The sequence below is a fragment of the Nelusetta ayraudi genome, unplaced genomic scaffold (assembly GCF_046127955.1).
Source record: "Nelusetta ayraudi isolate G7.1 ecotype Tasmania unplaced genomic scaffold, CSIRO-AGI_Nayr_v1 ptg000074l, whole genome shotgun sequence".
In the NCBI taxonomy this organism is placed as follows: domain Eukaryota; kingdom Metazoa; phylum Chordata; class Actinopteri; order Tetraodontiformes; family Monacanthidae; genus Nelusetta; species Nelusetta ayraudi.
In genome coordinates, this window is record NW_027466124.1 from 943,351 (window position 1) to 1,055,000 (window position 111,650).

General features: G+C 47.2%; 5 protein-coding genes across 10 annotated transcripts in view; 1 reads left to right on the forward strand and 4 right to left on the reverse strand.

The window, feature by feature from the left end:
- Positions 1-6,529: 6,529 nt before the first annotated feature.
- Positions 6,530-35,313, reverse strand: mtmr11 (myotubularin related protein 11). Of its 4 annotated transcripts, none has more exons than XR_012928792.1 (18): positions 34,662-35,313; positions 26,855-26,924; positions 19,834-19,970; positions 19,685-19,754; positions 18,805-18,944; positions 18,623-18,707; positions 16,865-17,012; positions 16,675-16,762; positions 16,151-16,239; positions 15,732-15,859; positions 14,871-14,949; positions 14,520-14,590; positions 12,984-13,156; positions 12,697-12,867; positions 11,899-12,117; positions 10,526-10,849; positions 8,859-9,376; positions 6,530-8,764 (listed from the first exon to the last, which is right to left on the reverse strand). XR_012928792.1 is itself a non-coding variant. In XM_076043337.1 (17 exons), exons 1-17 carry the CDS (start codon positions 34,716-34,718, stop codon positions 8,924-8,926), a joined length of 2,502 nt encoding a protein of 833 aa, XP_075899452.1. In that variant the 5' UTR covers positions 34,719-35,312; the 3' UTR covers positions 6,530-8,923. The 4 variants fall into 4 exon arrangements, 2 of the variants coding, with proteins under 2 accessions (XP_075899452.1, XP_075899453.1); XR_012928793.1 differs by having other exon boundaries at positions 6,530-7,530; positions 8,348-9,376; positions 34,662-35,312; XM_076043337.1 differs by having other exon boundaries at positions 6,530-9,376; positions 34,662-35,312.
- A 1,487-nt stretch (positions 35,314-36,800) lies between these two features.
- On the reverse strand, positions 36,801-66,929 carry otud7b (OTU deubiquitinase 7B). 2 transcript variants are annotated; one of them, XM_076043324.1, is made up of 13 exons: positions 66,708-66,929; positions 55,739-55,851; positions 50,377-50,656; positions 49,657-49,827; positions 49,277-49,504; positions 48,653-48,754; positions 48,200-48,327; positions 46,372-46,478; positions 45,893-46,020; positions 44,946-45,095; positions 44,262-44,376; positions 43,156-43,234; positions 36,801-41,766 (listed from the first exon to the last, which is right to left on the reverse strand). In XM_076043324.1, the coding sequence occupies exons 3-13, from the start codon at positions 50,459-50,461 to the stop codon at positions 40,195-40,197; spliced, it is 2,865 nt and encodes a 954-aa protein (XP_075899439.1). In that variant the 5' UTR covers positions 50,462-50,656; positions 55,739-55,851; positions 66,708-66,929; the 3' UTR covers positions 36,801-40,194. The 2 variants fall into 2 exon arrangements, with proteins under 2 accessions (XP_075899439.1, XP_075899438.1); XM_076043323.1 differs by lacking the exon at positions 55,739-55,851.
- Positions 66,930-67,283: 354 nt separating this feature from the next.
- On the reverse strand, positions 67,284-70,175 carry rbm8a (RNA binding motif protein 8A). 2 transcript variants are annotated; one of them, XM_076043325.1, is made up of 6 exons: positions 70,027-70,175; positions 69,374-69,433; positions 69,188-69,265; positions 68,748-68,884; positions 67,903-68,039; positions 67,284-67,745 (listed from the first exon to the last, which is right to left on the reverse strand). In XM_076043325.1, the coding sequence occupies exons 1-6, from the start codon at positions 70,091-70,093 to the stop codon at positions 67,697-67,699; spliced, it is 528 nt and encodes a 175-aa protein (XP_075899440.1). In that variant the 5' UTR covers positions 70,094-70,175; the 3' UTR covers positions 67,284-67,696. The 2 variants fall into 2 exon arrangements, with proteins under 2 accessions (XP_075899440.1, XP_075899441.1); XM_076043326.1 differs by having other exon boundaries at positions 70,033-70,127.
- Positions 70,176-73,546: 3,371 nt separating this feature from the next.
- afp4 (antifreeze protein type IV) lies at positions 73,547-74,925 on the forward strand. Its single transcript, XM_076043316.1, has 4 exons — positions 73,547-73,563; positions 73,654-73,728; positions 73,841-73,976; positions 74,559-74,925. The coding sequence occupies exons 2-4, from the start codon at positions 73,677-73,679 to the stop codon at positions 74,818-74,820; spliced, it is 450 nt and encodes a 149-aa protein (XP_075899431.1). The 5' UTR covers positions 73,547-73,563; positions 73,654-73,676; the 3' UTR covers positions 74,821-74,925.
- A 16,996-nt stretch (positions 74,926-91,921) lies between these two features.
- ntrk1 (neurotrophic tyrosine kinase, receptor, type 1) overlaps positions 91,922-111,650 on the reverse strand; it is a 24,077-nt gene continuing 4,348 nt past the window's right edge. Inside the window, exons 2-16 of the mRNA XM_076043318.1 lie at positions 111,366-111,440; positions 110,953-111,024; positions 107,949-108,017; positions 107,295-107,449; positions 106,471-106,616; positions 105,823-105,958; positions 103,221-103,553; positions 102,181-102,239; positions 101,985-102,087; positions 100,354-100,509; positions 100,126-100,256; positions 98,745-98,917; positions 96,538-96,778; positions 95,746-95,904; positions 91,922-92,508 (exon numbers count right to left, since the gene is read on the reverse strand). Of these exons, the coding sequence (XP_075899433.1) occupies positions 92,323-92,508; positions 95,746-95,904; positions 96,538-96,778; positions 98,745-98,917; positions 100,126-100,256; positions 100,354-100,509; positions 101,985-102,087; positions 102,181-102,239; positions 103,221-103,553; positions 105,823-105,958; positions 106,471-106,616; positions 107,295-107,449; positions 107,949-108,017; positions 110,953-111,024; positions 111,366-111,440 (2,194 nt within the window). The 3' untranslated portion in view covers positions 91,922-92,322. The remainder of the gene's footprint in view (positions 92,509-95,745; positions 95,905-96,537; positions 96,779-98,744; positions 98,918-100,125; positions 100,257-100,353; positions 100,510-101,984; positions 102,088-102,180; positions 102,240-103,220; positions 103,554-105,822; positions 105,959-106,470; positions 106,617-107,294; positions 107,450-107,948; positions 108,018-110,952; positions 111,025-111,365; positions 111,441-111,650) is intronic.

Consider the following 111,650-nt stretch of genomic DNA (forward strand, 5'->3'; position numbering starts at 1 on the left):
GCGTGCACGTGCGGCCAGAGCGCCGCGCGAGCGCACGCGTTCGCTCGCTCTTCCGTGCGCCGCGCAGTGCAGTTCACTCGCTCGCTCCGCACGCGCACCGCGAGGCATTTGCTTTGGTGCAGTGAACCGTGCGGGTCGGTTCGAGCCTCTCCCCGCACGTGCCCGGGCTCGTGCCGGTAATTGGCCATGATGGAGATGGAGGAGGAGGAGGAGGATGAGGATGAAGATGAGGATGAGGGTGAGGGTGAGGATGAGGATGAGAATGAGGATGAAGATGAGGATGAGGGTGAGGATGAGGAGGAAGAAGACTTGTGGGGCGACGCACGGGCGCCCCCCGTGGACGGAGAGGGGAAGTCACAGTGCAAAATGCGTCGCTGAGGTCAGAATAAGAAACACGCAGCACAGGATGGTGGAGACCGACGGCGCGACCCGTGCCGTGTTTGTTCTATTGGACAGGATTTCCTCCGTCTGATCTCGCTGCTAAACTCTCCACACTGTCCAGAGGCCGCAAGCTGCGACGTTCCACAGATACAGTGTGGTGGAAACGCTGCTCACATGTAAATGTGTCATCCTGCCACTTGAAGCGTGTCTCCGTCACGTCACGTGACCCTGCCTCACATTTGCAGATTCTGATTTGGGTTTTTTTCCCCCCCTGCACAACCCAGTCACAGTGAAAAGCTGAATGGATGGAGAGATGGTCGTGATTGTGAACGTGCAGAGGATTCCGGGTGCGTTTGAGTCTCTCTGAAGATGGACAAGATTAAAGGGCTGCTGTTAGACTTTATTGTTGCCGCAGACTCCGGTGGAAAAGCCTGACACAAACAGGAGGAAGAAACAGCTGATTCTCTAAAGTGTGGGGAGCCAGAAAAGGAATTTCAATTGATTTATTTTCAAGAGGACAGTGTACAGTGTACAGTGTACAGCAGCCCATTCTGCAGGGATGCCACTGTACCCAATTTCAGCGAGGGGCTGGTTTACATTGGGAATTCCCCTGACAGTTGTTATAGGCACAGTACCTTTAAAAGGAGGTCAACAACAGCCATAAAAAGCAAGGACAACAGGAAAACAGTAAAAAGCAGATCTTGCTACAGTACAGCTCAATGGCAATATACGGTCATCAAAATAATGAAATAAATGAATAAATAAAATCCAAAAGACAAACAAGGTAAAACCGATGAAACCCAGAGAATAAATACATTAATTAAAAGAAAAAAAAAAAAAAAGAGTAAGCCAATCAATTCATAACAGATCTTAGACAGTGACATAACGTGGGTTGGGTCCAATGCACGTTACTGATGATAATGGTTGCAGAATTGGTTGCTTAGCAGCCACTTTTTTTTAGATGTATTTTGAAGGAGCCATATGTATTAGAGTTTCTTATTATGACAGGTAAACTCTTCCAAATGCAGCTGCCTGCCACTGACAGCACTGTCTGCCCACACGAAATAAAGGACTTTTACCTTGTTTGGCGCAGTAACACTGTAACAGACAATATGGGCCCTTTAAAAATAATCAGAATGACAGAATTATAATGAGCAGGTTTCAGATGTTTCAGTGTTAGATTTTATTTTTCAGAACAGGCCACTTGGTATTATTATCTCATTCTGAGTCGTCTGACACATGATTCCCCCCTATTTTGAGTAAACATCTTTGTTTTGGACCTGAGTTGCCTCTTTTTCCCCTTCTTTTTTTTTTTTTTTGTCCTCCTCTCGGCCTTTCAGCGGCTGTTCTCTCTGATCAGCTCATCTAACGATCAGCTGACCCAGAGCCGCTGCTGCTGCTTATCTCGTCGGGACAGAGCCTCCCGTCCTCTGTCGGCAGTGGAGGAGCAGTAGCGAGAAAGTGACAGATTATTGACGGCTGAAAAGTACATTGGATTTGGCCCCAAAACCCTGAGACACCAAACTGATTTAATCTCTGCAGGAAACTTTGTGCTTTCCCCGGTTCCCTTTTCTTTAGAAGACACCATTCTGAAAAACAAACAGGAGGAAATAATTGTCATGTTGGGAGTTTACTAGTTTGCAGTGAGAATTTTTACGTAACATGGGACCTTAGACCAAAATATACAAACACAAATACACATTAACATGGACCAAATTAGAATTACAAGCTAGGTTTAATTTGGACAATAAAAAAATACACTACTTCAAATATTTTTTGGGTTTTTGGGTTCCTCACGCGCTAGAAGCCCCAAGTTTGGCGTGGGCGCTTCTTGAGGGATCCTGATGACAAAGCAAGTGGCCCCACGTCTCTGGGACAAAGTTGACCTTTGACCCCCATAGACTTGTATGGCAGGGTTAGCGTTAAAGCTGAAATTAGTACCCTTAGTTGAGGTGGTGAAGTATCGTTGTAAAGCGTGGGAGCTTGGGTCAATGGTAAAGTTGTCAAATTTAGAGTCCCCCCACAAGGCCAAAAAGGATTTCCCGTGAAATATGTCAACTGATTATAAAAGTGGCGCTCCCATACTTTACAATGACACCTCAACATGTCCATTTCTACTGTTTAGTTTTGGAAAAAATCCACCTCAACATAGACATAATGATTCGCTGAATAATGAACAGTGTTGGGATAAGCACAGCCATCTCAGCTGTCAAATTGCGGAATTTTCTTTTTAAGCTGGAATCGAAACCTAAGAAGCACCGCAGCGAATGTGGTGCCAACTTCAGCGTCGTCCACACCAGATTCTCTGCTCAGGAACCTTCATACAAGAGCAGCTGCACTCACGCCCCCCCCCCCCCCCCCCCCCGCGCGCGCAGCAGGACTGACGCACCGCATCAACATCTCCGGCAGCACAAAAATACACCTCCACGCGCTGGCTGCAGCTCTGCAGCTTGTGTGTGTGTGTGTGTGTGTGTGTGTGTGTGTGTGTGTGTGTGTGTGTGTGTGTGTGTGTGTGTGTGTGTGTGTGTCTGCATCAGCAAGCTGTCCACTCCGCTGGGCTTTTGAATGCATCACGCTTAGCTCCCCTCAACACAGAGCAAGGTCACACCTGGCGCGCACACACGCACAATTTGATTTGCAGACTGGATCACATTTCCTGGAGACAAGCAGGCCCCCGGGGCTCCGCACCGGGCCAGTCAAGTCGGTCTGTCAGTCAGCGGAGTTTTCACCTGTAGCAGGAAGTGACGTCACCTCTCACCTGACTGGGAGGCAGTCCTTCCTGCGCCTCTGCCCGTGATGGCTGAGTGGTCGATGGACTTTCGTGACAGGGAGAGTCTGGGTTTCCAGCTCTGCCGGAGTTCACAGCGGGATTCACTGATGTTTCACCGGGGCGAGTTTTTAGTGAATTTGAATGGGTCTATAATAAAGTTGAGTGGAGTCATTAGCGTTTTATTGTCATAATCATGAGGAAAAAAAGGTTTGATTTGAACGTGTTTACTTTTGATTTGTCGCCATCTAGTGTTTCAAAGGAGGAATGTTTCCAGAGAGCGAAACCAAACACTTTCACTTTTCTATTTTCATGCAATAGTATTTACATGAATAATAGTTTAAAAATTTGAATTGGTTTTTTTTGGGGGGAAGTAAAAGTATATAATTCAAATATACATTCATTAAATTAAATAAAAATACAGCATTTGTAAAGTCAGTTTTAAAGGGAATTCCGCCAATTAAACGCCCTCATTTCTCTTTTCTGATAATTTCACCCGGAAATAATCACCATCGTTTGCTCGGAGAGCTGTCGTGCACTATTTCTAGGGGAGTTGGGGGTTGGAGGGGGTGCGATGCGCGCGTGCTCTCCTGCTCCACTTTGCGCTCATTGGCTGCTCCTCTCTGATTGATGCGCGCGTCTCAGCTGAGCGAGAGGAGGAGGCGGAGGAGGAGGAGGAAGAGGAGGAGCAGCAGCAGGAGGAGGAGAGAGAGACGCGGCGGCAGAGAGCGTTGAAAGCGCACACGCGCGCACCATGAGGGAGAAGCGCTCGATTCGCCTCCCCCGTCGTGCCTGCGGACGGACGGACGGACGATGCTGACGGCTGCGCGCATCCTCCTCCTGAGGAAATAACTCGGCGTGGGTAGAGACGGGGGGTCAGGGGGCGGGGCTTGCATACATTTGTACGCCGCCGTTGTTGTGCGTTTAATTGAAAGACGACGGAGCCCCGGCCGGAGCTGGTTTGTGTGTCGCCGTGAGAAAATGCAGGTGGCCGAGCCGCGGATGTTGTTGCCATGAGAGGAGGAGGAGGAGGAGGCGGAGGAGGAGGAGGAAGAGGAGGAGGCAGCATGGACCTGCTGTGGAGGATCCTGGCGGCTCTCAGCTTCGACTGCTTCAAAGATTCCTCGTCGACGAGGTGAGCACCCGACCCGTCGGCCTGCAATCCGTCTCTGACTCCCTCTTGGAAATGATTTCATATTTAAAAAGCCGCACATCTCAGTCTGTCTCTCTCTCTCTCAGGATTATCTCCATAATCCTCCTCACTGCGCTCATTGACGGTTTTTCCCCACTCTCCCCCTCTCTCTGTGTGTGTGTGTGTGTCGGTGTGTATGAAACGAAGGATCAGATCGGGATAAATGAATCAATACAATTGAATTCCTATCGGGAAATGACCATTTCATTCTGAGAGAATTTGACTTTTATGGCTGGCTCTGGTAATTTAACGTGGACCTGGAGTTTTTCCAGCCCGGGTTGCGTTCACACTGCAGGTTTCTAGTCCGTTAAAACGAATTCAAACCATCTACTCACGTTCTACTGAAGCACATGCAGCCTCATTTAGCTGGCCACACACACACACACGCACACGCACACACACACACGCACACGCACACACACACACACACACACACACACACACACACACACACACACACACACACACACACACACACACACGGCTAAACCTGTTTCGGCTGTGTTCAGATCAGCTATTGGAACATGTCTCTACAGGTGTCACAGGCCACCGAATAGAAGGCTGAAGCCATTGAAATCATTAAAGCCTGCTTCAGTGCTGCGGTGCAGTGACTTTTTAAAAAAAAAAAAAAGAAATTATCATATTTTTCTGACAAAAATATGAGACGTTTTGTCTAAATTGTCCCCCCCCCCCCCAGTGGGTTAACACACTATACTGTGTTGTGTTCCTATACAGTACCTGTGGCTCTGAGATGTTGTTTTCAGTCTTGTGACAGTCTGTAGGCTTCGCTGTGAGTCACTCTGAGCTGTTTGTCGATTTACCGTTCTGGAGTCATAGAGGGGCGATGGTGCAGGGGAGGGTTTCCTTTGTGGTCATCTGGAAACAGGAAGCCATGACATGCATCAGCGTCTGCGCCTCAGCCGAGCCGCTGTTTTGTTTTTTTTTTACATTCAAATTAAAAGTACGAGATGTTTTTCCTCGCCGTCACAACGCATGAGTTCAACTTTTTTTTTCACTCATAACTTGATATCTAAACCTTGCCTCTAAGCTTCTGTTGCTTGAAACATAAAAGTTCCTTACAGGGAACCTTTTCCTTTCTTTTCTTCTTTAAAGCCCCAGTGAGAATTGGAAAATATTCACAACATCATGCACTTATTATCCTAGGACCTCCTGGGGGCACCCTTGTAAAATAAAAGCAGGATCTGCAAATCTTGCGTTAAGCATCTTTTACAAAGTGGCAGTTTTGGCTTTTTTTCAGCTTTGTTGCCTTTGTTGTAGCTTCCTGTTTTTCAAAGCTTTGTTTCGTAATGTGAAATTTGACAAATAGATTTTACCCTGAGTTACAAATGGCACTGTAATTGAGCCAGTCATAGTGTTCAGTGTTAAAACTGGGAGATGTTTCATCCCAGATGGGTTACAAAAGGGTAGAAAGACAGACTTTTATTTCATAATCCTGCAATCCACCTGCACTGAGCTCACCTCCTCCTCCTCCTCCTCCTCCTCTTCCTCCTCAGGTCGCCCACCAAGCACGGCTCCAGCCAGGCCGGCAGCCTGGAGAGCAGCTCGCTGACGGGCTCGCTGTCGCTGGGGCCCGACCTGCCGCACTGCCAGTGCTGCATCACCTACGAGGCCCGGCTGAAGCGCCTCTCCTGCGGACACCTGTACTGCGACCCCTGCTGCGACCAGATCGTCAACCTGGCCTTCGAGGACATTGAGGGTCTCTCCGAGTACCCCTGCCCCGTCTGCAAGTCCATGCGGCAGCTCGGGGGCCTGGGCCCCTCATCCTCTGGCTACTTCTACGGGCCCTCTGGGACCCTGCAGCAGCAGCAGACGACAACGACATCTGCAGGGAAGGAGCACGGCAGTCGCTGGGGATGAGGTTGATGTTTGGACTTCCTGCCTCCCCTGCTGGTTTTTCCTTTCTTTCTTTCTCTTTCATTCTGAACGCGCTGCCTCTGCCATGATAGCTTTGTGCAGACATGGACTGCAAACTAACTGGCCGCCATCCGCGAGAGAATGCTCGTCACCGACATCCGTGTGGTCCAAGTGCCAAAATAGGTGGTTGACAGTGTGCATGTTGTCGTAATAAAGGTGGGGAAGGGGCCTCCTCCTCCTCCTCCTCCTCCGCCTCCTCCTGTTTCTGTCTGACCCAAAAATGTGGTGAAGCAACATGGAAAAACTGCAGTATATTTTTGTTTTTTTGTTTTTTTTAAAAAGCATGATGGTTTTCTACCGACTTCTTGGGAACACGATGTTGGGGAGACCAACGTAGAGTTTTACCTGGTTCGACCGTGCAGTATATATATTTATATATTTTCTAACATTCCCTGTCAAGCCAGTTCACCTTTCCTGTGAGAGCATTTTTGCACATGAGGTTTTATTCCGACGATACATATCATGCGAGGATGGCTGGATTTTACATTTTAACCCTCTTTGTACATGCTTCTTTTTACGTGTTCCAGATTGTATGTAAATATTTATTTTGTTAGAAAATAAAGTTTGTGAACTGTGTATAAAATTAAGAGTGGCGCCGTTGCGGGGTTTCTTTTTCACAAATGCAGAGTTTATAAAGTGATGACTTTTTTTTTTTTTTTTTAATTTATCAGGATCAAAACATGCTGATACAAAAAAAAAAAACAATATGTACATCTGGCAAATTAATGTGACATTCGTACCAAAAAAGAAGCACAAAACATTCAATTATGTAATTAAACAGACCAACAGGTTCAGCAAAGATCTAATGAGATTTCTTTTTTTTGTGCAACAAGAAAAAGTTGATGTTTTATTTTCGAGAATGGCAAAATCAAAGAGTCACCATCCCAGAAGAAGTTTGACGTTAATGAGCTTTAAAATGAAGAATGTGTACATCAGTATGTATTCTAAGTGCTCTCGGGTGAGGTACCGCTCACAGGCCGGCGTCGGCCCTGACTGCTAACCTGCGGAAAAATAGGATTTTCAAAAACACGCTGGGACTTTGTTTTTCTTTTGCTCCCGTGTGGGAATGACGCTAGTCCGCCTACTTGACACCCACACAAGCCAAAGACAAAAGTGTCTGTATTTAAAGGCGCAGGAGCGAAGGCTTCTCCTTTTGTGCTCTGGAAACAGTCCGACACTCTCCAAGTCCTTGACCTCGAGGCCGGCTGCATGCTAATATATCAGCAGGCAGCCGCAGGAGCCAGCCGGACGAACTCTAAAGCAAAGACCGGAGGAGATCAGAATTCCCTTTGACTGAAGAAATTCAAGCCACCCTCAGATTTATGAAAGACTCCTCAGAGTGTAATACTTCATTTGGTGAGAAACGATTCAAGGATGACACTTGATAAAACGCCGACGGATGATGCTCAGAAACATGGAAAAATACAGAAAAATAAAATAATAATAATAATAATAATAATAATAATAATAATAACAATAATAATACTGAAGCCCTGGACGAGTGTGTCCGCCACGAAGGGAAGCCAGGAATTAGACTGCGACAGCTTGCAGCCACTAAAAGCCGCGACTGCCGTGACACTGGCTAGCAACGCACTGAAAGTCGGCTTCTCGCCGGCGAGCGCAGTGACACCAGAGCAAAATCCAAAATAGCTCTGATGCCCTAAATTCCATATCCGTGTCACTGGAGCGCAACAGAGTCGGCGATCCAAAAAAAACAAAAACCTAGTAGATGCTACCGTTGTAAAAAGATGATGCGTTTTCTCTGTGTGTTGAGATCAAAGAAAAAAAATATACAAAGCTGTAAATGAATTAAAGGGCTAGTTGCCAAAAAACAAAAACCTATTCCAGACACTGAAGTACCTTCAACAGTCGCCTTATCACGTCAGCCCACACTGCAGGCCGTTTTGGATAAGAAGCTAAAAATAAAAAGACGACTTGTCCACTTTAAAGGGAGACACTGTGTCTGCTGCTGTAAGACGGGGCCCTTGGTTTGCATTATTAAAGGGACATTGAAAATTTCAACCAATTTTCTCCTCACGTGGCAGGGAAACAAAAGCCCACCCAAGACCTACCTGGCGGCAGCCCTACACACCAACGTGATAGAGAGAGACATCAGGAGAAGAAGACAGCAGGTCAGCAAGTGTCTGGAAGACTCTGTGCTCCAAGTTTGACTGGAGATGGCAACGTTAACACCGTGTTTTTAGCAAACATACCCACTGCGGCCTCCTGCTGAGTCTGACGGCTTCAGTTCTGAGTAAGACAAACTAGTGGACCAAATCACAATCGTGTGAATTTGGCTTTGGGTGGAATTTTCTTTCCCCTCCACTGCAAAACCCACTAAGGAGCCTCCGGTGGCCTCTAGTGGTGAGTAGTAAACGGGTGAAATGTAATTTTTGGGTTGGGGTGTTGCTTTCCCTTTAAGCATCCTCAGCCCTTGTTGTATTGGCGGTGGACGTGTTCATGGGTGGGATGCTGAATACTGGGACCTCCTGTACAAATATAGAAAACACTTGGTCACATTGTGCGATACAGTACTGAAGATGAGAGGCAGAGTCCGCAGCTCTTGCGTCGACTACTTCATACTCAGACAGGAAACACGATCGGCTCTCCTTGCCGTCGCCTGCCGAGACCTGGTCACATGACGCCCCTCAGGACGCCATGGAGGAGCCGCTGCCTTTCGGCAGCTTGGCGTTGCTGGTTGCTGCGTAGTAGTGCACCTGCTGCTGCTCCCTCGCCGACAAGTCCCCAAACAGGAAGCTCTGCTTATTGCTGCCGCCGGCGTCCCTGTGGGCAGGCCTGGTGGGCGGAGCCGAGGAGGGCGGCGGGCCCCTGGAGGTCTGGTGGTTGGTGGAGGTAGGAGCGGGCACCGCCCGGGGCCCCGCCGGGCCCTGGGGCCTCTGGGCCGGGAAGAGGAAGGTGCCGTTGTTGGTGTTCTGGTTCAGGTTGGTGTCGCTGCGCCGCGGCTCGGCGACCTTGGCGGGCGGTGGCGAGTGCGGGGTACCGGCGGACACCTGAGCCAGCTTGTCTTTGAGCTGCTGCACCTCGCGAGCCAGCCGCTCCACCGGGTGGGCGTGGTTTGCAGAGACGGGGTGGGAGAACGCCTGGGGATAGGAATTCATCACCGTCAACGAGGTCGGACGCTCTCGTTCATGGCAGCCTTGCAGCATCAACGTGGCTAATATGCTCAAATCAATTGCTCTTACAATAATAACAGCCAGTTAGAGGTCGTGCTGAGCTAAAGTTGAGTAAAATCCACAGCTGATAGCGTATTTGATGCTGTAGAGGATCAACTGCTGCAATGCAGTGTGAAGTGTGAGGTGTCTGCAATCTTGTGCATCCATCTTGAAAGGCTCCAACTTAGAAAACTTTTTTAGTTCTGTTGGTTTCAGTATTCAAGGTCCAGTGTGTACATCTCTTTTTTTTTAAGAAAGCCTGGTAGTGTATTTCGTATTCAGGGCACCATCAGGACGGCTTCCTTCAAAAATGTGGCTGCCAGAGGACAGCTAACAAGGATGCTTATTCTTATATACTATATGATAATCATAGGAAAACAAAATTACTCTTATCGTACTGCGAATACACACTTTTATTAATGTATTTATAGGCAGTCGGTTAAACTTTTACCAATATAAAAATCATAGATCAAGCCAAATTTGACACACTGACCTCTCACCCGCTAAGGCTCAACAAAGCTACTGAACGCAGTGACGAGCAGCTTGAAGGTATGGATTTCAGATTTAATCAATGGCAGCAATTCAATTCGCTGCTCAGAGGGTTACGTAATGGAGAAATCCAGAGGAAATGATTTCTACACACCTTTTTGTGCATCACTTTTTTTTTTTTTTTTCAAACAGCGTTTCATTCACACCAAACACTCAGTTGGTGAACTGGTGGCCCGTTCAGCAGGTGAGCTCACCGCCACCGCCGCCCACACGGCCGGCAGACTCTATTCACCGTCACCACGGCGACGCACGCGCGAGGCTGCAGCGCTCAGATGTGACTAAAGGGTGAGACTGACGAGGCTGTGTCAGAGGGTCTCGCTGTCATTGGCTCAAACTGATCTGCGTTTCAAGGGGATGACGTCACCCCGGGAACGGACGCAGAGGACCGGGGGCGGCCGAGTCACGGCGGAGACGCACAGAGGAGGTCACGACTCAAAGTCTTGGTTGATGGTCATGGTTTATTCTGAGTCTGAAATCTAAAAAAAAAAAAATTTAAAAAAATGATTTATGACATTATTGTCAACCTACCTGAGCATGGAGCGCCCCCCGGAGGTAGCACTCCCTCCAGAGGCCCATGCAGGGTCCCGTGAGGAGGGGAAGGAGAGGCTCGTAGGGGTCGAGAGGTCCTTGGGGCCTGGAGGAAGAGGAGGAGCCGAGGCCGCAGGGAAGCTCGGTGAGGGCCCAGGCCTTCAGCAGCCGCTCCAGGCCAGGCACGTTCTCGGAGGACGCTGCCCTCCGGTGGCTCTTCTTGTAAACGCTGGAGCCGCCGCTGCCGCGCCAGGGCAGCAGGTTCGCGGGACAGGAGAAGGTCCCCCGAGAGAGGAGGAAGACGGAGCCGGGGACGGCGTCAGACTGGGTGAGGGAGGAAGAGGTGAGTTAAGTTGGAAAAACTAACTAACTAACTTGAAAGAAACAATAGGAAAGAGATTTCAGTGTGAGTAAAGCTATCTTGTGAATGAAGAGATTTCAAGGAAGGAATTTGAATTACAAGAGTATCTAAAATGTGTCGGCCTTCCACAAATTAAACACAGCTGCAAGTAGTGCACTTGAAGCACGTCTCATTTCCACCACAGGAGGGTGCTGTTGCCTCACAGATGCCAGCTGAGCGTGGAGATTTAGTCCTTGTTCAGACTGCCATTCAGACTGAAACCGGATAGCTCTCGTGTAGTCTGAACAGTCACAGACCACATGAAAAGCGATTTTTGTAAGAGGGATTGAAACCACATTTGGGAGGGAGTTTCAAATGGCATTTGGAAGAGATGCGTCTCAGTGTGAACAGCTCCAAACACACTGATGGGTTTTGACCGTCTGTGACGTCACTCTAGGCGACGCAAAACCCAAAGCGCCGGAGCAGCGAGCGCCATTCCAGGTGCGGAGCTGTAACCTAATGGAGCAGACAGAAGCAGTAGAACACAGCAGCAGTGCCTGGACAGAGGAGGAACCTCATTGGCTCATCAGTGTGTGGGGAGATACTGTTGCTCCATTCAAGCCAAGCTCCAGGACATGCATGGCAACAAGTGCCGCTGTCGCAATGATATGACGTCACACACTACACGCTATGCTGGACAACGCCTCCGTTGCTACAGCAACCTGTCAGATGGGTCAGTAATGTGGCCCAGTCTGAACGCAGCCTTAGAATATAACAGAATAGATGTAATTTATTGATCCCAAATTGGAAAACAACACTGTTGCAGCACTAAAAATAATCCAAGAAACAAACTATGCAGCCGTTACTAGGAACATTCAAGTCAATCTATACACAACAAATAAACAACAGCAGACGTCCAAAGGACAGTCAACTGTGCAGATGCAGGGATGAGCAAGGTTCTCCTCAAGAGTGCTCCATTCGGCCACTAGAGGGAGCTCAGACACCGGAGGAGCGGTCGGCCTCTTGCACTCACCCTGTGTGAATCGGGGTTGGTGTTGAGGTTGCCGTTGAGCAGCGGCTGGGCCGGAGGAAGAGGAGGGACAGGCTGGGTGAAGGCGTCCCGCCTCTGCTGGCTGTACTGCAGCGCCCAGTCCCACACAGGAGGGAGGGGCGGGTCACATGGGTCCGGGGACGAGTCTGAATGGAGTGTGTCTCTCCAACCGTTGACGGGAGTGTAGGACTGTCCTGAATTCTGAAGAGGGAAGAGGGAAGAGGGAAGAAGCAGCGGGTTTTGTTTGGAAAGGACGCTTCCCCGTAAAATTCAACCTTTTGTTTCTCGCCAGAAAACACAGTTTAACAAAGACCGCTGGCATTTTCACAGTGGTTGTAAAGAACGACGACCCAGTGCAAGTCAAACAAATCAAACATGAGGAGGCTGCAGTGGATGGTTTTGATCTGAAAAACATGTTGAGGATGTTGGCTTTTTTTTGCAGACAAATTGATCTGCCAGACTTCCGGAACGCTCTGATGACGCCACACAAGGAGCACGCAGACACCATTATGTTCTGTTGTTGTTGTTTTTAAGTTTTAGCCTGGGGCCAGCGTGAGCCAGTGTATTGACACTGGCTGGAATTATTTCCCTTTGTGAATCTCCAGAAGGATCATGCGGATTAGTTAATCTCACCAGTGAGTCAAAAGTGGGGGGCGTAAACACGGAGTGGGTGAAATGTGAATTTTAGTGGACCGTCCCTTTAACGGACAGGAAAAAAAAGTCTCGGTCAGAAAACTCCTGTCCGTTCAGCCTGCACGGGAGGGCTCGGGTGTCCCGTACCTGGTGGCGTTTGCATCTCTCCCGCTGGCAGTTGGCCAGGAAGCTGGAGAAGAGCGGCAGGTGGACGCTGTCGTGCAGCGCCAACAGGAAGTCGTTGGTCAGCTGGAAGCGGGAGGGGAACTGGTAGAGCAGCTGCCACACGCAGTCCAGGAAGAGCAGGAAGACGGGCGCCTGCGAGGGTGGGGGAGGTTGGGGTGGGGTTGGGTGCAGAAAATGGAGTTTGTGTCAAATGACGATGGACGAGGTGGAAACGAAGCCCGGCGGCGTCCCGTCTCGCCCTCGCTCACCTCCTCCTTGTCGTTGTCGCGGTGGTGGTTGACGCGGCTGTAGAAGCGGTGCCCCGCCGTCACCCACTCCTTCTGCACCAGGCCCTGGAAGCCTCGCTGGGTCCGACAGTGGGGGTCGCACATCACCTGCACCAGGCTGGACACCACGCAGCTCATGTCCCGGTCTTCTGCCTCTGGAGGACGACAGCAGCAGCGGCAGCAGCGGCAGCAGCGGCAGCAGCGGCGGCAGCGGCAGCGGCAGCAGCAGCAGAGCAGACACACGTCAAAGAGAAACCAGTGTTGTTTAGCGGAAAAAACAAACATGTAAATGTCTGTATTGATTGCGTGGCTGTGGTGAGTTTTATCCATCTGCCTATCTGTCTATCTAACATCTATTCTTTCTCAGAAATGTTCTTCTGTTTAGAAAAAAAGCAATGGCAGGTTTAACCCACACTGATTCAAGTGCAGATATGAGTGACACAGAAAAGAAATGATGGTGAAAAGCTGCAGAGTGAAACATCAGAGTGAGTCACTGCTGTAAGCAGCATATTCGATTGGAAAGACAGAAGCGCTGCTGCAGGAGCAGGAGATGTCTGTGAACCTTCCTTTAAACATTTAAAGGGCCCTTGCGGCACCAAATCAAGGGAAAAACATGCATTTTTTCTGTTAGCAGCCTGGACTGCAGAACCAGACGTGTTGGAACGCTGAGGTGAAAGTGAGTCTGACCCCTGAGGTCGTCGGGGTTCGCCGCCGTCTCGGCTGTCACCCGATCCAACGGCCCAACAGCTGATGATCAGCTGAGGAACAAACAGCCAGCGTCCTGTTGTCTTTGTCGCGCGCTAATGAGCTAATGAGCCTCTAGCGTGAAAGAGCGAGCGTCAGAAAACACTCAGGGAGGATGCCAGTTAGACTCCCTTCTGCTGCCCGCTCTGTGCACCTCAGCTGGAGCCACGTCAGAGAGAGAGAGAGGAGGATCTTGTCGCTAGCTGCCCAACAGCAGCTGCTGGACACATTAGCATGGATAGTAGGAGCATAGTAGCGGAACGGGCTGGAATTTCTTGCAGGAATGAACACGTGGATACTTTTGCATCAGACAAGCCACAAACACTTGAGCTGATCCAGTGGAGACCCACATCAGTGAGGGTTTTTTTTTATTTTACCTGATGAGCTCACTTTCCATCTTACTGAGAAAACAATGTTTGATTGACGTTTGTTTATACTGCAAATACGGCGGTGTTTTCCCCCGGTCGAAACACATCATTTGATATTTTGCCGCCGCATAAAAGAGTCTGGAGATGAGTTTACCTCATCAATAATACATGCGGCTTGTCATGCCATCAATCAGGAACAAGAGGAGACTCCTCAGCAGGCCGCTGCCTCTCTGCAGGTGTAAGTGTGTCTTTAAAGCCGCGTTGTACGGAGGCCTATCGAGCGTGAGCGTACACGCTCGGCCCAGTGCGCACGCCGACCCCAATGCGGGATTAATGAGAGGGAGGCGCCGTGAATTATGAATGGATCGAATAATACGAGCTTAGCCCTGCGGGTCATGTGACTCACCTTGCAGCGCCACGGTCAGGTGACTTCCGCGGAGAAGGCAGGCGACCTCCGAGGCCTTCTTCAGACAGGACCTGAGGCGACACGGAGTCAGAGATGAGCGCCGGCGGTCAGGTTGGTTTCCTTTACCGCAGAGTCGACAGCTGTGGTGTTACTTCCTGAAAGCTGCACAAGCTACTCGGTTCACTAGTTTAGAGTCATTCGGGTTCGCAAGGAGGTAAATAAAACTGTTGAAACCGATTTGTCTTCATTGGTGAAATGACAAACACAATTTCCTTTCTGGAGTGTAAATTTTTAAAAAGGTTTCAATACATCAAACTTCATTTTACTTTGAATTCTCCCCAGATCCGTTACCTGGCATAGTCCAGCCAACGGGTGCTTTCCAGGGAAGACAACCACTTGTCATCAGGCACCGACACAGACGTGGAAATATCTAAAAGTTAAAACAGTGAGAGACGGAATTCATTTGGAGATCACGTGACTTTTAATGCATTCTATGATGCTACTCTGCCCAGGTCTTCTATCAGTGGCCAGCCTGTCACCAGAACTCTGCAGATAATACGAAGTCCATCCTGAACTCCCTGTGTGTGTGTGTGTGTGTGTGTGTGTGTGTGAACAGTGCTGAGGTTCTCACACATAAGGACAAACAACAGAGAGCTGACAACTGTGTGAACCGTGAGAACCAGCGACCTCCACACATTGTCTGTGTGTGCGCAGTGTTTGTGTTGTGTGTGTGTGTGTGTGTGTGTGTGTGTGTGTGTGTGTGTGTGCTCGGGTCAGCGTTTCTGCTGCGGGCCCTGGTGGTTGCAGATGACCATGAGCTTGTCATCCCTCCGTGTTTACCCAGCCGTGGAATCTGGAGCGTGTGTGTGTGTGTGTATGTGTGCGTGTGTTTGCAGGCATGACAACAACAAAGAGTGTCTTCACAAAAGCCTGTTTTTCAGCTGCACAGCCTCAAAATGGCAGAGATGAGAGATGGGAACAGAATGTCCTGGGTGCGCTCAGCGGTTCAAATCAAGTGAAGAATATAAAAATAAAATGATTGCCCTCCCCCAAGAAGACAAAACTGTTCAGGCTGACATTATAGAAGATGCTGGATTAGGTTTTTCTTTCTTATCTCACTGCCGGTGCAATGTTTCCTGAGATGTGCTGCTTCTCTCTCCGCGTCGCCAGCATGTACACATCTGTGTGTGTGAGTCCATGTGTTGCCCCCACCTCCCAGACAGAGTGAACGCAGGCGGCCGTGAGCCAACTGGATGTCTGCAGGCGAGGGCAGCTCCTCTCCCAGCTCCACCACCACACACAGCGACGACTGGCAGCCAAACAGGACCATCTCCAGGTTCCTGCAGTGGGGCACGAAACCATGCGTGCAACGTCAAGTTCTGTCGTACGTTGTGGCGCCAAAGTGTTTTGATGTGTGTTTGCACTTTTTGCGTGACTTTATTTGCCTCTTTCTCAAGTACCGCACACAAAGAATTGTCACGTGAACATGATGCTGAGGATTTATTGCATAATGCCTTGGATGTTACAATCTTGAGAGTGGATGTAATGGATAAAAGCTAACTCAAGTACGTATCTGCGCAGTAAAACCATTTAAAACCACACACACAGTAGAATCCAAACACCTGGCCCACCTGACGTCGTCCTTCTCGTAGTAGATGTTGTTCTGGAAACTGGCCATTCTCAGCAGATCGCTGCCTCGAGGGTGCCTCCAACACCAGCGCTGAAACACAAAACACCACTTCAGCCTTTAATGACACGTCGCAGACAACCAAAAGTCCCCTGAAGGCCCTGAAGGCACCGCCACTCGTCTCTGTGATCCATATCACAGGCATGATAATAAGCAGGAGAATACGACTGGAAGATGGATGACTGGAGTCGAAGGTTTTGAGGTAAATAACATTTACATTTACACCTGGGAAGGACGAGTGAATGATTTTTTTTTTTTACCCCCACAGGTTTCCTGTAAAAGACCTGAAAATACTGAAACTCTTTCTGAAGAAAACCTACAGGGATAAAGGAAAATATGTATTCCATGGCAGCTTCTGAACCTAAAATGTCTGTGCCCTCTGTTATATATAGATGAAAAAATAAAACAGAAAACGTTTCTGTGTAGAAGATCAAACTCAGAATGCGTCTCGGTACTGCTAATACTCACAGGGATGCGTCCTTCATTGAAGTGCGCAAAACTTTTCTTCAGCTCTGTGTCCAGAACCTTCTGTGGAACCACGATGAACCTCGGCAGGCTGACAGGAAACAGACAGAAGAAGCGAAACGTGAGGATTATTCTTATTTTATCAAACGGTGCTTTAAAACTTTCCTCCCGCTTGGACGGATGTGAATTTTACCTGGTGGACATCTCAAAGCGGTCGTTGACCGAGCTGACTCTCCACCCCGAAGCCCCGCACCTCTCCAGTTCCTGCTCCCAGTCCGAAACCGACTCGCACCAGTTCATGTGGGAGTCCCGCCGACGGTTGCTAAGGAACTGCTTCATCTCTGGAGGCAGAGTGATTCAAAGGCGTCACGTGTTACATATCTGGGTGTCAGGGGGTGCCAGAGCAGCTCTGATGCTTTTTGGTGTGAAAACACAGGAACAAGTACACTACTGCTGTACCAGTTCAGCAGCTAATGGGAAGATTCTGTGTTTTTTTTTGGTTTTTTTCAAACTCTATACACATATTGGAAGAATTTCATTACTAAAACAAGAGAAAACAGGGCTAACCACATGGAATGTCTATAAAATCCCTTGGCTTTATTTCACAAAGGGCCAATCGACAACATTTGGAAAAGGGAACCACACATGAAGAGACCGGACAAACCTTCTGCCTATTGCATTGAATAGCCTTCAGTGGCAGCTTGTTGCACGTTGTGTCCTGTTCAAACGGTGGCAGCATGCTAACCGCTTTCGCATTAGCTTGGCTCACAACCATCCTGTTCAGGTGCCAACAAAACTTAAAAAGTACAGTGCTGCCTGGCGAAGATGGAGGTTAACGTCCCAGCTAGGCCACCCCACAGCCGCACACACTTGACCTCTCAGGGAGAGGTGAACTGAGGGTCATTCAACCTGAATTATTCATTTATCAGCTGACAAGTGTCACTCACGGCCTGATTAGCCCCGTATAGCCCTGACATAGCATAATGTATTGAATAGACGGGGTCACGTTGCTGTGCTGAAGGCTGCGGCGAGGCCTGGCTGCAGCTGGTATAATTTAGCTGAGGCCCGCTGAGTCATTGTGACTGGAATGTTTTCATCATGTGTGAAAAGTCTTTTCTTTACTTCGTCTTGCTCGCTCTACTTCTTAGAGAGTGTGTGCAAAAATGCACAGCTGTGGATATCAGCCCATGGTGATGTCCCAGGTTTCACAGGTTTAATGGGGACCTTTAAATTCAACCACAGGCTGGTGCTGAGCATGCTGTGGAACTGTGGTCTCTTACTGGAGGTGCCGGGTGAACAGGAAGACAGAGAAGATTCAGGCCACACACACACACACACACACACACACACACACACACACACACACACACACACACACACACACACACACACACACACACACACACACACACACACACACACACACACACACACCACATGACTAAGATATTCACGCTGCTCTCCTGATCTGCGTGGGCTTTTCCATCACACTTCCACTGAGCTGTTTTTTTTAGATGCATATTCATCGCCGCAAGGCAAAAAAAAACACCAGAAACTAAACTGAATGATGGCCAGAGTTACTGATAAACTACAACATGTAACTTAATGATGTAATGAGTCTAAAAATATGTTAAAAATATATCTTTCTTTTTTTATATCTCAGGGACAAATCAGGATTTTTCAGCATTTTAAGGAGGTTTGATGGAGCTAAACAGCACCACAGGAAACGCAGCATTTTGCGCAAAATAAAGTTAGCTTGAAAATATGCAATAATTCAAATCCTACACTGCTACCATACACCAACTTCTTTGTAGTCACTGAGCTTTAACTTGAGTACTTCCCATGGGTTCCATTCGTCTTCCAAAAGGGACCAAACTCCTCCCTGTTGGACAACTTTCACGGCCTCAGACAAGCTTTGTCATCTTCCAGGAATTGGGAGAGTGTTGCTCACCTACACTCCCCAGGGCGGCGTTCTGGAATGACAGCACGGACCCTGGTTTGGGCGGCTGGTAGGTCTTGGCGATGGTGTACGTCATCTGAGGAGAGACTTTTAGCATCAGCACGCCGAGTGGGATCATCTGCACAGATGGGAATCACTACGACGACAGAGGACATCACGACGTGGACACGCACCTCCAGGACTTGTGTGTCCGGAGTGAGGCGATCAAACAGGAAGCAGATCACACGCATGTCTCTGCAGTACAGCACCAGCTCCTCCGGGGTGAACTTCAGAGAGGAGTTTGGAGTCACCAGCTTGGTTCTGTTTGGGCCCACTGCAGAAAGAGACGAGGACGAGGACGAGGACATCATCAGCCCAAAACAACAAGCTCAGGTGGTTGCTGTTGCACTAATGAGTGTGCACTCTCTGATTGTCACACATGAGTGACAAACCAAGAGCACGAGCCTCCAGCTTCTCCGTGAGGTGACAGATTTTCCGACCTCTGCTGCCATTTGGAGTGTGACTCGTCTGCATGCAGCACAGTGACTCAGTTCTTTATTAAAACCACCTGAGTGCATGTGGAAGGACTTTATTAGTGCAACACAAATGAGAAAGTTGCTCCTTCATTCTCTGTGGAGGCACTGAAAGCAGAGATGCTCTGACTGACTGCCCGCCGATCACTGTTAGCTAATATTCAATCCAACTGTTGGCTTTAAATAAATGAGGTTAGACAGATGGAATTTAAAACGGTTTAGCAGGAACAACATATTCTCTGCACTGTCTCATGTCAGTGTTTTCCAAAGCATATCTTTCTCCTTACAACTCACCAACACATGACAGATATCAAAAAAATAAAATAAAATTGAAAAGATTAACCAATAAAAGCTGGAGTCGGCGCTTGAAACAGAAACACGTTGCAAACAGTCCACCTTGTAGCAAAAGACCTTTGTGATTGGTGTCACATGATCAGCTTCGTGATCTTGTTGTGATGCAACAAAAAGCAAGTCCTCGAGGGTTCGGCACAGCTCTTAAAAAAATATAATAATACCTCAAAGAATGCAAAGCTTTACTCACCCACCACCACCTTCTCGATGGAGGCCAAAGCCACATCGTGATCCCCCAGGAGCACCGGGTCTGCATTGTCCTGCGTGACGAGGAGAAAACAACATGTGAGAGGGCGGATTTAGTTTTGAACCGTCCAACAGCTGTGCAGAGGGACTCACATCCGGCTTGGGGCTGTCCTGAGGCACGAAGGCCACTCTGAAGTGGGTGCAGAAGAGGGTCCCGGACAGCCAGCCTCTTCCTTCCCGTGCACTCAGCTTCTTCCTCACCATGACGGCCCTCTGCAGCACGCACTCGCCTGGCGGAGGGAAGAAGACGTAGGCAGGCGGCAGGATTTTTAATGCGACACAAGTCGGGGATCACACTCATTATGGGTCACTTCGGGGTTGTGTGAGGGGTCGGGGGGGGGTTAAGTGCTTCATGGAGTTCAACTTGGCCGAGCATTCAGAGGCTCGGATGCATAACAGGAAGAATACTGACAGTGAGGAAGTTCACCGGGGTGGCTGGCAGTGGGTGCAACAAACACCTTGAAACAACAACAACAACACACATCCTCCAGTTGTTGCCTACAGTGGTGATTTCTCAGGTCAGGAAGGAAGAAGAAGGAAAGGGGGGGGGGGGGGGGGGAAAGCCTGCCATCGTACAAATAAGTTATAAATAACGGCTTGTTTATAGCTTCATGTCTGCAACAAAGACAGAAACAAGATCTCAAACACAAAGGAATAAAATAAACCTCCTGAAACAAAATGATTTATTCTTCTAAAATTGGAGTGTGTATGTATGACTGTATAAAAGCACTGTAGGCGGTTTAAAACAGATTCTGATGTTTTCGCTATTAACTAACACTGATGTAATTCCTGGGTCACACAGAACCCTACGTAAAATACACTTCTTTTAAATCACTATTTTAAAAAATGATACCCATTCTATTTTATACATATTTTTCAAATCTTCTTAAGTCATGTGACCCAACTCTCCACTTGCTGTCCTGTTATCCCTAATCCTGAATGTTAGCGACTCTTTCAAGTATGAATATTTTCATGGGAAAAACAGCACTCTCAACATTTACACCAGAACTCACACACACGCTTGCACATGCACAGAGGTGAGACGGGACTTTTATTGCAGCCTCCTTCAGGGGAACAAAACCTGGGTCAGTGAGACTGTGGGTTTCTATGGAAACAGAGTGCAGGATTGGGTAAATGCGGAAGAAAAAAAGGGCCTTTTTTTTGTCCATAGTGATGGGAGTATTTTGGCACATGGCAGGGCCAGTGTTTTCATTTTCGCTCAGAGCTTTTCGTGAAATTACAAGGAAGGACCCGGTAACTTTTAGCGGAAAAGTGGAAGCACCAAATTCCTTCACTGCTGCTGCTGCTGCTGCACCAGAGCCCAGCCGCCGCAGAAAACAGCTCCTCTGTTGCTTGAGGAATGTTTTCCAAAGCACAGAAAAACCAAAGAAAAAAGGAAAACAAAGCAGATGAAAGACTTTGTTTACGCTGCGGGAGGAAGAACGCAGTGTCCTAGCCTGACAACGGCATGGTTTCTCTGCCTGAGACGAGCTCCAGTGGTTGGGTGTTGCTCTGTGATGACGCTCGTGCTCGAGCCACTAAAAAAAACCCACACAGTAAAACTAAAGTCTTCTCAATTAAACTCGACTGAGCCGGATCCAGTCGCGGAGGCTCGCTGCGCTTCGAGAGAAACACAAATAAACACGTGTTGAGAGCTCGTATTTTACAGGGACAATTTGTGGCTTTGCATGCCTGCCTCTAAGAACACCCCTCCCCAGGGTGTACCACCGACCAGAAACATTCCTGCAAGCCTGGAGATTTGAGAGCATAGAGGGGAAAAAAAGCAGAGGAAGACACAGAACCGACAGCATGTCGGGGTCGTTTCACTTTATGCAGTGATGCTTTGTCCTGGCAGGTGCTTCAACTGGAGGTGAGCAGTGGGACGAGAGGAAGAGTTCATGTCGTGCTTGTTCTGCAAGCAAAAAGTTCATCTCAAACAAACAAATAAAATCCTCATCATCAAATCTATTTTTTTTTTTTATCTTCAGTTGTTACTTATTTTCCCTTTAAATCCTAAAAATCATAACAAGTGCCATAATTGACCTGTTTTGCAAATGCAAACAGGATTTTAACGGAGAACCGCAGACAATATTTTGCAACCACAAAATTTGGAAGCAACAGCGCACAATATTTGTTTTCCTTCTTGCCTTCCACCGTGGGCGTGGCTTAGAAAGCAAAACACAGTCGCAGCTGTGAGGACGATAAAAACAAAGCATTTTAAGGTTTTATTGAAACCTTTTTTTTTTGCCTTTTAGATTTACTGCATGAGAAAAGGCTGCATGTTTTTTGGAACACTGAAAGTGAGCAATGATTTTATGAGCAGGTCCTCACATGCAACCACTTTAGAAATGTGGGAGAGGTAGCACCAACATAGAGAGACGTAATCAGGGTTTCACTTGCATCAGGCTGTATTCAAAAGCACAGGATTCTTCTCAGGATGTTGATGTTTGAATTTTCTTTTTCCTTCTCACTCGTCTCCGACTGCCAGCTGTTGATGCGGTCGCCGAGACGGACGTGAGCTGAGGACGAGCGCCTGGGAGCCGCCTGGGAAAATGCAGCCTGCAGGCTGGCAGGGTCTCATCCACCTCCGCTCCTTTTCCTCAACATTTGCTCCTCGTTTCCATCCATTCCGAAACTCGTGCAAAGACAAAAGATCTCTCTGGCTTCCGCACCACGAACTGGAACCAGTGACATTTGGAGAAACTTCATCTGCGTTTTCACCACATGTTGGTTTCATCAGGGGGAAAACAAAGCGAGATGCGTACTGAGCTCAGAGAGCAGGGACTGACGCGATGCAGCAGATACAAAGCAAGTCATACAGGGAGTATTTTCCTCTGCAGATTAAACTGTGTCTTCAGGTCTGTGAATGTGTTCAGGTTGGTGCAAAAGTGATGGGGAGGGGGTGGGGGGTATTTTCCAATACGGACAATATCTCCAGTGTCCTGCCACTCAGCCTTTTGATCCCGCAGTAACACGAGAGCGTACGAGAGAAAGAATCGCTGTGTTGCTCCGCGGGGGGGTCGTGACCTCTGGGCACGCTCGTGTGAATGGACAGTAGGGCCCCTCCTCTGAAGGCAGCACAGAGGAAGGTACATGATCTACCTATGGACCGCTGCGGCTCTAATCCCGATCCTTCTGCCCTCCCGCAGGCCAGCTCGGTTACGGCGGCGGCGCGTCGCCCCCGTGTCACACGAGACGGCTGCGGACTCCGGGCTCTTGACCGTTAACTACTGCCGCAACGAGACACGTCTGCGAGCAGCAGTCTGAATTTCTTATGCTGATGGGACAGATGAAGGGGAGAGTCTTCAGCTGCGAGCAGGGCCGAAACAAAAGCCTTGGCAGGCGGCCGGACGTCTGGGATTTAAACGGCCTGGCTTGTCCAATCAGCATCCTTTGAGATGCTGAAGAGGTGGACAGGATTCAGCTGAGACAAAGACAGGAAGACGCTGCTGCTGCTGTTGCTGCTGCTGCTGCTGTTGTTGCTGCTGCTGCTGTTGCTGCTGCTGCTGTTGCTGCTACTGCACTGCTACTTCTGCTGCAGCTGGTGCTGCTGCTGCTGCTGTTGCTGCTGCTGCTGCTGCTACTGCACTGCTACTTCTGCTGCGGCTGGTGCTGCTGCTGTTGCTGCTGCTGCTACTGCTACTGCTACTGCACTGCTACTTCTGCTGCAGCTGGTGCTGCTACTGCTGCTGGTGCTGCTGCTACTACTGCACTGCTACTTCTGCTGCGGCTGCTGCTGCTGCTGCTGCTGCTGTTGCTGCTACTGCTACTGCTGCTACTGCACTGCTACTTCTGCTGCGGCTGGTGCTGCTACTGCTGCTGGTGCTGCTGCTACTGGTGCTGCCGCTGCTACTACTGCTGCTACTGCTGCTGCTGCTGCTACTGCACTGCTACTTCTGCTGCAGCTGGTGCTGCTACTGCTGCTGCTACTGCTGCTGGTGCTGCTGGTACTGGTGCTGCCGCTGCTACTACTGCTGCTACTGCTGCTGCTGCTGCTACTGCACTGCTACTTCTGCTGCAGCTGGTGCTGCTACTACTGCTGCTACTGCTGCTGGTGCTGCTGCTACTGGTGCTGCCGCTGCTACTACTGCTGCTACTGCTGCTGCTGCTGCTAGCTTGTAGACAACTGTGGCTGTGCAGCGCGGATGCTGCCACGAGGTCAGTTTGATCAGAACGACAGTAAAGGATTTTTCTCTGCTCTCGACAAGCTTTGGAGACAATGGCGTCCTCACCCACAATGAATTGCGGCAGAGGTCACAAATTGGTTTTCCATGCAGGAAGTGCTGCCTCTTGCAACGAAATGGAGCTTTGCATGAATGAAAAAATATATGCTACATGTACCAGTCAAAAGAGTAATACAAAGTACAACAAACAGCAATACAGGCAACTCAACAAATATAACCCACCCAAATATGAACCAACTTCCAAATAGACATGTGAAATAAAGCCTGCTGATTTAGGAAACATTCTATCGAGTTATGAGGTCAAAAGGAAATTGTGTTATACGCATGGGGATTAGAAATAATCTAGACGGGTGATCACACAGCCAAAGGATTTCAGTTCCTATAATCCGAACAAAAAATCCTCCTCTGTTGCTGTAAATAAATGCAGCCTTTTGCATAGCAGCCTTAACGGTTCACTAAGAGGAACTAATTTCCAGTTTACAGAGGCGACCGCAGAGGCCCAGTTCGGAAGAAGAGACGGTGATTCCAGCGGATCCGCGTAGGAGCGCTGCCAAAAGCACATCTTTCTTCTGAATCCCCGTTTAAATATGAGACAGGAAAGCTGCTGCACGTCTACTCTGCCCAGCGGAGCAGGAGTGAAGAGGAAGATGGATTGTGGAGACGGGAGACGACACCGGCGGGGTGTAGAAAATACGAAGAGTAAGGCCGGACCGCTACGTTTCACAGTAAAACGTTAAGAGCTAAGAATAGCATCTCAGAGCGTGTTGTCAGGGTCTGGCTGAAGCTGAAGTGATTTATAGCACAGTGGATAAAAAAAAAACAACCTCAGAGGCAGCTCATCATGGATGCGTGTGCATGTGTGTGCAGTATGCTTCTTCAGGAGATCTTCCATGTTGCAGATAGACAAAAACCCAACTAATTTGGAAAAGAAGCATCTCTCCATCAAATTCACATAAAATTGCAAAAACATTCACCAAAGATTTTCCCGTCTCCGGTGAAGATTGTCTGCTCAGCTGTCACGCTAATGCAAATCTCCCGCAGGATGTTGAGTCTATGGGATTATGAAAAGACCAGAGGAATTGCTGTGCACCAAACATTTCTTCAAACTTGCCCCATCAGTCAACAAATCACCCGCAAGGACTGACTCTGGTAAACCAAGTTGCACAAACTGCTGTAGCTTGTTCAAAAAAAGTTAGAGAAAACTCTTTTTGAACACTCGTTTCAACAATAAATAATAAGTCGGAAATCTTGCATATTGCTCATCCTTAAAAGCTTTATTCCGTCATTTCTTTTCAGACACTTTAGCATTGTGGAAGAACTCTGCATACTTTTAGTCGTGACAAAAGGCATGAAGGTTCGACTGCAAGCGCCATGAAGGGGCTTCAAAGGAAGATGAAGAACATAAAGTTGAGTAAATAGTTGGGAGACCAGTGTGGATGCTGCGGTAGCTGAAGTCGAGGGGCAATCTTTCACATTGTAAGAAGGATGAAGAGCAGCGCTGGCGGCTCATCTCTGCTCTGCCGCTGATTGAGTTTGGCAAGAGTTCAGTTATAAACCCTGCGGTGCGTCGCAGCTCAGCAGGGGGCAGCGACGAGCACAGAGTGCTGCAGCCTGCACAAGTCACAATCCTGGAGCCATTACCAACCGCTTCAAAGATCTCCTCAGTGGAATTGGGGATTATTCGATCCATCACCTCACATTAGTTTTCACTGATTTAAAAGAAAACAAAAACAACAAAAAAAAAACACTGAATCCATCACAACTGTCCACAGAAACCTCTCATCATATCTCCCGACAGCAGATGTTTGCCCATCCTCAAGGCCAAACACCTGCTGCAACATTCCGGGTCCAGCTGCTGCCACGGACGCAATGTGGAAATTCCAAGACCAAGCAGCAGCAGCAGCAGCAGCAGCAGCAGCAGGAGTTTTCTGCCTAGCTTGTGCCGACCGTCAGCGTTTGGCCTCGTGCCGGAGCCAAACAGCAGCAGTAAAGTGAAGGTCATGCTGTGCTGTTGTTTTATTATTTAGAGCCTTTGAAGGTTTCGTGCGGCCGAGCACTGAGCTCGTTTTTTGGACTGCAGCGGCTTGAATCTCTGCAGCTTTTATTTATAACCTTGTCAAAGGAATTTTTCAAACATGTGAGATTCTTGGAATCGTCAATAGCGAAGGATTAGGTAGTACAAAGAAAAGGAATGCAAAATATGATTTTTTTTTTTTTTTTTTTAAAGAAAAAAAACCCTCACACGCTGCCGATACAGATAAGATAAACAGGTTCATAACCTGCTTTATGTATTTCACAGGATTTTTCTCCCACGTGCATGGAAATGCACATGGACAATGGCTTCTAAAATCGGACCAAGGGGCCAGAGCAGGAGCAGATGGACGGAGTGTTTTGGTGACCCACCTCATAGGAGGAAAAATAATATATATCATGGGATATGTAGAAAACATGTGCTTTGATGTCAATTTAAAATGAACAAAGCATTACAACAACATACAGTATGTGTCTTTGAAACCCCAGGTTATTTTGCCCTTTATTGAAATGACTCTTTGAAAAAAATGGATGAAATACAGCAATTTATTACTACTATTACCATCACTATTAATATAATTTCTTCAATTTCTGCAAGCTGGATCAAAAAGTTTAATGGGCCGCGTATGGCCCCCGGGACCTTAGTTTGCCCATGCCTGGTCTAAACCTTTGTGGAACTTGCACTGTGCAATGCAATTTTTTTTTTTTTTAAGAAGTGTGAAGCATTTTTTGACCCCTGACTCGGCAACGCAGGTTGCACCACACAATTGGATTTCAATGTCATTAGCTGCCACTTGATTTGCATCTACTGCTATTTAGAAGTGATGCATCCAAGCAAGTCAAAAGTCTAAAACATATATATATACACACCATTTTACATAACACGGTCACGGTCTTACCTGGAAGGCAGCGGAGCCCAAACACGTCTCGACTCCGTGCGTTCATGCCGCTCTGACTCAGCATCCTCTCCTGCAAGAGAAGAGAATCCACAGACAACTTTTATTGCCGCCTTTTAATGCTTTGTGCTTTTAGCAACTTGACAAATTGATCTCTGGAGTCTGGGCAGTCTTGAAAACTGTTTTCCACCTATTTGTTTTTTTCTAACGAGACAAAGAAGAAAACAAAGGACAGATAAGATGCTGGAGTTTGTTTGGTCCCTGCACTCCACAGATGTTTGTTTCAAAGGATCACGATCCACTCCTGACCAACTCTCTGAGGTTTAGTCTGAAATTCTCTCTCACACCAGACCAAACAGCCGGAGCTCCCTATCGCTTTGTTTTCATCTCAACGTGCCCCCGCCTGCTCCTTCTCCTTTCGGATTTGTCACAGCAGACTTTATTTAACCGCACAACGGCCGCCGTGATTCTTATTTTGCACGCCGCCGCTTGGTCCCCCTCTTCCCGCGCAGCGGTAAGCAAAGTTCTCCGGACCGGAGCTCCTTCTGCAGGGAGAAGCCGAGGCCACAGACGTTACTATAATTGGGGCTGCGGGCTCACTGGCGCATGTGCTTCCACTTAAGCCCTGCTACCAAACGCCTCCCCTCTCCCCTCCGCGAAGACCGTTTACATTTATCGGCCTGAAATTTGAGAGGTCGATTTGATTACACAGGTGGCAAAGAAAGCTGTGCAGGGAAACAAAGTTATGGCGCCACATTTTGAGAAAACTATACATTGTCCAACCTCCGGGCTCTCTTTTTGCCAGCGGTTGTGGGCTCAGAGGAAAAAAACCATGAAAAGAAAAAAACAGCTGCTTTGTTTAAAGCACCAGCCACTTCTCTCAGAGTCAGCAAGGAAGTGTGAGCGCCAAACAATGACTCTAGTCAGTAGCAGCCCCGGCGTGGCGCTGACAATTCTGCAGCGTTGGGAAATTTGCATTGACTGAGAAAAAGAAAAAAAAAAAAACAAACTCTGTGCCCCCTGCTGGAAAAAGAGGGAGTGTTTAACAAAGAGGACCTTTGGCCCCCTGAAAAGGCAGTAAAAATCGCACCTATTCACAGCCGCCTGTGTCCTTTGTGTGGATGACAGGAACAGAAATCCGTGCAACGTTTTCTCTCAGTTTCTAAATCTGGCTATTTGGCAATACTGGATATATTATTTGCAGGGTGTGCTGGATGGAGACCCGTGATGAAAAGGAAGCATATGTAACACACATTTACCGTCGGCCAACTCAAACATCTGCATTTGGAGCTGGTGGAGCCGCCAGTAGCGCCGAGTCGGCTCTGACCCACTTATCTATGAGATCATTTTCTATGAGGCGGTTCAAGTTTAAGCAATATTACAAAAAAAAAGACCGGAGAAAACAACGCGGCACGACACAAAATGATTTCAGGAGACTGGGCTTCTGCCTGCCAAAGGCACTGTTGGGTTTTTTTTTTCAACCATCTGGCTTTAAAAAGTTTTATACGTTCCATGAGTCGCTTCATAGAAACCCACAGGAAAAACACACAGCCATATTCTGATCCGTCACTCCCCCTTTAACATCAAAGGCAAGTTTTCAGATATTGATCTTTTTTTTCTTTTTTTGGGGGGAGTGGGGGGGTTGATTGTAGAGTGAGCGTCTGGTGTGGCTGACGGACACAAGGTGAAGTTTGACCGGCGTTCCAGCTCAGGCCGGGCTGGCGTGCATTTCTTTGGATGAGAGGCGGCGCTGAGGAGGTGGAGTCTGAGTTGGTGTGCAGACGTCCGTCACTCGCTGATGACAGAAAAGGAAAATGTTTGGGTGTAAACCTGACTAAGACCTTTGCCATGGTATCAGACTCACTCGTCAACAAATATCACATTTCAGGACCATGTGTTTCTTTTAGATTCGCTGGCATTTTGCATTTTCTTCCTGTAGCTGCAGCAGGGTCGCTCCCACTGTCTCTTTCTCTTTCTCTCTCTCTCTCTCTCTCTCTCTCTGTTTGCCCCATTTTTTGCCTCCTCTGCTCCTGCTCCTTCTCCCCCTCCCTCCCTCCCTCCCTCCATCCTGGGGGACAGAAGCCAAGGCTTATTGCATTTTCCATTGCTCATGGCTTCCTTGTGCCACTGCAACCCGACTTGTGCAGTAAACGTGCTTGTTGCAGCGTCTCTGAACACATTTCTCAGTCCCTCTCTAGAATGACGGAACACACAGCCGCTGTAAACACGTCAGAGGGGGACACACCGGTGGGGTTAGCCGGTGAAATTTAAAGGCAGGGCTGTACGCTCATTTTTTTTTTTTTTAAGTGGTATCACTCATGCTAGCAAGTTAAAACATTTTAGTAGTACAAATAAAAATGTTGTAGCACACCCGGGTGGACAGTTAGTTAACATGTTTATTGTGATATTAATTTGAATAGTAAGTGTTGAATTGAGTCTGTGTCTATGTGGCACTGCGATGAACTGGCGACTTGTCCAGGGTGTCACCCTGCCTTCGCCCTAAGACAGCTGGGATAGGCTCCAGCAGACCCCCGTGACCCTGAGCTCAGGACGAAGCGGGTATGGAAAATGAATGAATGAAAGTGTTGAATTGAGATGTATAGTATACACGTAGAACTACAACTCCCATGGAGCAGTTTTACCAACAATGGACGGTTACTTGTATAAGTCAAAATAATACAAGTAATATGTTTATGATGCCTGCCTCAATCGCTCAATCAATCACTCAATCGCTAATGTGCGAGTGGATGCAAATTTCTCTTTGCACAGGATGAGTTTTATTCGCAAATGCGACGAAAACTGTTGCGCTGTACAGCCCTTAAAGGTCCCATTTCGTGCAAGTTCACTTTACCAACCAAGTTACCAAAGCAATAATCTGTGTCTCCACCCTGTCAGTGAGCACTGGAGTGGAGAATAAAGTCTATCCCTCTGTGGCATCACTGAGGGGGATCAAACATCTTCAAGGTCAGTGACAACAACTCCCTTGCTAGCTTGTTTTGCTCTCCATTCAAACATGTGGAAGATCCATCGAAGCATCCGTTTTACATAGTTGAAGAGTTAAACACCCAGCGCTTTACTAGGACGCTGTAAAAAGAGGGCTAAGGGTGCCGTTTTCTGGAGATCTGCTGAACTTCTGAGATCATTTATCTTGTGAGGCCGCTCCACTGCAGTGAAGGGTGAAAAAAGATAAAACGTTGTCTTATGAGCATAATCTGAGAACAGTGTGTGTGTGTGTGTGTGTGTGTGTGTGCGTGCGCAGAGGTCTGCTTTGCGTGACGCCTGTAAAACACACATTAGCTTTAGAGCGGCAGCTCGACACTCGCAGCGGCTGACCGCAGGGTCCCTTCGCTTCACACTGCGTCTGTCATTTCCTCCCCTGCAGAGCCACAGCCATAAAGCATTGTCGAGCAGCTTCGCTGGAAAAACAAGGAGGGGAGGCCGTCGAGCTAAATCAGGCTCACTTTGAAGCGTTTCCTGTCAGGGGACTCTGAATCGAGTCACATCACATCCTTACTTGACGACTCGGATCACTCAGACTCTTTTAAAAGAAGATTTAAAAAAAAAAAAAAAATTTTACATCTATTCTTGTGCTGAGAAAAACAAATGTTCTTGAATATTTGGAATAACTGCTTGGATATTAGCAGTTTACAGTGGAATCAATGGAAAAACAACTGACTTTCATCTAATGCTGCCTTTTCTTTGCCTTGATCAGCGAGAGAAGATAAAAAATACTTACTGACAAGGAGGGTAAAAAGAATAAGTTAATCTTTCATAAACCAGGAATTCACCAGCTGTAAATATTCATGGATTTCTGCGACACACTGAGCATCCAGCTTTTAACCCACTTCCTGTAAAATGCCTGGAGACACGAGTGCAGCTCTCGTGTCACAACGCTCGATTCTGAGAGGAATCTTGCCAAATCCAAGGCGCTGTGTCAAGTCAGCGGCCCACAATACCCCGTGATCCACCAGGAAGTCCATTACTGGCGATGGGCGCAACAGCAGCAACATTTTTTTTTTTTTTTCATTAATATCCTCGTTATCAGAATGGAGAAGTAAAAAATATTCAGCTGAGTGGTGAAACATCTCTTGCCACAGTCATATCTCCTCTCCATTGTGATACAATCCAATTGCACGAACAGCTGCGGCCAGTTGCTGATGCATTTGACTTTTGACATTCTGAAATGATTAGTCACATCCCTTTTCTATCGTAATTCATCATCATAATAATAACCTTTAAAAGCTAACTTGTTCACGGATGACACGTGGTTCAATATGTTTATGCAATGCTGGATTTGCAGGGAGGAAAGAAAGGCTCAAAGGTCAAGTGCAGCCAAAGAAAACCTTTGTTGACTGTGTAGTCACACTAGTGTGTAGTCATGTTGACTGGGTAATCATGTAATGACTGGGCGTACGCTGTACACTGTTATGTAGAGATTCAAAGATTCAAAGTGAGTCTGTGTGACGTCACAAGAAACACACTGACTGACTTCACGTTTGCGCTGCTGCGCGGGTGAAAACAGTAAAAAGTCTGTGGACTGTGGCGAGCTCATGGAGCGTGGCAGCAACACATGAAGCAGACAACAAAGGCCACGGAGCTCCTGCGACGACCAACCCCAACATCATCTTGCACCTCCTTCCTCTTTCCTGCCAAACAGCAGCAAAACAAACCACTGAGCTATCAGCTCGTCTTCTGCTGCGTGCTCCTGTCGACGGCGTGCCAGACGGCCGATCATATCAAACCACGTTTTTAAAATAAGCGACGGAGGCCCCGGTTGTTTGTCAGCCACATCGTTCTGTCAATATAGTACCACGTGTCTGACGCCCACAGGAGGCGGCGTGTGGCCGCCAAAAGGCAGGATTTCCTCCGGCACACCTGCACCTCTGCGGCCGCCACGCTCTGCTGAGCAGCGACAGGCTGCGTCGCTCCGGCAGCTCACTGACAGACAATTTTATGTCTCTTCTCCCGATGGCTGGAACCCCCGTGAGTGAGATTATCACAGCACAGCGCACCACAATCCAGTACTTTTCAAGTGAATAGAGCCGCTGGTTAATTATCATCCGACGGCAGATCGATGTGGCCCCCTAACAGGCCTATAAATCTCCGGCGGAGTCGAGAAGACTCCATTGTTTTGCTGCGTTTGCGCGGTGAAGCTGCAGCAGCTCGGAGGCAGGCGGTTAAATGTCAGGTCCAGCTCCTGTGGGAGTGGGTGTGGGCGCTTTGATCCACACGCTATCACGTTTGGATCTTCAGCCTCTATAAATAAAGCTAAAACGGTCCCTCCTTTGGCATTTCTGTGTTGCATCCGTGGAGCTCTGTGCTCCTTTCACGGCCAGAGCTTCAAAGCTGGCTGGCAGATGCAGATAGAGTCAACTGCAGCGAGGGGGCACAGCCAAAACAAGCCTAAATAATCCAGCAAACCGGGCATAGAAATACTCATGGACAGAAGCATGTGAGGCTGGGTGCAGCGGGGTTTTTTTTTTTTTTTTCATAATCTGCCCCAGGTGTTTTCACTGTCGAGCGAAAATGTAAAAATCCAGGCGAAAGATGCAAAAATCTCTACAAAACACATCAAAGGGAGAACAAAGAGCGGCACTGAGGGCTTTTCTCAGCAGACGACACTGTTTGGATTTAGTCTGGAGAGGTTTTGGCAGGAATCCTGGTAGCAACAGGGCGGTGATGTCATGGCCAATCAGGGCTAATCAAAACGATCCATCTGATGGTGACGAGCTCCCACCTTGGAAACTGTGCCACAACTTTCCAAACAATTCCTGCGAGCTCTTCACCAGATGGACATGAGAGATGAAATCCAAGGGGTTTGGAAAATGTTCAGTCTCGCGTCCCACATTATATCAAACGAGCTCGACGTGATGAAAAAAAAAAGGTTTGAGTTAAATCTTGTTTACAATATAATGATCAAAACGTTCAGCCATCTGGTCCACATTCAGACCAGGACTGGAGTCAGCTTCCAAACCGGTCTCAACACGTTCTCGTTATGTGTGCATGAGTGTGTGTATGTGTGTGTGTGTGTGTGTGGGTGGGTGTGTGGGTGGGTGGCCTATGTGCATAATATATACACAGCCTACTACATGGCATTACCATATCTTACACACAACCACGGTGCACACGTGAGATTCCATCAGCAGGGGGTGCTACGATGATTTCTGGCCCTATTGGAATTCAAGTCACTCCCGTCTCCCAGCTGCTGTCTCCATGGTGACAGCCAGATGTTGTGCAGCGCCACATCAATCCTCCCACCTTTGCTCAAGACGCACGGCCCCCCTGGGGCGGTGCGGCGGCATCTGTTAACGTTTCCCCCCTGCGGCCGCTGAAAATAACCAACCAGACGGCACCGGGAGGCTGTTCCTAAAGCACCGAGCAGCTCTGCACACGTTCGCGAGCTGCCTCCAGGCACACGCACTATAGCACCATCTATCACACTAATGAGTCCATCTGCTCTCCGCGGCTCTCAGGTGCTCCTCAAGGGAACCTACAGGTCCAGTATCTCGCCCGTCAGTTAAGACGTGAGTTATCTTTTAGAGCTCCCATATTTTGCGAAATGTGTTCACTTTCATTGTTTCCCGGAAGCAAATGAGAAAAGCCCACATTTTACTCGCCTCGCTTGGCCGAATTTGCATGAAAGTCTGCACTTAAATACGCAGTTGTGGAAACCAGCCCTTCATGATGTCACAAACAGCACTGATGGGCAGCCAGCTGTTCCAGGTTACCGTCTGCCCGAGACCACCTTGTTTTCATCCCCTTTCAGAAGATGCAACAATAGCATTGCTTTTAGCAGGAGGGTAAAACCTTGTGCTTTTGTCTGCACTCTGTTGGTCTTGCACTAGAATAGGAGACCTTTAAAGGACTGCAAAGTCTGCGAGTTGGTGGCGTAGCTGACCGCGAAGAGTTAAGCGGCACACAGTTCCCCTGTAGGTGCTTATCATCCACGCTACTGTGCCCCGTCACTCAAGGGCAAACCAAAGAAGTGATTAAGATTCACAGCCACCTCGCCTGCCTTATTCAACAAGGCACAGAGACACCGTGCCAGTGATTACACATCTCCCCCGATATCCAGGAGGAGGAGGAGGGAAACAGCAACCTTGAGGTTGTCGTTCCAAACCTCAGCATAAAAAAAGAAGCTTGCAGTAACGGCCAAGGATATGGTCGCCCTGGGGGAGCCCGCACACCTCTGAGGGTGTCAACCAGAACAACTGTTAACTGGACAGATATCGATTGCTCCCGACTGAATACTGGCTTGTTTCCTGCATCTGGACACTGGCTGCCTGCTGGTCCTTTAGCACATGACGACGAGGACCCAGTGAAGAATAGCTGGTTTAGCCATGCTAATGTGGGTCCTAAACAAACTCATACTCAAACATGACATTAGACCTGCGATGGGCTTAGTTGGTTACAGTCACAGCAATTCATGAAACAAAAATAAATGAAGGGGGGGGGGGGGGATTCTAAACATGAATGAACTGAAAGTCAACTGTAAAAACAAAGAAAGAAAACCAGACTGATGCTTTAAATGGAGCAGCAACAGTGGTGGATGTGAACTGTGGTTTGAAAGGATTGTTCAGGCTGAGGACAGTATTTATAAGCACAACAGAGGATTCCACTGAACACCTATCCATCTTGTAGCAGGGGAAATCATATCATTTTATTCTCAGGCACAATTAGCATCCCCCCCCCCCCCCCCCAACCGGCTGTTTGAAAGCACCCTAATCACAGGTGTGGAAGAGCGACGTGCACTTTCACTTCACACGGCAGGCTAGCATCCCTGAGCTCGGACCAACATCTGAGGGCTTACCTTGATATCTGGCAGCATTTGTCGCACTTTGAACGTGGTTTTGGATCCGGTCAGCATTTTTGTCCACTTGGTTATAGCTCCTTATTTTTTTTCCCCCCCCCGACAAAGACGACAGCTTAACTCAACTTAAAACTGTTTAAGTAGCACAAAAACCGAGGGTGACTGAGAAAAAAAATACTAGAAGTAAATAAAAGAAAAGCGCGCCGTTTAATTTAAGCTAGCGGTCGCGAGGGTTTTAGTTTTTTCTTCGTCTTTTTCACATTAAACGAAACAAAAACAAAAAAAAGCTTGAGGGGAAAGTTCCGTGAAGAAATGGGGGGAAAAGAAGAAAGCTCCCGAGTCCAGTAACGGTTAGCCCGTGTCACCGACTGCCGAGGTGTTCAGAGAGGACAAGCCGACTATTGTCACTCTTCTCATCGCTCTCGGCGCTGGCAGCATCCGCGACGCGACCAAACACAAACGCACGCGTCCCCACACCAAACTCAAACAGTCGGCCGACTATTAATAACGACTGCTCGTCACCGACTGGAGGAGGAGATGAGTGTGCTCGCCGTTACCGCTGTTTTCCTTCCCTCCACCAGAAGCTCCGTGTTTGTTTATTCCCTCGCCATAGTGAGACGCGCACACTGGTCGGTGGGGAGAAAGAGGAGGGGGGGAAAAAAAGGTAGAAGAAGTGCAGCGGCGGAGCTTCTTAAAGGGCCAGTACATCTGGAGTAGTTCCTGGAGCGGTTCTGGAAACCTCCGGCTCTCAGGGTTAATCTAATCTAATTGCTGTGATCGGTCACTGGAACCCACTTACCGCAGAAAACAACGGGGTTCTGTTGAAACATTCCTAAATTTAAAAATAAATAAAAAATAAATACTTATTCCCATAGGTTAAGGTCATGATCTTAGTCCTTGACCTCACACCTAGACAAGACATAATCTCTCCCCATCCATTTTCTGTCACCGCCTATCCCGCACTCAGGATCGCAAGAGTACTGGAGCCTATCCCAGTTGTAAAAGGGCTAAGGTACTGTAAAATCTGTACAAGTGACCCGTTTTAGTGCAACATCGTGGTGCCTTGTGGTGAGAAGCCACACGCTGCACTGTTTAAATTCTTGCCATTCTTAGCTCTGTGGAAAATTGTTGGGGGGGGGGGGGGGGGGGACTAGTATCATTGCAGCATCCACCCCGGATCTCAACTCAAAACACTGAGGGTTTTATGCAGAACAGAATGTAAGTGAGTTTAAAACAGAACTATCAGAATATCATTGTTGATATTTAATGAACCCACAAACTTTACCTGTATTTCTGTTCTTTTTGCAGGCCTGTCTGAGGGGGGTTGACTCCTCTGCTCTCGCATCAAACCTTTTTGTGAGGGGGAGGATTAAAACAAACTCCCAACAACTTTCTCCTTGTATGCAAAATTCCAACTCCTTGTGAGAGTGGCAGAGAGGTTTCGGGTAATCCTGAGCGACAGCTCGTCCCGCTGAACAGGTGAGGAGACTGCGTCCTTGTGAGCTACAATAGAGAGAGGTCTAGATTTTTGACCACATGGGAAACTCTTCAATATTACATGAGCGTCTCCAGTTTCTCCGATACATAAAACAGCCACACACACAGCAGCCTGCATCGTCTGAGCTGCAGTTATTCAGCTGTGCACAATGCAGCAAGGTTAGACAAATGCATAGATATGCATGTGCAAAATGTTGTTAATTTGTCTTGCGCTGGATGATGGAATTACAAAGTATCTCAGTCTTGATGAAAATGTAAACCAATTGATGAGTAAATTCCTTCAAAATAGACATTTTTGAGTCTCGGCTGTTCAGAATAAAGTAAATAAACATTTTGTCATCAAGTGGGGCCAAGCGTTTAAGTGATCTGTCAACGACAGTTCATTTATTTATTAAAACAAGTAATTGCTCATTTATAGCATACGTTTTTTTTTTAAGAAGGAAACTTAGTCTTCTTCTTTATTTAACAAACTGTTTAAATTCTTATTTCAAACGGCCGCTGCTCAGCGCCGTGGGAATAATCTGCAGTACTTTGTGCCCTCTATGTGCCAATATGAGCAACTGCATTTATGAAAGATAAAACCCCAAAACAGAAGGCGGGCCAACCCACGTTTTTATGCAAGAAAAGAAAGGGAGCATAGCCTTTGTGAAATACAATGAGAATTTATTCAAACGGTGCAAAAAAATATTAATTATAATAATAATAAACTAATAACAACAACATAAAATCTGATGTTCTTTCTATCCAGATTGCACTGTCACACAGCCTAAGCGCTCTCCTCCCAAACAAACAAACAAAAAATAAACCCCTATTAAAACCATAAAAAAACAAACAAAACATTGAAAATACCAGGACAAGTAAAACGAGCTGAAATAATGCACAAAAGAAAAATTTGGTAAAATGGGTCGCCATTTACATGCAACTGTTCCAGTTCCATGCAACACGAAGTATTCCATGTTAATGTCACTGATGATGCATATATCTGTCCGCACAGAAATTACAGTGTTGTACAATATATAAAAAATATATATATATGTCAGATCGGCTGTGTCACAAAACTAATTTTGAGCCATTTCTCTTCAGGTTTGGAGGAAAGGAGCCAGGCCGCCATGTTCCTAATATTTTCCTCTTATCATAGCAACAATGGGTGGTCAAAAAAAAAAAAACAACAACTTACAAATAAAAAAAAAAAGAAGACACATAACCCGACTAGTCGCCATGTGAGAAAGAACATCCTAAAATGTTGTAACTAAACATTCCACAAGGAAACCTAGGAAGTTTTTAATTTTACTATAAATATATATTCTCGGATGGCGTTTCATCCAGTGAGCAAATTAGTCGAGAACACCAGAGACCTGCCAGAGTTGCCTCCTGACCAAAAATGTCACTTTCTGCAAAACACAAGAGTCCCCTCCTCCGAACGCACCTGCTAGCCAACGATATACATTCTTACCCTTTTAAAAACACTGTAAAACTTTGGGCTTACAAAAATAACTCGGAACATATTTGTACAACCTCTCGATGTTTACTTTTTATTAAATCTAAATACAAAAACGTATTTGAGTTTCTCATGTGTCTGAGGCGTTTCCTTTCTTTCATTTCGGAAAATACGGATAAATTAAAAAAAGGTTTTTCTTATTTTCTTTTCTTTTTTTTTTTAATTTTGGGGCGGGAGAAAGTTTTGCACACATGCACATTCTTGACGACAAGCATCGCCTTCCCTGCTGTGAGGGAGCACTTCGAGGGCTTTGTCTGTATTAAATATGCAAATTGAATACACATGTCAACACACAAAACACAGCAAATTTTTCTTTTTGGGAGATAGCATCAGAGAGTAGTGTTTTTACTGTCATTACAATTCTAGTGTAACTTTAAATGCACAGCGAACAAAGTCATTTCATCCTTCAGCAGCGACAAATAAAATAATATTCTGCAGTTGAGAGTTAAATTAGCGTTACTGAGTCAAAAACAAGTCATACTAAAAATTTGTCCTTATAGTGTGTAAAAACATGAGAGTCAAGGCCAATTACCAGGTCAAAATAAAAGAAACAAAATACAAGACTGCCCTCAACTGGGCAAGGCAGTGAACTGCATACTAAATTGTGCTTTTCTAACTTAAATATCAAAGAACAGTTTCAATCAAAAAGAGCAGAGCAATTCCACACAGAGGCTCATTGTTAGGGGCGAAAAAAACAACTTCTTAAGTGTCAATAAGCATTTTTCACATTAGTAAAAAAAAAAAAAAAAAAAAAAAAAGCTGAATTTAACTTTCATGGAAGACTACATTTCACCGCTAACTGAACATAATTTATTTTTCTCCTTGCTGCCTCGAAAGCCTCATTTCCGAAAGAAGAGAATTGAATTTTGAGCAAGCAGCGTCAGATGCTGAGGGACACAAAGCGAGCGCAAACGTCTGAGGTCACACAACGGGATCGCAATGCCATGAGGACGAATGCAGAAAAAGGCAACTAGGAAACAGATTGAGACGGCGGCATCGAGCGCTGCAGCTCCGCGGTAACCGGATCCTGAAGAGAGAGAGAGAGAGAGAGAGAGAAAAAAAAACGCCTCTCGCCCGCAGCCTTGACTTTCCCCTGAACGAGTGTGTGGCGAGAGTCTGCAGGCCGACGGAGGACAACAGTCGGGCCACTTGAAAGCAACGAAAAGACGAGATTTTCGGGAACCATGGATGTCAGGAAAGTGCTTGATTTTTTTTTTTTTTTTCTTTGTGCAAAAAAACAGACAGACGCGACTGGATCTGGAGGGACAGACGCTGCGGAGTGACAACTCGCCTCCAGTAGGCGACCCGGACAACAGCATCTTCATCGAACCTTTGGTGTGACGATAAGAACTGGCTGACATCCGTCGACAGAGTGACTAAACCCGATGGTGGCCGACTCCCTCTGCATATGGCAGGGAGGGACCCTAACCCGAACCCTGCAGACGTTGCTTTGTTTTGCTTTCAGAAGCTTAAAAAACGTAAATAACTTATTGTCTAAAAATCCCCCCAAAAACGAACGCATCACCCATGCTGCACGTTACGCAGGCGACACTTGTCTCTAAGAGTCTGTTGTGCTTGATGTGAGCGTTCCGACGATGAAAGTGTGTAGTATTGCAGGTCTGCTTGGGCGACGAGAACGAGACGCCTCAGTAACGACCGTTGTTAGGTGTGGAGGAAGACCTGACTGGGTGAAAAAACTGAAAAAAAAAAAAATCTGAAAGAATTCCACTCTGGCTCCTGACTCGGAGTATTCGACGTTATATCCAATCAGGCTATAGTACAGTACAATATGTAGTGCTATGTTATACTATGTTCACCTGCATCCCAAATCTTCAAAATGTTTCATCATCCACGTTCGTGGATGTGCACGGACTCGTCGCCTGACCAACTGACGTGCAAGAGCGGCAGTGGGCAGAGCGGCGGCGACCTTGAAGCGTTTGCATTACTGAAGTGTTGATCCGACGCGCGAGACCTGTCAGTCGCACATCCCGTAGTGTAAGGTCAGAGGTCGCAGAGGAGCATCGCAACCTTTTCTGCCTTCTTTCACCTCCCCTTGTGACTCAAGAGTGCCACACGAGTGTGCGCACTAGTGCGTTGTGATGTGTGGCGCCCGCGATACACATTCTCGACACTAGGGGGAGAGAGTGGCCAGCCGTTAAAACCCTCATGAGAAAACGGCTTCCAAACGGTGAAATGTAACAGAAGTATGGTTTCGTTAACCCCCCCCCACCGGCGGAACCTGTGACCCCTGGAGGTCGACGACCATGTGGGATGATTCTGCAGCCGCCCCGGCCCTGTGCTGGCCTTGCCGGGCGTTGGCTGTTGTACCGGGTGAGGTGGGGCGCAGCTAAGAAGAAGTATTCATATGCAGGAGGTGGCTCGTTTGGCCTCGTTTCTTATTTTTCTCTCGCAGACACTGACCCAAGACGACTGGTAGGTACTCATTTCTATTTTCACTGGGGACAGACAAAGAAAAAAAAAGAAAAAAAAAAAAAAAAAAAAAGGCCACTCAAAAGCAAAAGTGAAGCTTTCCTTCCTTCAGAACCTGTGGATGGCCACCTCCGGCTCCCTCTTCTTCAGCTCTTCCCGATAGCAGTAAGAGCAGTAGTTACACGTCTCTGGGTGTCCGTAGTAGGTGCAGGTGGGCGTCCGACAGCGGCTGGACGGCAGGCTGCTCAGGCCGCCGGCGCTGCCCAGCGAGTAGTGTCTGACCGGGGGGGGCCCGCTGCGGCAGTCCACGCCGCTGGTGGGCCGCGAGTCCAGGAAGCCGTTGTGGTAGCTCCCCCCGGAGGGCTCCGCCCCCGGGTAGTCCGGCGGGTCGAACTTGGGCGGGTAGGAGGGGGCGAGGCGGGAGGGGCTGAGGGAGGAGGGGCCGTGAGAGTTGCTGTACGGGTGGGGGGCCGCGGGGGCCTGCGTGGCGGGGCAGTGGCGGGGCAGGGTGGCGTAGGAGGGCAGACCTGGGTAGGAGGCGGCCGAGGAGGAGCCGCCGGCCAGCTGCCGGCGGGGGTCCATGTAGCCGTGCACGTGTAGGTGCGCGTTGAGGGGGGACATGGCGGCGGCGGTGGGGGGCGGCGGCTGGTCGATGAAGGAGGGCCGGGGGATGGGCACCACGGCCGAGTACATGGAGGGGCTGAGCGGGGCGGGCTGGAGCGGGCCGAAGGAGGGCGGCGAGCTCTCCTGCAGCTGCAGCTCCTCCTTGGGCTCGTACGGCCGGTAGGTCGACTCCGGCCCACCGCCGCCCACCACCACCACGCCTCCTCCGACGCCGCTCACCACCTCCTTCTTCTGCGGCGCCGGGACGCCGTTGGCCACGCCCTTGCGCTCGACGTCGCGCCGCTGCTGCTCCTGCTCGCCGCGGAAGCGCTCCTCGGCGTCGCTGAGGTAGCGCTGGATCATCTCCTCCTGGAAGGGCTGCCGGTTGCTGGTGGTGAGCAGGCCGGCGAAGACCAGCTTCCTCTCGCCCTGCATGGCCGCCCGCAGGATGCCCAGGCTGACCTTGACCTCGGCACTGTACTTGTAGGTGTCGCTCTCCAGGCTGCTGCCGCCGCTGCTGCTCATGCTGCTGCCCGTGCCGTTGAGGCGCTCGCTGCCCGACGAGGGAGAGCCCTTGCCCGAGTCCTCGGAGGTGTGGGCGGAAGGCGAGCTGTCCTTGCTGCCCTTCCTGCCCCGGAAGGAGCCCTTCTTCTTCTCGCCGCCCTCCTGCTTGACGCCACCGGCGCCGGCGGCTTTGCCCGTCATCAGCCCGCCCACGTTCTTCTTCAGCTTGCTGCCCAGGCTCTTGCCGAAGCTGCCCAGCTTGTTGGCCACCGAGTCGGCCCGTTTCTTGTCCTTCTCCTTGTCTTTGTCCTTCTTGCTCTTGTCCTTCCCCGCCGTCCCCGTCCCGCTGCTGGACGAACTGGATGAGGAGGAGGAGCTGTTCTTGGCCAGCGAGCCGCCGCCGTTCACCGTGGCGCCCGAGGAGGTTGTGGTGGTGGTGGTGGTGGTGGCGTCGCCGTTGCCGTTGGAGCTGCTGCTGACCGACTCCTTGTCTGACTCTCCCGAGTCGGGAGGGGTGCGAGCATCCTCCCCCGCTGATGCTGTGGGTGACTCGGGCTGGGCCAGAGGGGCTTGCTACAGGGACACACAGCAGAAGTACAAGATGAGGAGAAGGAAACTGGGCCATAATGCATCACAGGCCAGTAAACTTAGCCGTGCCGACAGCTACATTACTCAGATTTCGACATCTAACCTCCCAGTCACAGCGTTTTCAATTTATCTCCTAACACCGCAGTGGATTCCACCATCAGTCAGCTTCAATCACGGATAAAGATAATGGATATAGAAGCATGAAAAGCAACTGCTTCAAGTTGCCCTGATAAACCACAGAAGAACAGAACTCATTAATGAATTAATGATTAAAATTTTCCCATTTAAGACAAAAAGTGTTTATTTTTTTCAGTCCGAGTTATCATTTATGCTTTACTTTGGACTGATTTTGGCAGGAGCGACGCCACACTACACCAAATCTGATTGGTCCTCCTGAGCATGTTGGACAAACACCTCCTGATCGCCTTCCAGGTCCTCCCTGTCTATTCAGATTCCCTTTCAACTGGCTCTTTACCAGTCCAAGCATTTAAGAAAGGTTCCATCACACCCAGAAAGTTGATATTATGGAGGTGTTGTTCTGTTTAAATCCAAAACTGGAGGTAAGACTTCCATCACATACAAGGGAAAGAATGAGAGCCTGCAGAAAATGTGAGAGAAATGAGTCAGAGCTGTTATGTTGGGTTGCTGTTTTTTTTGTTTGTTTTTTTCAGACCCATTATTAAAAAAAACCCAACAACAAATGACTCAAATTCTAAATGTCGTGTCACATCCATGACAGAGTGTCTGTAAATAAAGACTGCTATATTTAGAAATGCCATGACCTACAGGACAATATTCTGGTTCTGGTCTGACTGAAACAAGGGCCGGTTACAAAACCCCCTCACCCCTCAGAGACAAATGACCAGCGGCACTGTCGTCCTCGCACACAAATAGAACCGGCATGTGAATTCCAACTTATCAAACCGGGACACAAACGCCTCCAGAGTCACCGGTGTGTGCAGCTGATGCGGTGAGTGAACTGACTGCGGCGATGGATCAGCAACAAGGGCAATTTCCATCACAATTAGCGACAACTGGAGGTGGCACACTGTGACTTTATGAATGAGGCATGTTGTTTTGTTGTCACACGTTTTTGCCTTCCTCATGAATGTAATTAATTACCTGCAAGCAGCTTCAGCAACACAATTAAAGTGCTGAAAAATGAATCAGGGCAGCGATATACAGCAGTGTGTGCGACAAGCTGGAAAATAATTGACTAATCTGCTCACTGGTGTCTAAACTTGCTGCTGCTGCAGAGGCAGTGTGGGCAGAAAGCAGAAGACAAAATAAAACCTTTTTTTCCCCCCTGCTTGTTTTAGCTCAGCTGAGGAACAGAAATGAGTCAGGATGGACTGCGTGGACCTTCGTCTTTACCTCGCAGGGCAGGGGCAGCCAGGTGACCGTCATGTAGGTGTGCAGCATTTGGAGCTTGGCCTCCAGAGACAGAGCCACGCTGGGGAGGAGGGGGGGAGGGAGAGAGAGAGAGGCGAGAGAGAGAGAGAAAAACAGAGAGAAAGAAACAAGTCAGAATCCAGCAGGGCCAGACACACACACACAGGCCGAGCGTGGAAATACAACCATTTCTGCAGTTTATGCTGCTGGAGACGTTATGTTGAAACACAATATTCCTTTTATTATTGGGAGATGAGAGAAGAAGAAGAAGAAGAAGAAGAAGAAGAACTACTTTGCATAATTACAGCAGCAAAAACTGTACAGTGCAAAAAGATCGAGAAGATTGAGAATTATATTAATTAAAGAATTAAGGAAATAAAAAATGAAAATAAGATATCAGTAGGTATAAACGGAAAATACCTGGAGCAATAAACTGAGAGGACATTCTGGCACAAGTGGCAACTGTCTCGATAAAAATCCTTCTACCTTTAGCAGCCCCATATAATTTAAAATACGCTTCAGTAAAATACTTCCATGTCACAAAGGAAACTCGCCATCTCCAAGGTTCATGACACCACCCTCAACCAGGTGTTGGCTAAACATATTATTCTCTGGAACACGTTTTTTTTTTTTTTTTTTTTTTGTAACTGAGTCTGAGATGGAAGAAAAACCTTCACAATTGGGCCTTAAAGTGTCTTCTTTGAAACAAAACGATAAGCAACTGCACCGGCAGCAATATTATCTCTTTCTATTCATCAGAATGAGACATCCAGCGGTTCAACAACTCACGTCAATAATGTTGCAGTCTGTTTTTAAAACCAAGCTGCTATTTTAAAGTTCCTGCTCTGGGTCCATTCATAGAAGGTATTTAGCGCTAATCTTACAGTGACTAGCGCTGGCGCTAATCTGGAGTCAAGGGTCAATCCCTGCACGATGACGCTCGCTGCTGATGTGACGGAGCCGTTTACGCAAGCGTGCGCAGCCGTGAGTGCGCAAGAGCAGCTCCGCCCCCTCAGAGTTGTTACTGTGGGGGCGGGAGGAGGAGTGGGAGGGGCAGGGGCAGGGGCAGGGGGAGGGGGAGGACCTACCTCGCCAGCATCACGTTGTCCGTGTCATCTTTGCCCCACTCCCAGTCTTTGCCGGGGTCGACGGCAAAGTGAAGAGGCAGCATCTTGTGCTCCGAGTCAGTGAGCGGAATCACGACTGATGACAGAGACGGGAGAGGAAAAACAAACAGGAGAACCGCTTTAATCTAGCACTTTGAAGACATACATACTTACATAAGTGCTATCGACAGCCTGCCGGGCCTGAGCAATGTTTTTTTTGGGTGGTGGGGGGCTGGAGTGGGGGGGACTGATGCAGTCAAATATATATTTTTTTTAGTGCGGTTATAAAAAGAGAGAAATCAATTCCTGGGAACGTCCTGGAATTTAAAGACACAGCTGGGAACAAACAGGCTGAGAGAGCTGAGTGATTTCAAGGCATCTCTAAACTCCTCTCATGTTAGATCCAAGACATAGTCGTTAATAGGTCATCAGTCTTCCACCAATATTTTTCACTAATTGAGTACAATAGAGAAATTATATCAATGCTTCAGATTGTCCGAACAGATAATTACATACAAACAATTTCGATGCGGACTGAACCTGTTTTGACATTCTGTGCAGACAGAACACGGTTTCATTTAAGTACTTACACGTTGACGCAACAAGACATTTTTTTTTCAACATACAAATGCGTTAAGTGTGGATGACGAGGTTGCGAGCCTCTACCTTGCTCTTTGGAGCTGCCCTTCTGCTCCATGGACACGAGGGCGGAGAAGTGAGCCTGGTCGTACGCCAGCACCAGGGGCGAGCGATGGCAGCTGGCGGCCGGCACCTCCAGCGGCAGGTAGATGCCTCCGAACGGGATGGGAGCGAAGGCTGCGGGGACACGGCGAGGACATGAGAGGTCTTTAGTGAACGACCTCAGAGCGAGCAGCGAGTCAGGAGCTAAAGATGTAACACAAAGTCAAGAGTCCTGAGAGTTTTAGCCAAAATAACACTCATGATGATGAAGACTTCAGGCTCTCCTGGCTGTGCCACCTTTCTGTGCACTAACTTTAAGCCATAAACAAAAGGCGTGTCGCAATAGTTGGCAGCGGCGAGCGCGCTTTGTTTCAACATGCCTGAGAGACCAGACAGGTCACTTCATGAGGAAAAGTAGGGCGAGCCAATCAGTGAGGAGGGAGGGGGCGGGTAACTGGTCATTAACAACAAAACGAGTCCTTGTGCCCTTTGAACCCAACAAGGCGTGGGAACGGCTCCGTGCCGATCCCTGCGCAATCAAGATGATGAATTGTGTCATAAAATCAGGGGAACTTCAGTTGCACGGAACAGTGCCGCTTGCCATGTGGCGCCTTAACTACGACTGTCAAGAGCCATCTCCAAGTTGACAGTGAAAATTTAGATGGCAGCTGTTATTTTTTTTCTCTCCCCGGTAACCAATTCATCGCTTGTGTACTGGAACTTCAGTCACAACTTAGCTCAAGCTTTTTAAAACTGCAGGATGTCCAATTTCTCTACATTGTTTTTTGCAAAGCTGCAGCACGGTGCAATTTTCGGTGTTTCTCTTCCAACGGTTCCTTCTTCCTCGAACCTGTGGCTTTTCTCTTAAAACTTTCCTTGTGCAATTAAAATGAATAGAATCTCCTTATTATTGTTTCTTTTTTAGAAGTTACCCTCTCCTCCAGAGTCCCTCAGCATGGTGTCGGCCACCACCACTATCGGCCTCTTGAGCACGTGAGCCAGGACGAAGACGTGAAACTCCTCCAGACTCTCGTACACGGGTTCGTCCGAGGAGTCCGGCCTGAGTGCAGCAAGCAGCAACAACAACGACGACAGGGACGTCAACAGAGGCAACATTGTTCATCCAGCCACAAAAAAAAACAAAGATTAGACTAAAGATCCATGTTTTTAAAAGAAGACACTGCTTTAATTAGGAGATAATTCATCACTATCAATGGTGAACTGTGTGTTTGTGGTTGGGGAAACCATTCAAAGTCAACATCAGTCAGAGATTTGTTCTTATTCAATCAAATGAAATAATAAACCCCAGAGTGGGAAAAATAAATACAATATGACAAACTAAACTTTCTTTCTTCAGATGGCGAGCTCAGCGGGTTCACATACTCGGCACCGTCCGGTGGGCAGAACTCACCCGCTGGTGCCGTTGGTGCTGTAGTGTATCCTGGGCTCGCTGGAGGCCAACTTCAACAATTCGTTCCACTCCTTCTGCCACTCCTCCTCCGTGTACACCAGGCCAGACTGAGGAGAAAGGAAAGGCGCGCACGCATGCACGCACGCACACACACACACGCCATTTAGAGAGGGAGTGTCGAATGTCACAAAAGCATGCGCTGACGTTATGTTGTTCCAGCACAAGATTACAGGGTGACAAGCGAGGGAAGAATTTCAGACAGAACAGCAACATAAACATGGTGGCACACCAGCCAGATGATTGTGAGGGACGCAGTGTTAGTGTCAGTTTCTTTTCTTTGCTGAACCGCTGTAACAACAACAACAACAACAACAAAACATCTCAATGTTGTTGTCACCACATGGTGGTTCCAGGAACAACGAGGCTGACCAAAAAGTGTAGCCTTGTTTGAGTCATGAGAGGGGGAAAACCAGCCTGGGGTGAACCATGATCCTTTACGCTCTGCTTTGCAGATGCAGGAGAATTTAAGAGCAAACAGTGCTGGGGAATCAAGTGACGACAAACTCCTGCTGTCTGGTGAAGCTGTGAAGCTCCTCTGGGGGTTGACGGACAGCAGAGGCGGGGAGCCGACACGAGGCACAGCTGCTCTGCAATGCACACCCGGGCCAGTGTAACCCAGGATGAGTCCGTCTCTGGGCCGGCTACGTCGCCTCGCAGCAGGGAGGTTGTCGGTTGGATTCCCTGGATCTCCTCCTGGCATCTGCGTTTGCTGGTTCGGCCCAGATAATTGGGCTTCTCGCACAGTCCAAAGACACGCATACTTGGCTGACTGGCAACACTGTCTCTCTGTGTGAACCTGTGATGAATTGGCCACCTGTCCAGGCCGTCACCAGGCCTTCACCCCAAACACTGTCGGGATAAGACCCAGCCGTAACGCCCCCTAAGATATGAGTGCAGGATAAGCAGTGATAGGAAAATAGATTGGAAATGGAAATAAGAGCCTGAGACTTTGATACGGTTGGATGCAGACCAACTGCAGATAAACGCTCCCTCTTTTGTTTGCCAACGGCCCACTCAAGAACGCCTCGGCTCGGAGCCGGTGACATGACCATGCCACGGAGGCCTCTGAGCTCGCTGCGCAAGAATGGCATTTGTGCACCATCTCCCTCATGGCTATCTGCCGGCCGTCTACAAACGCTTTAAAAACACAGTCAGCAGCAGCAGTCTGACTTCCTTTTAAGGGGGGAAAGATCGCTGCCTGCTGCGAAAACAAAGGAAAAAAAAAGAAAAAGCAGTATCCTCTTTTCACCTTTGCAATGCACAGTTTTCACATGAGCCCGAAGAGCCACACTCACAAGAGTTTGATTGCAAGGCTGAGAAAAATGTTTTTCTTCTGTGTTGCTTGAAGGTGATTGAGATCAAAAACAAATATTTAACCTTGATAGAGGAAAAAGAGGGGGGGCTGCATTTGACTGGCCCGGATGATGCAGTCATGCAGTCATTTTAATCTCACCATTAGATTACAAAGGTCTAAACATAAATAAATGAAAGATGGAATTGTTATGCGCCTCTGATTCTCGTTATGGTTATGTGACCGAGCTCTGGGACTGCAGGCAAAAAGGAAAAAGCCAATCAGCAACTACAGGCGTTTGGCATTTAAAGAAGCGGTCAAGCGGTGGAAAAAAAAAAAAAAAAAAAAAAGCATTTCACTTTAACTCCGTTGTCTGTGAATGCGCAGCACTTCCTGGTTCGCCAGGCGACTTCCGCCCCTCACTGCGCCTGTGCACTCATCGATCATGAAGGCTCGCCGGAGAGCTGGGCCACTGACCTCCTTGTTCTGCTGCGTCTGCTGCCACCTCCACCTGCGCTTCAGAGCCTCCTTCTCCACGCCGCGGTCCATCAGCACGTACAGAGACTTCCGCAGCATCAGGTCCCGGTCGTGGAAACCCCACATTCCTGCACCCAACAAAGCACAAAAACCAGCTCAGCCACAGCACAGAAGATTGTACAACCCGCTGGAAAAAAAGGCAGAATGTGTGGACGTCGCCAAGCCATGAAACTATCCAGCAGAGGCACAATGGGAGCTTCAGGCACGTCTGAACATTATTAATTTTCCTGCCGGGGCCTCCGGTGTGGGCCGCAGAGGTCGCCCGAATGTGCACGGCAGCGTTTTAAAACACAATTAGCGCTCTGACTAACAACGGCCCCTTCATAATTACTGCTAATGGAGTGCCAGTCTGCACTTTATTGGGGTCTTGTTAGCGAGGTCTGCGATACTCACCGAGCGAGGCGGCGTGCAACAGGCAATTTCCGTCTCCACTTGTTGCCAGTGGCAACAGACTCTGGCAGTTTGAGACCACTTTTGTCCACCAGTTTAATCGTCCTGCGAGGAAGAAAAGAAAGGGGAGATTAGAAAAAAGGACGGGAGAAAAACAAAAGGACAAATGTACCGTGTAGGATAGAAGCACTTTATAAAACAAAAAATATAAAAGCAAAGAAACCGGCTTCAACTGGTGCGGACTGAAACTATTCAGGCACAACCGTTGGCGCCATTGTTCTGTTTACTATTATTAGTTCAACGACAGATGACAAAAAAAAAAAAGCAAGAGTCTTCGTCCTCTACTGGGAAATCTTTAATCCCTTATTGTTATTTCACACTTGACGGAGCATATTTGCATTCCCGCGCATGTTTGTTAATTTGTCCGGCGTGCAGAGATTTTGTGTTGTTATGCAAAGTGGGGTTTCAGGTGAGGATTAAGTAGCACAGACTGGTGCAGATCAAAAGTGTGCTGAGGTTGAACAGGCTGTAAAACAGAGAGTTGTAACTCGCGGCCGTGTAAAGTCCAACCTGATTTCTCAGAGGAAAAGCACAGAGAAACTTTTCAGTTTCCCAGCTCCAGCTTACCGGCGTGCTCCAGGGCCACCATCATGGACTGCTCGATGAGGTCCCTCTCGATGAAGCTGCGGAAGTCGTCCCGGTACACGGTGAGGTCAGGTAGTTGGAAAGTGCACAGGGGCATGTCAAGAAGCAGCTCGCTGCTGGGGCCTCCAGTGTTTGAGACGTGGCTGCGGGCCAAGGACACGATGGTGGAGCTGGCGTGGGAGATTCCCCTCGACAGGCGCTTCTCTGTGGCTAGGAAGAGACAAAAATAATACATACAACATTAAAAAAAAAAAAAAAAAAAAAATCAAAAACAAAAATCTTGAACCCAGATCGTGGCGGCCTGCTGTTTAACCAGGAGCACAGTGGCCTTAGACGGTCTTATGCAACCTCGACGACTTTACCTTGCACCACCTCGTCCTGGCGGTGGAGGACGGGCCGCCCGACCCTGGCCATCTCCTTCTCCGGAGGCAGATAGGTCCTGTCCTCGGCGAACGAATACGTCAAGTTCCCGGCGTGCACCTGTCGCAGCTGCTCAAAGTCGCTGAGGGCTGCGGTGAAGTCCCAGTTCTTTCCTACAAGACGGAGCAAGAGGGAGAGAGAAGTGACGCCGAGTGGCTGAACGTCGGGTCTGCGACCTCGATCCTCTGGCACTCGGGCGAGTGACACACCCCGGAATGAGTTTAAATATTTACAGCGAGTCAATACGGTGACGGGCCGCCTTATCTCACCTTAAGGCCTCTGACTCACTTCTTTTCAGGGCAGAATGAGGAGCGGGACTCGGCTCGCTGCTGTTCACCGCATTGCACTACATCTTTTAAGCCATATTCTTATCCGCAACATGCTCTGCTGCTGCTGCTGCTGCTGCTGCTGCTGCTAGGCAACAGGAGCCAGGTCGACTTCAGCCATACTTTTACTCTTGTTGGTGTAGGATAGTATAATTAACTGTAACATGGCTGGGGCACCGGCTGGAGCAAATGTCCTTCTGGCAGCCGTTCATAACATTTTCCTTATCATTCAACAGACTGTAAAAACACTGAAAAAACTGAAAACAATGAGCCTGAAATAAAACCGACTCTAAATCAGAACTCACCCTGCCTCCCTCCCAGCTCCCGCCCACTCACCCTCCAGCAGATCTCTGGCCAATCCCGGTTCGGCTCCAGTGGAACGGACAAAGTCGGATAGGACTGCGTCCATATCCACGGTCATGTGATCATGAATTCACAGGTTTACGGCGGGTGTCCAGGCAGAAAAATGTAATAAAAACAAACAAAACATTAAGAAGGTGGGGGTGGGGCGGGGCGGGGCGGGGGGGTGGGGGGGTGGGATAAAACAAAATCTCCAATAAGATGAGTGGAGGGGTGAGGCCCAGTCTTCTGCCTTGTGTTAGTCGTCCAGCCGCGCCTGAAAGAGAAGACGAATGAAGTTTAGATTAAATATGCAGAAGAAACATCAAAGGTGGCACTTTTCAGGAATGCCTCATTTATTGAGTTTGCCTAAAACGTCGAGCGAATTGAAAATGAAAAAAGAAAAACACAAAAAAACAAAAAACAAAGGGGTGCCAAAGCCTCTTGTGAAGTTACTTGGTGTCAATAAATCAGCTGCGTCAAGCGAAACGACGTCACAGGATGCTGTGACACAGCTCCAGGAAAGAGCAGATGTAAACAGAAGAAGCAGCAGAATGGAGAAAAGCTTTCAGGGATTACGTTCGACCGGACAAGTCGTAATTACTCTTGTAGCCACGATTTCCCCGCTTGTTGTGGAAACATCTGGGGACACGGAGAGAAGCTGAGCGCTCACGTGAGCTGGACACTCGTTGCGTCAGAGTTTTGTTCCGCAAGTTTGTCTCTATTTTGCTTCAGCTCAATAAAACCACCTCAAAGTGAGCGTACAATGTTTTTTTAATTTTCACTTTTCAAAATAAAGTATTTATTCATTCATTCATTCATTAGAAGATGTTTTTTCACACTTTGCCGTTCAAGTGCAATATTCTTTACAACGCATGTTGAAAAGGCTTCATGGAAACGCAAGCATTGTTTACAACAACAGTGAAAGAGAAGCCTGATGATGTCATGACCTGCCTTAACCTCTTTAGAAATGCAAACATGTTGTGGCCTTTTGTCTTCTTTTTTTTTTCTTCCCCCCTCCCCAACTCGACGCCTTTCTCAGCCACCTGCCCGGCCCGGCCTGACACGACCCGACCCTCACGGGTTTGATGCCTTCGAGTCAAATGACGACTCACGCAGGCAGGTTGCTCATCATTTGAGCGATGCCACATTGTGGTTTTGGTTTGTTCAGTTCAGTTTTTCTTTTCTTTACCACTGACATATGAGGACAGAGTGACATCCATTCAAAAAAAACAGAGTCAGAACTCCAGGTCTCTGCCTTTTTTATAAGCGACCTTCTTTCTAACCAGTGGACGTTCTTTCCAACCAGACCAACACAGCGGGAAGCACCCGGGCAGAGGCGATATCACACAGACACCGCGTGATAACGGAAGTCAGTCCTCTGTGGGGAGGGACGGGACCCTCCGGGGCGAGAAACGTAAACAAACGGCAGAGATTAAATCCACTTTCACTTTGCGTCGCTCCAAGTAAGAAAAACAAACAGCAGCGACTGAATCAACAGCCGATATTTAGCCATGTTCAAAAGTCTTTTTTCTTGTTAGTCAAATATTCCGAACGGCGCACAAACAGCGACTTGGATTCCTTCAAAAGAGCCCGTGTGACATCAATTATCATATCTTTGGAGAGATGGATAAGTGGACAGAAGGATGCTGCTGATGGCTGTTGCTGAAACCGACGCGGGAGCGCTGTGAAGGCTGAAAGGACAGGAGCGGTGAGTCAGCGTCCGTGTGTGCTTCCTACAAAAGAAGCGCAGCGGTCATCAATAAGCAGCCGCAACCACAAAAAAGACATGAATCAAAGTAACACCGTCCGGGGTCGTGTGCGTGTGTGTCAATAATCTGAACTCCCCTGATGGACCCGTCCTTCACTTCTCTCTCTTGTTCCATTTTACGCAAAAGCGTCCATGCTCAAAAACTGAAAATTCTTTTGTGATGTCACAAAGGGCACCGATTACTCTCGAGGGTGAGTGTCAACACCCCGGGCTATGTGTTGGCTCCGCCCCCCCCCCGAGACCACCTTGTTTTGGTGTCCCTCCCAACATGTGACGAGACTGACAAGGCAGCACTGAAAGCAGGGCGGACTGCAAACAGAGGGCTAAATATGATGTTGCACTAAAACTTAAGCAGAACTACTGAAGTTTACTGCGAAATCTAAAGCATCATGATGACTAAGAAGCAATAATAATAGAGAAATCCTTCAATAAGCAGACTCAGTTGTTCTCTGAGTGATTAATGCCATGAACTGTCCGGCCAAAAACGGAACCCAGACCTTTCGGAATTTGCCGTTTCTCACCCCACGGCCGTCTATTCTCATCCGTCCTCTGGCTCATCCACCACCCAGTGTTCCTGCCTCCTCTGTGACTCAGTCGACCCTTTTCCACAGCGCCGGATGACTCACGAGTTTACTCTCCTCTTACACCTCTCCATCACGCTCTCGCTCCGTGCCTCCCTCGCTTCCTTCCATCGCTGCTGCAGCCGAGGCCACGGAGAGGGAGGCGAGCAGACTTTTCAACACAGAAAGGCCTTTTCTCTCCGCCGGTGGATATTTCTGGAGCGCTCCAGGTACTCAGTAGGCAGCCTACTCGGCAGGCTGGCCTGCCTCACAGTCCCGCAGCCGCTCAAATTTCGGGAGGCTAAACCGTTGGTGTTACACGCTCTGTGCATAAAAACAGATATTCATTCAGATTCCGACTGGTATCAGTAAAGCATCTGGTATCCAGGGGGCAGTGGAGAGAAGAAGAAGAAGAAGAAGAAGAAGAAGAAACAAAACTACTGGAGTGTCACTGCCTCTTGGTTGATTTTAATATACAGCGCAGAGAGCAACATGACCAATCAGACACAGTTATATACATAACTGTCAGTATGTATATACACGTAACAGCAACAGAGTTTCCTGATTCTTTGACGACTGTAGCTGTTTTGTTTTTGTTTTTTGCTTAACTGGGTGCGTTTAAAGTAGTGACTCGCTAACCTCCCCTTCCACCAGCATCCCCATGGCTAGCTGCGGTGAAACTGACAAAACATGAGCGTGTGGGACCGGACTCATGTTTAGGTTCAATGCGAGATGTTCATGTGACACGGGAGGGGTGGGGGTGTGGCGTAGGGGGGGGTCAATAGGGGTCACGGTGGGTCCCCTATTGGTCAGAGAAAAAGGTGTAAAAACAAAAAAAAACAACAGCTGAGAGCGGAGAGAAGACCATTGAACTAACACATTCTGAACTGGATCAAAATGCCGTACTTTCTACCTTTAACCTTACCATTGATAAGGAAGAAGAAAAAGGCTATTAGGATTTATATGCTAGGGTTTAAAATTCACCATATAAACCAGCAACAAAACAAAGCAGCATTTACCAAGCGCTTTATTATTTTCATTTTAATTCATAGTTTATTGATGCAAGATCAAATTCTGGGAACAGAAATTAAACCTTAATGACTCCTTAAAATTGAATGCTTCACAATTAGCAGGCCGGTTTTTCCATAAACGGTGGGAATAATGTCTCGGTGGTGGGGGGGGGGGGGGTGCTCAGAGCGGCAGGACTGGCCAGTGATTTGTGTCTGGGATGGCCGAGCTTTTGTCTGGCAGGAGGGCTTATGTAAGCAGAGCCGCTGACAACACGTGGGTGCTGAGACGAGCGCCGGGAGGACGGACGGGAGGGATCACAGGCGGGGGGGGGGGTGGGAGCGGGTGGAGATAGGGACGGCCAGCGGTGGGCCAGGACGCTGGGCGGCGGCCAGTAGCTCGGCCACGTTCAGCTCCGAGGTCGAGGGAACACGCTAGCTCCATGTTAGCGTCGGTCACCTCGGAATAACGGCCACCAACACTGAGGCTGCGGAGCTGAACAGGTGCCGTTTCCTCTGGTAAAACGGACCAAGACGTGACTGAGACGGCGTCCAAGTCCAGCTCTGTCCCATCACGGAGGTTTTATTAGACTCAGGACTCATCGCTGAGGAGGAGCCGAGCGTGAAAATCTGCCGACCAAATGGCCAAAACAGCCACGTTTTCCAAGCCGCTCCGCATCAGTGAGACGTTTTTAGAAGAAGAAGCTCTCCATAATACATTTCCAGTTCCAAACATCTGACTCACTGTTCACACATTGAACTTATCCATCTGGCAACAACACAGTCAGTCCAAATTCCTCATCTAAATCTAATGTGTTTTTCAAAGGAAGGTCTTGATTTTTTTAAGCCACATTCTCGGGTCAAAAGAGGTATATTTAAAGAAGCTGTAGCTCAATCTCCTTTCTCTGCTCTTCTGTGTCTCTTGCAGGGGACATTTACAGCTGTTTTGTGATGGTTTTTCAGTTTTTTCGGGGCCCAACTGTTCAAAGTGAATCAGCAGAAACGACGAGTGGTGTGTCAGGGAAAAAAAAAAAAGACCGCACGACAGCGAGGCCTGCAGCTCAGCGCCTGCTGAGGATGCTAGTGCTCTCACAGCTGCTGTGTCATGCTTTGCTGTGTGTGCGGCTACTAATGGAAGGTCACTCAATACAGCGCGACCTAAATTATGAGACAGCCAAGACCCGGATCTCTGAAGCGCAGCTTTGCCGGTAAGATGAAGGCGGAGTAAAACTGCTGAATAAAACATGTCCGAAAAAACAGAGCAGAGAAAGTTTGGCTATTTCTGCTCCGAACTGTAGTCAATATATTAAATAAATTCTCTTCAGATCTACTGAAGACAGGAAGGTGTGAGGCTGGAAGGTCTCAGTGGACCAGGGGGAAACAGGGTCACTGAGGTTCAGGTGTCAACATGTCACTGTTGGTTCACTGAGGTTGGATTCAATGAGTGAAACAATGATTTGCTTCGCAAATGATTTGTCATGAAACTGATAAGATCTGTAGTCCCTTTGTTATTTGTACAGCTGGGTTTTGCAGCATGAGGATCAAGGATTTTTTTTCCCTGAGGAAAGGTGAAAATATGTCTTCAGAGAAACATTTTGTCTGTGTTCACACAATGCACGCAGACGGAAACTTATTGAACTATTCCTCCCCCCTCGGAGTGTTTTCATGGAGTGGTGACGAGTGCGTTGGATTCAGAGGCGGGAGGCGGCCAGGCTCGCTCTGAATAATCTATCAGTGCAGCAGACAAACAAAGGCTGCAAGGAGACCAAGGGAGGAAGTAAAAACAAAGGTGTGGCAAGATGGCTCTGCTTTAGCCGCGTTTATCAGCCGAGAAGCGTAATCTGGTTAGTGGCTGAGCCCAGGCAGCCTACACTCAGCGTTACGTAACAGGAGCGCAGCGGCTGCCGAGGGAAGCTAAGGGGGAGGTGGTGGAGCGGGAGGAGGAGAGGGAGAGGGAGGAGAGGGAGGATGCTGCTACTGCTGCTGCTGGACGAAGCCTTTGCGCAGTCACTGATGCTCACCTCCTACAGAAAACGGGTGTCTGCTGCAGGATCTGGAGGACGGGCAGTGTGTCCGACACAGTGTGGAGCCTTGCAGAGCAGGCACCAGGCCCTGCTCAGCTGCTGTCTGCGTCCTATCGAGGGAGTTTGACCACGCATGTAATTGTGTTTACAAAAACAACACAGGCCGATGCATCCACACAAACACAATTAAAGCGTGAAATTCGGTTTATCTTTTTTTTTTCCTTCTCTGCCCCAAACTCCAATTAATTTTCAACACATCTCGTTTCGTGGAGTGGAATTGCACCGTCTTTTCCTTTGATCTTCACACTTTAGAAGCTGTTTGGAACCTGACTGGCTGTTTGGGGGAGACGTGAGGGTGTTGAGCAAAACTTATTTGAAGAAAAAGAAAAGTCCAGTCCAATGTCATCTTGTGTTTAACAGCTGATTTATCAGTTATTAGCTCATGCCACTGCCCTGTCCACCATTCTGACCTCAATGTGGCTGCGGAAAGAGGAAATAATGCAGAAAATATCCAAAGCAATCTTCAAAATTTCCACAGTGTCAGTTCTTCTGTAAGGACAGGCAAGTGGGTCAGTGCAACACTCACAACGACAATGCCCAAGGGTTTGTATAATGCTACAGCACATAATGCACTGCGAATATATGCTTGGGTGTGTGATCGCTTGCTGGTACAGCACAGTAACTCCATATCTTCTATATCAATGAGGAAAAAAGTGCTAAACTCTCATTTTAAAAGGAAAATAATTAAATTAAGGCAAACTAAACAAAAAAAAAAAATTCTGTCTGTTCGCCACTTCTGGCTGCCGACATTCTGTCGAGCTTGCAGACGTGTGGGACCATTAGTGAGGGTGGGAGACCAACGCCTTTTGTGCCCATTGGCTAAAATATAGAGAAATCAATAAAGTAAATTGGAGAGCCAACATTTCCCCTGGACAAAAGGAAGTCTAGCACTAAAATGGTCATTGCAGAATAATCAATAGGCCCCAAAGGGCGGCAGTGAAAGCACAATGTCCGCAAGGAGGCGGGGCCTGCGCCCTCATTAGCGAGCCGGCGGAGGGTTTCCACCAATCAGAAATCTAGTGAGTGTGAATCATAAAGATTTTTTTGGTGGGTGAATAACAGCAAAATACTGATCTTACAACATGAATACTTTAGTCCAAGTAAAGAGGAGGAGTTTAGCTATGTTTATATTGCCGACACTGTTAAATCATATGAAGACTCTGAAGGACGGCGGATTTAAAATTCATAGGAGGAAAGGTTTTCGCCACCACGCAAGGAGAAACTAACAACCCTGGAAACTTGTGAAGTATTGCAAAAAATAAATAAATAAATAAACTTTTTCCCCCACAGTTGTGAAACCCCCTAATTAGGACTTGACCGCCAGCTGCGGCTGTGCATGCGAGCGTGACGTGCAACACAAAACCATATCCGAGGGAGCGCACGCGCGCACGCGCACACGCGCGGCTGATGAAAGGGATTCCACGGCGAGTGTTTGCCCTCTGGGAGGCTGTGCCACTCAAGCCGCTGCACTCCCAAAGCTGTCCAGTCATCACACAAAAATCTGCCGAGTCCAGCTTCTCTCCCATGGCCTCCCTTCTCCCTCATGCTGGCTGAGAAACACCCAAAACCGGATCCATGTGAACCCGCTTCTCATTTCTCCGCCGAGGCAGAATCGGGTCCGGTGGGGGCGACACGTCCGCTAGCTGTTCCTGAGGCGGCTTTGGAACGTCCTCGCTGCAGCCGCTGCAGCTAAATAAAGCTGGATCCGAGTTCCGAGTTTGTTGCTTATCATATCCGAATAATTCAATCAAACACCAGCGTCTGTGTAAACGGAACATAATCCCAGCGCATACAGCCAGAATCATGACCTAATCTCGGAGATGCCACAATCAGAGCAACCTCCTGTTACAGCTGGTCTAAAAATAATACGCTGGTAATCACAGAGTCAACACAGCCACTCTGCGCCCAGCCGGGTGGGTTAGGCGCGAGGCAACAATGTTTCTGCTCCACTGGGAACAAAACAAGCTGGAAAATATCTGCGTTTGTGATAATTCTATTTTGACATGGGTTTAAGACACTGGGAAATAGTCCTGTCTTTAAGTGACATAGATGGCATTACAATCAGTTTATCAACTTTACGTAGGCATCTGAGGACTTTGCGGTTGTTTCGAAGAAAAAGCCCATTCAGATATTCTCCACATCGCAATGTTTCTCTGGGATCAATTGGATAAATATGGCATCATGGCTCCATGGGTACAAAATGATGCATTTGAAGTGCATTCAGACTGGCTATGTGATGACATGTGTCACCACCGTAGAGCACATCCATGCTGTAGAGTCACCTGTCTACTGTTTTCTCGCGGGATTTTAAAATAAAAATAAAAAACAGGTCGGAAAAAAATTAGCACAAAAAACTGGGCTGGAAAAAAATTTGCAAGAAAAACAGGGCAGAGAAAAAAATAGCACAAAAAACAGGGCAGAAAAAAATAGCACGACAAACAGAAATAATTACACTGAAAAACAGATTTATTTATTTTCCGTAGATAGCGTACCCACCATTATCGAAAATCGAGAGTGGATTCTGTGAAAATTAATCTGATCTTTCTTTCTGTTCTCTGTGGCACTAGCTACTGCTTATTTAAGCGGCGTGCTTCAGGCGTTCTTCTTCTTCTTCTTCTTCTTCTTCTTCCGGCTTCAGGGAGTAAACTTGCGGCGCCACACTAGGTCGGGCATAGGTACTACATCGTTTCCAGTCGTTTCCAGCGTCTCCGTGTAAACAGGATTTTTTTTTTTTTTTTTTCGGTTTCGAAAATGTGCGCTTCCAAAGAAAATCCCCAAAGATGGACTTGAATTGTTTTATATTTTTATCGTCACTTTTATCGTCATTGCAATAAATGCCAGAAATTACTGTGATGAATTTTTTTTTTTTTTAGCCCATATCACCTTTCCCTAATAGCTACTCAAAAGAAAAAAAGTCCTTCCTCATCCACACCCCTCAGGTGACTTTCCACAAATGGACAATGTCTCGCTTTGAGGCGGAGTCAGTCTGTGCACTGCACGCTCCCTTCAAACAGGCACCGAATGGCTTTTCACACGACACAAACACAGCGAAACAAGGTGCGAGTTGAGCACGCAGAGCGGCGCTCGGCAGTCGGACAAACGTCGCCTTTCTTTAAAAGAGCCATTAAAATGCTTCACGGCAGTTAGTTTTGGCCTGATGTGGACTCCTGCTGAAACGCACTGGAGCAAAGGAGCGACTGTCCAACCGAGTGGAAGGCGGGAGTATTAGCTTCCAGGGGGTGGTGGTGGTAGTCCTGGGGGGGGTAGTGTTTATCAGAGTGTCTGAGGACTGACGTCATGCCGGAGTGGGTCACGCAGCACGGAGGCATAACACACAAAAACCAGAGAGTTTTTGTGCAGCGTTGACCGTGTGAAACTCAATCACGGCAACTTCAGACGACAACGCAAAAGAAATTGTGAAAAACAGAGTTGAATGTGGCTCAGGTGACGGTCGCCTCTTCTCAAATGGAGGAGGCAAAAACAAAAAGAGAAGCAGCAGCTACTTGGGAGACACTCCCATGTATGAGCGTGAGTGTTTGTACAGGGGGAAAAAAAAATGGATTTTTAACGAGTTGGTGAAGTGTGACAGCGACTAGCTTGAGGAAAGAGCGAGTAGCAAATTGTCAGAGGCGTCAGAACGTGCACAGCAGGTTCGCAGCCAGTCCAGAAATACAGCAAAACGCTCTTGTATGCAGTGTACCAAGTGCTGGAAACAATAATGTCTCTTCGGTCCTGGACCTTCAAGGTGTTGGCTTGTTGTGCTGAGTTCTCCACTGTGACACAAATGCCTTAATTACGTCCAATTTGACACCAAAGCCTTAAAAAAAAAAGGATGCGTTGAGTAACTGGGGCAGTGGCGCTCCAACAACAGGGACGGGCTGATGATCTTTAAAAAAACCTGTTTGTTACTGTACCACAAATGGGACTGATGTTTGCAGGAAGTCATCCGCACGTGATTAGAGACAAAAACACACTTAAGACACTCAGACAAACCTCATGTTGCACATTTCCGAACTACTCTTAAAAGAACAGAACAAAACAAAAACAAAACTGTCCTCATTCTTAATGTTTTGCGGCACTTAAATACAAAATAAAACTTTGAGTTACTATAATTAAAATGCGTAATCGTTTCTTTAAAGTTCTAGTAATTAGTTTTTAAAAAATTGTTTGTTAAAATAAATGTACAATGAAAATGACTGGATGATGACGTTCTTTTAGACAAAATGTTTATATGTTCGAACCGACACTGGAATTATTTTCCACCTTACAAGTTCAATCGTTGCTTCATCAGGCAGCCAATCAGAAGCGGCTTCAGAGGTCCACTGGTCTGTGCCCTGGTGTGTGTGTGTGTGGTGGTGGTGGTGGTGGGGGGGGCGCCACGTCATGCCACTCCACTCCACCCGGGGCCAGTAATAGCCAGTCAAGGGGCGCTAATTAACCACCGCATGGTGCAGGCGACTGTGGAGCGGGCTGCGGGGGACATCGGTGGCATTCCTGCATTCCACATGGAGAGCGGACGTTGCACTGGGCTCAGTGGTCAGCCAGCAGCCAGCAGCCAGCAGCCAGCGCTGTGAACAACTGAAACAGCAGAAAACCGGGGGGCGGGGGAAGGGGTCTCTGATCCGGGGAGGCTGCGGTCTGTCCGCTGCCACTGCCTCACCACTGGCCACACAGCACCAACCGACGGCTCAAACAACTGCTTCACTTATTCTTCCCTTATCGTCTTACTGTTTATTCGTGGCATTTATTCATGGCCAAAGCATGAGAATGAGTAATCGCAATCTCAAAAAGGTCAACATAATTAGGCAGGCATGCCTCACTGCTCCAGAACAAGTCGACCTGACATCAGGTTAGAAAGAAAAGTGGAGAAAGACGCAGAAAGAAGGCGAGCTGGCACTTTGGCGTGCTGGGTGGTTCTATGAGGGGGGCTGGGAGGGCAATGGACAGGAGGAACCTCATAATTCACCCTCCAATGTGTGTGTTTTTTTTTCCTGTTTAGCTTTGCTGAGAGAAAAGTGGAGACGGGCGAGGCAACAGGAGGCGGGCCAACACGGTGTCAGTGTGGATGAGGCCCGGGCCAGAAGGGACGACACCTAAAGAGACCGGCTAGACAACAACACTCACACTTCACAGGAGATCTTCTGCAGCCTGCTCCTGCTGGCACAACCGACTCATGACAACAGGGAGGGAGGGCGGGCGAGCGGGAGAGGCATGAACACACAGGAAAGGTCACCTAGTGGCAACTCACACAACACTCAGCGGCCAACACCTAAAGTCCCAGCAGGGTTGTGGTGTTGGGTTAGCGTCCAAACTCAAACAAAACCAGAAAAATGTACCACCTCACACGGCTTTGCATCACTCAGGTGATTAATGACGCGTCTGCACTGAACACAGCGGGGAAATACACCCTGGTTTCTGGGGGCCCAGTAGGTTTTTCTTTTTTTTTTTATGGCAATAACCACCTTAATTTGGCGGGGTGTGGGGGTTGGTGGGGAAACGAACAAACGCTTTCATTTGCATTTCAACCCTGGAGGAAGACGAGGCATTTCTTCCACGCTCATTTAAACCTTATGCTATTCTGTTTTTGAATTAGTTAAATTTGTTCCGCTCTCGCAAAAAAAAAAAAACAGATGAGAAGTGGTGCTGCACCACGTAAAGTCTAAGAAAAAGAGAGCGAAAGAAAGAAACAAGGTTTTAATATTAGACACAATACGGAGCTGCTGCTGCTGCTGCTGCTAGCTATAGCCAATGGATCAGAGTAGGGCTGCAACAATTAGTCAACATAATAAATCCAGCAATGTGAAAAGTTAAGCGTTGACGTGCCGTGTTATTGTTGTAAACTGCTGAATTATAAAATCAAACTTTGCCGGCTCCATGCTCGTTTGTACCTGCAGTGCAGTACTGAGCGCTGAGGGCGGCAGTGTCGCTCGATGTTTACATCCTGCGAAGAACGGAGAAAAAGGACAGCTTCTTCTCTGGAAAAAGGCTCAAAAACTCCGATCCAAAGTTTCTAAAGTTTAGGAATATGTCGTGGAAAATGAAGCAGCGAGACACGTTAGGTGCAAACTCTGAAGCTCACCTCGCGTTCCAGGGTAGCACTGCGGCGATACGCCAACACCTTAAACGCCGACACCCAGGGGAGGCTGTATCGTCACGCACCGCAGAGAGGAGTTCACAAATAACGTCGAGGATAGATAGCTCGTAGATATTTTTTTACATGACATGCTTATTTGTTAATTAATCATCAGCCTATGACGCAAGTGCCCAATGTTTTTTTTTTTGCACATCGGAAAATCATGGAACAAGCTTGCGAACGATGGTAGTGAGCTATCACATACTTAGGTGAAGTGTTGCATACTCTATTTAAGTTGTTATAAATCTGTTTAGGAACTGTGATAAACACTGCATATAAACTTTAAATCGTGGATTAATATATCTATGATATTTTACATTGACAAATATAACAACTATGTCACATATAAACGCTTTGTGTGTCATTATTTTCATATAATTTGTTTGCAAACGTATGCTGTCAGAGTACAACAGTATAACACAGGTGTGAAGATTTAAGCAAGTTAGGTTAAACGGAAGTCCAAAATAGGCGGCGGAGAAAATAAAGAAAATAATCGTGACTAATCGAAAAAATAATCGATTGATTAGTCGACAACAAACAAAGATAATCGTTAGTTGCAGCCCTCGATCAGAGGGCCGGACCCATTCAAATGTGCGAGGCCTTCCAGAGCGGAATCAGCCTGAATGTGAAGCCGAGCGAGTTGTGCCGAATGTGAAGCCGGTGGCTTAACGAGCAGCCGCCGCCAACACCGCGGGCGGGCCGGCCGTCCCGCTAATGCTCATGTGAATCCCCACGTGCTGCGGGCCGGTGGCCGTGCACAAGAGGGACAAGCCGACGTCACCGCCTGCGTGATGTCATCGCGGGTGACAGGCCGCTCGTCAGGGCAGCGTGGGCGTGTCCCTCCTGGATCAGCGGGGCAGTGGAGGGGAGGGGGGGGGGAGGAGCGACTGACTGACTGACGGCATCTCGGTGTCACATAACAAACTGCGCTGTTTGATAAGGTCGTCACTCACCCGGCTACAGGAATTTTTGCTCCGGGGGAAAAAAAAAAGTCAAACCCAACACATACAGCGCATCGTCGCTGACAAAGGTTATCGTTCTGCCAAGGCAGATAAAAGGCTATGAGGGATCTAATCGCTGTATGTATATTTTTAACCTTCTGACTTGAAACAGAAAGGGTCACTCGAAGGTCACAGCGTGTTTGCTACATGTTGAAAATGCAACTCGAACGATCAAAGAGGAAAACCATATCATGCAGTCAACGACGGTCAACTAGTCAATAAAAACACAATCTAGTTTTAAAAGAGTATATAAAAAAAAAAATCACGGTATTTAGTAGTTTGACAGAAATTTTCTTTCAGCAGAGACAGAACAGTCGCTTGGACCAAGATACAGAGTTAAGCAGTTTCTGAGCGACCTATACGCAAAATTCCTTGATCAATCAAGTGTAAGTCACACACAAAGGCGTCTCGAAGCGCTTTGCACAGAGCACGCACTGACCCCGATTCACGATGGCGATTTGGAACGTGCACAATTTCCCCAGATCAAAACAGAAATGAAACGAGAATTAAATGGAGTAGAAGGAAATGCATGCGTTTCAGCAGTGGCCCAGCGGTCTGTTTCAATCTACAACAGCGGTGCAAGGGCGAGCATCCCGGACGCTGCTGCCCAGGAGGGACGCCTCCGTCCGAGGTCGGAGCTCCACCCCGACGACACCGGCAGCCTCGGGTCACAAGACCGGCCACCTACCAGTCACCCGAGGGCGGAACAGGAGCCACAGGAGTTTTTACGAGCGACTGTCTGGACGAGAAGGCCACTCGCAGACAAGGCACCTATTGATCACCGTCTCACTGTGACGGCGAGGGTTCCAGGCTGTGTTCCTCACACATCTGCTCCTGTCTTTTTCGGACGGCGCCACGGTCGAGAGCGAGCACAGATGCACGGCTGTGAGATTTACGACGTAAAAATTTCATTCATCTGGGCCCAGAGTGCCACATTGCTCTGAACACAACTGAGGCGCTGGGCTGGAAACGCTGTCGCGCTCTTGCTAGCTCGCTGCCGAGCGGCCCCAGCTGCATATGTTGAAACATGCAAACGAGTGTTTCTGAGCCATTGGCCAAGTGCTTGTCCTACTAACCTGAAGACGCGTGCATCTGTTAACTTATTAATCTGACCCTGTTTGCGAGACCCCGTGGAACTCCCTCCATCAGAAAATGGGCCGAACTCTGTAACTGACACCGGATCCCTGCTAGACACAGACACACACACCAAGCAGCTGTTTGGGAGAATCCACTGAGGGACCTTTTAAAATTTTCATGGCTGAAGCAGCATGTTTGCCCAACGGTACGCGATACTCACAACATTGACGGCTGTTCAGTCACAAAAACTGCAAAATCAATTAAATATTTAGCTGTCCCATAGCATTCACTTTACTAATACTTTAATTGTATGTGTTTTCAATCTGTCCATTAAGGCCTTAGAAATCAGAAAAAGATAATCCTTCACTTTGTTTTTTTGGTTTCTGTTTTTTTTTAGTGTGTGTGTTAAATTGTACAGTACTCAGAGCTCTGCCTGTCATGAGCTCACAGAGGGCGAGGCTTTGTCGCAAAGATCTGCAGCAATATTCGGCGTACATGTTTATAAAAAAAAAAAAAAAATCAAACTTGTGCCGCAGGATTACAATCATCAAAGATAACAGAACATCTTCTCATCATCAGTCTCGATTCATCCGTATCGCTTTCGAAGGCGACTTCAGTAAAATGCTGAGCACAGCCAGTCTGCAGCTCAGCCACAGATCGACGCTCGATGGGCGCTGAGCGCCGAGGCAGGACGAGCGTTTCCATCGGAGTTGTCAAAATCACAACGTTTTGAAGATAAATTGGATTTTTTTTTCTCCTTCATTTATTTAGTGACTATGGAGTGCAGCATAAAGCCAGGTGTGTGTGCACCACAAACCTGCCTGTTTTCATTCACCCACTGACAGTTTCATATGTGAAATGCAGGAGGAGGAATGCGGCGCTGCTTCAAATATGCTGCTTGTCTGGGATGCCAAACGTGCCGCTGGATGCACCTCGACTTGCACAGCGAACCGCAGATCAACATCATCAACTTGCATGGCAACCGCAATGGAAGGGCGAGCTGATAATACACTGCATTGAGGTTGGTACCGGCAAACTTTCCGCTCAGCATTAAAAGTCCTCTACGATGCAAAATTCAATATCCTGTCTCGAGGCTGTCGCTGAACTCTGCTGAAACGTCTCACTTCTTTCGCTTGCTCCACTTTCCACAAAGCGCGTGTGCCACGGCACCGTGACTGAAACCATGTCTTTGTGATGTCACAAAGCCCACCGGTGCCTCTGAAGGTCCAACAACACAACAGTTTTTTTGTTTTGTTCTTTAAGCGGGTAGCTGTCAACCGACGGCTAAATATGCTATTTTCCAGAGCTCTACAGAGTATCTGGTGGACTCATCATGCGAAATTGCTGCACTGGATTCAGGGATGAAAAATATAGATCTGAAAATTGGAATTAAACAGGAGCTTGAACAAAGGTCGTTCTTCACCAATCTGCTATTTGCGTACCACAAAGCAGACGTCACACTGTATGCACAAGTATTTAAGGCCTTTAGGGCTGGATTAAAAAGGTGCACGCTGGTGCACCAGAGAACGAGACACCACAAACATAAGAAAGAAGCTGAATTATTCAGGGCAAGGTGTAATGCAACCCTCTCTCATCCAGGAGATGGTGCAATAGACTGCATCCTTCTTTTTTTTGTTGTTGTGGTGGTGGTGGTGGTGGTGGTTCTTTTCCACTGCCAGGAACAAAGCAGGAATGCAGAACCAATACTTCACTTCCCAAACACGGACCAAGAGGTCATTGTTGTTCCGCATTAAAAAGGCCAGAAAAGAACCAGTGAACCCGATGACCAAACAGCTCAGGCAAGGGAGTTGCACATATCCGGCAAGTGACGCTCGGAGTGGAGCAGCAATTCTGACTCAGTCGCTCACATCATCCATTAACCGTTAATGCTGGTCGGTGGAAAACTAGTGACTGGAAGTCGGCATACACATTTATCCTCGCCGGAGCGTTAAGCCAACGTTACATCACACGCACCTTACAACTCGGCTCACATAATCGGTTCGTGACTGCCCCGCTATCCCTCAAGTGCTGGATGCAGGAAACTGTGCGCGCTGATGCAAATGCAAATGTAAAAAAAAAACAAAAAAAAAAACACAACAACGTTTAGTTGTTTTGTTTTGAAACGTCAATAAAATGACAAGTGTGACGGGCAACTTTTGCAGTACAATGCTCCCCATACAGCTACAGCCCGCAGCTGACAGCTCGCGGAGCTAACGCGTCGTTAAGTTTCGGCTGTGCACGCCTCTGATTAAAATAGCCTGCCTTGTGTATTTTGCGGCACACGCACGAAGAATAACATTGGGAATTTCGTTTCTCCCAACGCTGAGTGCTGACTCCGTGTCGCCTCTAATGGCTGCGGCTATTATTCTAGACAAAAAAAATTATCAGCGAACAATACACATGCTTACATAAACGCATTTTGAGACGTATAGAGGGACGGACTTGGTGCATCATTCTCACACTCACCGCTGTAACTTTATTCCGACGTCCTAGACAACTTAGTTCACGCATTGGAAGTCTCACACGTGTGTGGGATGCTAGTCACACGGAGGCGGCGATATATATATATTTTTAAATTATTTTACAAAAAATGCAGTTCGAGAGGCAAGGCTGGGCTAGCAAGTAAGCTACTCCAAGCCTGGCTAATCAGGGGCTAGCGTTAGCTAACGGAGGAGCTACAAGCTACCCTACTTACCCTTAGCGACCTCGCAGATGTCTTTTTCCGGCGTCCCATTTAGTTTTCCAACGAGTACCAACCTACGAACAACGCGTGTAATCCCAGTGGAGGTGATTTCTAACTTTTTAGCATTTTTCGTGGCTGGAGGTAAACGTGATACCCCAAACCTCACCGCCAGCGACAAAGTAATTTCTCCACCACTTACAACAACAACGTCAACGGGGCGATTGAGCCCGCCTCCTAGTAAAAAGGCGGCCAATCCAAGAGGGGAATTCGTCTAATGGACATCGTCTTCCGCCAATTGAGTTTGTCTGGGCTCGAGACTGATGTTCACCGATTGAGTAAACACCAAATGAGGACGGCAGAGTGCGAGACGTTCGCCTGCCAATTGGCTGTGGAAGAATACAGGGCAAAAAGGGTCCGAGAACAAGTGGCCTATGAATGGCCCAAAGAGCCCAGAGTGACAGGTGCTCTGGAGTTGACAAAATAGCTGGGACAGCATCTGTCTGAGTGAGGTCATCCGCGATGATGTAAACCCTACGTCACTAGCGGTGCTAAATAAAACACACAAAAAGGGCACACGTTGTCCTTTAAAAAAAGTTTAATGTTCCTCAATTGTTATAAAAGAAAACACTCCAGCACAATTAAACCAACAAACTATTGAGTAAAACTGAAAAGAACATACCACGAAAACAAATAATCAGAAATCAATGACGCAAAATCAAAAACGTACACAACCCCAGAGTGGTGGGGTTTTTTTTAAAGCTAATTTCACTGACACAGCTGAGAGGAAGTCGACTGATGTAATTACAAAAATATGAAATTCGGTACATGGCCAATTTTTTTATTTTTATTAACTCCTGATCTTTACAGTGAAGCCTAATATCTCTCACAGCAACTATAATGCTGATATTTGAACTTGAAATTAACTGTTTATGAGAGGATGGGAGATTTATAAACTGCCTGTGAACAAGATGAAAGCCTTGTAGTCAGTGGAACTGCCAACTCTAACGTCGCCTCCTGTCCGGGCTCCTACTGCGTCTTCGTCCTCCAGGCCTGTAAAGATGTGAACAGGTGGAGCAAGTCAATGACAGACAAGGGAATATTTGTTTGAAGAGCTATAAAAGACGTGGATAATAACTGATTTCATTGTTGAATCATTATTTTAGCACAGTTAAAACATTCCCATGGACTGCAATGCAGCCACCCTCACCTCCTCTTGTTCTTGGGGGGTCCTCTGACAAATCCCCAGTCAACATTGATGGGCTGGCCCATCAAGTCCTGACTGTTGAGTCCTTCCATGGCTGCCTGGGCCTCTTTGTATGTCTCATACTCCACCAATGCGTATCCCTGAGTACAGTTGTCAATATGTTAGTAATTGTAATGTGTTGCTGCACTTTTTAAGTGATACTGTTCGGACACTTTTGTATCTATACAACTGGACTCATGCTGCAATGTGGGTGGAATACATGTGTTTTGAATGCAATGCTGCCACCTTGTGTTTAAATAGGAAGGTAGCGCAAAAAGTACACACTACTATATACATCTTCAAACTCCTAAGGATCAATATGTGTAATGTGTAATTCAGGGCACAGGACATTGTACCTGTGACTCACAAGTTCATTAAAAAAAAAAAAACATAATATAATTCTCAATCTTTGCACTGTAGAGTTTTTGCTGCTGTAATTATGCAAATGTCCCCACTGTGGGATCAATAAAGGTTGTCTTCTTATTATTATTTATTGGCAGCAGAAGTTTTGCACACTCAAGAGGACATTAGCACTCTCACAACTGGATGAACATGAGATATACTTATATGTATCAGAGACATTAAAATTCCAGTATTCAAAGATTAGAGATTAGATTAGAGAAATGATCTGGAGAATAAAAATGACAAACTGTAAAAGCTGAAAGTGGAGATAAAGTTGTTGTTTTTTTTCAATGTTTTGTCAAGCACCTTGTGTTGCATCTTTTGTGTATGAAATGTGCTTTGTAAATGAAGTTTGATTGACTGAAAAACAACACAAAAATGAATGTACAAAGGTTCATAATCTTAACCTTCAGGTAGCCAGTCCTGCGATCCAGATTCAGATGCAGGTTCTTAATTTCTCCAAATTCAGAGAACTTGTCGTGGATGTTTTCCTCTGTGGCTTCTTCATGTACACCCGTCACAAACAGGATCCAGCCTTCAACAGCTATAACCAAGAAAACACACAATCAAAAATCATGAAAATTGTTTAAAAGACAGAGGCACCTTATTCTACACATCAATATGTCAGGCCATTGGAGTAGCTTTTACTATTTTAAGTGCCTTCAAATTATTTTCTTGCCTAGATAAGAGACAAAGACTGTGATGGCTTTCACTGCTGGCGTATAATTCTAGCATATTGTTGTATTGGTTTTTTTTTTACACTGTGCAATCCAGACACAGCAGACTATTACGAACAGAAGAGAGCAGAATAATTATACTGTGAATCTTTGGTAAGATCTACACTTACATCTCTGTGGGCCTGGCTCATCTCCATCTTGCTCAACAGTGTCATAATCCTCTTTGATCCTGGACCTGGTTCCGTCCTCTGTAAACAGCACAAAACATTTGAGTAAGCGCCATCAAAAGCGGCACAAAATATAGATTAAAAATAGACGTCATTATGGGTGATTTTTGTTTGTTTGTTTTGTTTTACCGTGTCCGAAACCTCGTCCTTTCCTCTTCTTGGCCTTCTCCTTTAATTTGTGGATGCTTTCTGAGGAGGTAAAAGTTCAGAAAAAGTCAAATGTTTAGATGTTCTCGATGTGAACCTTGTGCATTGCAGGGACTTTTATGACTACCTAGAATCTTTAATGATCTGATTTCGCTAAAGACGAATTAAAAATGATTAGATATAACAGTGCACACTACGCGAGCATCTAACTTCTGAAAAACACTGCCGGCTAGTTGAACTATCGGCTTCTTTATTCAGGTATAGGTCTGAAGCGCTAACCGCGGCTATCAACATGCTAACTCAAATTTGAATTTATGGGGGAAAAAACTCGAGACAGCTTTTTACTTCAGTCACAACAATGTTCCGTTTAGGCGTTCTACGCAAGAAACGAGTTATCCACCGAACAAATGCAGTAACTACAACATTGTAGGCTCAGAAGACGTTTGAATGAGCCGCCCGTGCGTTGTTAGCTTAAACTTAGCCTGCTAGCATTTCCTGGGCCTGCTAGGTTAGCACGCAGCGTGGTTCGGTCCAACTCTAGCGCCGTTAAAACGCCCGGGAGAGTTTTTGGGCGCTACTTTAAAGTGGATCTCGTGAAATAAATTACACCATCGAACAAATGTGCGGCTGGTTACCATCACCATCGTCATCCATAGGAAAGTCTTCGCCTCCCGCCTCATGAAGATCCAGTACGTCCGCCATGATGCCTGTGTGTGTTTGCGACTGACCAACATAACGCGCAGGCGCACAGACAACACGTTCACACGTTAGTTGCCAGTCCGCATTTCACAAACCCTGAAAATACGGACGAACTGCTCCGTCGTCTGTTTTCAAAATCATGGCTAAATATCTTTCGTGATGATTATTATTATTATTATTATTATTTTTTTTTTTTTTTTTTATTATTTATTTATTTTTTTTCAATATATATATTAAAATAGAATTTAGGTATCAAAACTTTATCAGCTATATTTTGGCACCAGCAGTGTGACAACTTACGTATGAATGAGTGAATTATACATGCAGGCAAAGACGTTAATTTATTATTATTATTATTATTATTATTATTATTATTATTATTATTATTATTATTATTATTATTATTAGCCACTGTTACAGTGGCAACATTTGCAATAATTCCAATGTCCAGCAGAGGGATCTAAAGCATCAGGCTAAGGTTTGAAAACGGAACCCAGTTGGTTGCGTCAGAGCTCAGGTGCGAAGTGTTAATCGGTCCGCATCTGGTGGTAAATTGATTGAATTGATAAGTTGAAATAGAAGTCCTGAGAAATCTACTGCATACTGCAACCCAGCAGGCTTTTGTACTGTCGACAAGAGCACTTTGCTTTGAAGTGTTTTGTTTGCAGCCTTCTTGTCACGGAGATAAAATGAGAAATGAATTCACTAATTAAGACAATTAATCATTCTTTCAGTTTTAGAGGGAAAAACCATGGTAGACAAAAGCAGGGTTGTTCACTGCACATATAACAGAGAATAAAATGTCTATGTGCGCAGGTTTCATTTTCAGTTTCAGAGTAATATTTTCATAAGAAAATGAGTCCAACCCCGGAATACATAACGCCCTTTTAACATATTAGGAATGGACCAGTGTCCTCACACAGTGTCCGCCATCTAGTGTCCGAACAAAAAAGACTTGTGATTGATAAATAAATTGAAAAAAAAAGTCTATCAATAGGTGGTCAGGGTGAGACAGTACAGTACAATAGTGGGACCAGCAGTCTAACTCACTTTGTGGGTTCACTGAACAAAGGTGAACTTTGTGTTGATAACCACCGTGAATGATGTAAGCCAATCAACGGTGGTAGTCATGACAAAGATCTGTCTTAAGTCTCAACAACAAACAGAGTATAGAACATAAGAGAAAAAGAAAAGAAATTAGCATGTTTCATTCAACAGAATTTACAGTGCGCAAATGATCATCAACTAAAAAGGCAGCAATACGATGTATGTTGCTTCATTGGCTTCCTGGTTTGACATCCATGACATGAAGGCTGAGGTCAGATGTCATCTTCTGTTCCGATTGGTGTGACTTGCATATGAGAACCACCCATTCATTATTATTATTATTATTATTATTATTTTTTATCACAGCTTATCCTGCACTCAGGGTTGCAGGGGTGCTGCGCCCGGGTGAAAGCAGGCTGTGTTTCTTGGCACTGCATCCCTGAGCCAGGGAAGAGGGGGGGGGGGGGACTGCCTCTGCTGCATTTTCTGTATATCCATTAATATGCGCTGCTTTTTATTGCACTTGTTTATAGATATGACATTTGTGCACTTAATGCTCCCTCTTTGTGAGCGACAAAATTAATTTTGCTCTGTTCCCTGATAAAAAAAAATAAATTAAGTGGATCTTATATCTCAGGTTGATATGATAAAAGCGTGCCACGTTATAGTCACACACGTGTGCGCTTTAAAAGCACCATCTCACAGTCACTTATTTATTTCCAGGGTTTTTTTTTCAAATGAAGGTAAAGTGGTTTCAGTCATTTTGCAGATGCATGCGTGCATCTCAATGTGCCGTGCGAGATTAAAATCCAAGCTGGCAAACAAAGATTTCATCATTACCCGGAGAGAGCAGCAAAGACTGAGATTTTCTAAACAGCGCTAATTTAATGGACATTAGTTGTTGTTGTTGTTGTTGTTGTTGTTTTTTTCCCCTTGTAGGATTTTTGCTCAAGCCACAAGAACACAAGAACATCTTTGCAATCACTTTATTACTGCTCCAGTGAAAAGCGAGGGGTGCAAAAACAAGAGGCGCAAGAGCAACTGGATGACTGGCTTTTTCATTTTGGTTACTGGAGACACACAATGTCCAACCTCATCTTCAGATGTTGAAAGGAAGAAAAGAACAGACAGACAAAAACAGAAGAATCGAGTTGAAAATAAAATGCACACGACACAGCATTTAACGAGTGGCAGAGATATCACTGCAAGGAAATCTGGATAGAGTTGCCGTGTCGTCGCTATGCAGCCTGAGTGGAATTTATGGAATTTGTTTCAAGGAGAGTTGATATGATTGATAACAACTGGCTCTATGTTCTTGTCTAGGGACCCTCTGATAACAAGGCAGTGGAAGAATTACTCCATAGTATCATAAAGGAAGTGGTGCAATAATAAAACAGTCAGCCAAAAATATGCATTCATATATATATATATATATATATATATATATATATATATATATATATATATATATATATATATATATATATATATATATATATACATACATATATATATATGTACATAGATATGTACAACACTTTCCAAAAATACACCCTGAACTCCTCTTGTGATTGTGGAAGTGAAATTTAACTCGTACTAATCTTGTTGTGTCTGATAAAAGCAGAATTTTAAATATTAGTAGAATTTTTTTTATATTTGTTATAAGTGTGTACACATTTTTGCCAAACGGCTGCAAAATGTGTAATATGGATTCAACTGGACTTTTATTGAAATGTGTTATGTTTTTATTTTGACCTTTTGTCCGTTTAGTTCAGTTAAGGTTTTTCATCTTTTTAATCCCTGCGTATCACCATGTTGAGTTTTTTCTTTTGCCTGTCAATACATTTCAAAGTCAATTGCAAAACGTCTTTGACACAAACACCGCGGTGAAAGAAACTGCAGCTTCACTCAAAATGAAAGAGATGAATGAATGAAAGACTTTCTCATTCAAAGTCCATCATTTCGTGATGCTTTGTGCTTGACACGCAGAGAAGAAAAGAAGTCTACATTTTTTTTTTTTTTTTTTGGCACAGTGACCCTTCACTGAACTTCCCCAAACATGTTTTTAACCGCTCAAGTATTTCAGGAGCAGAGTTTGAACACAGAGTAGCAGAAAAAAAAAAGCTACGGCTGCAAAGATGTAAGATTTCTAGCAGACAACATACAGCCAAAGTCTGACAGCCAACACAGACACACACACACACACACACACACACACACTCGACTGGTGGACTTTGTCTTTTACTTGTGACGACTATCAAGCTTCAAGGTCCAGCCAACACGCGTCTTGCTGCCCTGTCAGGTCACCACTTTGGGGTTGTGGGTGATGAAATCACGATTAGTGGTGATTAGCTCACCGTCCAGTGCTATAAAAGGCCTGCTACTGCCCCACTGAAGACACCGCTCAGAACCCTCCTCAAGGAAAGGTGAGTCCCGGCCTGTTCTGCTCTCTTTACGTCCAGACGCTCACAGAAAACTGACCAAACACGGCGAACTGACTCATCTGTCATCCTCAGGTCGGCTTTGCTCAACCGCAGCCATGAAATTCTCCGTCGCCGCCGCTCTCCTCGTCCTGCTGGCTGTTGCCAATGGTGAGCCCATAGAATTACATTTGCTAAAAAAAATTATTATGTGAACAGATTTGCAGCTTTTGGAATGTTTCCCCCAGCTAAAAAAAATAATGTCCCCTCCCCCCCGATCCAGGCTCTGAGGCCATGGCTGTCCAGGGTGATGTGGACAGGATCACACAGCTCATCAATGACATGTCCGCCAGCATCAGTGCCGCAACCCAGGACATGGTGGAGAAGGTGAAGACCATGGAGGTGGCCAACACTGCCCAGTAAGTTCAAAACTCGTACTCTAGGCCTGATATTCAATGTTTTTTTTGTTGTTTTTTTAACATAATTTTTAGAAATAGAAACATTTGTTCATATGTTTCGTTTTTTATTTGGACACAGCAACTCCAGGGTTGCATTTTGACGCTGGTTTTGACTCGCTGAGGTGACTCCATCTGGGGCGCCAGGCCTCAGACTTAATCCTTAAAAGTAAATGTGGTGTAACATTTACAATAAATATATTTTTATTTATTTTTATAGTTTTATTTCAGTTTTTAAACAATATTATAAGAGCACATGCTAGTTTCAGCTGTTACTGTTTTTTATGACACTGCTACACGTGAATTTAGACGTGCAGAAAAAAAAGCATTAATGTGGATATATGTATTTTAAGATTTTTCACAATGATTCACAGTGCTCAGTTAGCACGCTAAACATCATCTGCTTGAGGTTTGAGATTATAAATGCAGAACAAGATGTTGTTTATCCATGATTCTATTTTCTCAGTCCAAACACTCTGGCTTGATGTTTGACTTGTTAAAATGACACCCAGAGTCAAGGCTTCCGCTCCCCCCGCTCCCCAACAGCAACTACATGGCAGGCAGCCGAGCCCAGATCCAGCCCCTGGTGGAGAAAGTCCAGGCTGAGGCCACCAAGCTGCAGGAGCAGGTCAAGCCCTACATCACCAACATCGAGGACCAGATGAGGCCCATCACCGAAAACTTCAAGACCCAGGTGATGCCCCTGACCGACAACGTCCACGCCCAGGTGAAGCCTCTGGTCGCCTTGATCGAGAAGGTCTTCACACAGATGCTGGACCAGACCAAAGCCCTGCTGCCTCCCCAGTAGAGCTCATCTGCCTGCAGGTTCCGAGCCAGATGTCGGTGTGCCTCACCCCCCCGACGGGAAGCCGTTTGAGATTGAATGACATCATTAAAGGGGTTTTGAAAGGCACGGAGTTGTTGTTGTTGTCTTTTTTATCACGTGTGTTCTTCACTCTGGCTTCTATGACTTTGAATAATTGGACACATTTACGGAACGTCAAAGGGCAAAGGCATAAAAATGGAAATGAGTCATGCCTTAGCAGAGCGTGACGTGCGTCGTCTCATTGAACCGTAAGGGTCGATATCAGTGTTGCCCCCTGCCCTCCCCCCAGCCTTCGGGTCATCGCCTCTCCATCGTTTATGGCTCAACAATCTGAAATATAGGCTGTCAGATAGGTCAGCGCCTGTGAGTACATTTCATGGATGTATTGATTCAAAGGCCTCATAATATGAAAAACTCACTCTACCAATGTGTTGTTTTTTTCTTCACAACAATCAGTTTCTTTATTCTTTCAGTTGAATTCCCAGGAATTTGAAAAATCCATCCTTCACTCCCTCTGATTTTTGGCAGTCAGCCCTATGTGATGTCACAAGGGGCACTAATACGTCTCACATGTTAATGACCACACCCCCAGACAGGGTTGGCTCCGCCCTCTGAGACCACCACGTTTTTGTTGTCGCTTTCCAAACGTGTGTAAGATCCCTAGGGAGCAGCAATTTTAGCAGGAGGCTGAAAACAGGGGGCTAAATGTACTGGAGGCAGGATGACCGGCGGCGTGAAGCGGCTTCAGGGGAGCCCCGAATGAAAGACAGAAAACAGAAAATAATGAGGGCCCTTTAAAACACCAATCCCACACTAACACGCTGACTATGCTTTTTATTATTGTCGTCAGTCTGAAACACAACATCACGCATGTAAAGGGAAAAAAAAACAGATTCAATCTTCAATCAGAAAAAATACCAAATTTTAGCTTAGTTAAAATAAAAAAAAACAAAAAAAAAACAGACCTGACACAATTTAATCAAAACTAAAAATATTTTTCAAAATAAGAATTAAATTAAATTAAATTGAGAAAAGAAAAGAAATGTTTTCTGAGCTTTCTACAGTCCCCAGAGAGGTTTGACATTTCCTCAATAAAAGTTCAGCTGCGAAAAAACATCCAGTAGGAAAAAAAAATTCCGGGCTAAAATGGTGCAACCTCTCCATAGAGATAAATCTCAATTTGATCCAGTTGAGTCTGTTGCACGCAAGAGTGAGACATCAGGGTGTAATTACTGCCACTCACCTTTCTTCCAAGGCTACAGCCAAAAAAAAACAAAAAAAAACGTTTTTTGTTGTTTTGTCTTTTTTCCAATTTATTTCTCTCCTGCCCCTCTTTGATTTTTACCACAGGGGGACTGAAGAGCTTGGCAGCACATTTATTTATGCCTTTCTTTTTTATTTGTATTACACACCCTTGGCTTTCAAACAGGCTTGTATCTCAGAGCAGGGAGGGAGACAGTGACTTGTTGTCAGCTCAGCCACAGAACAACAAAATCACTAGTCTTCCAGCCTGCAGTGGACATGGAACCAGCATCGACGGCGACCTCGCTTCGCAAATTGTTTTTTTCGCTAAATGTTGCAGGACGGAGAGAATCATCTCCCCTGACAGAATTAGAAAAAATAAATCAAGCAATAGTAAACAGGTCACTCCTCACACTCTCCTGCTGCGACACTCACGGTGGCCTCCTCAAGGTTGTGCCCTGATTCAGGTCCTTCCTGCGGAGGTGAGGGACGGCTGCCGGAGCCTTGGGGTGGAGGTGGGGGGCGTGGGGGGGTGGGGGGCAGGGGGTGGAGGTGTGGAGGTGTGGGGGCGGGAGAAAAAAATGACAACAAGCCTCCCTCCACCGCCCTCTTTGAAGAGCGAACTCTGCAAGGCAATCAGGTGTCCCGGGTGAAGGCCGCAGGGTCTTTGTTGCGGCAGAAGTGGCGGTGGCGAGCGGCCCCGGCCTTCTCTGCGTGCGTCACTCGGCCTCCAGTGCGCGACCTCCCGCTGAGAGCTCTCTGAAAAGAAACACACCGGCGTGTATGTTTTCCTCAGAAGGTCGGGGGATGGGGGGGCTCTTCGTTTTGCACATTCGGCACGACGGACTTTGTCCCGCATCCTGCAATCAACTCGGTTCTCTGCCTTCACACACGGAACCAGCGCAGCCTTGATGGCCACGGATGGATGGATGGACGGACGGATAGAGGAACGGTCGGATGGACAAACAGACGGATGGATGGATTTGATGAGGATGAAGGCGAGGCTGCAGCAGGGCTGGTGGTCTTCCAGGGTTTTATCTATATGAAAACAAACTGTGAGATCCAGCCAGTGGAGGCCTGCACAGTGGTGCGAGAAAATAATAAATATAATAGTAGTCGCACTAATAATAATAATAATTGTACTCTGTAGCTGCAGCTGAGAGGAGGTCTGGTTGAAGCACAATAGACGCTCAGTCAGAGTGACGCCGAGACGGAGATGAAGGCTTTTTCTTAAGGCTGATTCTGTGATAACGAAAAAGCTGAACACTCACTAGCCGCTCAACTGGGCTCACCATCTGAATCAAGACAAACGGAAAAGAAAAAAAATGAAAGCAATTGACCGAGGTAGGAGAGAATTTCACACGTTTCTCAAGCACAACATCAAATATTTTCGAGGAAAAACGCCGTTTTCCTGATCAGAGACAAAACGGAAATACGGTTGGTTCCACTTTTTGAGATATCTGTATTAAAATAGAAATAAAAGAGACGATTGAGTTGCACTTGCACTTGCACTGACTGGAAGCAAAATTGTGCCGCCGCTTTGAAATGTCTTGGTAGAATTTTTTTGTCAAGAAATTCCACCCCCCCCACCCATTATCCAGCCTTCTGTACGGCTGCTTTTGGAAATTGTGGGCTTATAATTACTGCAGTCACAGCCGTGAATTCAACGTTTACACCTTGATTACGGTCACACTGCCGTGATCCAAACTGAGCATTGTAATGATGATGATGATGATGATGATGATGATGATGATGACAATATCTGTGACTTAAGAAGCATATTGTCCAACATCGCATTCCACCATCTGCGCATACAACAATGTGTGTGTGTGTGTGTGTGTGTGTGTGTGTGTGTGTGTGTGTGTGAGGTGTGTGAGCTGGGCAGTTAATACAAAAAGCTGACCTGCAAGCGTCGTGTGTGTGCATCATGTAATATCTGGAGCGTGTTAGTGTCCCAGTGTGAAGTGTGCATTGGTGCACAGCTGCATGCCATTTGACTTTTACTCTGTGTGTGTGTGTCTGTGTGTGTGTGTGTGTGTGTGTGTGTGTGTGTGTGTGTGTGTGTGTGTCTGTGTGTCTGTGTGTCAAATGACAGTGACCAGAAATCTCTGGATGTCACATCTCCATGCAGCCAACTGCTGTTTGCAGGAATGTCTGGACACACACACACGCGTGCGCGCGCGCGCACACACACACACACACACACACACACACTGGAAAGTGGAAAATTCGATAAAAGAAAGCGGTCGACATTGACAGGCAACAAGACGGACAAGAAATGGGAATTAAATGATTTTCTTTTTTCGGTCTGAGGAGCAAAATTGTTGCGTGGAATGAAAAAAAAATAGATATTGGTGATACAAATGTCATGTTGAGCAGTCTGAATGGATTTTTTAAAAAATTAAGCATATAACATAACAAGAGATAGACAGGCAGATTTTTTGTGTCAAAACAAAATTGTTGCCACTTACCATCTCTGGATTCGGCACCCGCGGGTCATCCACAATGGCGCTGATTGCGAGCACACAAAAACAGCAATTTTCAGGGCGCACAAGGAGGAAATAAAAAGCATGGAGGGAGATATAAAAGAATCGGGAATTCACAAAAAGAGGAATTTTGTTTTGGGGGAGTGGGAAAAAAAAAAAGAAAAAAAGAACGAGGACGGGCCGAGGAGAAGATGGCAGAGCGACTCGGGGTCGAAGGGTCTGACACCTGGCGCTGGAGAGTCGGCGGCCGTCAGCCTCGGAGAAAAATCACAAGCCAAAAAAGAGCCAAGTGCGCCTTCGCCGGACCGCCGGAGGAAAAACTGACAGATGTGTTTTTGCTGGCACAGGTTTATATTTTTACTGGGAGCTGACAGCACACAGGTGCTATTCAAGGAAACTGTGTAAACGTGACGTCAGCGAGGAGGGGGGCAAAAAGGAAAAAAAAAAACCTAGCCCACAAACCTTTTTTGCCACTCAAGTCCCGCCCAATACATGTTGCTCTTTTCAGATATTTTTTTTCCTCCCCTTCCCTTTTTTTCCCTGCTTGCACACTTCCATCTCTTCTCGCTCGCTCTCCTTGGCCACTCAGTTCATATTAGCTGATCTCTCTCTCTCTCTCTCTCTCTCTCTCTCTCTCTCTCTCTCTCTCTCTCTCTCTCCCCCTCTCCCTCTCTCTCTCCACCTCTTTCCTCAATGCATGAAGTACCTATGAGGCCATGAACACACGTCTCCTCACTGCTTACAAAAGCCTGAATGGCATCCTGTTTTTTTTTTTTCTTCATTCTGTTATATTTATTTAAATAAAAATCAGTCTCTTTATCTCGGATTCAGTTCGGCTCCCTGTCGCCGTTCCCTGCTTTCTTTCTCTCTGTCTTTCTCACACGCACACACACACACACACAAGCTGTAGGTCAAACGCACAACAGTTGGGTTTGTTTTTCGTTCGGTCGCCGGCTGAACGCTAAAATATGGCCTGAATGTATGTTTTTTCTTTTTGTTTTTTTTGCCTCTGCGCTGTTTGTGTGCTAGTTTTTTTGTTTTTTTTTATCATTGTAAATGCACGTAGCTCCTGATGTGAAACCCACCAAATGAAGCCCCCCCATCCACCCCCCCTTCACCCACCACCACCAACCAACCAACCAACCCCACTTCCCCTCCACCTCCCTTTTTTTCATAGCCGTCCAATTTAGGAGTGCGGTGGTCTCTCTCTCTTTCTCTCTCTCACTCTCTCCTTCCCTCCCTCTCTCTCTCTAATGCTGAAACACCACTTTGTAAAATTACAGTACAATTTTGAAAAGTAGAAACAGGCGGCAGGCAATTCAGGTGCTCAGCCCCGGCAACAATGGAGCGCTGGCCTTGGTGATGGTTGCTAGGCGATGGAGGAAATACAATGGCCTCCTCTGAAACCAAAGGCCTTTTAAGTGGACTGAAACACACGAGCGCATGTGCACGTGCGCACGCACGCAAAAACGCGCGCGCGCACACACACACACACACACCAATGCACGAAAACGCACGTATACGTACGTTCAGGAAACGAAGCAAGGAAAAAGGAGAGCCAAGCTGTGCACCTCCGTGAGTTATTAGCTCAACCGCGGTTGCTTTTTGAAACATAAAGAAGTGACGGGACTGAATAGGAGAGGGTTTTTCTTATTGTTGTTGTTGTTTTTTGTGAATTATTTTTTCTTAAGGAAGTAGGAAAATGCACCCGCCAAAAAACTGCACGCAATAATTGGATTGAGAGCCAGTGGGAGGGGGAAAAAAAAAAAAAAAAAAAAAAACAAGCGTAGAAGTCTTGGGACAACCTGATAGCGGCAGATAGTGTTTCAGACAGAGCGATGTATTGACCAATCACATGGTCAATAGAACAGCAATCAGTGGCTGCTCACGTCTGGCCGCCTGTCTGCTTTGCCATCTGTCCCTTCATTCCTTCATCCGTCGCTCCAAGCATCTGTCCATCGGCTGCTGCGGCTGTGGAGGTGTGTGGGCTCAGAGTGTCACACAGGGAGGTGACGAGGTTGAAATTTGGAGCTCTAAGCAACATTGTTTTTCATTTCTTAAAAAGAAAAAGTTTGGTGTTGTTTTCCAGGTGAGGTTTTGCAGGTTGGGCATGATCACATAAGGCAATAAAGATAAATAAATCTTAATGCATTTGCATTGTTTAAATTTGGGAACTAGCGCCCTCTGGTGGTGCAATCAAAAACAAATTGGAGTTTGTGTTGTACTGCCCTGGGAGGTCGAACGCATTTTCCACTTTCCAGAGGCTGAGATGCCTTCATCTACACTGGCCTCCAGCTGAGCTCTGCATCACCTCTCCTGACTCTCCTCCTGCTGGCCAACAGGTGGCTCCACAACCAGGACCCTCCTGCCGCCAGCAGAACCATCGCAGAACCTGAGCTCCTCTGCTTCCTCTCCGTCCCCTGCACCAGAAGGCAGCTTAGAGAAAGAACGCTGTGAGGAGGGGATCTCCAGCTCCTCGCTCAAAGTCGCCACCATACGGCACTCAGACACTCAGACCTTTGTGTAGTCGTCTGTTTTGTCAATGCGATGTCTCCTTGGGTTTCCTCAGAGGAGCTATAAAATAAAAAATACTACTGCTGCTATCATCATTTCACTATTAGGTACTGCACAAAACATGCACAGGATTGATTGGTGCTTGTTGAGCAGAGCAGAGCACAGCTCTGCTCGCCTCAAACGTCTTGATTATTCCTTCACATTAGCCAGAAAGCTAATCAGGAAAAACATTTTAAGGTCGACCCCTCTTCTGTTTCGGTGAAATTAAAGAAACAGGGACATGGGAGACATGCGAGGATCAAAACTTTCACATAGTTCTTGATCCGAGCAGAAGAAGACGTCGAGAAGAGGCTCCTCCTTGGTGACAGAAATGCTTGTTTTTAATCAAGGAAACATCTCACATCACTGTCCCTGTTTCCAAAGTTATGAGACAGCTGCGCAACAGCTTACTGGCCAGTGTGTGTGTGTGTGTGTGCGCGCGCAAGTACCGACCTGCAGGTGTGCTGGAATCAGGGTGGAGCCACCAGCTGCACCTCATCAGCGTAATCAAGACCCCTTCAGGCTCCCAGCGTCACCTCGTCCACCCTGCCAGCTTTGTTTTTGCAGCTCGCGGTGAGCGCCGCTGACTTTCCTCTCTGCTCTCGTCTTCCAGCCAATTCTTTCCAACTTCTTCCACAACTTTAATCTTGACCCCCCGGTGACCTGATGGGGTCAACGCTTCAAACCCCATTCAGTTCTGCTCTTCTCTGTTTCTGTCTGATTTGCGATAATTTTCATGTTTGTATCGTGATTTATTTTTTTCACGTAGAAACCCCCCCCCCCACTAAACAACCGGAGGTGGATGAATAGGGATGAAAGCGTGAAGTGGTCCTGCAGCTCCTCAGCTGGGGTCCGCTGGTCTCCTGGTCTGTTAAACCTTGAGACTTTCCGTTGAGGGTCAAACTTGAGTGCATCGTCGGAAAATAAGCTCATTATAACCGACTCCTGTTTGGGCCGCAGCTCGGACGTATCTTAAAGGCAAATCAGCCGGCGGTTTACAGGAAATAAAGGCTGCTCGTTGTCGTGTGCGGCAAACGCAACAGGACCTATTAGTAGGTGCAGGCTGGGTAATTACGGTCCCGCAGCAGGCCGGGCTTCCTGCTCGTGGGCCTTTAAGAAAAAAAAAAAAAAAAAAAAAAAAAAAGGGTCGCCAGGCACACGGCGACCTTTGCAGATATTACTAATAACCCTGGAAATACTAAGGAGGCCGGTATCTCTCTGAAGTGCGCCACCCCCCCCCCCCCCGCCCCCACCCTCCATCTCATCCTGCCGCCCCTCCGCACATCTCCCTCGTCTGCCGGAGAGAGAAATTGAAGCACCACTTCAAGCCGCCGCTATTATTTGCTCCTTTCGGGCCCCCGGGCCCCTGAAGTACTGCACCCAGTTAGGACCTGTAATGTAGATTCCATTTCAGCTGCTATTAGGCGTCATCAGTTACAGCCGACCTGCCTGTTCGTTATTCCTCCTCTCTCTCTCTCTCTCTCTCTCTCTCTCTCGCTCTCTCCATCATCCCCACACTCACCCTCTCCCGCCCATCTGTCCCCCCCACCCCCGCCCAGACCATCCCCCACCGACCACTCTGGAACTCATCTGGCCACCCCAGCCGCCCCTCCCTTTGCCCCGCCCTCACCCCCCACTCACCCCTGCCCCCCCCCCCCCCCCCTCCCCCCGCCCCCCACTCCACTCCACTCCCCCGGCCCTGCCCCCAGGGGAGCCCTGCAAACTGCTTATTCAACAATCGGCCGCCATAAAGATATGTAATGACATTTTCGGAGGCAAAGAGGCCTGTGTGGTTTTTAATTCATATTTAATGGTCGTCAGGGTAAATAGCCCACTATCCTAAATGGGAGGCCGGCTGCTGCTCTTCCACTTAAGACTGAGAGCCGTCTGCGGATATCTGCTGGCCTCCCGAAGCCGCCACTGCCGCCGCCGCTGCCGCCACTTTTTCCTTTTCTGCTGCTGCTGCTGCTGCTGCTGCTGCTGCTGCTGCTACTCAATTTTTTGGAAAATTACAAGCATCACAAGTGCGGCGCAGCAGAATGAAGCTTTGGTCTGGGTTATTATGGCAAGTAAATGGGAAAGAAGTGACTTAAAAAAAAAAAAAAAAAAGTACTCAAAATAATAACCCAAATCAGGAGATGCTGACTTGTTCTATGCAGTGGCCATCCTTCAACTATCTACCAAAAGAATTTGTCTCCCCTTTTGCTCCTCTGTAGAAACACAAAATCTTTTCACGCTGTGAAGATGGGAAGCAGTTTCTAAATGAAATGTTTTCCCCAATGAATCGGAAGACAAACTCTAAATCTCTGCGCCTCTGCGAAGATGAAATTGAAGGTGGTGATGATGATGATAATTATGATAATGAGGTAAGGATGAGGAGGCGGGTGAGAATGTGGATGAGGATGAAGGTGAGGATTAGGATGAAGATGAGGGTGAGGGTGAGAATGGTGATGATGACGTGAGGAGTGTGGTGGGGGGGTGGTGGTGGAGGAGGAGGATGAAGATGGCCACACCATGGATGAACACGAAGATGGAGTCGCTGAGTGGATCAGCACTGCTGTCTGTCTGTCTGTCTGTCTGTCTGTCTGGCCTCCGAGGCTGGACACAGGGTGTAGGGGTCAGACGGCGTGAGGAGTCTTTTTCCTCCCGGTCGCTGTCTGGAAAATGTGAGTAAGAATTGATCTTCCAGCCACTTTGAAAGGTCCCGGCGCTGCTCAGCCGAGCAGCGGTGGAGCCTGTCGAGGTCTAAATCTGGACGATAGATCCAGATGAGGACGAAGAAAACTTGTTGCTATGGAGGTGCATTACAAAACAACCAACCAACCAACAAACAAACAAACAAACAAACCCTTGTTTAACTCCACAAATCCAGAACCATTGTGAAGGCTGAGAGGAAGAGGTGACATTCGGCTGCCACTCTCTTCTTAATCCTAAATACTTAGCGGACAAAATTGAAACCTTGAGGGGGATTTTTCTTTTTTTTCTCTCTCTCTCTCTCTTATTTTTTTCCATTGCACATTTTTGGTGCAATATTTGCGGCACAAAAACTTGATTAGCTGTCGACTGGAGTGATCAAACGGCTGAGAAGTCAATCATGTATTGTAATAGTAATAATGATGATTATCACATTAGTGAAAAAAAAGACCATCAATGACGCACTGGAAACACAGTCAATGTCATGGCCGGTTGTGCATCAGGTCAGGAAACAAAAACTCAGCCACGCAGGACCACCACTGCTAATATTGATACCCCGGCTGCTGCCTTGCATCTATCCATCTATTTATTCCCCTCGTCCCCCGGCCACCCCCCCCTCTCCTCTGTGTTCTCCCTGCGAGTGGGGTCCAAGCGCTGAAATGTAAATAAATCTATCAGCGCAAGAAACTGGGAGCTCCAGTTACCACTCGGAACAATCAAGAGGCTTTTCATGCTGCCCTGGAGGGCCATTCCTGTAACGCTAGCACACTGGAGAGAGCCACAAATCATCAGCTCCCCTTCACTCTGCCTCCCTCCGGCTCACTCGCCTCCTCCTGGCTTTCCGTCCCCGTGCGCTCCTGGTCCTTTTTTTTTCCTTTTCTTTCTTTTTTTTTTTTTTTTCATTTTCACAGTTTTATGTTTTTCTCTCTCCCTCCCTCGCTCCACACACGGCCGAACCTGCGCCGCGACTATTTTTTTTTTTTTGTGTTCGATACCTCTCTTTCTTACCTTTCTTTCATTCCTAATGCTCTTCATCATAATCCTCTCATGCTTTCTGCTCTCCCTGGGCTCCGTCTTTATATTCCCACTCCCACTCGTGCCTTTCAGTCGAGCTCGCCGCACCCTCCAGCGCCCTCCAAAAAAAGAAGAAAAGAAAAGAAAGACTTTTAGACCGTATTTATTATAAAATTTCAAATGTCGTGTCATTCTGAGAACTTTTCACTGGCAGAAAAAAAAAAAAAAAAAAAAAAACTATCGACACGCCATGTTGGCTCCACGCGGCTTTATTGCGGAGAGCGAAGGGAAAAATCTAAAAAAAGAAAAAAAGAAATCAAGCCAAACAACGGTGTTGTCGTACCTCGTCGTGCTTCCATCCACACACTAGCATTTTTTGCTCTTTCTGCTATTGTTGTCCGTTCCTGTGATACATGGGAGTTTTTTTCCGCGTGAGATTTTGCAGTTAAGGCTGTGTTTTGGCCGCAACAATCAGAATAAAGGGGCCCTGCTTATCCAGAGTAATACTGGGGAGAACAAAGGCGGAAGGAGCAGAAGCATGCTGGTCTTCTGAAAGTGGGAATTGAGTTATTGTAGCCCCACCGATGATTGGTAGAAGGCTCAGTGTGAGTTCTGGAAAGGGGAACAGCTCGCTTATGTCAGGCGTAACCCACCAAAGAGAAAAAGAAAAATTGCCGTACCTTTTTTGTAACGTGAAGACTTGATTAAAGTAATTCATCTTGCTTTATCCTGATCCTCACTATTTATTTTTTTTGGGGGGTAGATCTGGGTCGGCGGTAATTGAAGGAGTTTAATTTGAATGCTGGCAGACAATGACGAGACAGGGTGCATCTAGAACAACAATAACAATACATAGCAGCAGCAGCAGCACTGAAGATTTGGATAGTGGAAATTTAGGATGGCCAACAGGGAGCGTTTTATTGAGGCTGAATTGTGGAAAATGTCAAACATTCTGTGCAAATACTTCACCTATATGTACAAAAGGAGTATATACTGTCTTAAAAAAAAAAACCTTGTATGAGTCATTCCGGAGAAAAATCTCAGATTTCAGAAAACAGCATATTTAGCTCTCTGTTTACAGCCTTCTGCTTGGAAAACAAATATGCACAGGTTAGCTTCCTGCTAAAACCGAGGCTTAGTCGGACCCTCTGCACCTTTGGAAGGGAACAGAATAAAGGCGACCTCAGGGGGCAAGCCTAACACCTGACCGGGGGTGTGGCCACTCACCGGAAAGGTATCAGCGCCCCTTTGTGACGTCACAAAAAGCAGAGCAAGCACAAGGTGTAAAATTGAAACCAGAAAACAAAACAAAAGACGGAGCAGTTTGGGTTGGCGTGCGTCCAACGACACTTGTAGAAGATTTCAGCGGCTTCCACGCCGCCGTCTAGTGCTCTGCTGTTTACTCGGCACCTTTGTTGGGGGGAGATGGCGGCACGCTCTCTGGAGGAAAATTCAGGAGGCCGGGCTGAAAAGGAACACGTGAGGTCAGGAGGACGAGGAGGTTTTGTTCGTAGAAAAGAGCGAAGAGGGTTTTATGTTTTTTCACCGCAGCTGAGACACTGTTATCGATCGAAGCCCTGCGCACATCTTGTCATCAATTAGGGCCGTCCGAGGCTTTTCTTACTGCACACTTTGGTCTCATGAAGGCCGGCCGGCACGTCGTCCTATTTTCAGACCTACGTCTGCATCTGCTGCGAGTCAAGCTGCGACATTTTCTCCTCCTCCTGATCAATGATGAGTCCGCCATTGATCCGTCCGACTGAAGGTCTGCGACCCGAGCAGACCCTCGGTGGCCGGCGGGTCACAAAAGATCACGGCCACAGTTTGGGCTGCTGTGACCGGAGGTTAATGCAGACACTGTAAATATGAACAAGAGACACCAGGGGATTCAAAAAAAAGAAAAAAGAAAAATCAACAACAACATCAACATCCTGCCCTGTTCACTAGTGGCTACTTTATACAGTCATTTTTTTTGGGGGGGGGGATTGTCCTCTCGCTGAAATGAATGATAAAATAAAAAGGCAACAACGTGTGGTAAAATTGAAGCATCAATTAAATATCATTTATTCATTGATTGTTTGTTTTCTATGCACATGTTCCATTTGGCATGCAAGGTTGAAAACAAACAATAAAATGGGAATAACAATCATATTTGTAATAATGATGGTAATAATAATGAGGAGAAGAAGAAGAGGAGGGGGAGGAAGAAGAATTACAATAACAGCTTGGATTATTACAGTGTCCTTCAAGACACTCTAGAAGAAAAAAAAACAAAAAACAGAAATATGAGCCAGGCCTTCGTTTGGAATTCATATTAATTCCATAACATTATTCCTTCCCCAACCATCATTGTTATTCACATGAGCTCATTCTTCAAGTCGCCAACTTCTGCTTGGGCGAGCAGGTCTTTTCATTAGCCTCCACCCGTGGAGCCATCAGGAGCATTAATGAAGAAGGAAAACAAAAAGGGGCTGCGGACGGCCGGGCAACACTTTATCAGATTACTGCAGCCTCCCGCCTGCCTTCCCTCTCTTTTAAAGGACTTAAATCTCATCTGTGATTCCAAAGTGTGATTTCCCTGAGTGCCCACTTGGATATCAAACGGCAGAGGAGATCAGAAGGTGGCAGTCGTGACTGGGGCAGAGGGGCGGAGCTTAAAGTGGAGGTCTTTGTTGAAGTAACGGTAACAGATTGTACAGTTTTTGTTCTGTTTCATCCAACAGAGTCCACGGCCGGACTGAATATAAAAGAACTTGCTTTACTGACGCCTGCACAGAGTCTAAGCCCCTCCATATTCTATTGCCTAACATGTAGCAGTTTTGATTTGGAGTTTATCAGGAACGGTTGTTGTGTAATTTAATACAATTATTCTTTTCATTTTGTTTGCCAACATCCACACTGCGATGCAATGCAACCATGCCAAAGGCAGACCTACTGACCTACTGCACCAGCAGCAGCAGCTTCCCGGACTGAACCTCAACCAACTGACAACATCTTGGACATGCTGCCGCCAAACCCATTACCAGCTGGTTTGTCCAGTAGGTCTTTATATTTATAGGAGACTGTGAGCCCCCCCACCACCATCCCCGTGGTCCAAAGCCTCTGTGGAACTTTGACACAAGAGGAACCACTCGCCGTCTATTTACTGTCATTACTGCAGGGCCCCCGGTGGTGGGGCCACCTCTCCAGAGCCCACCCAGCGCTTCCCATCCATCCTGCCAAACTGGCAGCTTTATAGCCTCCATCCAGGGACCGGCCTCGCTGCACCAATGGGACAGGGGTCTCCTTCCTGCCAGTACCTGGGGGGCAAACACGGGGGATACGTCTGGCTCCTGATAAATGAAGACGCTGGCCCAGGGCTTCGTCTTCTTGGTCGGTGCACGCTCGCTAATTAGATCTTTTCCGCCCGGCCGTCACTCTTGCGGCCTGATGTCCGTCTCTCCCTCCTCCATGCCGTCAGGATGCTGCTAATGAACGAGCTGATAAGGACATTTCAAAGGCTCCCTGTGCCACGCAAAACCTATGTATGAGGATGTTTACCGGTGCAAGACGGTTATGATGCAAACTTTGGCTAACTTGCATACTTTGTATGGTCAAGCCAGCTTGACGATTGATCAAGCTAGTGATTGGATGAACTGTCTGTATTATTTGAAGAGGATCAATCCCATTTCTTGACCGCCACTTAAGCAGGTTGTCAACGGTACAAGGATTCCTGTGGGTGCAAACACGTACAGCATGTACATGGTAGAGACCTTAGTCCCTCCATGTATAAAGAAAGGGCAAAAGAAGACGGACGTTTTCCTTTTTTTTTTTTTTTTTTTTTTTTTTTCCCTTTTTGGAAACCTCAAGTGTTTTTCACACCACACTGATTTTGTTGTCTTTGCTTTCTAATGGGACATTAGCAGGGTCACAGAGCCATGTTTTGTTTTTAAGGGTGGTCTTAAGGAGCCAATTAAAGAACTCATTTGTGGTCTTTACTAAATTAACAGTTTTTCGCACATCCGTGTTATCTCATATTTTCTGTCTCAGGATTCTGTCTCCTCTGACGCAGATGCGCTCAACTCTGAAAAGCATCAACAGAAAAATAAAGCTGGCTTAAATTAAATGTTGAGGGCTATAAGGGAACCCGCTATTGTGTGTGATGCCACCGGTCCTGACCAGCAGTCCACAGTTGATTACGGCACTCGTGGAAGGAAAAAAACAAAACGCGTCTTCGTCTTCGTGTGGCCGCTTCAGCTTTCTTCCTTTTTCTGTCCTTTAAGAGTGCCTGAGAGTGCACAGCGTTGCACTGAGTTGCACCAACCTGTCGTACCCCACCTTCTCTGGGGCAAAGTGCAGGAGAAAAATAACTTGGAAAAAGGTAAATGCTGGCTGGCCCTCAGGTTATTGTCGCCCTTTTTTCCATTCCACTCAGCCACTCTCTCTCTCTCTCTCTCTCTCTCACACACACACACACACACACACACACACACACACACACACACACACACACACACACACACACACACACACACACACACATTATACAACTCTCTTTTTTTTTAAATCAAGTTTGTTTTAATTTGAAGGGCAGACAGTATACAAAGTGCTGGAATAGCAATACTTGTGGACATAGATATATATATACACACACACACACATATATATATATTTCTAAGACAGTACAGCATAGTAATATTTACACTTTCAGGCATCACTTTGATTGTATTTCTGCATTTTTCTTTCATCAATTTTAAAAGTAAAAGCAACATCCTAGCTTAATTACCTTTTGCTAATTAGAAAGTGATTTAAAAAAAACAACAACAAATGTGATGTTTTATTTATTTTTCTTTACCTTAAAGTGGACATGGAACACAAAACATAGTCATCATCAGAATAAGTCAGTATCATCATTTTAAAAAGGTCTCCCACCCTGAAAAGATCACATATGTTTTAACACTGATGGCAAAAGGTATTTCAAAATAGGGCCGTTTAAGTTTAGCTGTTAAACCAACGGGCGACGCCATTGCTATTGTGTGGGCGGAAGTGACGTCACGGCATTGCTGGCTGAACTTGCCAACCCAGCGATCTTAACAAAATAACCAAAGATTGATTAAAAAAAGGCAGGAAACAGGAGCTTGGCCAAAAACCAAAAATGTGTCATCTTTTGCATGGCACATTGACGCTCAAGCTCAAATCTTATAACATAAAAGACATGACGACACCCGCTAACTTCCAGTATTTGCATTATTTGCCTTGTCGTAACAAAAAGAACCCAGCGAGTTAAATGTTTCCGCTCATATCGTTTCACGTAAGTCTGTCGCTGGCCTCTTTTCTTACGGCGCGCAGCCACTTCTGAGCCAGCTTGCTGCGAGGGGCAGCATGTCGTCCAAGTTGTAGGAAGACAAGTGTCTGATTTCAACAGATTTATTCTACCAGTTGTCAGTACTCCTGCCTCATTTAAAAAAAAAAAAAAAAAAAAATCACATAGTGTTCGTCTACAAAGTGGTCACTACTAACGTTGACTGGTGGAATCTCGCCAGGTGGTCTCGTCATTGGCAAATAATGGAAGTTAGCGGGTGTCGTCATGTCTTTCACGTTATAAAGTGAGTTTGACCATCAATGAGTCATGCAATGTTTTTTTTTTTTATCTTAGCTCCTACTTCCTGCCATTTTTAATCAATCTTTGGTTATTTCCAAGTTCAGCCCGCAATGCCGTGACGTCACCTCCGCACACACAATAGCAATATTATATTACTAGTTATATATACACCGTATTATAACTATGTTTTGTTTTTCATGTCTGCTTCAATTGTCATGTCCAACATGTCCATATCAAGTCTTACTTCTGACTTCACTGACTTATTAAAAGGACAGAGGCGCTGCCGTCGTAACAACAATGCCCCCCCCCCCCCCCCCCCCAGCTGGCCTTGCATAAGATCTTAAAACTTTGCTTGCCCGCCCAGCACCGTTTCATGAGGAGACAACATCCTTCATGGCAACACGTCGCACACACTGCGGAGGAAAGAAGGTAAGCGACAGACAGACAGAGTATCCAGGTGTGACAGACGCTTGCATTCTCCTGTAGTGATGCCGGGCAGGCAACCAAACATACACGGTCCAATACCGGGGCCAGCAGGGGGAGCTGTGTAAACAGAACGCCTGCCAGTCTCTTTCGAATGAGCCAAATAACTGCGGCTCGTTAAAGCAGAAGTAACACACAGTGCCGCTTCCATTTCGCAACATATCAGATTCAAAATCTGAATTTCTGATTTCAGGGTGAACTTTCCATTGAGGGTTTTGTTTTCTCACCTCTCTTCACTTTCAGTCTCAGTTTCAGTGCCATCTGTGGATTCACGCCAATCCATCTGTCACCTCCGAACCCAGCTCGGCGCCGCTCCTCCCCGCCAGCCTGGCCTCCAGACTGAGTTTCACAACAGTGCTTTCATCTTTCTTCTACAACTTATTTTCTTTATGTAACTTTTTTACGTGTTTACAGTCAGCAGATCAACACTACACTCGTGCTCGCTGGGAGTATTTCTGACCACATTTGCCAGTCATCGTATCATCAAAACGCACACATTCACAACTATGATACCACTTCTCTCTCTCTCTCTCTGTCTCTCTGTCTCTCTCTCTCTCTCTCTCTCTCTAAAAAAAATACTTGCTATGATACACTGGATATCTCACCTCAGCAACAGAAAAAGCAGTTTGATATCTTATGTACATTGATCGAAAGCCATTAGTCAAAGTCTCACGATATCAAAACATCTCCAAAAATCCGTGGCTGTTCCCTACAAATGACTGCCCCGAATCCAAAATACCCAAATCCGCAAAAAAAGATTTTCTTCAATTTTCTTCTTCTTCTTCCTCTTCTTCTTCGTCTGATGGTGAAGTGCTCTCCCTTTCTCTCGCAATCATGCGTTTCATCCTGTAATCATGTCTTGTCGAGTTGTACGAAAATGCACCGTGGCTCACCTCCAGAGGGGGCTAATGAGCCAGTGCACTATGTATATATATATATATATATATATATATGTATATATATATATATGTATATATATGTACATATATGTACTGTATATACATATATATGTACATACATACTGTATATACATATATATACACATATATACATACATATATGTATATATACGTATATATATACATATACACAGTATATATATTACTTTTAAACATAATCATGCATCATGTCCCTCCATCAGTCTTTTCATTTCAGATAAACAGCAAACACTTTGGTAAACATTCGACAGGTTTCCGGGGCAACAGAAGGAAGAGAGATGGGGGGGCGGGGAGGTGGGGGAGGAGGGGTGGGTGTGGGGGGGGGTGCACAGGCTGCACGCTGTTTGTCCGTCAAGCATTGAGGCCGGCTAAGCAGCAGCAGCAGCAGCTGAACAAGCTGTAATATTATTTCAAAGCGTGTTCAAAGTGATTCACCACTCCACAGGTGAAGCGTCTCTCTCTCTCTCTCTCTTTCACCGCTCTGGCGCCTCCTTCAGCCCAGGATGTCCAAGTAGACCGGCGGGTTCTTGACCAGGGTCAGCAGGCGGCTGTGGATCTCCTTGATGACCATCCTCTGCTGCGGTTCCCGCTGCCAGCAGCCCTGCATCAGCAGGTACACCTCCTTGGGGCAGGTGCGCGGCCGCTCCAGTTCACGTCCCTGTGTGATGCATTCAATGGCCTGTGGGAGAGGGCAGACAGTGTCGTTGAGTCAAGGTCATGTCTTCAGTCTCGTGTGTTTGGCCTCAGCCTTCAGTCGAGCAGCACATTGTTGCCCAAACAAATCTTCCATTCACTAGAAAACAGCTTCTTTTTTGACCCTGTGTTTCCAGCCTCCTGCTCAACCGATGCTGTGTTGGACATATTTAGAATGCGGAAGCAAGGATTATGTTCTCTTGTTCATGAGGAATTCCTTAAATGAACTTTGTAAAATGTTATGTTACAAGACCTTTAACACGTTCTTACCAAAAACATTTTTGCTAACTTTTTCCTCAGCAAAAAAAATCAGACTTTTTTTTTTTTTTTTGACTGGCTGATTAATAATCACACACTGAAATTCTGCTCAGCTGCGTCCCACTTCTCTGAGGCAGTTCTACACCTTAGCTGGACTCCACCTGTTCACACATGACACCACCTCTACTTCTGCTTTGCTCTTGCTTTATTTTCCTCCTTTGTCTTCCTCCAGTGGACTTTGTTGTGAGGAGGGACAGAGTGATCAGCGTGTTGAGAAAAGAGTGTCAAAAGTGTGAGAAGGCACTGAGCAGCTTGGAGGAACCTGGCAGGGTGCGAGTGGGGGGGCTGATGATCATTGCGCTGGTTCTGGTTGCTCTCTTGATCTGCTTCTAAACCCAATCCAGCTGACTTGACCCACAGTCACTGCTGAGCCCTCATGGTTTAGAAAGTTCCAAATGAAAGAGTATTGAAAGTGGAATAAAGCAAGGGGGGGTTGAAGGACGTTTCTCCCTTTTCACATATTGAGAGTGTTGGTGTACAAGCAGGAAAGACTGAAGATTGCGGCTAAACTCATGCAGCATCACGTAGCAACAAAAAATTTCAAGAAGGTCTAAATTTCTTTATGAATCCACTTTATACGAATTAGTCACCAAATTAATTTTCTGCAAATGTCAAATTATCTTTTGCGCTTCAGACTAATGCTTGGGAATTGAAATGAAGCCCACAGGGATTTTCAGGTTTTTTTTATTATTATTATTATTATTATTATTATTATTATTATTATTATTAGTATTGCGTTTTTCTCCTTCGGCTCACTGACAGAATGAGATCAATTATCTGGATATTTTGCGAGTGAAGAGCCATTTGGGCTAATGCAGGAGATTTCCTGGCACGCCCTTGCAGCTGCACAAACAGGCCCTGGGGTCCGGGAGCCTCTGTTTGGGACTCCACTGATGGATCACATATTGCTGCAGAGAGACGCCGCTGAATTTTTAATGGACAAAGCGCCACAAATGGCAAACTGGCTGCATCCATCCTGTCGAGGTGGCGGCGGCAATTTCAACCACACCCCTCCTCTTCCCCCAATCCACCTCCTTTATTTAAAAAAAAATAAATAAACAAACTTTTTTTTGGGACACATCAGGCGTCCATCCGCAGATCTACAGACGTGCGTGCGTCCATTAGTCAAAAAAAGCACCAGGAGCCTCCAGGATCAGACGCTAATGGCTCGCCGTGACGGATGGAGTTCGCACGCTCCTGCCGCCGCTCGCTGAATAAATCACTGTCAAGGATGAGAAGAGGGCGTTTCACCACGCTCTTTATCTCGAGTGCCGCCGACTCCGTCGTTAACCTTCAGCCACCATACAATGAACACAAGAGGCCCGGCGGCGTTCGGCGAGCAACTTGAGGGCAAAGTGGCCCGTCAGCGTTCAAACTGACTGCACTGCTGTGGGGAGAGAGAGAGAGAGAGAGAGAGAGAACGGTGCCGATGTTTCGGGGGCGATCGATCTCCTCCACTGTGTGTTTAGGCAACAGAGTAATTTCGCCCGTCCCCTCGCTGGCCCGGGACAGATTGGGCTAACCAGGTTAAAGCTCATTGGCCCCGGGGCTAAAATGAGAGCCAATGAGATTAGGATCGAGTGGCTGCGAAAAGTGATCTACCCTCCTCTTGAAAGGAGAGAGGCTGCGGCGGCGACGGGGTCCCACCTCTCGGTGCGCCGGCTGCAGAGGGCCAGACGGGACTGCGCTTCCCTACCGCCGCTTTATCGACTGGCGGCTGCGTCGGAGTGGCGAGCGGCGGGAGCGGGAGAAGTTCAGAGAACAGAAAATCCTGCCGTGTCGCTCAATTGGCAAAAGATTTTTTTTGGAATCCTCTTAAAATTATGGAAAAGAGGTGGGGGGGGAGTTGATGCGGAACATAAATAAAAACATCTTAAAATAAGTCTCGAAAATTTGGGTCAGTCAATGGAAAAAAATCTTTTGCTTTCTCATCTAATAAGGTGACGCATGCTAAAAACATACAGTAAAGGGAATGACCGTGTGGTGATGTCACAAAGGGCAGCTTGATGAGGGACCAAGCCACTAGCCAGCTGCCCTCTGAGACCGCCTTGTTTCTTGTCTGTGAGCAAAGGTGCAGAAGGTCCAACAAAGAACTCAGGTACCGCATTTAGCGGGAAGCTAAAGCAGCATTTTAGCAGGAGGCTTTAAACGAGGGGCTAAGTTTTGGAGATCTAGAAAGTTTGAATTTTTAAAGCCGCGTTCAGACTGCCAGTCAAATTCTGATTTTCAGCCCAACCAGATTGAAACTGGATGGCTCTCGTGTCGTCTCAACAGTCACAAATCACATGAAATCTGATTTTTGCTAAACGGATTGGAAGCATCTTCGGGAGGGAGTTTCAAATGGCATTTGGAAGAGATGCGTCTCAGTGTGAACAGCTCCAAACACACCGATGGGTTCTGACCGTCTGTGACGTCACTCTAGGCGACGCAAAACCCAAAGCGCCGGAGCAGCGAGCGCCATTCCAGGTGCGGAGCTGTAACGTAATGGAGCAGACAGAAGCAGTAGAACACAGCAGCAGTGCCTGGACAGAGGAGGAACCTCATTGGCTCATCAGTGTGTGGGGAGATACTGTAGCTCCATTCAAGCCAAGCTCCAGGCCAGGCATGGCAACACGTGCCGCTGTCGCAATGATATGACGTCACACACTACACGCTGGAAGTACCACTCCAGCGCCGTTGCAACAGCAAGCTGTCAGATGGGTCAGTAATGTGGGCCAGTCTGAACAGAGCCAGGTCCCATGTGGACACTTGCTAAAAACAGTGTGGACAGTCAGCCCTGAAAATTGGATTTGAGAAGGAATCTGATTGGAATCACATTCGCCTGCAGTCTGAACGCAGTCGAGGAGTGACTCTCAAAGCTCATCCACACACGGGCACATGATCACATGATCGGCAGCGTGCGCACCTCACTGTTGGACAGCTGGTACCAGGGCTGCTTGCCGTAGGTGAAGATCTCCCACAAGACCACGCCGAAGCTCCAGATGTCGCTCTCAGTGGTGAACTTCCGGTACATGATGCTCTCCGGAGGCATCCAGCGGATCGGCAGCATGGTGCGTCCGCCCACCTGCGGAGGGAAGACGGTGCAATGCATCATGGGTGTGCTTCAGGCTGTCTGAGTGTGTTAATGGTCGTGCCCGATTGGCAGAAAATGTCCAAAAATAGGACTTTGACATAGTCGGTTGATCTTTGATGCCAGTTCCCAAAACCTTTTGTTTTCATTATCGTTATGATTTCTGGCATATGACAAACTCTCTCGGTCAGACCCGGGCAAATTTCGGTCCGCGGGCCACATTCAGCGCTTTGTGTGTCATTGTCAGGCCCACTTTTATTTTGAAAAGCCTTACGTTTACGCCGTATTTCCAAGTGTTACGTTGGTATTACTTCACTCACGCACGCATTAATTGATTAACAAGTTTAAGATGATTTGCACTGATGCAACAATTGTTTTTTATTTATGTATTTTCTTGTCTGATCTATTTATATATATATATATACATATATGCATATATACATATATATATATATATGTACAAAAAAAGAAAAAAAATTCTATAGTGATTCATTACAGTTAAAGTGCCAGAACGTAGAACACCCTCCACCTCCTCCTCCTCCTCCTCCTCCTCTCCCCCCACCCACATCCTCCCTCTACCTCCTTCCTCTCTTCCGCCTACTCCCCCTCCTCCCCCACCTCACTCACCCGGTAGTAATCCGTGCTGTAGATGTCCCGCGACATCCCGAAGTCTCCGATCTTCACCACCAGCCCCTCCCCCACCAGGCAGTTGCGCGTGGCCAGGTCGCGGTGGACGAAGTGCAGCGAGGCCAGGTAGACCATGCCCGATGCAATCTGGGCGGCGATGTGCAGCATCTGCGGCAGCGTCAGCTGACCCAGCGGCAGCACCTTGTTCTCCTCCAGGATCCGAGCGTCGGGGCCGTGAGCTCTGCGCGGGAGACACGCACACGCGCTCGCTTTTCAGCCATTGTTTGGATGATTTATTGAGTCGGCGACTCTCATTGCTACATCTCCCCTTCTCTGAAATTAAAAACGTATTTGGCTGAGAGGTGAATCTGATCAGGCTTTACATTCCTTTCGCGATTGTAACACAGTTTCTCCCTAAATGGGGCCTATTAACACTTTAGCCTTTCTTTGAAAATCAAACTATTCCTACCAAAAGCAATGCGGAGCTGAACTGTGCAGCGTAAAGGCCACTCCACACTTCACACGCACACATTTCACATTTGTCCAGCACAGAACATGCCGCCTCTCCTCCAACTGGCCGTTAAAGTTAATGAGAGGCTGAGATCAGACTGCGAGCGGGTCGGTAACTATGGCACCAACCTTGGCTGACCAGAAGGACAATGACCTCCACATGCAATCTGCAGATTGCACATCTCCAGCATGCAAAAAAAAACACTTGGCTATAATAGGACTCCGTAATAAGGACTCTTCTTTTTTTTTTTTATTGCAAGGGGTTAATAGAAAACATAAGGCTCGTAATACGTCTCCAATTGATTAGCAATAATGCGATTCAGCCCGTCGGCTCCCAGTCGATCCTAAACACCCACTCTCACGTCAGGACGGCGGCCCCAGCTGACGCGTCTTCATCCATCCTCGCCAAAAGGAAGTTGCCTCGGCGCTCACTATTAGTTTAGCGGGCAGGTGGCAGGGTGGGAAGGCAGCTGCGCTACGGGGGCCCCGCCGACGTCTCTGCGCGTTCTGTCTGCCGGGAAATGCGATTTTCCACCTTCTGGCGGGCCGCGCATGTGCACGCGCACGTTTGGTTCCCACCGTGGCGGGACGACACCTGGCGGATGGAATCAACGGCGTCTGCTTGGCGGGGCGGGGGGGGGGGGGGAGTGCAGGAGGGGGGTGGGGCGTCCTGTCAGATGGTGTTGACCCCCCCCCCCCCCCACCCTCACACCGAACCCCCAGGTGGTCCGCCGATTGGTTCAGTTCCCAGGGACTCGGCGGTCACCCCCTCGCTGGTTCCCCCAAATCTGTAGTTTGTTGTACTGCACAACCGACGACGCTATCGTAATTTTTTTAACACAATTTTAGAAAACACCAGAGAGCGTTTGCTTGCGTGATTTTTCTAAGGCGCGACAGCGGATTCTCTGAAAGCGTGTTTGGCCCCTGCGAGTGCATAACGTGGTTCCCGCGACTGGAGAGAAGTGTTTTCTTTGTCCTTCTCAGACAAACGACGAGTTCCTCCCTCGGCCCCCGAGCCATTGTGTACGGCGAGAAAATGACGTGATATTTGTTTGCTATGAGCCACAACAGCAGCGGCGCAATGCTTTCATTTTCATGTCTGCGGAGGACGTGAAGAAAGAGGCGAACGCGTGGAGATTTCAACGACGAGAGTCTCAGGAGCACATCTATAAAGTCAGGGACTGTCATGAAATGTTGCCTTTAAGACACTGTTTGGTTTTCATGTTGTTCAATTGTGAAGTGAAAATTGTTTTTTTTAGCATGAAGTCGCAGCCCAAATGTATTTCATGGCATTAACCCCCTTTGTATCATGTCATGTAAAAAAAAATCATGTGTGCCCTGCAAAGGAAATGCTCAACTTATGTATATGTTAAAAACCCTTTTTAAAAAAAGAAACTGGCCACGAAGCCACGACCCAATCAAAACAGCCAGCGACAAACACACGGGTCTCGAACCAACCAGTTGAGAAACGCTGCTCTGTATTTTTCAGTATTAAAAAAAGTGTTGACAAGCTGCAACTAGCAAAGATGTGAGGAAAAGTTAAGAGCATTTGTTGAGAGTTCTGATTCATGGGGCCGGTTGAGGCTGGGATTGTGGGGGGCCTGTGGGGGGCCTGTGGGGGGCCTGTGGGGGGCCTGTGGGGGGCCTGTTGGTCAAACCAAGAAGTGGACTGCTGCGTCTCGGGGCACCATACGCACCGCAGGAAGCGGTTGAGGTCGCCGTGCCTCATGTACTCGAACACCATGGCCAGCGGCTCGCCGTCGGTGCACACGCCGTAGAAGCGGACGATGTGCTGGTGCTGCAGCACCGTCAGAAGCTCCGCCTCCCTCTGGAAGTCCTGCCGGGTCGACTCATTGGCGTCCTTCAGGGTCTGTGGACACGCACACACACACACACACACACACACACACACACACACACACACACACACACACACACACACACACACACACACACACACACACACACAGGGCTTTTTTTAGCTCCAGACGTGGATGGACGTTGCAGCGCATGGACTCGCTGGCGTTGCTCAGTTTGTTTCTCTCTCTCTCTCCCTCTCTCGCATGTCGCACCACAATAAAAGCATATGTCTGATTAATGGGCTGATAAATGCACGGCTGCGGTTTTGCATTAACCTGCTGCAACGTGAGCTGCATATTAAACCACAGCAACAGCGGCGAGGAGTCACTCTGAAGCTGTGGAGCGTTGTGTTAAGTGGAAGTGCGTCCAGTAAGTTGCTGTGGCGTTTGTTTATTCATTCATTTATTTATTTATTTATTCATACAACAAAAGGAAGGAGCCGAAAAGAGAAGCTTTTGAATGAAAACAAACTGATTTGGCCACAATCACTCAGACAACGATTCGCTGATTCACTGAGTCCCGTCAACATTAAGTGCACGGCCTCCAATACCTCAATCAAATCCCAAAAGTTGGCCGGAAGCCCCCGGGATCCAAAATGGCGGCCCGTTTATATCAATGTAGTTGCTCAGCTCGCATACGGCGAGACACATCAGGAAGCATGAGCCAATCAGAACGAGCCAGGACACAGTCCACAACTTTTTTCCTGGTCTTCGTAATCTTTTTGAAAGACTAAAAGAGCTCGACTGAGAAATCTGCAATAGAAAGATTTGCTATGAAATGCATTTCAGTCAATGGGGAAAATGCTTTTCAGGGATAGGATGTTTTTGTTGCAGTACCTCAAGTGGCCACTGAAAGGAAAAGGGGACACCGCCATATTGTCAATCTGGCACCCACTTCTTATGGTACATCCATGTTTGTAATCTTTGAGCACTTTTGGCCGTTGGCCACAAAGATGTCCCGAGGCCAAATTTCAAGGTCAAGGTTGAATGCGAATGTAAAGGTCACCAGAAGGAGAAAAAAGTTCAAGTGGAAGTAGACCCTTCGTGACGTCACAAAAGGTGACAACCCTTCCCAAAACACGTGAAGACGCGTGGAGGGTCCGACAAAACCTTATTTTTATTTCATGTAAGCAGTGAGGCTATCAACACAGGGCTAATCGCGCTGTTTTCCGATGCTACCACCATGTGACCTTCAAAGACCAATCAGACGTCGCCTCACCTTGATGGCGACCAGCATCTTGTCACTGTCCGGGCTGAGGTTGGCGCACTCGGCCAGGTAGACTTTGCCGAAGGCCCCCTCGCCGAGCTCCCACTTCAGCACGATGTCCTGCCGCTTGATGTGCTGGACGCCTGACCGGGCCGAACGGAGAGAGACGCACGTGAGCAGAGGGAAACCTGCAGTTCTGCTGTTTCGGTGCGGCGGCGTGACTGCGCGCGCGCCACTTACACATGTCCTTCTCCTTGATGATGCCGCAGAAGTACTGCGGGTTCTCCACGAAGCTGGACAGGCCCGAGTCGTCGTCCGAGGAGGGCGGGCTGCTCCCGAAGTTCATGAACCGCAGCGACACGGCCAGCTCGTCCTCGGTGCCCAACACCGATGAGCCTGACGAGAGAGGGAGGGGTGGGGATAGGAAAGGGGTGCAGACAAGCGCCAAAGTGAGGAAGATGAAAAAAAAAAAAAAAACCCTAATCAGCCCGCAACTATTTGTGATTGCCGTCAAAATGAGCTATTCACGATCTATTTCCCCCCCCGCCGCCGCCGCCGCCGACAACAACAAGCCTCGCTCGGGGAATCGACGTTCAGCCGCCGCCAACCTGGTTGCACATTTGTTGGTGCCATGGTGACAGATAATGGTTACGCTCTAATAATCACCATCATCAAACACGCGGCAATCAGTCGCCGCACAGAAAGTAGGAAGAAGATGAAGGAGAAGGAGAAGAAGGAAAAAAATAAATAAAATATGTAACGCATCGGGAAACACGAGCGACGCCGTGTATTAAAAGTGGAATAAGAAGTGTGTGTGTGTGTGGAGGGGGTCTGAATTCTCCAAACCGCCAAGGCCCCCAAGAGACGAACCGGCTACAAAATGGAACAAAAAAAAGGAACAGAGGCAAAAGAAAAAGAGAGGGAGAGAGAGAGAGAGAGAGAGAGCAGGTCCACTTAGGCAATCAGGCCCACTTAGGAGCTTTGAGAGTGAGAAGGGCAAGTGCGTGTGTGTGTGCGTGTGTGTGTGTGTGTGTGTGTGTGTGTGTGTGTGCGGCCGAGCTACATCATGTCTAGCTGTTCCTCCATCCACCCATCCATCTTCTTTAATGGCCCTCAGCACGTGGCGGTGGCCAGGGGAGCGCTCGGCTGCCACTCTCCTGCAGTAATTAAGGCACTTTAGCTCGTAGGACGCAGCGGCCACGAGTTAGCCGCCCAGTGGAAGTCCGGTATTAGCCGCGTCGCTCCCGCCACCGCCGCTGCTTTCCAGAGAGGGAGAGAGGCCCGACGGAACCGTCGCCGCTTGAAGCAATAATTTTCCTCGTTTGGGCGGTAGAGGGACGGGGGAGGGGGGGGGGGGGGGTGAAATGTGGAAAATTTCACGAGAAGCTGTGCAGAAGGCCACCTTTCTGCTGCAAAAAGTTGCCTATTCAAGCGCGTCTTCGACTCAAAGCTTACACACAAAACCCTAACACAACCCCCCCCCCCTCCCGAAAAAAAAAAAAAAATCTTGATGCGACTCCAAACTGGAAAGATTTGTTGCTGCTGTGAGAGAGTTATGCGAAGGCCGCTGCGAAAAAGCATCTGCGGAATCTTTCCAAACCTCAGAAAGACTCCGCCTTCGACGCCTCTTCAGGCTCCTGGTTTTGTGAGGAGTCAACGAGAAATGTGGCGGACACAAAAGCAGGTGAGTCGCTCGGCAGCACCGCGTTGCTCGCCGTTCCAGCCCCGTAGTTGGTCTTGGTGCGATGCTAATTGACGCGTGCGGCGGCGTATATTTAGCGCGCAGACGCCAAAGTAGTATTGATATTTATAAATAAAACCCCCGGCAGGCGCTGAATAATTCAAGGGCTCGTTAATGTGCGATAACTCACGGTGGATGCCAAACTTGGAGTGCTGCCCGCACTTGTTGACGATCACGACCATGACGAGAAGGAACGTGCAGGCGAATATGGCCAGACCCACGGCGACTGACATCTGTACACACACACACACATGCAAGGAGGCGGGGTCAGAGTCACTGACAGGAAGTGGCGACGGGAAACACTTGAGGTCGGGACGGTGACGCACCACAGACATGCCACTCTCCTGGTTCTCTGTGATGTTGACGACTGACCTGTTGGTCGGAACTGAAGAGGCAGAGGAGGAGGAGGAGGAGGAGGAGGAGGAGGAGGAGACAGGAAGGAAGGACATTAAGGCCCGATACCCTTGAGACACACTGCGGTGATAGACATTCAGAGAAATAGAAAAAAAGAAGAAGTCTTACTTGGATTCACAAGGACTGGCACAATGGAAGCAAGAACAGAGACATGAGTTAAATAAAGCAACAACAGGCCGTGTGGCGTGCTAAACACTTCACACACACACACACACACACACACACACACACACACACACACACACACACACACACACACACACACACACACACACACACACACACACACACACACACACTCTCTCTTTCTGTGTGGCATCTTATTCAAGAGAGACGCACGCATTCACCTTGGTTTGCAACCGCCCCAGCAGCAGCGTTGGGATCAGTGCTGCCACTTGCCCAGTAAGAAAAGTAAAGTAGCTATTGGCCAGAAGACGCCTTGTTGATTATGGAAAATCATTATTATTATAATTATTATTCACATTATTATTATGATTATTATGTCTTTCCGCTGCTATGACACTATTTATTTTTATTTTTATTTTTGTTCTTCATACTTCCTCTTTGCATAATTGGTCAGACGCATGTATTTGTAATGAATGAGAGGTCGTTGCCGGGGAGACAAATAAAGGTTTAATATGTTTAGAACTACAAATTAACTTCCTCCTGAGAGAAAAGAGACACTGTGGCAGAGACTTTTTTTTTTTTCTGAAATTTGGTTTGGTCTTTAACCTTACTTGATGGTCCATGTAGGAGCATGTAAATGTACCATATGAGTAACCATAACCATGGTAAATGGGAATTAAAAACAAAAAACAAAAAAAGCATTGTAGCCACAACATTTGAAAAATAAAAGCAGTCCGCATGAACATCTTTTCTATCTTTTTTTCCAGCTTGGCACGCTACGCGCTAAATATAGTCACAAAGCTGCCAACGGCAGTCGGGATCTCACCGGGAAACACCCACTCGGGGTTGTACGGTCCGAAGGGGTTGTCCATGAAGGTTCCGGTGGCGGTCGCGTTGTCGCTGCCGAGCTTGTTCTCGGCGACCAGCGTGTAGAGGCCGTTGTTGAGGTGCGTGGGCTTGTTGAGCGAGAGGCAGCCGTGCTTGACCGAGCCGTCGCCGGCGTCGGGCAGTAAGTTGGTGTAGGTGTAGGGCGACTGCTTGAGCTCCTTGCCGTTGTACAGCCAGGTGATGCTGGGCTCCGGGTTCCCGTCCACGCTGAATGGGAAGCACCAGTGGTGGTGCTGCTCGGCGTTCTGCAGGAAGATGATCCTGGCCGGGACTGTCGGCAGGAGGAGACGACGGGAGGAGATGTTTACGGGAGATTATCGGCGGAAAAGGCGATTCAACTTTTCCTCCGGAACAACAACTGGAAGCATCAAAGCTTTTTTCTTCTTTCCTCTTTTGAATCATACTGGATTCCTTTTGTTCTAAAATTCAAAGATTAACTGGCCAAAAAGTCCCGATCAATCAGCATCTTTCCTCTGCTGTTTGCAGGGAAAGCAGTCACAAACTAGGAGTGAAGAAGCACCAAATGGACTGTAGTTTCTGAGCCAAATTTGCCAACACACAATTTAGTTTGAAAACAGTCTAGCAAACTGAATTTTGGATGGTGTGGAGCCACTTCAGATGGAACATTTTTTTTCAGTTTTGGAATAATTGCTGAATGAAATTGGGAGGGGGAAAAAAAACCCCCAAAAAACCAACACATTTCATTAAAAGCATGAAATGTGTTGCACTCTCAGATTTATAAATGATTAATAATCCAGTCGGGAATGAAATGAAAAAAAAATAAAATCCAGTAATACTTCAGAAGAAGTTTCTCTAAAGCACAAGGCTGCATTCCAATAATGTGATTATATGCTGAATCTACACCTTGATCACCTGACAGCAAACCAATGTGGGTCAGAGGTTCTCACCAAGTTTCCACGAATCAATGCTGACCCACTATGAATTATGAATCCGTTTCTCCCCCCCCCCCTCGACCGCAGCAGCTACCTGGAAGCGTCTCCGGATGTGAAGTTACAGGAAAGTGGCCTTGCTCAGATGGAAAAGTGCAGCCTGAGACCCCCCTGCAGCCGTTCCGCTGCTCTTAACCTGCGACCCCGGCCTCAAAAAGCGCTGCCTCGCAAATTCCTCTCACTTTGGCCTGTTGCAACGAGTGGCAATTAGCGCATTTAGCTAATCATCCATTAAATGGCCTCTATTAAGCGTTTATACGAGCTGGACCCGCAGCAGGGAGGCTAGAACTACCTTTAATGAGCAGCCAGTTCTTAAACCTCTGTGGAAATTAAGAGCAAAATGTGGCAAATTAAAATAAAAAATAAATAAAAAAAAGTCCTCAAGATATTTCCCTTTTCACAATCACAGTGCATGTGTAATTAAGACGAGCCTCCGTCGTGAAAGGAAAGCCGCTCGAGGGCCATGAGCCAGCATCAACCCACTGTTCTGGGAGGTCATTAAGAGTAATTAAAGGGCTGGCGGTTAACGAGTGTCCGTCCACCGGGGTGTGGGGGGGCTCTGATGCTGATAGATTAGCTACGCTAACGCATTTAGCGGCTGCCAATCAGCGCGGACGAAGCGCTTTTCCGGAGTGGGAGGAAAAAAAGTCCATTAGCGGCGGCTTAAATCGGATCTAGGCGCGGGTTATCGAGGGTTATTTATTTATTTGTTGTTTTTTTTTTTTTCCCTGACGTTCATTATCTGTCCCCTGATGCTCGTACATTTGCCTTCAGCTGATTGGCGCCCCCGCCTTTTTTATTTTTTTGGAGGGGGAGGGGGGCTTTATGCTCTAATGAGTGTCACTGCCTCACTGATATTTGATACCGTTCTGGGGAGGGGGGGGGGGGTGTTGGTCCTTTAGTTGTTGTTTTTTATTCTTTTTCACTAGCGCCGCTAGCCTTGGACCGCTAGCCTCTCCAACTTTCCCTCCGGTGCACTAATGCTAAAAAAGAAATCCAATTTTTTTTTTTTTTTTTTTTTTTGCTAGTGGTGGGGGGTGGGGACAGAACCGCTCTCTCGGATCAAGCTGCCGCTGTGGGTTCCCAGGAGGTGTGCTGGGCCCGGGAGTCCTCGGAGAGCAGGACTCTCTTTTGTACCCGCGCCCGCATCCTGAAATGAAATGTACCTGCAGCCTTTCACTCGCATTATTTCATCACTTCTCACCAGTGGCCCGAGTGAGTGGCACATGACAAAGAGCTCCATTAAAAGCCCGGCGCCGCACGCTCCTATTTGTCGAGGAGGCGTTTAGAAGAAATCAGCGGAGACCTTCTTTTTTTTTCTATTGCAGCCGGCGTCTACCCTGCCTGCAGCAGAAAAGCAGCCCCAGTGTGCTCTCAGCCCAACCTCCATTAAGCCCGACAACTTTGTACCGAGCTCGCAAGCTTTCAAGAGTCTGCCTTTTTTTTTTTCTTCTTATTTCCTTCTTCTTCTTCTTCTTCTTCTTCTTCTTCTTCTTCTTCTTCTTCTTCTTCTTCTTCTTCTTCTTCTTCCTCTTCCTCTTCCTCTTCCTCCTCCTCCTCCTCCACCTCCCCCTCGGCCCTTCCACTTACACTCGATGTCCAGCGGCACCATCTCCTTGCCGGGCCCAGCTTGGTTCTCCGCCTCGCAGGTCAGGTTGTGCAGGTTGTCTTTGCTGGAAACGTTGGACAGATGCAGGACCAGCTCCAGCGTGGGGCCCCAGATGATCTGACGCAGCAGGGAGGGTGGGGCGAGTGGACACACACACACACACACACACACACACACACACACACACACACACACACACACACACACACACACACACACACACACACACACACACACACACACACACACACTTTTAGAAGGGACGGCTCAAGCCAAGATTGAAAGTTCAAGCCGCTACTACTCTAAAGTAAATCTTCAAACCCTCAAGACCGTTCTGGAGTTTAACAGAGGGAAATAATTTCGCTCACTGTTTGAAGACAAGATTGAATCTGTTTGGCACAGAGATGCGTCACGTTTGTGTGTGTTTTCTTGTATCTTTGTGTTTGGGCAGAGGGGCTGTCCCTCTGTCAAACTCCACAATCAACCGTCCATTCCAGCATGCGGTTGACACAAAGTAAACAGGATGTATTGACCAATGAGAGACAGTTGCAGGTCAACAGTCTCTCGCTGGTCTATCCATCGTTTCTGGGTCTGTTTCAGTGGTGGAATATGTTTAAATCGTTACTCACTACCTGCGTGGAGTAGCGAGAGCGCAGCTTCTCAGTTCGCCACTGCACTTTCGGGGTGGGGCTTCCTGTCACATGACAGGCAAACGTCAGGTTGCCTCCTTCTTGGATCTTAGATTGGGAGGGGACGATGGAGACCACGGGCAGACCTGAAAATCGTAGCAGTGTTTCGAGAAGGAGAAGAAGAAGCACAACGCCCCCCCCCCCAAAACCAAAGTAACAACACCTGCTCACGTCTCCTGGCAACACGCTGTTTATGATTAAGGCAACAAAGCCGGGTTCTGTTCACAGCGCCAGCGTTTCAAAGAGCCCAAATGAAACAGGACTAAAGCTCAGTGAATAGAGACGCATCAGCATCAGGACAAGAAAGGTACGTTTTACACTAAAAACATTCAAACAAAAACATTATTTTCAGTCTGTGGACAAGAAACCACAACATTTCACATCGCAACTGAAATCCATTGGACCGGTTATTTGGACCAACATTTTTCAGTTTCATAAGAATTGACATTGAAAGCAGTGGTCGGGAGTTTCAAGAGGAGTTTGATCTGATGTGAATGTTTCAAGAAAACCGATATTCCTTTTTTTTTTTTGTTCAACTCAAGTCACAACAATTGAATTCTGTCTTTCAACAGAGATCCCACTGGTGACATTTTGGAGAATGTTGCAATGTTGTAAAGTAGTTAAAACACGCACTTGCTGAGTGACTTCATCATCCTATATCCAATTTTGACACTCATGCTCACACCTCACTGAAAAGGACAAGTCCCATCGCATCGTCACGCGATGCACCATCAACCTGCCGCAGTAGTAAGATCCAAACTCACTGCAGTTGTCCAGCTGCAGCGAGCCGAGGGGAACCTCCACGTCGGCGGAGAAGCACGACATCATCTGGCTGTCCACGTCTCCGCGGCCGCTGAGGTGCCACTGCTGGAGCCAGTGGAGGTCGCAGGAGCAGGCCAGAGGGTTGTCCCTCAGGACGCTGTGGGGAGAAAGAAGGGAAACGGAAGAGCGCATTTAGCCCTATGTTTATGAAAAGGTGAATAAAAAAGTGTGGCGCTGTCCAGTCACCTGTTTTTTTTTTTTTTGTTTTTTTTTTTGCAAATGTTTTTCTTAGGTGGATATGTGAAATATTTTTTGGGGGATTTTTTTTTCAATCCTTCGCAGTTGACAAAGTCTGCAAAGGTTCTCAATCATTACAGTCCTGAAAGTAACGATCAAGTCTGCAAGCTGCAGGTCGATCTCAACTTTGGAATTGTGTTCTGCAAAATAACAGACAAATACACGGACTGAACACACAAAGGGCATAGCAAAGTTCTCCAATCAGCTGGCCAAATCTTTTCTCTCAGCGGCTATCAGCTTATTGAACTAGCCACAGGTGGCTGGACCGTGGGCTCGTTAAGGCCGCTCTGCAGCTTCAATCAGTGGGATCATACTGGCAATGATTTATTCGAGTGGCGAGGAACTCGACGGGAACTCACAGGTTGAGCAGCGGCAGCCAATTGAAAACCTTCCAGGAGATGTGTTCTAGGTAATTGGACGTCAGGTTCCTGTAAAAGAGTGAGAACAACCGATGTGACTATTAACACGTTGACCCAGTTTGAATCTCTGCTCTGCCTGGCCCGCACGCAAAGCCTTCCTACCTTTTTTTTTTATCTGAACAAATAGTTGCTGATCGATGATAAACGCTACGTTAAAAGACACCTGAAATCAAAAGAAAACTTCTATATACTGAAATACAGTTTTTTTTTTTTTTTCCTTGTCATTTAGTCGTACTCCACGGCGGTTGAGCTGCACTGTGATTTGATTGCTCACTTTCCCGGCGATGCCTACCTGCTCTGAATTACCCTCGGTGGAAAACGTTAATGCACCCAAATGGCTTCTGATCAATTACTGTGGCGAGTGTTTCACAGCAGTGACGCTCGCAAACACCTCCAGCGGCAGCAGCTGCCGGTGTTTTCTTAGCGTTCAGTACATTAGGTGATTAGTCTGGACTCATAAACACCTGCAGGAGGGGGGGACGAGGCAGACCACAATGAACACGAACACTTTGAGGAGTGCGTTAGAAGGGTTTTGTTGCTTTTCTTTTCCTTTCTCTTCTCTCTTCTTTTTTTGGGGGATGGGTGTTTGAAATATTTGGGGATTTGTTACTGGCAGCTGCTTGAATTGACGCCTGTTTTCGATAAGAGACCTTTTCACAAACGCCGCCAGAGCTGTCTCGGCAAAATGCTTGGTATTTACTGCCATTATGCACAGTTTTCAGAGACAGTTTCCTCATGACTTTGATGTTTCCGAGACTAAAAACACATTTTCTACACTTTTCATATTATCCCTTCCTGTCTGTCTTTTTTGATGGGGGAAAAAAGGCCACAAATTCTGTGCTTCCATGCAAAAATGATAAACAGCGATGAACTACCTCGTGACAGCTCCATCTTTTTTTTTTCCTTGCACAACTTAAAAAAAACAAAACAAATACAGGTCGATAAGGTCCGTGATTGTCGGGTTTTCAGATTTCTGTGATGCCTGAAGTCAATAGGCCGTGCCGTCAATCATTCACGGGAGTGCCTGTCACATGATCGGCAGGCGAGCCGATAGGAGGCGGGCTGTAAATAAGCCTTCCTCTGGAGACGACAGGGAGTCATGCTGGGGAGCGGCAAAAGAAAGAAAGAAAGAAAAGAAAACAACAACTAAACATCGAAGCCAATATGCGTTTGGTGTGGCAGGGCCAAGGGTTCAATTATTTGTTTTGCTTGCTCCCGAAAGTTCACGTCAGATGGTTTGGCCATGGGGACTTATCCATTACCGGCTCGATTACCAGCCGCGGCTGAAGAGCCTGGAGGAGGCAGGAAGAGTACGGAGGAACCTGGAAGAACCAGGAAGAACCCAGAAGAGCCAGGAAGAGCTGAAAGGCTCAAATCACTGTGACCGTGGCTGGTCTGTGGATGATGAGAGGGTCAAAAAAAAAAAAAAAAACCAACAAAAAAAACGCATCATGTCCCCTCGCTTGATTGGCTCATGGTCAGTCCCGCTCCATCTCAGCACAACATCTGCCACTCGGGGAGCCCCGTCCTCCCCGTCCACAGTGAAATATTGATTAAGCGATAATGGACCCTCAGTGCAGTGTATTTATTATGCATCAGTTGTCGATAATCCGGCAAAGTGAGCGAGTAAAAGGTGACTGGTGGACGTCTTCTCCAATTTCTCGAGGATATACCCACCCCACACCCCCACCGCCACCGCCACCGCTGCCACCCACCCCTGGGCCTCTGGACGGTTCAGATCAACAACATTGGACATGTGGCACAAAGCGATGAGGACAAGATGTCTGAGATAAGGAGGGGGTCGGGCTGCCGATGAATAGGCAGATCAGATGGTTGCGGTCGATAACTCCTGGCCGTATTATTTATCGACCGGCCCAAGAAATTAAGCAGCAATATGTGAAAATAAGCAGGCGGCTTGATTAATGTTGCTCTTTAAATGATTGCTGGGGAAAGAAGGAGGCGATTGCTGATGAGAGGAGATTACGGTTGTGCAGAATATTGCGATGATTTTAATCACAGGAAAGAGCAGGTCGGTCGATCCCAGGCAGTTAATCAGGAGGAGTTTTAATGTCGTCTGCCATCTTCCACCTGCACTTTGCTTTTCGTTCAAAGGCCACTTTTAGTCAGGCGTGTCTAAACCTAAAGGTTTGTTCCGCCAAAATGAAAGCTTTTCCTTTGTTTGCCAAAATGTCACAGGAGGCTCTGGTGACATTTTTGCACTCCACATACAAAGTTCTGGATTATTGAGGATGGAGGAAATTCCAGCCAATGGAAGCGATGCAAAAAAAAAAAAAAAAGGAACAGACAGGAAAACCATACTTGTGCTTCTTGTGCAGCGACATCCAAGTACGTCAAAGGGGAATGGAATTGAAATTGAAGGCTGTAGCAGATATAAAGGCCAAAAAAACCACCACTGCTACTGTCATCCTATTTTCTCTTCCTTCTTCTTCCCCTTTCACGTTGAGTACTTGGCCACGAAAGGTCTCCATTTGATGAGAACTCACCTAATGAGTGCCAAGGACTTAATAATGTGTCCTTGTGGAGCCCTGTGCAACTCTATGGACCACCAAATATACAGTAAACGACGTTGGCTGGGCAACCTGATGACTGTAAATGCAATTTGTGGTCTGCTGCTGCCACCGCCGCCATTTGCCCGGATGATCTTTGTTTAGTTTTTTTTTGTCTTTTCCCAGATCTGCGATGAGTAACAGAAGTGTCAGAGCCATCAATTCCCCGGCACTAACGCAGCTCTTATTTCACCAAACCTGCCCTGGGGCGGCCGGAGGGGACGGTGGAGTGCCGGCTGACTGGCTGAATGACAACGACAAATAGGCCAATCGGCACACGGGTCACAACACGGTGGGTGCCGGGTGAAGGCGGGTGTGAGGGGTGCGGGGGGAGAGGGGGGAAAGGCCGTGGCTTTTGTCCACACAAGGACACTTACACAAACTGGAGCTTGAGGTTGTACTGGAAGGCATTGGCAGCAATGAAGCGCAGTTTGCATGACGTGATGGTGCTGGAGGAGGAGGAGGAGGAGGAGGTGGAGGAGGGAGGGGAAGAAGGAAGCGAAGGAGGAGGTGGAAGAAAAGGAGGAGGAGGAGGGAAGAGAAGAGGAAGAGCATTAAAGCAACACTCAGTTCGGTTTTTTTTCTAGATAAAATGAGACAAATGAGACTCAGACACTGAAGAGTGGAGATAAAATGAACCAAGGGTGTCATCCAATTTTTGGGTTTGATTAAAAAAAAAAAAAAAACATTTATTTTTCACCTTCACTTTTGTATGCATGAGGCAGTGAGAGATGCAGCATCTGTTTTCATTTATAATGAAAATTAAAAGAGATTCTTAAAATATACTTACAGGTTCTTCAGCTCTCTGTAGTTAACAAGATCAGTATCTGTTATGTTCTCCAGGCCTGTTTGGTTCTCGATGTAACTGAGGAATGAAAAGAAAGAGTATGAGAGAATGAGAGCTGCAGTCCAAATGCATAAAGTGCATTCCGTCCTTCAACCGTGCATTCTCTTGGAAAATTCTTACAGTTGAGCTTGAGCCCGTACTGAATGGAGCGACGGCGAGACAAAACTCGATGGAACAAGACGGTTGGAGTTTAAGACGGGCAAACAAAGGAACAAATAAAATAGAGAG

Excerpts from the sequence above, each read along its gene's own strand:
- mtmr11 (XM_076043337.1), bottom strand. The coding sequence starts at position 34,718 with ATGCTGACCGGATCCAAAACCACGTTCAAAGTGCGACAAATGCTGCCA. Across the intron at positions 13,157-14,519 it reads CCTGACCGTGGCGCTGCAAG|AGGCAGAAGACCGGGACATG; the intron begins GTGAGTCACATG and ends GTCGTCCTCCAG. Across the intron at positions 12,118-12,696 it reads AGAGATGCAAACGCCACCAG|AATTCAGGACAGTCCTACAC; the intron begins GTACGGGACACC and ends TTCCCTCTTCAG.
- otud7b (XM_076043323.1), bottom strand. The coding sequence starts at position 50,461 with ATGACCGTGGATATGGACGCAGTCCTATCCGACTTTGTCCGTTCCACT. Across the intron at positions 49,828-50,376 it reads GGCCAGAGATCTGCTGGAGG|GAAAGAACTGGGACTTCACC; the intron begins GTGAGTGGGCGG and ends TCCGTCTTGTAG. Across the intron at positions 41,767-43,155 it reads GGCTGCCCCTGCCCTGCGAG|CAAGCCCCTCTGGCCCAGCC; the intron begins GTAAAGACGAAG and ends GTGTCCCTGTAG.
- rbm8a (XM_076043325.1), bottom strand. The coding sequence starts at position 70,093 with ATGGCGGACGTACTGGATCTTCATGAGGCGGGAGGCGAAGACTTTCCT. Across the intron at positions 68,040-68,747 it reads GCAGGACTGGCTACCTGAAG|GGATACGCATTGGTGGAGTA; the intron begins GTTAAGATTATG and ends AACTGTACTCAG. Across the intron at positions 67,746-67,902 it reads CCCCCCAAGAACAAGAGGAG|GCCTGGAGGACGAAGACGCA; the intron begins GTGAGGGTGGCT and ends ACATCTTTACAG.
- afp4 (XM_076043316.1), top strand. The coding sequence starts at position 73,677 with ATGAAATTCTCCGTCGCCGCCGCTCTCCTCGTCCTGCTGGCTGTTGCC. Across the intron at positions 73,729-73,840 it reads CCTGCTGGCTGTTGCCAATG|GCTCTGAGGCCATGGCTGTC; the intron begins GTGAGCCCATAG and ends CCCCCGATCCAG. Across the intron at positions 73,977-74,558 it reads GAGGTGGCCAACACTGCCCA|CAACTACATGGCAGGCAGCC; the intron begins GTAAGTTCAAAA and ends GCTCCCCAACAG.